Source organism: Babylonia areolata, chromosome 19 (assembly GCF_041734735.1).
Source record: "Babylonia areolata isolate BAREFJ2019XMU chromosome 19, ASM4173473v1, whole genome shotgun sequence".
Classification (NCBI taxonomy): Eukaryota; Metazoa; Mollusca; class Gastropoda; order Neogastropoda; family Buccinidae; genus Babylonia; species Babylonia areolata.
The window spans coordinates 49777466-49921644 of record NC_134894.1 but is presented as its reverse complement, the minus strand read 5'-3'; the positions used below and the strand labels follow the sequence as shown (position 1 = coordinate 49921644).

Below are 144179 nucleotides of genomic sequence, written 5' to 3'. Positions count from 1 at the left end.
GAGGATGTCATAGAAAAAGTGTCAGACTCATCGACAGAATGGGTTTCAAGAATAGTGACTGTACCGAAGCCAAAGAAACCAGCCGAGATACGACTCTGCGTAGACATGAGAGACGCAAACAAGGCAATCATGAGGACACGTCATGTCACACCAACGATCGAGGAGCTGGTCACCGACTTACACGGCGCAACAGTTTTCAGCAAGATCGATTTGAGATCGGGCTACCATCAACTGACACTCAAACCTGAATCCCGGGGAATCACAACGTTCTCTACACACTGTGGACTATACCGTTACAAACGTCTCAGTTTTGGCATAAATTCAGCCGCAGAGATCTTCCAACACACTATACAAACTGTGATAGCTGATGTAGCAGGTAGTCGCAACGTCAGTGATGACATTATAGTTTTTGGCAAAGACGCTGAAGAACATGATAGAAATCTGCACAAGCTACTCACCACTCTCCATCAAGCTGGGCTGACCGTGAACAGTTCCAAGTGCCAGTTCAGAAAGAAGGAGATCGAGTTCTATGGATTCATCTTCAGTGCCGACGGACTCAGACCTGACCCAGCCAAGGTCGCCGCGCTCAAGGACACCGCAGAACCTCAGAACAGCTCCGAACTCCGTTCATTTCTTGGAATGGCGCAGTACAGTGCTAGGTTCATTCCGAACTTTGCAACCATCACAGAGCCTCTCCGTCGTCTCACCAGACAAGACGTGCCGTGGAGCTGGGGCGAAGAAGAAGCTAGAGCTCTGTGTGCCGTGAAACAAGCACTGTGTGAGTCAGCAACCCTGGTGTACTTCGACACCAGCAAGAAAACTGTGATACTGGTGGACGCCAGCCCTGTGGGCATCGCCGCTCTTCTTTCTCAAGAAAACAAGCCAGTATGCTACGCCAGCCGGGCCCTGAGTGAAGTAGAACAGCGCTACTCTCAAACAGAGCGAGAAGCGCTAGCCATCGTATGGGCCTGTGAACATTTTGACATCTATGTTCGTGGCAGCAGCTTCACAGTGGTCACCGATCACAAACCCCTAACCACCATCTGGAGCAAGCCGTCACCCCCCGCCAGAATTCAAAGATGGGCCATGCGACTTCAACCCTACAAAATGGAGGTCGTGTACAAGCCAGGCAAGGAGAATCCGGCAGACTACCTTTCAAGACATCCAATCCCTGGCACCGTCTCATCCAGAGAGGAGAAAGCAGCGGAAGAATTCGTACAGTTCGTCACCGACACGAACACCCCAGTCGCCATCACCACAGAAGACATCCGGAGAGCAACCACAGGTGATCCCACACTGGTGAAGATCATGGAGTTGGTCCGAACAGGCCGATGGCACACATGCCCACCAGACATGCAGGCGGAAACATTCAGAGCATTCCGCAACGTCAAAGACAGTTTGAGCATCAATGCTGAGCAAGACATCTTACTCCAGGGAATACTAGTGGTCATTCCGAGTGCGCTACAAGACAAAGTCATCAAGTTAGCTCATGAAGGTCACCAAGGTATCAACAAGACCAAGGCGCTCCTACGCTCAAAGGTATGGTTTCCAAACATGACTACAAAAGCTGAGAAGGCCATTCGCGAATGTATTCCATGCCAAGCAAACACCAACAGGAGAAACATGGAGCCACTTGCCATGTCTGAACTCCCCCCAGGACCCTGGCAGCATCTCAGTATGGACTTTTGCGGACCATTACCAAGTGGCGAGAGCCTTCTGGTAATCCAAGACGAATACTCCCGGTATCCAGTCGTCGAAATCGTTCGCAAGACAACCATTGACTCCATCATTCCAGTCGTGGACAAAATTTTTGCCGAGTTCAGTTTCCCAAAAGTGATCAAAACAGACAATGGACCACAGTTCCGATCCACTACATGGAAAAACTTTCTGACACAGTGTGGCGTCAAGCATCGCAAGATCACACCCTTGTGGCCAAGATCAAACTCGCAAGCAGAGACGTTCAACAAACCGCTTCTGGAGTCAATTCGTTCTGCCAAAATCCAACACAAGAACTGGAAACAGGACATGTATGTGTTTCTTCGCATGTACAGATGCACACCACACGCAACTACCTGTTTCTCGCCGTACTACCTGATGTTCGGACGAGAACCGAGAACCAAGATGCCACAGCTGCACGAACCGTCGAGCAGCCCAGTCGACAAAGAGCTACGACAGCGAGATGGTGATGCCAAGAAAAGGATGAAGATTGCTGCTGACCGTCGTCATCACGCCAAGCCCAGCAGAATCTCCGCAGGAGATAAGGTCCTGGTTCGTCAGGCCAAGCAGGACAAGTTCTCCACTCCCTTCTGGCCTAAGCCGCTCGTTGTCACAGCGAGCAAGGGCTCTATGGTCACTGCCCTCAAACCCGATGGCTCTACAGTGACCCGCAACGCTGCGATGTTCCGGAGGCTTCCTGACACGACACAGCCCGCGATGCAGGAGGACGAGGCCCTCACCGAGGATGAGGACATCCCCAGCGACGACGTCATCGCCGCAAGAGCAGCCGTCGCAGAGGACATCATCACCAGCAACGGCAGTCGCATCAAAACCCCACCCCGCAGACTTCCCAGTTCCCCGCCCGTGGCCATACAGACTGAGAATTTAGTGCCACATCCCAGCCCCATGCCCCAGTCAAATTCCAAACATATTCCCCAGTCACTCCCCAGTCCAAAGCAGCCGAAATCCAAATCCCAGTCGCAACCCCAACCCCGCAGGAGCAGTAGAAATGTCCGCAAACCAGGACACTTGCAGGACTATGTGCTAGATCAGTAACCGTCATGGACTATCGCTCCAGCATCACTACCATCAGCAGTACCCATATACACCTGGCCGCTGATAACATTGGATTTACCTGGTCATCAAATTCTGTGTTCTTCATTGTGGTGCATAGTTAGCTAGGTATAACCCTAGAAAGGCCCTACTGGCTCGGTTTACCTAGACCATAACTCCAGTATAGTTGTGGAGTTATAGAGTAGGCGCAAATTTTTTTTTTTTTTTTTTAATTTATCATTTAGATCACTCTTTTCATTCAAATAGGTGGAGGAGAAGCTGATAATAATTACGCATTACAGGCAAACAAAATAATGAACCTGGTGATTCCTGTTATTATCATGCACTTCAACAAAATAATACTTTGCACCAGTAAACACTAGATTAGTGTACATGTATTTGGTTATGCTGGTTTGTTTGATGAGCAATGGAACTTGACTCAATGCTGAATCTATTGGACTATGCCAAGAAGGCTTCGTTTCATTTTGACATGGCTACGGAGACTGTTTCCAAAGATAAACCTTTCTTTAATTTTAACTTCAAGTTCAAACGTTGATTCATATTATTTTTGGACTGAGTGTGATAATTCATTTCATGTTTAAAATAACTGAATCCTATCATTTATAAAAGTCTCTTGATCAAAGTTTCAATGTTGTTAAAGCAGGAGCTTGTTTAAGCAGGAGCTTGTTTTCTTTTTCTAAGTCAATTCAATTTAAATTTAAATCATATATTATGTAAAGTTTTCATTCAATGTTGGGAGGGATGTAATGTTCTCATATTGAATTATGTCCATTATTGTTAGTTCCCTTTAACTAAGAATTAGAGGTCACGTGATGAACCGGAAGCAGCCGGTCGTAATTCGGGCAGACAGCATGACACTCCATTATGTTGAAATAAATACTAAAAACATCTAAACAAAGAGACTTCGAGTGTATGTGTACTCTACAGTCACTAGCCTCAAATACAATTAAGCCATACACATGCTGGCTATGCTCTCTCACAAGTCATGGTATCTGCATCAACACATTCCAGTTACATTAACTGTGAAATACCACATCAACTAAAAAGGATCTCTCAACACTCTTGTGACACAACATCACAATTCTACAAACTCCAAACTGTTTCCAAAAACCATAAAGTAAATTGTCAACAAAGCAAATTATCAGTACAAGCATTACTCACAGCCCCCAATGTTTCAGGGTTCACTTTATATTCATGTAGCAGAACACAATCCCACTGAGCCAGTGTATTAGTCACAGAATCCAAGTATACCATAAATCAAGCATTCAACTAAGTCCGAAAAATAGATGCTAGTTTGACACTCACAGCCCCCATGGTACTGTCTTGACCGTCCGGCTCTCCTGGCCTGCTTCAAGGAAGGAAACGAAAGAAACCCCACTTGCCTATTCATTTTATCCTCTTCACAAGCTGGCGCTGTATGCAAACTATCTTCCAACCCAGAACGTTTCCAATTGGCTGAAGTTAACAGACCAATCTGGGACCTAGACTTGCACATCAGCACTTTTCTCACAGAACCCAGCATTGTCAAGGAGAAGGGGAGGGGAGGGGGGGGTGTGATGAAAAGAGGAAGGGAAGGAGGAGGAAAGATCGCCCAGCCCTGATTCTGTTCTAAACAGCTCATGATAAACACACCACACCATGTGGTGACCATTGAGGCAGATGTCATCCTGCCAGAGATCGACATGGGGGAGAAAGAGAATGGTCAGAGGAGATACCATCTTTACTTAGTATTTCTTGATAACTTGCTCCCTCTGCACTTGGCCAAGGGAAGGGGGGGAAGGGAGAGAGGGTATGGGGAGGGGTGTTGGTGGGGATAGATGCCATGGAAGGGGGTGGGGGGAGAAGAGTAGGGAGGTAGGAAGGAGGGGTCCATCAGTGAGCAGTGTGTCTGAGAAAATCCCACGCTTCCACCATAGGTGCCTGACACACTATAACACAGGGATATGCCGACAGGCACGATATGAAGAGGTTCTATGATGCCTTAAAAGAAGTCTACGGCCCCACATCCTCAGGATCATTCCCCCTCCTCAGTGCAGATGGGAATACCTTGATCACCGAGAAGGAGAAAATTCTCGAACGCTGGGCTGAGCACTTCAACAGTGTCTTAAATCGCCCTTCCTCCATAAATGATGAAGCCATAGACCGTCTCCCACAAGTCCCCATCAACGAAGCACTGGACGATCCGCCAACACTTCTTGAGACCCAGAAAGCAATCCGTCTGCTATCCAGTGGCAAAGCACCTGGCTCAGACTCCATACCAGCAGAGGTCTACAAGGATGGAGGCACTGTGCTGACTGAGAAGCTCCATCAGCTGTACTCACTCATGTGGAAAGAAAAGACGATCCCCCAGGATTTCAAAGATGCATCTATCATTCACTTGTACAAGCGAAAGGGGAACCGGCAAGCCTGTGATAACCATCGGGGCATTTCCTTGCTCTCCATCGCAGGCAAGATACTTGCCAGGATCCTACTAAACCGCCTCACAGCACACCTTGACCAAGGTCATTTGCCTGAGAGCCAATGTGGATTCCGGAAAGAGCGCGGAACCACCGACATGGTGTTTGCTGCAAGGCAGCTGCAAGAGAAATGTCAGGAGCAAAATGCTGATCTGTTCTCCACCTATGTCGACCTCACTAAGGCCTTCGACACCGTGAGTAGAGAGGGACTGTGGAAGATCATGGCCAAGTACGGATGCCCTCGGAAATTTATTTCCTTGGTCAGCCACTTCCATGAAGGCATGCAGGCTCGAGTCCAGGACAATGGCGAAACATCTGCTCCTTTTGCTGTCACAAATGGTGTCAAGCAAGGCTGCGTCCTGGCTCCAACGCTGTTCAGCCTCATGTTCTCTGCAATGCTTACTGATGCCTTCAGAGATGGCGATGTTGGAATCGGCCTAAAGTACCGAACAGATGGCAAGTTGTTTAACCTCAGAATTCTTCAAGCAAAAACGAAGGTCATGACAGACATCATCAGAGACTTTTTGTTCGCTGATGATTGTGCCCTCAACGCTGGATCTGAAGCTGACATGCAGCTCAGCGTCGACAAGTTTGCCACTGCCAGCAGGAACTTCGGCCTTACCATCAGCACGAGGAAAACTGAAGTTCTCCATCAGCCAGCCCCAGGGAAACCCTACGTTGAGCCCAACATCACAGTCAACGGTCAGAGACTCAGTGCGGTGGAGCGGTTCACATACCTTGGCAGCACACTGTCACGAAATGCGACCATCGACGATGAAGTGAACGTCAGGATTGCAAGAGCAAGCGCAACTTTTGGTAGACTCAATGCAAATGTCTGGAACAGAAGAGGCATTAGTCTTGAGACAAAGCTAAAGGTCTACAGAGCAGTAGTTCTCCCCACACTATTGTACGCCTGCGAAACTTGGACAGTGTACCAACGACATGCCAAGAAGCTGAACCACTTCCACACAACATGCCTCAGGAAGCTACTGAACATCAAGTGGCAAGACAAGACCCCAGACACAGAGGTGCTCGCAAAAGCCACCCTTCCCAGCATCTTCACCATCCTGATGCAGTCCCAGCTTCGCTGGGCTGGACACGTGGCGCGCATGCCATACCATCGGCTGCCCAAAAGGCTCTTCTATGGTGAGCTGCAACAAGGGAAGAGATCACACGGAGGTCAGAAGAAGCACTTCAGAGATACTCTGAAAGTCTCTCTGAAAGCGTTTGTTATCAACCCTGACTCCTGGGAGGAATCTGCAGTGGACCGTGACAAATGGTGCGCTGCTGTGCACAAAGGCACCAAGTTGTGCGAGGCCAACAGGACTGCTGCAGCTGTTCAGAAGAGGCAGGCCAGAAAGTCACGGGCAAACAAGCTCCCTGACAATGATATGCCTGTCTTTGTCTGCCCCAACTGTCAGCGAACATTTCGTGCGCAGATTGGATTATTCAGCCATCTGCGCACTCACAGATAGATTCATGAGCATCCTCCCCCCCACCCCACCACCACCCTCCCCCCAACCCCCAGCTGGATGACAACGATGGTCATCATCGATCTCGATGGACACACCATACCGAACGAAGTGCGGCTTGAAGCTCCCGTGAGTGGAGTCTTGCTTGGCGCACTCTGTATGCCGCAAAGGATACCTTTCCTAGGAAGGAAAGCAGTAGGCACACAGATACAGTGTGGCGACTGTGTATCCTGTCTGCCAGCAAGTGGATCTCGGCAGCTTTGTCCGATGGGAGAGTCACTGTCAGTGTGTGGGTGTCCCACTGCAAGCCGAGGTAGGCAAACCGCTGCTGGGGTAAGAAGGCGGACTTCTCCGTGTTGAGGGCAAAGCCTAAACGGGTGAGGAGGCGTATCGTGCTTCTGAGGTGTGACAAGGCTGCTGATCTGGTGCGAGCCAGGAGTAGAATGTCGTCTAAGTAGATGACAATGCGCACCCCTTGTGCTCGGAGGTAGTGAACAACTGGCCTGGTCACTCTGGTGAAGCAGTAGGGGCTGGATGACAGACCTAACGGCAGCGCTGTGTAGCGAAATGTTTGCCCTCTCCATATGAATTGGAGAAACCGCCTGTGCCTGACATGAATTGGGACATGGAAGTACGCGTCTTTCATATCCAGGCCCACAGCCCAGTCGCCTCGTATCAGCTGGCGTACGTCCTTCAGCGTGGTCATGGAGAAGCCGGGAGCCTTGACGAACTGGTTCAGGGGCTTTAAGTTGATGATGGGGCGGAGCTTTCCATCTTTCTTGGGGACAAGGAAAAGGCGGCTGTAAAACCCCATCCCTCTGCCAACTCTCTCGATGGCCCCTTTTTGCAGCAAGGCTTTTATTTCCCGGTCCATCTGTTGTGGTGTGCTGAGGACAGTTTGGTCTCCAAACGCTGGGCCACCCATGGTGACATCAGGGGAGGTTTGGTGTGGAACTCCAGCTGATATCCCCGGATTGCCTGAAGGACGTAAAGGCTGTCTGTGATTTCTGCCCAGGCTGCTGCATGCACAGACAAGCGGCCTGCCACTTTCAGCTGTTGGTTGTCATGCCGATTTCTGATACATATTTTTTTGGTAGGTGGTCGTGTGGGCACCTCCTCTGCCTCTGCCAAACCGGCCCCTTGCCTGACTCACCCCATAGGGCTGACCATGAAAGGGCTGCCGATCAGACTGACGATAGCGGCTGTCATGTGACCGGAAGGTCCTTTTACGCGGCTTCCTGTCACGCTGCGGTGGTGTAGTGGAGTCGCGCTGTCTTTGGTGGGGACGTGTAGGCACAGGTCTGAAGGCTTCCCCCACATCCCGTCATTGTCTGATGGCCTGCACAACGCTACTGATGTCGCCATCAAACAGAGAGGTGCCAGAAGACTGGATCCGGTCGATGGCGACAGTGTCCAGGCACAGCTGACGACGATCTCTGCAGATGGTGGAGCTCTCTGCAGCCAGCACGCGCAGGACATGGCCCAGAGGTGTTGCCACATCCTCACACAGTTGTTGCTTGAGGTCCTGGGGAGTGGTTGCCTGTGAATGGAAGAAGTCAGCGGTAGGGCTGACAGACATGTCCACTGTCACCTCATTCAGTTTGGTGAGGGCAACACACAGGGCATGAGAGGCAGCACCAAGCCGGGTTTGTAGCGCAGCGAGTGGCCATCCCATCTGGCAGAAGTGTCGCTGAGAGGGAACGCAGTGTCACGGGACTGTGACCTGAAGGTGGCAGCTTGGTCGTGTGATGTGTACGACGACACAATTTTATTGGCGCACACCCCTCCAGTTCCCACCTGAGACCACCCCCCTGGCATGTGTCCAGAGTTGCTGGGCTTGCTCTGAAGGTACCCTGCCTTGCCGTGCCTTGCTTATGGCCACCCGCGCCCCACTGAGCTGGAAACCACGCAGTGCTGGGATGTCGGCAAAAGGGTCGTGGTTTCCAGATGTGCTCTCGTCGTCCGTCAGATCTTCCAGAATGGAAGACCCATCGGCCCATGTGTGTACTGCCATGGTCAAAACTGGGGCGGGTGAGATTTGGGGAGGGAGGAAATGGTGGGTGGACGCCATTCCCGTGTAATGACCACAAAAGGAGGCAGGCTGGCTGGCTGCGTTTTCAGCATGACTCATCACACCCGTATAACCCCAAGATGTGGAGGGGAATGAGAATGTGGCTGAGACAGGAGGGAGTGTACCCACTGTGTTGACAGTGGACAATGGTGCAGCACTTGTGATCGGTGGTTGGCCCGGCAGTAAGTGCTGGCTTGTCGTAGCTGTGTTAGCAGCAAGTGAAGTGGTCGCCTGGCCTGTCACATATACTGATGAAGACATTGGTATATGGCTATGCCCACCCAGCGGCAGAGGCATGAGAGCAGATGCCACGGTGGTGCAGGGAGCCAAGCTCACATCCACAGACTGGGCCAGATTGGCTGAAGCTGTGGATGTGGACACTGTGGCAGGCCCCACGGGGGTAAGCACCGAGCCTGGGGCCTGCATTCTCGACTGTTGAAACATGAATTGAGACATTTGCCTCCACACAACATCGGAGATAGCCTGAAGTTGTCTTTGGTTTAATCCAGTATCTGCGGGTGCCGCTGTCTCGTTCGCAGACACATTTTCCATGGATGAATCGCTACGCACAGAGTCCATCGGATCCTGCGAATGGAGTTGAGCACAGTTGAAGTTGGTGTTAGAGGTATCCATGATGGCGTCGCTGAAGCTGAACGAGTACTGCAAAAAGCGCCGAAACGTACAATGTAGGCTCTATATATACACAGGGCTGCGGTGCATGCTGGGAGGTCGCGCGCCCAACTTCGTAGGCTGGACGTTGGTCACTTGACGACGTAGGCTGGACGTTGGTCACTTGACGACGTAGACTGGACGTCGGTCTCTTGACCTACAGCACTGCGCGGGGGGGGATCCTCGCTCGCGGGCAGCCTATCGCGAAGTTTTCCCTTGTTATACAAGACTTGGTGGAAGAGAGAGTATTGCAAATACCCGTATGTGTAAGCCATTGCACTCATATGGTGCAGAAATTAGTATAGAGGGGAAGAAGGGAGGCCGGCCGCGCGCCAGCAGGATGACATCTTGCCGTGCGCGCATCTCCCTCTCTCTCTGATTCTCCATAATTAACTCTCTCCATACGAACGGCGAAAGAGACGGCGTTAACAGCGTTTCACCCCAATTACCACCATCAAAATATTGCAAGCGGAAGGCTCTTATACTGAAGAGGTAAATGTTGACAAAGAATACCACAATTCTGACGACGGAAGCTAAAGGTTGGGTCATTCAGACACCCACTGGACATCCGAGGGGTCTGTGTAGAGGAGAAGAGAGGACTGGCCGTACTGAGTGAGTTAAGCTGGCAAATCTGTTGTGGCTGAAAAAAAAAAAAATATATATATATATATATATAAACAACTAGACAAGTGAGAGAAGGAGAGAGAAATTGGTTACTCAGCTGTAAAATGTTAACTGTGAGGAAAACTTATAGGAGGGAGGGGGGTAAAGAGAGAAAACGACAGGAAGGTTATGGCACATGCACACACACACACACTCTCTCTCTCTCTCTCTTTCTCTCCCTCTCTCTCAGACACACACACACACTGACACACACACACACACACACACTCTCTCTCTCTCTCTCTCTCCCTCACACACACACACACACACACACACACACACACACACACACACACACACTCTTTTCGGCTGTTGGTTTCTTGTTTGTTTTGTTGTTGTTCAGTTTTTTGTGGGACTTCCAACCTCCTAGCTAATTTTTACCACTTTTTTTTCCCTTTTTTGTCACACACACACTGTCAATGTTTTTTGGTGTCTGTTGCGGGGCCTCTAATCTCCTGTTTTTCCCACTTTCTGTTTTTTCCCTTTACTTTGTTTTCTGATTTTCTTTTTTTTCTTTCTTTCGTTTTCCTTTTTTTCTTTTGTTTTCTGACTCTCTTTTTCTTTTAAAGTCTCCTTTTATTTTCTTTCCTTTTACACCCATTCATGCACAGTTCTTTGCTTGTCTTTCTATTGATGGACAACACTTGTCAACTTGAGTGTACGATTTGCTACATGAACTTTGTCCAAGATAGTCTTTTTTGTTGTTTTGTTTTGTTTTTTAAGTATTTTTTATTCCTTTTTTTCCTTTTTTTAAATTGTTTATTTATTCTTTATCTTTTTTTTTCATTTGTTTTATCCTTATTTATAATTATCATTTCATTTCATTTAAATTTCTATTTTTATTTGTATTATTATTATTATTTATTTATTTTTATATTCATTTACTTCTCTCTTTCTTTCTTTTTTTTTCTCTCAAGGCTTGTCTAAGCGCGTCAGGTTGGGTTACGCTGCTGGTCAGGCATCTGTTTAGCAGATGTGATGTTGCGTGTATGGATTTGTCCGAATGCAGTGACGCCTCGATCCTTGAGCTACTGATACTGATACAGTTTCAGCTAAGACAACTATTTGTTGCTTTAATCATTATTGTTATATACATAATATATATATATATTATTGTTGTTGTTGTTATCAGTTATTATTATCATTATCAACATCATTAATACTGTAATCATCGTTATCATTAGTCGTTATCATAATTATTATTATGACCAAGACTAAGATCGAGAAAGAGAGAGAGAGAGAGAGAGAGAGAGAGAGAGAGAGAGAGAGAGATGTCAAAAATAAAATCGTTTGTTTGCTGCTTTTTTTTAATTGCCTTTTTTTTTTTAACAAATAGTATTCTTTCCCATACCTGTTGTCGCAGGTTATTGCAAAACAACGATTAAATATTTTGCTGAAAATGTCTACACTACTGTCCAGCAGTGAAATGTACGCTGCCAGCCTCCAGCAAGATGGAGAACCGGCTGCCGCACGCGGCGGCCTGTTTATGTTACCGCGGCTGCTACTCCTTCCCTTTCAGCTCAGTGGTCGATACTCGCGCTGTGTGTATGTATGTGTGTGTGCGTGTGCGTGTGTGTACGCGCGCGCCGTTTGAGTGGAAGCAGATTTGTATCTCTGAATGCAATTACAAAAACTGATGGAGCAGTGTGGTAGTAATATATGAACTGGATATTACCCAAATATACTAGTCAGCATGGGATCAGGTTCAGTACTGCACTGAGTCAGTCAAACTTGAATGAAAAATGGAGACAAAACCCTGTGTTAACACTAAGAGCCTGTTCAGTCGAATTTACTTCATTTTCACGAACTGTTATAATATTATTATTATTGTCTTCATTTCATTATTTCTTATCAACATAGTGAAAGGGGACTTTCGGTCAAGTTCAGGTAATTTGAGCCCGGCCCGGGGTCGATGCTATTCTGAGAAACTGTGTGGTCCAATGTGAACTAAGTTTAGATTTCTTGTCAGTTTACATCGTCAGCAAGCATTACGTCCCTTGCACAACGATCATGGAAACAAGGGAGAAAACGTGCCGTTAGCTTTTAAAATATTTTGTAACTTTGCATCCCTATTATTCACCAGTGGAATTTAGGTTGCTAAAATTGGATATTACAAAAGCCTACTGTTTCGCACGTTCTGCCTCTCTCGTTCGCCTTTTTTGCTCGAACTTTCTGTGAGCCAATCAACGTCGAGAGCACAGATCATGTGACGCGCTTCTATGAGTCATAATTATGAGCACGGAACTTTCCAGAACTTTCCAGTCGTTCTTGTGAATGCTGCAAAAGACTGATAATGTGGGCAGTGCTCTGTGTAATGTCACGTTCAAAATGTAAGCGCTTCTGAATATCAATATAATACTAATAGTTAATCAGGACATTGGCTGGGAGGTGCTCTGTGTCATGTTCAAAAGCGCAGCGCGTATCTCTCCCTAGTTCGTTCCGTCCTGGAGTACAGTGCTATTATCTGGGACCCCTATGCCAAGAAAAACATTGACGCGCTGGAACGAGTCCAGAGGGGTGCGCCGCTTCATCAGTGGGGATTACAGCTCTCGCACACCTGGCAGCATCCAGAGGCTACTGAAGAAGCTAGATCTTCCGACCCTACAAGACCGCAGAAAGCAGCTCCGCCTGTGTTTCTTCTATAAGGTGATTGAGGGGCTGGTGCCGGCCATACCTGTTAAAAATTTTCTGACTCCACAAAAATCAGGCAGACTGATCCACTCCACCAGAGACCCAGGGTTTGTGTCTAGCAACATCATCGACACATGTCTACTCCTACGAGAGCAAACCAACAGAACAAATCCAAAAATAGACCTTTACGCGTCCTAAACATCAACTTTCAATCTAGTAGAGGAAAACGAGCAGAAACAATCCATCTCATCGACAGTACTAAGCCGGACATTATCATAGCCTGTGAAACCTGGTTAGACAACAAAATCTCCGATAATGAAGCCATCCCTTCTATGTACACTGTATACCATAAAGACAGAGATAAATATGGAGGCGGTGTCCTGGTGGCTGTCAGATCCAACCTGAAGAGCTTTATTGTCCCAGAGCTGGCTACAGACTGCGAGATAATTTGGGTAGGTGTTAAGCTTCTTGGCAGGAAAACACTCTACCTATGTGCGTTTTACCGCCCCAAGACCGCAGATGTACCCAGCCTTACGAAACTGGGCGAATCACTAGGCAGGGCGGCTAGGATCCCAAACGCATACATCCTTATGGGAGGGGATTTCAACTTTCCTGGTTGGGACTGGAACACTCTGACACTCAAACCTGGTACTAAGTGTGTTGAACTTCACAAAAAATTCAGGGACCTACTATATGACCATGGAATGCAACAATTAGTTCTAGAAACCACAAGAATAGACAAAAAGCAAGGAACCCATAGCACGTTAGATCTTCTTATCACTAACTGCCCACATCTTATCCCTAGGGTTGAAGTCATTCCTGGCTTGTCGGACCATGACATCCCCTATTGCGAATTCTCCTTAAGCCCACCACGTATCAAGCAGACCCCAAGGCAGATCCCCCTTTATGGAAAAGCCAACTGGGAGGCAATGAGAAAGGACATGAAGGACCTGCACTCGGCGTTGGTGACGATGTAAACAACCTCACCACAGAGGATCTTTGGACCAAGTTCAAGGACGCCCTCATCACGTCAGTCCAGGCCAATGTCCCCCACAAGACAACGCGTACCAAGGCCTGTAAACCATGGATCACAGCTGACATCCGTAAAATTGCCAAGCGCCATGACAGGGTCTATAAGAGAAAGAAAAAGCAAAGCACTCCTGAACTAGTAAAAGAACATGAACAACTCAGAAGACAGAAACAACGTATGATAAGACGCTCCTACTGGGAATATGTCCATAGGTCAGTCGCAGGTGACCCTGAGTCGGCAGAAGGTTCACCCCCAAACAAGCGATTCTACACCTTCGTCAAGCACCAGCGCAGCTCCAACTCTGGCGTCGCACCACTGAAAGTGGATGGTAAGCTTGTGACGGATCTCACCGCCAAGGCTGAGGCTCTCAACAAGCAGTTCCAGTCAGTGTTCAGTGAGGGGCGTGAGTACACAGACGTGGAGTTTCGCACTAAATGCAAGATGTCTGACATTTCCCCCAGCTCAACCCTCTCTGACATCTTAATTACTGAAGAAGGCATCTGCAAACTCCTCTCCAAACTTAACCCCCATAAAGCCTGCGGCCCTGACAAGATCAGTCCTCTCATCCTGAAAAACCTTGCCCCTGAAATATCTCCAGTCCTTACAATGATCTATCAGTCCTCTCTTGACACTGGTTATGTCCCTTCTGACTGGAGATTTGCAAACGTTGCACCAATATACAAGAAAGGAGAACACTACAACCCAGCTAATTACCGCCCAGTCTATCCCCTGCAAAATTCTGGAACATGTCATCGTCAGTGCTCTCATGTCTCACCTAGAAACCAACGAAATCTTATGCCAAGAACAACATGGCTTTCGCAAGTTTCGGTCCTGCGAGACACAACTACTCAATTTTACAGAAGAACTGTTTGGTACTGTAGAGAAAGGAAATCAGGCGGACGTCATCATTATGGACTTTGCGAAGGCCTTCGATAAAGACAACCAAAGCCTCCTCATCCACAAACTGAAACATTACGGCGTCCAAGGAAAGATCAACAAATGGATAGGAGCTTTTTTGAAAGACCGGCAACAATCGGTGGTAGTGGAGGGCGTAGCTTCCAGCCGGGTCAGTGTGAAGTCTGGGGTCCCACAAGGCTCTGTTTTAGGGCCAGCGCTATTTTTGGCGTACATCAGTGACTTGCCAGAAGAACTCTCCTCACTGACACGTATGTTTGCTGATGACACCGCTGTCTACCGTTTAAAGGCCTCCAAAACTGATCAAAACTTACTTCAGGAAGACCTCAAGAAGCTAGAAGCATGGGAGCACAGCTGGGACATGGCTTTCCATCCTGGAAAATGTACTACTCTCCCAGTCACAAAATCATCCTGCCCTGCAAAATCCAATTACACCCTCCACAACCATATCCTAGAAACTGTTTCTACCTCAAAATACCTAGGTGTTACCATCACAAGTGATCTCAGCTGGGACCTGCACATTAACACCATTTGTGCAAAAGCCAATAAGACCCTCGGCCTCCTCAGAAGAAACCTGAAGATCCCAGCAGTGCGCCTCAAAGAAACAGCGTATAAGACTTTCGTCAGACCAATCTTAGAGTACGCGTGCACCGTATGGGACCCGCATACCCAAGACAACATCAAGAAGATTGAAGCTGTCCAGAAACGAGCAGCACGGTTTGTGGTCAACCGGTACCACAACACATCTAGTGTCACCGCAATGATCGACAGACTGCAATGGCCGACTCTGCAGCACAGACGGAAGGTAGCTAGGCTTGCCATGCTACGGAAAATAATGGACGAAGAGGCGATCGTCGACAAAAGCTGCATCGTGCCAGCCCCACTCAGACAAAGAAGGAAACATTCTCGCCAGCTCAACCAGATCCGATGTAAAACCCAATACAAATATTCCTTCTTCCCCAGAACGATACGTGACTGGAACAACCTGCCTGAAACAGCTATAGCAGCAGACACCTTGGACACCTTTAAGTCTAGGGTGCCCCCCAATCAGTAGTTAATTAGATAATAGGTCCCCTACCCCCCCCCCCTCCTCTTCCCCACCCCCTCTCTTACCCTAATATTTTGGGTTTTTTTAATTTATTTTTGGGGCCCTGCTGTCTTAGATCAGCAAGGGACCGGCTAGCTCGGAAGGGCGAAAAGTGAAGTAGCCTGCCGGAGAACCCACTTAGAGTAGGACTAAGTTTTTATCCTCACTAATAGGTCTGTCACTTTCTGTAGCTTGTTTTTCTTTTATCGCAACCCAACAACAATAACGGCGTAAAAATCAAATTGATGATTGTGGCCGTCAACGCAGTGAAAGTGAAAGACACATACATTTGAAACAACGATCAGTACAAAAACTCTTTTACCGTACTGCTGTTGAATGGAACACCCTGGACAACCATATTGTTCATGCTGAATCGGCCACCAGCTTCAAGACGCTGTTAACTAAACGGCTGGCCACCAACAACCAGTAGGCCAGCTGAGTCTCCCCCTATGTCGCTACTAATGCCAGTCAACAGAATTCTTAACATTAATCTGTAGATACAGACAGAATGTATTCAAAAGCATATCAATAGTTACTCAGGGCAATGGCAATCACTTAGGACAGACAATTTAGGAGCGGCTTGCTTTCATCAAGGGACTTAGGAAGATACTTTTGTTCATTTGAAGGAAACGCTTGACCACTACTATCCACAGAAGGGACTGCCTGCACTGGAGAAAGTGCAACCAGCATGGCTTTCAAGGCTTGGTGCAGACGAGTTCCTTTTATGGGCAAGCCACCTATCAGTTGGTGTCATGTTTGTCCATCCATTGGTGATATGCCAACGACCGAGATATTTTGAGCAGCATCTGTCAGAGAATTTACAGTTTCATTACAAAGATCTACCTTGTTTACAAATGTGAACCAAAAATAAAATTTTGTTCTTTTTCTTTTGAATTTCTTTGAATATTAATGGAGATATTTTTGGAGCTTTAGAAGCAATTTTTGAAGACTGAACTTTCTCTTCACAGTTTTGATTTGGTTATGAAATACAGATGGAAATCTGTACAGTTCTTGCGTAAATATCATCATACATTCGAGATTCGCTGAGGCTTTAGAATTATCATAATTATTTCACTTTATTTTTGGGGGTGGGGGTGGAAGGAGAATAATAATGAGGTTTTGTTTTATCAAAAAAATACAATTCACATACTGACTTCATTGTTGTCAAAATGGAATGCTAGGTGAATATATCATAGGCCACACATTTACACTTGAAAAAAAATCCATTACACCCAAGAATGGATGAACAGAAATTATCAAAGGGAATCATTAAAGTTGTGGAATGGAGTAAGGATGCTGGAGGCCAAGTAGCTAAGTGATGTCACAAAACCACTGTCAGCTTCTAGGATTGCAGGAGTTTGTTGGGAAAGTCTAGCTGCAGACTATAGTGTACAGGTAACAGCAGTGTGTCAGGGAGTCAAGAAACTATAAACTCAATGCCTTCAGGAGCTAGGCAGCAAACAGGTTTGGAAGCTCAGAACCATCACCGACCATTGCAGCATGCTCTCACTGTGGATGGCCTTGTGTGCTTTAAGATTTCAGCGTAAACCTCCAGTAAGATTGAAGTTTTTGTCTGGTTTACTGACATTAGAATGCGAATAATGGTGATGATGATGTGCCCAAGTACATGCAATGCACATGTATGTTTGAATGTGAATATTAATTTTTTAGTGTGGTGTGTTTTGTTATACGGGTGTTCCCATTCAAGTCAACCGTACTTAAATAATTTGTTAAACTGCAACAATTCTCAGGCACCAGCCAACAGTCTTCTCTGTCTCAATAGGTTTTCCTCGCTTAACTCCACCTCATGCAAGTGGATCCCTTGCATTCACTGGCAAAAGTTTCCCAGTTGTGTTTCTTCACTGTCAATTGAAACTAATGTGTTCCTCTGTGTTCGTGGGCTGCAACTCCAACATTCACTCATACACGAGTGGGCTTTTATGTGTATTCATGACTGTTTTTACCCCACCATGCAGGCAGCCATACGCTGCTTTCAGGGGTGTGCATGCTGGGTATGTTCTTGTTTCCATAAATCTCCGAATACTGAGATGGATTACAGGATCTTTAACACGCGTATTTGATATTCTGTGTGCGTATACACATGAAGGGGGTTCAGGCACAAGCAGGTCTGCACATGTGTAGACCTGGGAGATCGGAAAAATCTCCACCCTTTACCCACCAGGTGCCGTCACCAAGATTTGAATCTGGGACCCTCAGATTGAAAGTCCAACGCTTTAACCACTCAGCTGTTGCGCCCATCAAACTAATATATAAGTGTATAAAACGTTCAGACCTGAACTGTCCTCTACCCCTTCCCAGGACAGAGTGACAGCATGCTGACTGCTGGCTCCCGAATAAAAATCATAAATAGCGAAGCTGGTAGGTCTTTGTTATTTATTGCCAGTGATGAAACTGTGCTCTTTGTCACATTCTGAGCTGAAACCGTAAATGTATTAACCCCTTCAATGTCATGCATTATTTTAGCTTTTGTTGCCGATTTGCCAACCAATATTTGGTCCTAGAGGATATTAAGTAATTATGTGTAGCCTGCAAACTGCTGCAGTAAAGAATACATAGCCCATACTTTTTTTAGATGAAAACAGACTACCAATTTCTGATAGTCAAAAGTTTATCCAACACACATGAACTCGGGTGTTAAGGTCAAGTGAGAGTGAGAGAGATTGTGTTTACCTGGCTTTTCTCTTTCAGACACTATATTTGTGTGTGAAACCATTATGTATGTGCTTACATGTATTGTTGCCTTGAAAATGTTGCAGTATGCAATTTTCACCAAATCACATTTCAGACCATACCTTGACTGTCTTTCAACTTCCAAAATTGTTAGAAACATGGGTGCATTTTTGGATTCAGCTCTGTCCATACATGACCATGTCAGTAATTCATGTAAAACTGCAAACTTCCAACTGAGGAATATCCATACTAATCGACTGCATCTAACTTTTGAAGCAATCACTCTTGTTCCTTGATCCTAAGTTGCATTGACTACTGCTATTCACTACTTGTTGATCTGCCTTCTGATTAGTTGTCATGCCCCCAAACGAGTTTGAACAATGCTGCAATAATCATTTTCAGAAAGTCAAAAAAGAATCACGTTACCCCACTTTCATGTCAGCTTTATTGATTACCGATTCAATACAGAATTCAATACAAAATTGCCATATTGGCTTATCGTCACTTTGAAGGATCTCTCTCCCTTCTTGCTTATCTTCTGTTCTTTATAATTAAACTTACACCCCTTCCTGTTTCTCTCAGGTCCTCTGCTGAAAAGTTCCTTCGAGTCCCCAAAACCTCTTCAAAGACATTTGGCCAAGGGGCCTTTCAGTATAACCTTCTGTCTGGAATTCTCTTCCTCTGGATCTCCATCACTTACTAACACTGTCATCTTTCAAAACAAACTTGAAAACCCATCGATTCAAACAGGTCTTTGGGTGTGGTGAAGCATAGCAAATTGTCTGCATTCTTCCTCCTCTTACCCACCCCACAACTTGAATCATCATGTAGTAAGTGTCTGTGGTGGGTGTTTGTGTGTGCTCGAGCGTGTATGTGTGCGTGTCTAGGTTGTTAGTGTGTGTGTGTGTGATTGTTCATACCTGCAATTTGTAGTATTGTCTTGGTGTATAGATACACATATATTAAATTATATGTTTTTTCATGTGCAGAGGCATGTTATTACGCACTATTCAGGACTGTATATGTTGCTGTTTCATGTAAGGCGCTAGGAACCCATTACACAGGGAGTTTGCGCCATTTTAGTACTATCTATTATTGATAGATACTTCCACTGGGGAAAGTAATCAACAATCCTAGCTAGCAGATGGAGAGATGGGAGGAACACTACTCCGACCTCTACTACACAGAAAACATGGTGTCCAACTCAGCCCTCAATGCCATCAAGTGCATGCTAGTCATGGAAGAACTTGACGCAGACCCAACTGAGGACGAACTCAGCAAGGCCATTAACAGCCTGACATCAGGCAAGGCACCTGGCAGCGACGGAATTCCCCCAGACCTCATTAAACACTACAAGACTACTCTTCTGCATCCTCTGCACACAGTCCTCTGTCAGTGTTGGAACGAATGAGCTGTACCACAGGGACGCCAAGATCATCACCCTGTACAAAAACAAGGGTGAAAGGAGTGACTGCAACAACTACAGAGGCATCTCGCTTCTCAGCATTGTAGGCAAAGTCTATGCTCGGGTCCTCCTAATCCGCCTGCAGAAACTGGCCGAACACATTTACCCGGAATCACAGTGTGGTTTCCGAGCAGAGAGATCCATGGTAGACATGATCTTCTCCCTTCCCCAAATCCAAGAGAAGTGCAGAGAGAAGAGGATGCCCCTGTATGTCACATTCATTGACCTCACCAAGGCCTTTGACCTAGTCAGCAGAGACAGCCTTTTCAGGGCTCCTTGAAAGATTGGCTGCCCCCCCAAACTGCACAGCTTGATTGAGTCCTTCCACTCCAACATGAAAGGGACAGTGCAGTATATTAATGGTAACCTCTCCAAGCCCTTCAACGTATGCAGCGGTGTCAAACAAGGCTGTGTCCTCGCCCCCACCCTATTTGGAATCTTCTTTGCTCTTCTCCTGAGGCATGCATTCAGCACAGCGCAAGAAGGGATCTACCTGCGGACCAGATCAGATGGCAGGCTCTTCAATCTCACTCGTCTCAGATCAAGGACAAAAGTCCGCGAAGCTCTCATCAGAGACATGCTCTTTGCCGACGATGCCGCAGTTGTGAACCACACCCAGCGGACTTGCGGTCACTAATGGACTGCTTCTCCCAGGCCTGCAAAGATTTCGGTCTGACCATCAGTCTCAAGAAGATAAATGTCCTAGGCAAAGACATGCTATCTCCACCAGCCATCACCATTGATGACTACGAGCTTGAAGCCATCCATCAATTCACTTACTTTGGTACACCATCACTGACAACCTCTCCCTTGACACCGAGATAGACAAGAGGATCGGGAAGGCAGCCACGCTAGCCTGCCTCACACAAAGAGTGTGGACAAATCCCAAGCTGACCACAAAGACAAAGATGGCTGTATACAACACCTGCATCCTCAGCACCTTGCTGTATGGCAGTGAGGTGTGGACCACACATGCTCGTCAGGTGAAAAGGCTCAATACCTTCCATCTGAGAAGCCTATGGCGCATACTCGGCATCTCCTGGCAAGACAAGGTGACAAACACCGAAGTCCTGACTCGCGCTGGCCTCCCGATCATGTATACCATGTTGAGATAGTGTCGGCTGCGTTGGCTGGGTCACGTTCACTGCATGGAAGATGGTCGCATCCCAAAAGACATCCTTTATGGAGAGCTCACCGCAGGGCAGAGAAGCATCAGCTGAGATACAAAGGCACTTGAGATCAACACTGAGTCCTGGGAGGACCTTGCAGATGACCGCAACAGATGGAGAAGCACTCTCAAGAATCAGCTTACAGATTGGTGAGGACAAACTGTCAGCTGCTGCAGCAGAAAAGCAAGCTCGCAGAAAAGGGACGGCAGCCAACATACCAGCATCAGCTTACACATGTGACCGCTGCGACAGAGACTGTCTCTCTCGCATCGGTCTCTACAGTCACAGGCGACGCTGTCTGGTGCAAGCAGACAGCCCAATTAGACATTAGGTCGGATGTACTCTATCCATGGTCAGCCATGACCGAAGGCGGCCTAGTACTACTACTATTATTGAGACAGATTAAAAGTAAATAGAAAAAGAAGAAAGACAATGGAAAGAAAGGAAGAAATGCATAATGTTGGAAGAAAATAAAAGGGAAAAAAGTCTTCCATGGATGCTGAGACTGTCCTGCTCATTGCAGAACTTTTATGCATCCTTTAATTTCTCCATTGAAAAAAGAACAACAAAATACACACACATATGCACATTGGTTAGCACAATGATTGGATCATAAATGTGAGATAACAAATGTGTCCCTATATTCTGTGTATGCATAGTCATGAAACTGATGACTTATAATCCAAACTATTGGTATTCTACGCAAAATCAGTTCAACATTTACTCACTGACACCGGAGATTAGAAAAGAGAGATAAACCACTTGCAGAAATTGCTGAAGCCAGGCAGCCTGCGCCGCGAGACGCATTCATTATTCATGAGCTGCCTTTGCCCCGCCCAAACTAAGGGAAAGCGTCAGTCGAACGCAGTCTCCTGAGTGATTTTATAATTTGGATTACACCTTTTTTCCCTTTTCTGTTTGCTTCATCCCACGCAGATGTCAAACTCAATTTTGTTGTGAATAACATTCCTAAATATTTATATGTATTGGTTACTTTTATTTCCCTATCACCACAGCACCATTTTTCACGAGTTGAAAGATGACCTCCATTGCGGAAAACTATAATATTGGTCTTATCGAGATTCACTGTTTGTTGTAGTCTGTCTGTTTCTTGCTTAAGGGCATTTAATTGATTTTGTAACCCTATGGGTGTGTCAGACAAGAGAACAACATCATCAGCAAATAGCATTAAGAGCAAATCTGTTGCGCCAGGTATCATTTGTATTCCATGTCTCCCCTTCTTTGATAACTCCACTGCCAAGTCACCGATGAAAAAGGAAAACAGCTGTGAGCTTAGCATACAACCTTGTTTAACCCCTCTTGGACACTGAAAAAAGTCTGAATAAATACCTTTGTCACGAACACATACAAGTACAGAATCGTAGATGCTTTTAACAGCCATGTAAAACTCCCGAGAGAGAGAGACAGAGACAGAGACTTAGAGAGAGAGAAAGAGCACAATACAACGGTCTGCTCGGGCAACATGAAGCGTTCGTATATATATGAATTATATATATGATTATGTACATATAGATAGATTTAGATTTACATACTGATAGATCTATATGAAATTATGTATGTATGTATTCATGTATGTATGTATGTATGTACAGACAGATCTTAGAAGAGAGAGAGAGCTGAATATGTGTTTTATGTTTTGATATATATATATATATATATATATATATATATATATATATGTATATATTTTTTGTTGTTGTTGTTGAAGAAATGGTGATGTAAACCAGAAAGTGTTAAGAAAAAGTAGCGTTACGAAAACGCAGTTCAATAATTTACAACTGTCTCTCTCATGTGCAACATTGCGCTGGGGGGGTCGGGGGGGGGGGAGTTGGTGGTGGGGGGAGCTGCTTTATTTTCTTTTTATATTATCTACATTCAAGCAGATGCAAACGTGCTAAAAACCAAGCAAAAATGAATCGGTTTTCATTGTATACAGCGAATCTTACTACACGTGGGAAATTCCAGGCATAACTTAACTTTCGCTTTACTGCAGCTGAACCGTCAGAACCGACTAGTTTCCTTCAGGTGGGGAAGGAGAGGGTGATTTACCCCCATCCTTCCGCACTGCGTGTGTGCCCCAAAACGGCTTCAGCACTGTTATAGACAGTAAGAAGGGGCCTGCCGCGAGTGGTTTATCTCTCTTTTCTAATCTCCGCTGACACTCTTTCACACACACACACCATCCCATCACACATCCCATCAAACACAGCTTTCTACTACCACTCATGCCTGTGCAATGTCCACTAATTTCATGTTTACTTCTTGGTCAATATCAAACAGGTTAGCAGTAACAAATGGCAAACAGTGCAGTGAAGTGAGAAGCCTTCATACCTCACCCGAGTGCAATAACTGATCCCCTTGTCTGATGCGAGTGTACTTTTCTACAACCATGCTCACCAGTGTTTCATGCTTTTTGTCCCACTCCCTTCATTACCACCCATCCCTTCCCAAAGCGGATGGTTTGTCTTTGAGTTCAACTGTGTGTCAGACACGCAGTACACTAAGCCTCCTATTCTGCTCTCTATCTCCTTTGCTTGCAACACCTACGATCTCGCCTCTCTGCAAAACATCACCCTCAGTATATTCATCAAGTATCTGATATCTTCATCAATGAAGGAATTATGCACAATGTTTATATATAGCAGACAACCCTCAGGTAACATTAACAACACTGATATGGAAAAAGTGCCAGGCTATTAGTAACGATATTCAGTGCCAAATTTTGCTCTATCACATACGCAGAGTTCATACTAAAACTTTTATTATTTTTGACGACTTCACAGTCCAGGCCAGCAATGCACATATGTACAAATTTCACATTCCCATTTCTGAAAACAGACCTCACAATTCCTTTGCTTATTAAAAAAAGAAAACCAGTTCAACAAGAAGTTTATACAAACAAAAGTTTATTCAAACACTCATGTTGCAAGTTCTTTCTCCAATCTGGAAATGATAGCATCCAGTTTGTCAGCAGAGAAAACCAACAAAGTGCGAGTGGCTTCCATCTCGTCCTCATCCCACCGTCCATCAGCCACACCATCTCGCTCGTCTGCTACTGACCACGTCACCTGTATGTCACTCATCTGTCAACACCAGAGCTCTGCTGTTAGAAATGTCACCATCAACATTTGTTCTTTATTATTCACCCGATCTACAAGAAAAGTGCAGGACTTACCTAGCCTGCCTGCCTGTCATCAAAAGTGATCTGCCCCAATGTTTCTATTCAGTTTGCAGTGCATTTAGAAACCAAGAAAACCATGCCTGAATCAAAGCAAAGATGCCTCCTCCTCTCTCAAAGGCACACAAGCTCACACCAACACAGAACATACATTTTGGGAAGAAAAAATAACACACACACAAAATGAAATCTGCCTACCTCTGCAATCAGTTCTTCTTCTCCATTGGAGAAAAACAAAGAACTATCACTGGTTTTTGAAGCTCCTTTCAACTGATAAGTTTTACACAGCATAATCAGGTGTTTGAAAGAGTAATTTCTTTTCTTCTCGTTGGCTTTTTCCAGGTCCTTCCTGCAAATAGGAAAAACATCATTTGCAATTAAAATTGCTACTGTGAAAGAACAACACAACAATAATAGAAATCAGAAATTACCACACTGAACATGAAGTTAAAAAATACATGTCTATGAAAATGAGCTGGAGTTACATGTTTATGGTACTCCTTTGTTTCTTGCTAGAAAAGAGGCAACATAAAACCTCAAGTTTTCTTCCAGTTAATAAAACTTACAACTACAGTGACAGAAGAATCAAAATGTGATTGTTGTCACTATATGGAAGGAAGGAAGGAACTTAAAAAGGTATGTTCAGTACAAACTGTCCCAATTTTTAGCAGCCAGGTCATTGCAAGAATGTCCAAAATGTACGTGTCACAGTTAGCCCAAGCTAAATTCTGAATTATTGTTGGAACAATATGTTGGCAGTAGACACTCTAGAAAGTGGCATTCACTGAATAAGTCCTTATGTGGCATTTTCCACTTTTTCCCATTTTAAAACTAAAGAATGAAGAGAAAATTACACTGCTGAAGTTATATGTGCGCGCACACACACACACACCACACACGCAACAAACAGAATTACTACACAGATTTACCTTGTTTTCAAATGTGAACCAAAGATCAAGTTTTGTTCTTTTTCTTTATAATAGATCTAAAGCTAGATGTGCATTGCAAACTATACAATCTGTTGAAAATGTCAGTAAAAGTGCATCATAAGCTATCATTCACCACCAAAAACGGAGTATGGCTGCCTACATGGCCGGGTAAAAATGGTCATACACGTAAAAGCCCACTCATGTACATGCGAGTGAACGCGGGAGTTGCAGTCCACGAACAAAGAAGAAATATGCTATCATTCATTAGCCAAGCTGAACTTACACTGTGAAGAAGTGAACGAGAAGAAGAGATCATATGCTATGAAAGAAACAGTAAATCTAACAGTAAAACAATTCATCTCCATCAATGCCAATGTTACAGCAGTTCTGTAAAAAATGGTCTTCAAAGTTCTTGAAATATGATGAAGATTGAGCACGAGAAAGATTTTCTCCTTCAGTCCTTGTCTTACGTACACAAAACAATATATACACATAACAACATAAGCAATCATACATCTTTCCACTGAGACAGAGAAAAAATACAGGACTAAATTTACTAATTTACATTCCTACTCACATGGAGAATTCAACCATGCTTTATACATTTTTCTGTGTTGGGGAAGTTTCTTTCCCAATAATGACAGACACACACACACACACACACACATATATATATATATATATATATATATGCACACACACACTGAATCAGGTTGACTGCATAGAATCACTATGTTAAAAGACGAGCCAGCAAATCAAATGAATAGTAATAGCATGCTTGCTTTTGTTTGTTTGCTTGCTTTTGTCACTGAGTACCTAACTAGACTTGATAACATCTATGAATACATAAATGATAAAGTTATAATACTGTTCCTTTGATTTTTATGATGGCATGCTGCTCCTTTTCACAAGCAATAATTTTTTTTTTATAATTTTTTTTTTACTAACCTAAGAGACTGAAAAGATGGCACAGCAATCTGTGGAGGGATGTTGATGAAGCGCTCATTCAGAAAGAAACCTACATGGTTCTCTGTCTGGTGCAGCAACTCGGTCACTTTCCCCCCCACTTCAGGGGCCACTGACTGGCAGTGAGATGTCAGGGTGTTGATCAGCTGCTTAATGCACTCTTTGTCCTGCAACAGACGATAATATCATTAACCAATGTTCATCTATATGTTGTTGGTGATTACTTCAAAATTGAAGATTTATGTAATGGTTAATTTTGTCCTAATTTATATTGTGCCTATCCAAAAATGCTTTCCAAGATGACCAATAAATCATAAATGATACAATACAGCAAAAAAAACAACAAAAAATCAACATGCTAACACTCACATGTAAAAAAAATATTCAAAAGTTCATACAGAAATGTCCCACACTAATCAGCACACATTAAAAAAAAAAAAAAAAAGTACAGCTTTCCATACACATGCCTGAAGCACTAAGCGTGTGTCATGCCTCAAGATTGCATCAAGTACTTTGTGATTGATAAAACTACATCCATGCATATATCTGAAAAAGAAATGCTGCTCATGTCCTTAAGCGAATTATGTGTCTATTACTCTATATACTGTAAACTGTGCAATGTGTTTGTAAGTGTGCACATGCATGCTCTTGTGAGCAAGTCTTTACAATAGAGCAGCCTGCCATTTTCTCATTGCATATGAGATACGCAGAAAGAAAGCAAAATGAGGAGAAAAAACGGTACAAACGGAAAACAAAAGCAAAAAGATGATCTTTTTGTTCTCTCAGCACCACCATCAGATACTGGCTGAGCACCTAAAAGGCTGCATTATAACAGTTCATTCATTTCATCATTTTGCCCATCGCTCCTGGTGGAGCATAGGCCATCGACGACCCCTCGCCATCACACTCTGTTCTGGGCTGTTCTGGCCATTCCAGTCCAGTTGGTCCCTTGCTGCTTCAGCTCTGCCTCGGTATCTCGCCTCCAGCTGCTGCGAGGCCGGCCTCTCTTCCTCTTTCCCTGCGGGTTCCAGTTCAGGGCTTGGCGTGTGATGCTGGACAGTGGCTTCCTGAGGGTGTGTCCGATCCAGCCCCACTTCCTTCGCAGTATCTGCTTGGCCACTGGTTCCTGTCTTGCTCACTCCCACAGATCTTCATTTCGAATCTTCTCCTGCCATCGGATCTTGTAGATGTGCCTCAGACAGGTGTTGAAGAATATCTGAATCTTCTGCTGCATTGTCTGTGTTGTCCGCCATGTCTCGCATCCGTACAGCAGAACTGACTTCACATTGGAGTTGAAGATTTTAACAGTAACAAGCGGCAAAGCCCTCATGGCTAATGTGCTGAAACTTAGAAAGGAATCCAAGAAAAGAAGAAATGAAACAAGAAAGAATACAAGACATCAGAAGGAAAATAACAAGGGTGGAAGGAAAGGGAGAAAAGAAATATTTGTATTTGTATTTCTTTTTATCACAACAGATTTGTCTGTGTGAAATTCGGGCTGCTCTCCCCAGGGACAGCGCATCACTACACTACAGCACCACCCATTTTTTTGTATTTTTTCCTGCGTGCAGCTTTATTTGTTTTTCCTATTGAAGTGGATTTTTCTACAGAATTTTGCCAGGAACAACCCTTTTGTTGCTGTGGGTTCTTTTACGTGTGCTAAGTGCATGCTGCACACAGGACCTAGGTTTATCGTCTCATCCGAATGATTAGCGTCCAGACCACCACTCAAGATCTAGTAGAGGGGGAGAAAATATCGGCGGCTGAACCATGATTCAAACCAGCGCGCTCAGATTCTCTCGCTTCCTAGGCGGACGTGTTACCTCATGGCCATCACTCCACTGAATATATGCGAAGTCTCCAAGTCTGCTGCACTTGTGCAAGACGTTAGGTGCTCACACATACATACACAAACCACATACACATACAAACACACATAGAAATATACACAGATAATTAAAACAAGGGAGTCAAAGACACATCTGGTTTACACACATGTACATTGCTGTGATAAGACCAAATACAGAATCTCTGATTTTGTCAGTCATGGAATCTTGTTACTTTATATATTGTTAAAGCAAGGCTTTCCTAAACATGCGGATGCATACATTTATTTTTCTTTCCATGGTTTCTTAAATTTTCTCTATCAAAATCTTCTATCCAGCCCAACTAACCCAAACTCATGCAGTACCTTCTTGTCTGTAAGATTGATGGCTGTGACAATACCAAATACAGAGTCTCCACTGTCATCATCCATGGAATCGTCATCCTCCTCATCCACATCCACTTGCTGCACATTATCATTATCATTATTATGAGCATTTATGCCTAATCTTGAGAATAAGCCCTAGGCGTTTACAAATAGAACACATATGTAAATATCTAAAAGGAAAAATTGAACACAAGGCACCAAACATTAAAAATTATTCATCACCCCCCCCCCTTCCCCCCCCCCCCCCCCGACACCCACACACACACCCACAATACACACGCGCACGCACACACACAAGTCATAGCACACAATCGTAAATAGTACACAATCAAAAATACTACCAACAAATTTTGAAACTATCAAAACTCACTCAGTCACCAATGGTCATTTAGATTTATAGTCATTTTAGTTCATACTGGAAAGGGACGAGCTGTTGAGAATTAATCAGGAAGGGAAAAGGTGGGTCTTCAGACTGGATATGAAAGATTGCAGCGAAGATGAGTGACAGAGAGGCTGAGGAAGTTGATTCCAAAGAAAGGGGGCTTGGTATGAAAAACTGTGTTGGCCATATGTTTTGGTTTGAGCAGGAGGGATCCTAAGCATACGGGTGTCAGAAGAAGTGTGGAGGAAAACAGAAAAGGTAAACTAGAAAACTACCGTAAAATGCATAACTAACATGCGATTACATTTAACAGTAACAATTCAATAATAATAATAATGATCAGAAACCATTAACACAATTCTGAAGTGCATTAAAGGAATGTAGAAATAGGGCTATGAATTAATGCCTGTGAAAGTTCGACCATAAGAACCTCGTCAGAAATAACTTTACAAAAATCATCTGCAGAATAATTATTCTCTTTGAAATACTTGGGCAAGAAGGTACGTAACTGCTGACAGTGAAACAAACAATGATGCAAGCTGAACTGCTTACCACAGATGCATGTAACATTTTTACTCTGTGTGTGTGTGTTTGTGTGTGTGTGTGTGTAGAGTTCAATCAACAGTTGCCACCAATACCACATATGATACATGTATGTACCCTAGTGTGTATGCATGCATGTGTGCATAGTGTGTCTGTGCATAACAATACAATGAAATACAAATATGAATGCAATGTGTGCACATTCACTGATTCATGTGCTTGTGCTTTTTAAAAACATAGCAGGGAGTGAAGAATCAACTTGGAAATTAAAGATTAATTAGAACAAAATCACACACACTCACATCTCTCTCAATATATTACATATCTCAATAAGTTAAGAAAAATACATATCCCAGCCAGCTGCAGAGACTGTCTAAGGGCTGTAACCACATCAAAAAGCAATTCCATTCAAAACCCCTATGGGAGCTGTGGCGGACTTGGTAAGGCATTGGACTTCTGATTCAGTGATTAGGGCTCCCCCATTTTGATCTGGTGCTGTGTCCTTGGAAAAGGAACTTTAATCTCTATTTCCCTCACTCCACACAGGTGTGAATGAATACCTGACTTGGTTGGGGAAGGTTTAAAGGGCGAAAGGAGAGGATCAGGCCCTGCCTTCCTTTTGGCCCTGCCTTCCTAAGTCTAGCTCTGGACACAGTGGATATGAATTCACAGCCCTGATGGCCATAAAGGGCTATGGGACCATTTCATTATTTTTTTGAAGTAAAGGATGCAAAACCAATATGATCACAATGTAAATAAGAAAACAGATTCAAAATCAAGTTTACCTTTTTCAGTATCATAACTAAATAAAGTAAAAACAAGACTAGAGCCTTCACACCTCTGTTGCTTTCAGCAGAAGAAAACAAAGAAAGTATGTATGTGTGTGTGTGTGTATATATATATATATATATATATATTATATATATATATATATATATATATATAGAGAGAGAGAGAGAGAGAGAGAGAGAGAGAGAGAGAGATCCACCAAGTCTCAATATCTATATAAAATGAAAGGTTAAACAAAACAATCAAACAAAAAAAGATCTCCCACGTTTGTCAAAACACAATTTTCAAATACTGTTGAATGAATTTAATGTAATAATAAGCAGCTCCTCCAAACTTTAAAATTAATAGTTTTCCTTTTCATATTTTATATTATCATTGCGTAAACATATATACCCCATACCGAGAATGCGACTTTTTTATGCTGACCACAGATGTCCAAGTTCTAAACAGAACCGTACACTCAGCCGACAGTGAGCTCCCGCAAACAGCACTGATAGTGTAAACTCGTTCGGCCGCTGTGCCCGCCTAACCCTCCTCTGACCCTTCTTTGTCTTATATTAAAATGCGACAGTTTCCCCGCGCCTTTTGGGGGAGTTGCTTATTATTACATTAAATTCATTCGACAGTATTTGAAAATTTCAGTGTGCTGACAAACTTGGGAGATCTTTTTTTGTTTGATTGTTTTGTTTTGTTTTGTTTGTTTTGTGAGCATACGTGAGATTCTGTGGCATTAAAGTTTGTACTGTTGGATAGTTCAGACATTTCTCTTTCTGGTGATGGTAGTACCTTTCTCCATAGGAACCGGTCTTTTAATATCACAGCATTTATTTGTGAGAACTGTTTGCTGGCAACTGTGACTGGCAGTGGTGTATTTTTCACAGCAGAAAATCTTGAGTAGGGTTTCCTTCACTTCCTCTTCTCTCTCATTTTCTTTCTTTCCTTCCATATTTTGTTCTGTTTTCTTCCCTCTCTTTCTCTTGCTTACTCTTTGTTTTTCTTAGTTCACCACCCTCTCTCTTATATCTTTTTTTTCTCTTTTTTTGTACTTTTTCATTCAGTATTCATTCATTCATTCTTTGTCTCTCTCTCACCAGAGGACCAGAATCTGTCATCCTTTCTGTTTGTCTTTCTTATTTCTTTCATTCTTCTTTCTGTTTCTTTCAACACGTGCTGTCCACTTATATCCTGCTCTCTCTCTCTCATCACTCATTCTTCGCACCGCATCTCTCGTCTTGCATTTATTCATTTTACTCTCTCTCTCTTTGTCCAAATTAACTAAATCATTCTCTCTCTCTCTCTCTCTCTCTCTGGATTATTAAATAAATTGTTTTCTCTATCTCTTTATCTGAATTAAAGAAATTGTTCTCTCTCTCTCTCTCTCTCCCCATTCCTGTGCCACTCTACTCTCACCACCTTTTTCTCTTATCTCTCTCTTTGCCTCCTCTTATCGTACTCGCTCTCCATTTAGTCACCCCTCTTTCTTTACTTTGTCTCTCTATTCTCTTATCCACAGCTTTCTTTTTCTCTCCCCCCCACACCCCTCCCCTCTCTGTGTGTGTCTCACTCACTCTCTCTCCGCCCCCCTCTCTTTCTGTTCTCTTATCCTCATCCCTCTTTGCCTTTTTCACTCGCTCTCCACCACCACCCTCTCTCTCTTTCTATTCTCTTATCCCCATCTGTTTATCTCACTCACACTCTCCGTCACCATCCCTCCCCCCTCTGTGTCTATTTTCTTATCTTCATCTCACTTTGTCTCTGACTTTCGCTCCGTCAGGGCAAGCTAGCCCACCCAGCTTGCTGGGGGTGAAGAGTGAAAAGTAGTAACCTGCTTGCAGCTCCACACTTGACCACGTTAACTGTTAGGCAATTTATGAAGTGGATAATTGATTAGGACTTTTTGATAATGTGTCAGTCCTTTCTTCTGACAGAATAATCAGTTTAGTGATTACTGCCAATGACTGAATGGTGATGACCACCACTTTCACAAACCAGTCAGCAGACACTGATTTTGTTTCTTCAAAATACTAAAGCTGCTATCCAGATATGTGTCGTGACTGTTATTCACTTCCATGTGTATGATTGACTGAATCAGTGAGTGTCAGTGGAGTACTTGCACAAGCTACAATAGTTGAATCCTTTGACACGCTACAGCTTCTCCCAGACTTTTCAATGGTCAACACAGGTTAGTGAGCAGCATGCCATTGTATTATACTGTGCTCAGAATGCGTTTTGTGTGCTGTGTTAACTCTGTGTAAATTAGATTTAGTGTGTTCAAAACGTGTCAGAATGCATGTGTTAACAAAGTGGTGATAAGCATGCCTACTTTTTCGAACAGGTATCCTGAGAAAAATGATCGGATGTTCATAATCAAGTTTCCTATTGTTTTGAAGCTAAGACTGTATTCTTTAAAACTGTACTGTTAATAAAACGGTTGTGGTGACAAGCAACGTGTTATCAGATGTTAAAGAAGATGTGCTGTTTTCTCTCTGTGGCCGCTGCCATCACTGGGTACAGCACACACCGCTCTGCTGGTCTTTCTCCATCAAAACAGCTGGTTACAGCTAGAGGCGCAACATGGAAGAGCACTCATGGCGCTTTGTGCAGCTATCTCTTCCAGGCCAAAGTTCTAACCATCCCAGCTGCTGCGTGTTATTTTTAATCGGTGCCTTTCCCTCCCGAGTTGAACGCCAGGTCAAGTTCGCTACTGCGACGAACTAAAAGTTAAACGCTGAACACGTGTGTGACTGATGAAAATAAAGACTGATATTCACAACCTCAGCAGCAGTTAACTCACACTGTCTCAGTCAAACAGACTGAGCATTATGCATTTGCTGTCATGCTTTCCATTTGCCAGTCCAAACATTTCCATCAGTTCAATGCATGTTATTTGATTCATATTCACTGACAATGATTCAAACATGGTGGAAAGGTCAGAGACCTAAGACTACTGGATTTCCTTTAGAAATCTGAATACATCACCAAATCCTCTGTTAATATGAAATAAACCCTGATTTGTCATAAGGACATTTCTGTATTCATGACCCACTTGTAGATCTATACCTTTTCTTTCATCCAGATCTTCAAAAATTCCTGGAGCAGATAAATTGAACTCTAAAAAAAAAAAAAAATGTTCATATGATCCACTTATACGATAATTTTTCTATAATGTTGTTGTACATGGTCGTTCTTATGAGGATGACCAGAGAGGCAATATCAATTATCACTACCAGTAACATTGCCAAGTTTCAAGTCAACAGACTTTGTAGTTCCTGATAAAATACCAACATTTAAGTTTATCAAAACATTCAATGGACAGACACACAGACAACTGAAACAGGGCGATTATATGTATAGAATAGATTCACTTTGCTTGCATATGTCAGCAAAATATTTACTGCCTTCAAGTTCAAGAAATGAAATATTGAAGTGGCCACTACACTTCCAACATTATGTCACAATATAGTGAATATACCTTGATCACGCCTCCCACGTAGTTCTGTGAGATGATAATGTCTGTAAAATCTGACAGGTTGATGTTTGCTTTCAGGAAAAGCTGAAAATTAATAATAAACAATACACTTTTACAGCAATTGCAAATAACCAAAGAATTAAAACTGTCATACTGTACACTAAAAACAAAAACACAATTTTACTCATGTTCATAACATTGAATAAAACACTACAAGACCACAGTTCCAGGTGATTGTATAGTGCTCTTGGAGTGTTTAACTAAGAAATGTTTGAAAATATATATATAAAAAAAGAAAAAGAAAAAAAAAGGAACAGGCCCATCTTGTAATTCTTATTTTATTCTCGTTTACTGTTATTACTTGCACAGCATGTAAATCATCATTTTAAACAATATTAAGGCCATGTTCATCACTGATTATGAAATGGCACTGCTCCATCAAACCCTAACAGGAATACAAGATGTGAATGGATCATAGTGTATCTGTACGCTTTCTGTGTCCCTGGGCTCATTTGCATCCATGAGTAAACTCTTACATATATATATATATATATATATATATATATATATATATATATATATATATAATGTGTAACACTTAACAGTTTTTACCCAGCCATATAGGCAGCCATACCCCACTTTGGGGTGTATGCTAGGTATGTCTTGTTTCTTTCACCAAGTGAACACTGACATGGATTTCATGATCTTTAAAGTAAAATTCATGTATATGTATTTTATTTTCCTGTATGTATAAAGGGGGCTGAGGCGCAATCAGGCCGGCATGTTGACCTGCAAGATAAGAAAAATCCACTTTCAACCCAGTTGGTAGGTGCACCAACACCAAAGCCAGGAGCCCCAGTCCAAAATCCGACACTACTTCTGTACTTGACTATTGCATCTGTCATCTTATTCTAATTACAAATGCAGCTATAGTATATTGCACACACAAACACACACACACGCACACAAACACACACACTGTATGGAAAGGGAGCACACACACACACACACACACACACACTATATTCACACACACACACACACAATGACACACACACACACAGTAACAAACACACACTGACACAGTGACACACACACACACACAACTAACACAACAGACCTGTTGGAGGAGTGTTTTTATCCCATGGAAGTCACTGTCTTCAGGTGGCCTGGCCTCAAACTCCACCTGGACTTCCTGTTCCCAGATGTAACAAAATATAACTTTATAACAATATAAGTTATTATAAGTTATTATTGTGGAGTGATGGCTTGGAGGTAACGCGTCCGCCTAGGAAGCGACAGAATCTGAGCGCGCTGGTTCAAATCACGGCTCAGCCGCCAATATTTTCTCCCCCTCCACTAGACCTTGAGTGGTGGTCTGGACGATAGTCGTTCAGATAAGACGATAAACCGAGGTCCCCTGTGCAGCATGTACTTAGCGCATGTAAAAGAACCCACAGCAACAAAAAGTTGTTCCAGGAAAAATTCTGTTAAAAATCCACTTCGATAGGAAAAACAAATAAAACTGCGCACAGGAAAAAAAAGGGGTGGCGCTGTAGTGCAGCGACGCGCTCTCCCTGGGGAGAGCAGAGAAATCTGTTGTGATAAAAAGAAATACAAATACAAATAATTCATAAATTGAGATGATTCTGAAAGACATCTATAGTATAATCACCATCAAGCAAACATAAAAATTTATTGTTTAATCTCTAATCAGTTCTGGAGAGCAAAATAGTTTAAATCAATCAAAATGTTTAATCTAAGAAAGATTTCTTCCCAGTGAATGTCTATGGCCTAAAGAAAGAGGACCCAGTGTTCTCTAGCAGACACAAAGAATGTAACAAGTTCAAAGCTATACGAATAACAATATTACTGTGGTCCACAGGTGACTGGAATATACTGCATTCACAATGACTCCAGTATTACTTGTTTTCATTACATTCACAACAACAACCCAGCTTCCCAAGAGCCAGAGAGCCCACTGACCAAAGAAGTCAGTTTAACAAATGTCTGGAGAGAGAATAATCCAGAATGCAGACCTGTACTACACATAATGAAATCCAACTCCACTGAATATTGAAATTTGAATACAAAGCAGATTCAGTTTCTTCTTGCTGAGTACTTGCACTTTTTCACTTCCCTTTGTACTTGTAGGGTCATCAAAATGCCACTCCTGTTAATATCATCTTCTTCCCCCTCCATTTTGACAATGAGTTATCCCTGAAAGCGTTGTGTAGCTCCCTACCTGGCAGGGTAAAAATGGTCATACATGTAAAAGCCCACTCATGTACATATGAGTAAACGTGGGAGTTGCAGCCCATGAACGCTGAAGAAGAAAAAGAAGACAATGAGTTGACAGTGATGTCTTAATTCTGCTGTAGGTCTCTGTCTGTGTCTTTCTCTCTCTGTGCTTTCCTTTCCTTACCCACCCACCCCTCCCCCCTATCTCTCTCTCAGTCTCTGTCTTCTCAGTCTCATATTTCTGCATGTTACAGAAATAGACTGGCATCATTACCCAGTAATAAAGTACTCTGATCCATTCTGAAAGTCTACAGTTAATAACTGAAATCAGCACAAACATGACTACTACAATCATCCCTTAATGAGTTAATCTTTCCATACCCTCTCCCACACTCTTTCTCCCTTCTTTCCAACTCATATTTTCATTTCCCCCACCTATCCTTTTAAATGGACAGAATTTCAATCCTAAGTCTAAAGATACCATTTTTCCATCATAAACTAAACAAGAGGCAAACCCAGCAAGGCTCACATGAATATTCCTGCTGCACAAGGAAAAGCCTTCATGGCTCATATGTCATTACAGCTGCACAACAACAACAAAATGAAAATGCTGATAGCGAAGGGATATATCATTATATGGGAGGAAATGGGGATGGGTGGTTACCAGTACATAATGATCCAAATCATATTTTTTGCTCACCATCAGAAATGATAATGAGTGTTTGCTGTGTGCTGGAAACAGTCATTCTATCCTAAGCAGCCTGCATAGATCAGCATTTCATTGTTTTATTATCATAATATATATGATTATATATATATCAAAGTTTCAAACTTTCCCTGTCTTCATCATGATTTTCAGCTTCTATAAATCGTAACAACAACCTACCACCAAAACACAATGTGGCCTATAATACAAGATCATCACTCTTTACAAATCCAATTCTTTCAACTTTCAGACACTTTCTCGCACCCCAAACAGTGCAGACTAAGGTCCGTCATTACCTGTCTGTCCAATCATAGATTGACAGATACTGAGTGGAGTGATGACCTACAGGTGACGTGCCTGCATAGGAAACAAGAGAATCTGAGCACACTGATTTGAATCACAGTACAGTCGCCAATATTTTCTCCCCCTCCACTACACCTTGAGTGGTGGTCTGGACGCTAGTCATTCGGATGAGACGATAAACCGAGGTCCTATGTGCACCATGCACTTACTGCACATAAAAGAACCCACGGCAACAAAAGGGTTGTCCCTGGCAAAATTCTGTTGAAAAATCTACTTCAATAAGAAAAACAAATAAAACTACAGTACATGCAGGAAAAAATGCAAAAAAATGGGTGGCGCTCTCAATGTAGTGACACGCTGTCCCTGGGGAGAGCAGCCCCAATTTCAGCACAGAGAAATCTGTTGTGACAAAAATGAGAAATGCAACATTTTGCAATACAATAATCCAAAAAATCAAAATTTAAAAAAAGCTACTCATTTTCGCATTTTGTGAAAATGAAAAAGAATAATTCAGCACTCCAGAATGTTTCCTTCAAATTATTACAGAAGCTGACAGCTCTTTGTATGTACATGATTAATGACATGCTCATGCCTTGTGTAATTCTGATTTATTTATTTTTTATGCTCTTTCGGAGATACCACGCACAAAGTATTGAGGACTATGCACAAATCTTTCTCTGCATTTAATTTAGTAGCCCCCTTCTCCTTTCAATAACATGCTGTCTCAAAATTATCAACTAAATGCATAAGTCCAAAAGTGACAAGACTTATCAGGCAAGATGGCTGCCTTGGACTGGCAATAATAGTCATTATGTGTCATCATCCTCTTTAATCAATATGATGGTGTAATGTCACAGTGTATGTTTCTCACTCAGTCTTGAATTTTTGACACACTTGTGTAAACAAAGTGAGTCTATGTTTTAACCCAGGGTTCAGTTGTTTTTTGTTTTTTTGTTTATTTTTCTGTGTGGGGGGTTGGGGGCGGGGGGGGGTAAACCTTAACATTGCCATTTTCTCTGGAAATACTTTGCCAATACCAAAATTGGCTTAAACATAGTATTTAAAAAAATCTTCAAAGTCATACCAATAACAGGTTGAAAGTATCCCAAATTAAACCGTAGTTCTGAATCATTAACTGCTTATTTCATTGAGATGTGTTCTGAAATCCGAAAATTCTAAAAAAACGCTTTCTACTGAGTTTGGCCAACTAGAAGGTTTGTTTTCAAAGATGACATGACCTCATGTTTCTTGTTCAAATTAAAAGGAAGAAACACAAATTCTGGACAGAACACTTGCAGTGATACTAACTACATCATCAACATGTTTACTGCATATAAATATTCTAAAGTCGACACTGAATTAACTGTAATTATCATAAAAGAAAAATTGAATTGGTTGTTTCTTTCAGCCCTTTGCCTAGCAGACTGGTTCCTGCAGATCTAGAGATCTACTATGTGTTGCAATGTGCTTGAAGGTGATGGCAACGTCCCCTTTACCGCCAAAATAAAAGAATAATCAAGATATAAGTGGCATTATTAGGTCCACTACAAACACATCTATTTATCACATAAAGAAGAAAATGTCAACATTATTTTATGTTTTAAATTTAGTCATTTGACATCAGATGTGCCACAGCCTTGGGGATTAGTCTGCCTGCATCATAAGTGAACATGCGTGGTTCGATCCCGCTCGCATGCCTTTTTTTCCCTCCCAAGCTTGTCTATCATATTCAATACAGAGCACTTTTCAACAATCTTTGAATCTCTTTTTTTCTCACGATTCCTTTAATGGATAAAGCGCGAAGCACAAGTGAGTCTTGAAGGCTTTGCCTCTTGTTCTTGTATAGTCTTACCCTTACCTGTGGACAAGAAATAAAATTGTCATGCCCTCGTTTAAACCCAAAACAAACATGAATGGCCCAAGAAAGTATTGCGGATCTGGAGGAAATAAACCTTTTATGATCGAGAAATACAGCGTAATCTGGAAGTCATTGACCAGTACGAGTACGACTACGACTGTACGAGAGGAACTTTTAAAAAAAATGTTTAATCCAAATTTGGAATTGACAATGTATACGGCTGAGAAAATAAATTTGTTCATTTTAACTACGGACACACACAGCGACACACACACACACACACGGACACTTAGACAACCGAAACACCGTGTTGTTATATGACTCACGTTGTGTGTAAGTTTACACACACGAGTAAGAGGTAAATGGTGACTGTCCATCATCCTCCGCAGTGTTATTTTCGTAATTCTATAGCGTTTTCTTACCTGATCCATGAATTCATTTTCACTTTCATCTGTGGCATCATCGTCACTTTCTTGATGGGGTTCGTCATCCTCCACCATTAAATTTTCTGGATCATGAGGATCCAGAGCACGTTTCTTCTTTGAAGACGCCATGATTACTTGTGTATCAGTCTAGTTACTTCCCTTTGTAGAATTGTAGAAACCAAACAGGACATCTTTTTACCTAACCTCAAATTATTGCTTGTATTCGTGGCGAACTTGGTCTCACCGTAGTTTACCGCACGAAAACCACATCGTCTTCAGCTTCAAGTCGAAAAGGGCAAACGGACAAACGATTGACTTTTATTCGTAACAGTTTCAGTTTCTTAAGGACGCGTTCGGACAAATCCATATACGCTACACGACACTGCCGGGCGTATCTGCCCGGTACTGTAGACTGCTTGACTAGCAGCATAGCTCAGTTCAGCTCAGTTCAGTTCTTGGGACGTTTGTTAAGCCTCGCGGCTTTTTTGTGTCCTAGTCTAACAATTATGTCAAATTGGAGTTGTCTGTCAGTGCAACTGCTCACGAGCAATGTTTATATATATATATATATATACATATATATATATATATATATACGACTCGTATATATATATAAAATTCATTTAGGATTTCAAATTGCTGATACTTTTTACTTGTTCAAGGAATATATATATATACTAGTGTATATATATATATATATATATCAGCAATTTAAAATCCTAAATGAATAATATATATATATATATATATATATATATATATATATATATATATATATATAGTATATATATAAGTTATTCATTTAGGATTTCAAATTGCTGATGAAATCCTAAATGAATGATTTCAAATTGCTGATACTTTTTACTTGTTCAAGGATGTCTTTGAGTGAATGCTTATATATTTTCGTACCTGTCAGAGTGGATTTCTCCCATAGAATTTGCCGTCAAACTTATCAGTATCAGTTGGCAGCTGAGCGTCTTAACCGGCATTCTGTCTGTGTCTGTGTGTGTGTGTGTCGTGGAAGCTGCGATACATAGCCTAGGAATGAGTGTGTGGAGGAGGGTGTGTGTGTGTGTGTGTGTGTGTGTCGGGGCTCGTGTACGTTTATGTGTATTTGTTTGTGCTTTCGATATCTGTCAGTGAAACTGCATGTACAGTTTGTTGCCGCATATCTCACAGTAGTGTGTGTGGCAGTGTACGTGTGTGTGTGTGTGTGTGTGTGTGTGTGTGTGTGTGTGTGTGTGTGTGTGTGTGCCACTGTTGTGTTTGTGTGTGTGTGACGGTGTGTATGTGTGTGTGTGTGTGTGTGTGCCACTGATGTGTGTGTGTGTGTGTGTGTGTGTGTGCATGTTTTACATAGTTTACTAGTTGCTTATTAGCGGCTTATTTATCATCATTATTAGTTTTATTGTTGTTTTTACTGATTATCATCATCATCATCATCATCATTATTATTATTATTATTATTAATTTCTTTTCTTTTTCTTTTTCTTCTTTTTTTCTCAAGGCCTGACAAAGCGCGTAGTTGGGTTACGCTGCTGGTCAGGCATCTGGTTTGGCAGATGTGGTGTCAGTAGCGGCGTATATGGATGATTTGTCCGAACGGAGTCAGTGACGCCTCCTTGAGCTACTGATACTGATACTGATATACGCCGAGTCAGTTGTGGAGCATAATCCTCGATAACCGGTGCGGCATTGACCGGTAGTAATGGCGAGTAGCACTGAATTGGATTTCACTGGAGACTGATCAGAACCGGCGCTGATCACTGAGCTGTTAATCTAGTCTGAGTGAGTCAGTTTCAGTCAATTTCTCCGGTCAGGGACTCCGCAGGGATGTCACTGCGTTCAGGATCACACTACAACCACATCTGCTTGCCAGATCAGTGCCTGCCAATGATCAGTATGACTGGCTTGACCCCGGCAACTTGAACGTCCGGCTAGTCGGCAGGGCCGCCGGCGGCCTTGATCAGTTTTATCTCACGGTTCCCCGCGGTGCCGTTTGAAGAGGCATCACTGACTAACTTAAGTGGAAGATCAATGACAACGAAGAGCTGTGGGCAAAAACCATTACAATTTACTTGAATTGCTCATCACTGAGTGTTTCACCGTGACGGCACTTGATGAAACACAGCCGATTCGTTCAGTTGTAAATTCACAGCCGCAATTTGTCTTTTAGCTCGACCAACTGCCCGGGAGTGCCTGTAACGTAGAATATTCAAGTTAACTTGAAGCACCATCACTTTTACTTCGGCAAACACGAAAATTCCTTAAATATAATCCATTTATTTATTTTTGTTCAGTACTTATTCAGCCGGTGCCAAACCACACTGACTCACAATCAGTGGGCTCATGAGTGAAAAACCGCGTCATTAATTATCGATCCCAAAAGTTTCCTTCAAACCCGGCCGGGCGACTGTTTGAAGGACTCTCAGTGTTGGAAAAGCCTTCCAACTCAGTGTCCAGACGATCATGGTCACTGATGTGACAACGAAGCCCACTCGGCAAGAGTTACATGGTGTCACAGCACGGCCATCCATGCATCATAGTAATCCGGCTGCTATCCTCCTTCAGACCTATCTTGAGTCACTGATTCAGTGAAACTCGTTCCACCCGGCCACAAGCGTTGAATTTCCCGGCTCTGTTCCCTCATGATAACTAAATATATGACTTCCCACTCCAGCCTAGATCTAATCGTCCAGTTCCATTGAGCACAGTTCCCGACCCTTCTTGTTCCCCGCACTGCTTGAAAAACAACTTCTTTTTTTCATTTATAATGATTCATGGATGTATATGACATCAAATCAGCTGGTTTCAGTCACTGACTGAGACGGCCCATAGCCGCCCAACACCACTAGTCCTTCCTGCTCCTGTACGATGGTGTTAATGTCATGCCGGGTCATGGACAGCTCTGTCCTTGATGGTGGAGAAGCAGGATGTGCCATGGTTATCCCGGGCCTGAAAATCACAATAATGTACCACCTGAACAAGGGAGTCACGGTATCTTCACAGCCGAGCTGTACACCGGGCCATCCTGATGGCCAGCACCACGGTGAATTGATGATGTGCCCCAGCCATCACAAGCAGTGACGATACTTTCCGATTCCAAATCCTCCTGCATGTTCTTGCGAGAGGAGATCCTTTATCTGGCCCACTAGATTGTATAGAGAAAGGCGCGGATTTGACCATCATGTAATACCATCCCACTGTGGGATAAAAGGAAACGAGATCACTGGCAGATAGAACTGCCATTGAAAGATGCCACCTCTTAAGACCCGGCCCCGCGTTCAAACTGAGAAACTAACATACTATGGTATGATAACCCGTTCGCTAGACAAACAGGTGGCTCTTTCTCCCGACCAAGGAGAAGAGAGAAAGCCTCGATTAACATGCCACCGGCAAACCCGCTCAGGGTCCTGAGGAATGTCCTTCTGGGCACTGACCAAATGTGCATGTGGCAGCAATCGCGGCCACACTTGCACACACATTCAGCGAGTGTTCGGCTCTCGCCAACACACTGACCCCGCTATGGGTTTACAGAAAAACCCACAACATTGGAGTCCAGGATTTCCTCCAGCCCCACCCCACCCTGGGGGCTGGGGCCTGTGAGAACCCTGACCGACTCTCTGGCTCCTGTCCTCGGGCGTTGCCTCCGTAGTTTTAACCAGTGCGCCACACGAGCACGGGAAATTGGGGCTGATTCTGAATGCGCGACTGCCGCGGCGAGCGAATCAGTGTGTGTGTGAGTGAAGTATGCATGGCTGTATGCATGCGTATGGAGTGTGTGTTTGAATCTGTCAACACTGCTAAAGAAAAGAACACCACCCACTGATGGACGACCAGAACTGACTACCAACCACAGCCACTGGCAGGACCCAATGAGGACACTCATCAGACCACCAGCCAGGACTTCCCCCTCCCAACAACAACCAGGACACAGCAATGATCTGCCTGAGAAGCTGGCAACAAAAGCACACCTGTTCGCAGAGTACTGCAAGGTAGTAGCAGCGCTCCAGGATCATGTACAGCTGGCTACAGCAAGACCTCCACAGTTTCATTGAGTAGGATAAGAGCTAGGACATACCAGCCGTGGCGAAGTGGTTAGCGTCGCGGACTGACGGCTGGGAGGACGTGGGTTCGAATCCCAGCGGAGGTGGGTTTTTCGGCCCGTGGCCGGCTCCTACCTAGAGTTGAGTGTACTATGGGCTTAAATGGGGAGACTGGGGCCACACAGTCAAGTGTCATCCACTTCAAGGATGCGTCTTTGGGTGTGTTGCTCTAATTACTTGACCAACACTGCAAGTGTCTGTATCTCTCGGGCCTGGTTAACGCCGGGATATCATTATGACAGGAAGCGTAGAGTACAGCCTTGTCACGCAGTCCCAAACCAAATGGACCTCCATAGCAACATCGTCATCGTCATCGTCATCGTCATACTCCTCCTCCATCATCATCAATATAAACAAAAACAGTCTCATAGTCTATGGCCTTTAATGCCCTGCTCTCATGGTGACCTCAGTTTCGATACCCCTCCACTTCTGTGCTTGGGGTGAGTCCTGTCAATGTCTTAAGTGTCGGCAGATTCACGGGGGGCTGTTGTTTGAGGGACGTGGTGGCGGTTTCCACTCTGGGAGGGACCGTCTTACTCAGTCTGGTTCCGCGACTAAGCCATTATTGTCGTTAGTAGGGGGCTTAGTAGGTGGTGCCCTAAGTACGTTAAATCAGAACAGGCACCACTGAACACCACCGAAGTGACTCAGCAGCAGTGCATGGTCTCCTCTGGTGTGTGGCCTCCTGGCGACCTAACATCGATGGTTCCCTGCGGACTGTCGACGCTGGAACCGTGACGGACGAACCCCGGCCGGGTGTGGCCGTGTATGGGGGAATCTAAATGAGCGACGTGGGAGTAATGCCACTAAAACGGTGCAGATGATGGGGCAGCAAAAAAGAAAAAAAAGAAAAAAAAAAGAAAAGAAAAAGAAAAAAAAAAGAGAGAAAAAAAAAGAGCTGGGACATCAGTGGTGTTCCACTATCCAGGAAAATGCTACATCCTACCTGTAACAAGAAGCAGGAAAACACGGGAGCAAGCTTATGAACCGCTGCATGGCCACATACAAACAGTGGACGCCATGATCAAATACCTTGGAGTGACAGTCAGCAAAGACCTTCAGTACTGAGCTCAGGAAGAAACGTATCGCACATCTACTCCAAGGTGAACAAAACCTTTGGCTTCCTGAGAAGGAATCTCAGTAAACGTCAGCTCAGTCCCACTATGATACCATCACGGAACTGGCATACTAGTCCTTCGTTCGCCCAGTACTCAGTTGAATTTTCAACATCAGTCTGGGATCCATGTCGACGGCAACAGGACATTGACCGTCTGGAATCAACTTATACAAAGACGTGCAGCAAGACTGATTCGCACTGTGGCGCTACACTGGACGGAAACACGTCAAGCACTGTTGAATCGCTCATCATGCTTGATTGACCAGCTCGTGGCCCACTCTCCAACAGCGACATCATAGTCAAACGGCAAGACTGGCCATGCTGTACAAACTGCTGCATGACAAGGTAAACATACCTCCTTGAAGCAGAAGCTCATCCCACCACCGCTGCGACAACGACCGTGACGAGCCCACACAGACTGAACAGCTGTCTCACTGAAATATTCTGCAGGACACAATACAGACAGGCAGGATTCCTTCCAAGAACAATTCGGTACTGGAATACCCTGCCCCTGACAGCAGTGGAGTCCATTACTACTGGTACTTTTGTATCGAAGGTGCCGCAGTAGCTCGGCTAAAATGATAACTGACTCTACTGACTGAGAAAGAGAGCCGGAGACTGAGGATTTAGGTAATATCTTTACAGCCGTGAAGGGATCATGGATCAACTTAAGTAGCAGTAAATGACGGGCTGGAGCTGTGTCGGTCAGGGTTTATCCCAGGGGAGCGCTTCGCTTGCCGGTGTGGTCCAGCCTGGATTCTGTGAAATAAAGGTCTTATTTTCATTCAGTTTGTTTTATTTATCATTTTACTTTAAAAAAAAAAACAGAGTTAGCGCCTTATCCTGCACGCCAGTCCTCCATACAGTGACAGAATAACCAATATGTAATTGGAAGGAAGGAAGGAGGCCGGAAGATCCCCTTCGGACCGCCAGGCAGGACTTCACCTACCCGACAACAGCCAGAACGCAACGAGGACCACCCTCGCCGGGACTCTGTGGACGAACGACCCGTAAACCCAGACTTCACCCACACGCCGACGGCCAGGATACAGCGAGGTTCCCCCTCGGACCGCAAGCGAGGACTAAACCCCCACAGGACAGCAGGATCAACGCCTCGGCCACGCCATCCTTCACGGAGACCGACCACAGCAACGAACAACAGATCGTCGTTTTAAACTCTCCACTACACATCTGCATATAACTTTTTGCCCATCTGTGGCGGTAAAAAGACGCTATCCAGACGCCCCTTCCCTTTTCAGCATTTCGCGCCACACGAATTCATCACGATGCCCGGAGTTGAAAATTGGATCGACAAACCTTTACAAGTTATACAAAGTATTATCAGTAAGTTGGCAGTTCGTTGGTGCTGAACCTAAACTATGTGGATCGAATTTTAAATGGACATTGTTGCCTGAAGATTAGTAAATTGTCCGTAGTGTGAATTATTAAACTAGCCGAAACCAAACCCCACCATTTTAATTTTTTATCATTTATTTTGCTCGTTATTTTGATTTTAGAAATCATTGTTTCAGGTACATTATTGTTTTGTTGTCATATGTAGTTACCGCTTTGAGGCGGAGGTACACACATATAAAACACAGTGTTATCATCGAGGAGGCGTTTGGGGAGAGGGTATCAAAGTTTCCGCTAGACAGATACTGAAAGTGATTCTTGCTTCAAGAAGTGGCATTGAAAGCAGAAAACACGTGAAGTTTAGAAATCAGTCAAATATTTTAACGAACATTATTGTTGTTTGCTTGAATACAAAATAGTTTTTCTGAGTTTAAAAAAGTGAACCTTTCTGTTAACCCCCCTGCCCCACCCCCTTTTGTAAGTGCTTTCCCATGAAAAATGAAATTAATGTTACAGGGACAAACATCTTAAAATACAGCACTTGACAAACAAAAAATAAAGTCTCCTTTCAGGGGCCCATGAAAGGCCTTGAATTATGTTTAGGATGTCAAAGCCCCAACTAATATTCCTAATGATGATCTTGGGGGGTCATTGTTTACGTTGATATCTCTTTTGATGTTCATATTAATGAAACCATAAAAAGGCCATTACATTGACTGGAGTGTTAGTTGGGAATATACAGTATAAGAGTAAGAACATTGTGGTGCCATTATTTAAGTCATAAGTCAGGACAGTCTTTGAACATGAGAACACTGTTTGGAATATGGGCTTTGTGAAACATATAGACAGTATTGAAAATATTTAACGAAGATTTACTAAAAGAATTATTGGCTTTGCTGATATGGACTATGAAAATAGAATGCAAACACTTGACTTACTAGTTTAGAGTATAGAAGACTGCGTGGTGGTCTAATACAATAGAGGTATAACATGACTAATGGATTATATGACAGTAGAATGATACGTTCTTAGTTTACATTGAATGAGAACAATGTTTCTGGAGGCCATTCCTACAGACTGTTAAAAGTTTCAGTTAAAACTTTAAAGATTTGCACTTTTTATTTTTTATTTTTTATTTTTTACTAACAAAGTAACAAATATTTGGAACAATTTGCCACAAGATGTTTCCGCAAGAACTGTGACTTCTTTTAAAAATTATCTTGACAGGCTCTTAAAGAATTTTAAATACAAAACTCATTAAGTCATTTAGATATTTTGTGATTTATTGACTGACAGGCAATATTTACTCAATGATGGAAAATGATTATATGTGGGGACTCTCTATTTCTTCCCCACTAAGAGCGAGCAGAAGGCCTTATCAGGACTTTGCGCCTTGATATTGATATGATATGGTGGAGAACATGTTTGAGATATAAAAAAAACAACAAAAAACAACACACAGACACACACACACACACACACACCAAGGGAAAAGAAATCTGAGAGGAAAAAGTCAAGAATATATGTTAACTAACAAAATCTGAAAATCCATGTATACATTTGTACAAGAACTGTTTGAAGTCAAGTGACCAGCCGCTGTGGTGAAGTGGTTAGTCATGGACTGACGGCTGGGAGGATGCCGGTTCGAATCCCAGCGGAGGTGGGTTTTTCGGCCCTCGGCCGGCTCCTACCAAGAGTTGAGTGTGCTATGGGCTTAAATTGGGAGCCTGGGACCACACAGTCAAATATCATCCACTTCACGGATGCGCCTTGGGTGTGTTGCTCTAATTTCCTGACCAACGCTGCAAATGTCTGTATCTCTTGGGCCTGGTTGACACTGGGATATTATTATTATGACAGGAAGGGTAGAGTACAGCCTTGTCATGTAGTCCCAAACCAAAATGAACCTCCACAGCAACATCGTCATCGTCATTGTCCCACCTTCATCATCATCAGTATAAACAAAACAGTCTCAAAGTCTGGACTTTCATGCCCTGCTCTCATGGTGACCTCAGTTTCGATACCCTTCCACTACCATGCTTGGGGTGAGTCTTGTCTTAAGTGTCGGCAGATTCATGGGGGGCTGTTGTTGGAGGGATGTGGTGGCAGTCTCCACTCTGGGAGGGATGCTCACTCAGTCTGGCTCCGCGACTAAGCCATTATTGTTGTTAGTAGGGGGCTTCTTAGTAGGTGGTGTCTTAAGTACTTTATATCAGAACAGGCACCACTGAACACCACCGAAGTGACTCAGCAGTAGTGCAGAGTCTCCTCTGGTGTGTGGCATGCTGGCGACCTAACATTGATAGTTCCCTGTGGACTGCTGATGCTAGGAGTGTGATAGACAAACCCTGGGTGTGGCTGTGTTTAGGAGACTCGGAATGAGCGGCGTGGGAGCAATGCCACTGAAACGGTGCAGATGACAGAGCAGCCCCCCCCCCCCCCCCCCAAAAAAAAAAAAAAAAAAAAAAAAATGTTCAAAGTGAGTGAGCCAGTCAAACTAAGGGAAGTAATGCCAATTTAACCCCTAGGCTGCCAGTATGACAAGATAACTCGTCAGTGCAAGCATATATGCTTTGCTGCCACAATGACGAGATATCTCGTCATCGAAATATTCTGACTTTTCCCTGGTTTGCATTGAGTTCATTGACAAAAATGCTGGTAGCTTTAGCTTGGGGAATCTTTCTAGATTCTATTCATAGCTGGAATCCCCATCTGCATCATGAGGCAGTCCTTTATTTGAATGTTTTGATTGAATTATTGTCGGAGTTTGCCTGGCTCCTCTCCTCACTTGCTCAACAAAATGTCGGACCCTGTGCTCAAGACATGCGATTGTGGTTGCATGAAACCAACCAAGATTGCTTTCTTTAGCTGATGCTCAGAAAGAATTGCAGTGTAAATTCGAAGTAGAAGACAGTGATGAACTTTTGTAGGATGATTTGATGGAAAATAAATGGCCCTATGAAGAGACTGGCCAAGACACAACTATCAGTGAGTGATGTTGACTTTACAGCCCTAGCAGACGACACAAAGTAACCAAATTTTTAGCAGGACACAGTATGAGCGATTTTCTTGGCACTCAGCCAACAGGATCTGATGAGAACTGGATAATGTGAGGGTGTGTGAGAGGGGTGAAGAGGTAGGGGGTGGAGACCAGGGTGTGTGGCCTAACATCCACATTATCACTTGGAGAGGTCACAATGCATTATGTATGTCTCTTTAAAATTTTTATTTTATTTTATTGTGGTTATAGTATAATTTGTGTGTGCAGGTATTATCCATTTGTCCAGAAAATATGACATTTTAGTGCAAATTACCTGACTAATGTTTGTAATGAACAAGTTGAAAATGTGACAAAAACAAAACACTGATTTCAAAACAACAGCATGTCACTAAAAATATATAAAATGGGAAAACATCATGTGTTTTGTATTCTTTATTCATTTACCTTTCAGAAAATATATACTTTTATGGGTCTTTCTCCAATAACAAAGAGCACAGAATTTTTTGAAAATATATACCCGTTTTTTGTGAAAAAAACCCTGGCAAATAGATTTCACTTAAATCTTATTTTCCTGGCAGCAAAAGGGTTAACATTTTGATGCATTATCTGCAATCTTTTGCCATTCAAATTTTGTTTGTGGCAGACCGCCTCTGCAAATAAATTGTATAGAAGCAAGAGAGAAATCACCACCACCATGCATAGAAGCTGAAAACTAAACAAAAATAAAATAGGAAAGCATCTTCAGTCATTGCTGATCAGAGGATAGTGAGGACACACAATGGATTTAGGGGGACAGTTTTGACAGCACTTGAGGGAGAGAGCCTACTGTTGTGTAAGTTATTTTGTAAGATTGAATTCAGGAAGATCTTGTTGACTGACCCCATAGCAAAGACTGAAAGAGGCTTTACATTCTTTCAAGATTTCTGTTATAGTTCTGAACATTTTTGACTCCTGCATTCTAAATTAAACCATTTCAAGTTTTCAGCTTTGGCATACCCAGACTGCTTGTGAAGTTTCAAAAGTTGCTTTCTTTTGTCTTTTAAGATACTCCCTTTTGTCTTATTTTTATTATTTTTTTTATCTAGTGTTTCTAACTTCAGCAGAGTCTCACAACTATCCCCATCTTTCATTTCATATTTTCCAACAGTGTCTGTACAGTAAAGTCAAGTTGAGGTGTATTTCAACTCCACAGGTTGATTGAACATTGTAACTTTGTCATTGCACATGTCCAAAACAGTATCTGCTTTCTTCAGTGAAGCCTTGCTAAGTAAAAGTGGCAAGTCAACATTTACAACTCAGTTTCAGTGTTGCATTGAACATCTCCAATCTGTGCTGGTATGAATGCTGTCATGTATGATTTCATTTACTTACCATTGCCATATCTGCAATTTATTTATTTATTTATTATTTATTTATTTATGTATGTACGGTTATATATATATATATATATATATATTATTTTTTTTTTCTCAAGGCCTGACTAAGCGCGTTGGGTTACGCTGCTGGTCAGGCATCTGCTTGGCAGATGTGGTGTAGCATATATGGATTTGTCCGAACGCAGTGACGCCTCCTTGAGCTACTGATACTGATACTGCCATATCTGCCATTTCTACTTGAAAGTGTTTGTGCTTTGAGTCATTTCTTCTTTTCCACCTCCAGTTTGTCAGCATACTGACCAAACTATTTCTTTCCACAAACAGTCTTTGTACATGCTGTGTTATTTATGGCACATCATAAGTATTTCATTCTTTTTTATTTTTTATTCTTTTGTGAACTGAGTTTGGCACATTCCTTTTCTTTCATGTACTTGTTCAGTATCTGTCATTTTCACTTCTTCTTGTCTCTCATATTTGTGTTGACAATTCTTTGCCCAGTGAAACACAGACTGGCATATGGCACATCTTGTTCTCTTACCATTTCTATCAAGTGGATGTGAACTTCTTTGTTCAGGTTTCTTCTGCCATGTTGAGTTTTGGTAACTTGAACTGGGCTGACTAGAATACTTATTTCTCTGGTATCTGAAGAAATTCTTTGCATTGAATCATGAATGCATCTTCTTATTTGATTTTTATTTCACTTTCTTCATTGGTCCCGGAATGGTCTCCAAAAATCCTCATCAAAGCAGACTTCTTGAAAGATTTTTCTGTCACTAGTGTCAGATGCTGCTGTCATCAGTCTTTTTCTGACAAATTTGCATTTTCTAACAATTTGAATGCAAGTACTGCATCTGGATATCTGTCTTGCATTTTCTGCAAATGTTGTATCTTCCTTCATACTCAATGATGAAATGGTTCATTGACGTGTTTTCTACTTTCTGGAATCTCTCAAATTCTGAATATGCAGAGCATGCAGAATCCACTTCATCTGAAGTGCTGTAAATAAAATCTTCATACCTTCTCTTGTGTTCAGTTCTGCAGCATTTATTTCCACTGTTTTCGATCTTGTCTGTCCAGTTTAACTCGGGGTATCTGCCTATGCTTGTTTTTCTGGTTTAACATCTGTCACTGACTTCCACACCTCCAGTTCGTTTTTCCATGCTTCATAGACTGTATGAGTGTATCCTGCCCAAGGCTCACCAGCATTTTTAATATCTGTGCCATTTTTACTATTGTTCACGTTCCTTACACTCTGCTACCTTGAAAACATTCTTTTAACAGTTTTGAATCTGCCTCCGTGGCATGTCGTTACTTGTCACTCGTTAGCGTCTTCATGTTGTCCAGTAACCAGTCTCGTTTTCGCATATCATACACTTTGTTCTTTTCCGGTAAACACTTCCTATTCAGTTTTTTTCAGTCACCTTTTGATCGACGCACAGTTTTTAAAAAAATGCTGTCAATTATAGTAATAATACCTTAGCTCCAGAAGGTATACAACTTTCTGTCCAAGGTATACAATAGACATTTAAATGAATAACAAGATACCTTAATGAAACAGCCATCGGTAACACAGTTGGTCAACTTTAATTAAAAAAAGAGTAGATAAATAAATAAAATGAAATAAGATTTGAAAGTCATAAAGCATACAATATGTGAATGGAAACAGTTTATTAAAAAAACTGTTGTTTGTAAAATAAGACTCACTTTTTTATGAGAGGTGTCTCAGCCTCATTTCATAGACATATAGTACAAAGTTCAACCCCATCACCGCTGCCTCTCTCCACTGCCCTCCCTCAGCACAGTGTCTGCAGCGTAGAGTCCTAATCATCTGTTGATACCTTGTTTTTATGGCAATGATGAGGACAGTTCAGCTCATTTTTAGTAAATTATGAGGGAATTGTAATCTGGAATATGGGATGTTCAAGTGAATTTTGTTCATTTCATTCAGTTGCTTAGATGTTGTGTCATTTTATTCATTATTCAACTACTTTTTTTTTTTTTTTTTAATATAAAGACCTGCATGACTTGTACAGCCAATGGATGAATTAGTGTACATTACATAGGCTCCCTCAACAATTTTGTTTGTTAGTTTTCACCATGTTTTTAATATGTTCCAGACCGTTTGCCTGCAGATACAAAAGAAATTGATGGAGTGAAAGAGTATTTTGCCAAACAGCTCAAGTCTGCAGAAGCTTTGGCATGGGTATGCGATACTGTTTTATATTTTCATTTTCCTTTGATGATGGAAATAGAAGACTCCTTGATCATTATGGATATGTTCATAACCTGGAATAATGATAATAAAGAATAAGTTACAAATTACATGAATCATTCATGACCACTCTTTCTCAAACCCCTCCCTCCCCTGACTGAATCAGACTATTTGTTTGGGTTCTGCAGACTTTTGTAGCCGAGTATCATTAGCAAAAGAGTGGTGAAGAACAGAATGGCCAGAAATGACATCAGAAAGAGGAGCAGTGTACAGCACAAACAGAATGGGGCCCAGGATAGAGCCTTGTGGCACACCGTAGGAGATCAGAGTTGGATAGACAGAAAGTTGTTAACAGAGACAACCTGGAAGCAGTTGGATAGGTATGAAGAAAAATGATTCAGAACAGTTGAATGAATCCCAAATACATGTTCAAGTCTGGAAAGGAGTACTGTGGTTCGTTGTGTCAAATGCAGCTGACAGACTGAACAACAACACAGATAGTTTACCATCATCAACAGACAGTAAAAGGTCATTAACTCATTCAACCCTGCACCTGGTTGAGAGGCGGGCACTGCTGATCACCATTCTCCGCCTGAGCCCGCCTGGCAGGCGGGCAAAGAAACTCATTTATTTAAACAGGTTCGTCAGCTCCCTATTATGCATTGAACTTCTAGGCAAGGGAAGAAACTTGAACTTAACTTCCTTCCTCACTGTTGCGTGAAGTTTCACTCCCAAACTCAAACGATTTGTTTTTTTTTATCCAGTTTTCCGCATTGATGTGATAAACCATCGAAGGCTTACTGCACAGTAAGTGCTCATGAAATTATTATGGACTCTTGCAGCAAATTCGACTCAGATAATGACAAAGATTTTTTTTTATTATTCATCTGATAATACTTGGGAAAGTGAAAGACAAAGTGGTGGATATTTGAATCAAGAAGATAGTCCACAACCTTCCACATTGAAAGAAGCTGACATTTTGCAACATGTATTTCTGTTTTTGAATTAAAATTACAGCTAAGCTTTTGCATTCCTTGTCTGGAGATTTCAGCAACCTGTATCAAAATTACATTTTAGTCATTTCGTGAAGTTTGGTAGCTATTGGTTGAGCGGTTGCTATAAATTTCTGCCTAAACATGCCAGGCCAAAACATGCCAGGCAGACCTTAAAGGGCTGAAAGGGTTAACTACTTTCAACAAAGCAGTTTCAGTACTATGGGCAGATCTGTATGCTGACTAGAAACAAGAAAAAATGTTGTTTGATGCTTAACGGTATGATAGTTGGGAGAGACAAAATTTTTCAATAATTTTGGACACAAAGCAAGGTTGGATACAGGGCAAAAACTTTTGAGGTCATTGTGATGGGCTTTCTTCAGCAGGGGCTTAACTCTATGGAGACATTAAATAGGTCATGTAATTTTGCTGTGACTGGCAAATATTGGCATATTTAAATAAATTCAACACACTTTTACACAGAGACAAAGACATACAAATTATATATCACTAGAAAGTTTACTATCTCTTCTTTTAACATTTTTAAACAGTTTTCTCATTAAATGCTACTAAATATTTTTTTAAATATTTTAAATTATGTCACAAAATACTGAAAAACAAAAACAAAAAAATGAAAAATAGGTATACTGTACTCACCAGGCATGTCATATCCATCAGCTAATCCACAAGGCAGCATATGATGATTTTCTCACACAGTAAGGTTCCCTGGTTCTTATGAATCAGTTTGAAGTCAAATGTTGCACAACAAACTTAAAAAAAAAAAGAAAAAAAAAAGATCACAACACTGGAAAAACAGAAAACGCAAAACCATGCGAATCCATCACTTGAAAAAAAGAAGGAAAAAACCTATTTACATAGTTCTGCTGCAGCTAGATTATTATTTGCGGTGGCCCTTGTCTGTAACAGACAATGCTGTCATAAGAAAAAAAAAAAGAAAAGCTTTTGCATGAAGAAAAAAAGAAGAAAAGCTTTTGCATGTATTGCAAAAAATGGGCAAAAAACTAATGCAAAATAAACATCAGCAATATTACACAGCATATACACATGCATAATATTTCAGGAGTGACAGTATAAATAACACACATGCACAGACATGCCCACGCATAATACACAGATACAACCCCACACAATTTAGTAAGTGCACACGCATAAAATGATAATTTTACATTATACAAATTATTCATCAAAAATTGTAGAAATCAACATTATTTACACAAGAAATAAATTAGCAACAATATGAAATTATAAACGCTCACCTCAACAGGTGTGGGCGTGTCTGGAAAGTCAAGAGTCCTGGGTCCCAGTGAAAGGTGCAGCCAGTGGGAAGTTTGTCAGGTCTTTCATCTACTCATACAAGTACTCTTATTCCTCATCATCTTGTCTTGCATTATGGCCATCACTAGTGTCACTGTCGATTTCTGTCTCAGCGTCATAGGGGTCAGTCGGCAAAGTTTTGTCGTCACTTCCAAATCATCTGGTACTAACTGAATATCATCATCACAAAAATCATCAGAGAATTTGTCACCAGTGTCTAGGAGGTCACGTTCAATGTCTAATCCTCGTGTCACAATTTTGACAGCCTCGCGCAAGGAGTACGTCCGCTAGCCCGCCGTGTTTGTTGCATAAGCATCGTGACCTCTGACTGGGTCAAGAAAATTCCAGAAAAAAAGGCCTTTCATGTGGTTAACGGTCAAGGGGAAATAACTCAATTTTTCCTAGACTGATCCCTCAAGAAAGCCTGATTAGTTTCCCTTTAATTGAACACTGCTGAGTATATGAAAAAAAATTCGGTGATTTGTTGAATCCTACACTACGGCAAGTCATTCTGAGTGGGCGCATCTCCAATGAGTTAACAAGTATACATCAGGGAAGACACCAAAAATTAAAGAATCATTTATAATATTTGTTAGTGCAGGCAAAACAACATCCAAATGCTCATACAGAACGTGTATAGCACATTTGTGTAGAGTTAAATCCCTGTGGTCCCCTAATTTTGTTGTTTGTGTGCCAGAACATGTGTGGGTAAATGCGTGTTTGTGTGCTCATTCTGTCTGCTCACTGCTTTTCTTTTTGCTGTTGTCTTGCTCTTTCATTCTGGCCTCTTCTTAAATAAAGTTCTTTCATTTCCCTTATTTCTCATGTCGTCTTTTTTTTGGTTTTTTTTGTCTTTTTTCTTTTTTCTTGAGATTGTCAAGCAGTTCACAGAAATTATCCTCTGATCCCCAGGTACCCAGTATTAACTGCCATGCCTTGCACAAGGTGGGTGCTGATTCCCTGGTAAGATACCGGTGTATGGTGCAGGACATGTTTGATCCAGAACTTTATCTTGCTTGCTACCAAGTCACCAGTCGAAAGACAGGAGAAGTCACCCAGCGCTCAGGTCACTATAGAGATGTTGCTTCATGCACAGTAAGTGAGACTTTGGATTGCGGTGAGTTGTTGTCTTGGGTGCTTTTGAATTTGCTTTATGAAGTTTCAGGAGGTCAGAATAGATTGAAAAAATTGAGATGTCATGATGGGCAGAAACATAGGGTGTAGAAAAAATTGCAGGACAGAAAAGAAGGTTGAAGAGTGAGTAGAAAAAGTATGACAAAGAAAACATTCACTATGAGCTGAGTTTCCTGAACAGTGCACCCTGTATACACTTTATGTGGAAATTGAAATTTTAGACATAGTAGAAAGGGTCTCATGATCAGATAATTAGGGTCTTAGGATGTAGAAATGAACCTTTTGAATTATTTGTAATTTTTGCCAGCTTCACACAAAAATTGAATTAAAGCTTGAAAGCACTTGTTAAAAAAAAGTGGAGAAAATAACTATCACATATTCAGTGTTGACAGGATGAGATAACTTGCAACTTGAGGAAAATAAACAAAAAATCATGAAGTATTTTGAAAGAAAAAGAGAAAATTCATGTCACTGTATTTTTGGGTGAAAGTAGTACTGAAAATATTTTTTCCTTTTTTCTTTCTTTTGCTTTCCCATCATCTTCGTCATTTTCAAGTGGCATTACTTTCATGCAGTTCATTCTGAGTCCCCCAAACACAGCCAAACCTGGGTTCGTTTGTCACAGTCACAGCATCAGCAGTCCACACTGAATTAACAGTGTTAGATTGCCAGGAGGCCACACACCAGAGGAGACGCTGTACTGCTGCTAAGTCACTTCTGTGGTGTTCAGTAGGGCCTGACGACAGAAAAAGATCAGTTGGAGCCAGACTGAGCGAGTGTCTTCCCCAGACCGCCACCTCGTCCCTTATGAATCTGCTGACACTGAAGACATTGACAGACCTTCAGCCCAAGCACGGAAGTGGAGGGGGATTGAAACTGAGGTCACCATGAAAGCAGGGCATGAAAGGCCACAGAATCTGGGACTTAAAACAAAAAATTTGATGATGATGAAGGAAGAGGATAGTGATTGAGATGATGTTGCTATGGAGGTCCATTAGTCTGGGACTACATCAGTACGTCACAAGACAGTGCTCTGTGCTTTTTGTCATAATGGTATCCTGGCATTAACCAGGCCTGAGAGATACAGACATTGCAGTGTTGGTAAGGAAATTTGAGCAACACACCCAAAGACGCATCCGTGAAGTGGATGATACATGACTGTGTGGTCCCTGTCTTCCCATTTATGCCCATAGCACACTTGACCTTCATTAGCACCAGGAGCCGGCTGCAGGCTGAAAAACCCATCTCACTGGGAATTGAGCCTGTCTTTCCAGGGTACTGAAATATTTACAAAATGTTTTGGACATAACCAAATGCAATTATATTAATTATAAATGTTTGTTTTCCTTCACTATTATGTTCAGTATGTAAATGTACACACTTCCACCAGCACGCCCAAACACCAACACCATAAAAAAATATTGTAACATACACGCGTGCGTGCGCGCGCACACACACACTGTTTAATATTTCAGCAAGTCCTCATCAAGGGGTTTCATTTCTGTGAAACTTTTTGTCATGAATGCATAAAGATCTGCCCATTTCTATATCTGTGACTGCCTTCACCTCCATACCTCTTCGCTCTACAGTCGCCATCAGATCCACTCTGGGTTCCTAAATGTTCCACAGTCGGCAACTCTTTTGTCTCTGGACATTGTCACTTGGAACAGGCTCCCTCTTTCACTTCATCAAATATCTGCTCCCAGCTCTTTTAAGTCAGGCATTGAAATCGATGTCTTTTCAGTTTAGCTCCTCTTAACTCTCCCTTTTTCCACCAATAGTTTCTCAGCTTTATGTCTCCATGTATTTGTAAGTTTTGTCCTTCATCCCTTTAATTCAGACAAAAGTGTGTGTGTGTGTGTGTGGTTGGTGTGAAAAGTGCTTTGATTTATCTCTGCCCAAGATGCAGCTCTTTGTAAATACATATATTGATATTACTGGAAAGAATGGTGAGCTGTCTCCAAGAGTGGGGTACTGAACTCGGCAACACCTATTATTATGGTGGCAGAGTGAGGAAACTATGCTTCCGATACATGTTTGTTATGCTTTATTAACCCCTTCACTGCTAGTACATTTTGCTATGCTGAGAAAATTTTCAGAAAAACAAGAAAAACATGCCAATGATTTTAATTTGCTTATATTAAAAAAAGTACTGAAGATAAGTACATAAAAGTATATATCAAATGAAAGGAAAATGAACAAAGATTTTGTTTTTAATACTCACATGTTCAAATAATGAGTCAATCTGACAGAAAAATTCCATTAAATGCATTGATAAAAAAAAAATTGGGACTGTCATTCCATCATGTAGGTGCTACAATATCAACCAGGTTATCAAACAGTCTTTCGTGTGACTGTTGTGATCAACCACACACACTGTCAAGGCTGAGCAACAGTGTCCAGGTGTATAAGACTCCAACACAGTCCACACAAAGAATGGAAAGGGTGTACTCACCCAGGATCTATCGCCAGTAAAAACGCTGTGTGTGGTACTTTCAGAAACAGTCTTCAAGACACAGTGCTGGTTTGCTGGGGCAGTCTGGGCAGTAGAACCTCACATCCTTTTTTGTCCTTTCTTCCAGCAGACTCTGCACCTCCTTTGTGGCCAGGCCTTCTGTGGGGTAGGTGGGATGAAGTGTCGTCCACACAAGACAAACAGCGTGGTCATCTTTAGCAGTGTCTTGGTCTTGGTCACCAAAAATCATGGCACTAATTACATCCTTCTGAAGTCCAGGAGTGTACTGCTGTTGCCTGCTTTTTTTGTAGAGGATGTGTGCATTCAGCATGGCAATTTGTAGAAAATGCACATACAGCTATTTGTACCACTTAGGGTTTTTCTTGTGGCATCGTGGGGCTGCAGCTGTTGGTCATGATAGTCCATGGCACCCATATTTTTGTTGTAATTTAGAATTGCTGGAGGCTTGTTTACTGCCCTTTGGTCTTGCTGCTGCTGGTCTTCAGCTGTAGGTTTGTGGCAAGTTGTCAACTCCAGATGGTCCAGGGTGAACATCATGATCATCACCATGCTTCATACCTGAAACACATTGCATAAAAGACTAAGTTTGTTGTTTTTGTTTTTTTTAAATTTATTTTTTATTAAATTTTTTTTTTTTTTTTACATATAAAAAGATCATGAAATGGTACCATTTTATTTCTGATTGTTTTCAGAAGCTGAAATACAAACACACACACACACCTACCCCACCCCAAACCCCCAAAACACACACACACACTGAAACTGTTTGGTGTCATATACTGTACCATGTCAAACTGATGCAAACTAGGCCTATGGTTTGCTCTGTTTGGCCAAATTTCGCGCGGCTAACAGTGAAAAGACGCCCCTCTTAGTCTGGCCCGCTCTTAGCCAATCAAACGCCTCTAACAGCTATAAGCGCTGAATCATTCCTTTGGCCAAGGCTGTCCACGCCATCTTGTCAGGTTTTCGCTCTGTCTCGTCTAACGCTTTTTTTGGCTATTAAGCGTTTTCATTTGGCCTTATTTTGTTGTATGCGGCTTGCCTGTATATTGTTCTTACATTCTGTGTACTCGTTTCGACTCGGCCCCCTCGATTCCTTCGTATTTTTCTACCTCTGAGTCGATCCTGTCTTTCCTTTCTCTGTTGGGGATCGAATTGTTCGCTGGGTGCTTACGCACGGTACCATGCCTCGTATGCCATCCTACGAAGGCAGGGATCATGATGCTGGGAGAGATACTCGGCAAGAGACTCTCCCAGGCCCGGAGCTCATGATTTCTCCCGATAGGGACCGCGGCGATGCGTCTGCAGACGCAGATCGCGGAGGGGACGCTCGTCCCGATAAAACGGTCATGAAGGGGACCGGGGGGAAAGGGATACGAGCGTCGCCTCCCGAGGTGTCCCAGCGCGAGGCAGGTGGAGGGGGAAGTAGCACGTCCTCTCTTGGTGGTGGGAACTCGCGGCTGGGTGCGGACTCCCAAGGGGAGGCGGCTCCCTGCCGTTACCCGGGTCCCCACACGGAGACGGCCCTCAGGGGCCCCAGTGCTGTTCCCCCTCCACCCTTCTCGGTCGACCCCCCTCCCCCACCTCCTTCTGGGGGAGAAAAACATTTGGTTCCGGGGGGGGACCTCCACTTTGCCCACCCCGGGCCAAGCCACCCCAGTCTCCCCACGGGAGGGGATTCGGGGCGAGTGGCAACCTGCTCTGCAGGTCTTCCCGCTATCCGGCCGGTCTCCCCTGCTGGGGGAGTCCTGCGCGTGTCAGGCGGTTCCGGGCAGTCAGACCGCCGGCCTTTCGGCCTGTCTGACACCCAAGTCGGACCTGACCTCCCTCCGACTTGGCCAGGTTTTTCCCTTCAGCGAGGTCAAGGCGCCAGTGACCCTTGGGGCTGGGGTCACGGGATGGCTGGTGCCCACGGGTGGTATCCCCCATTCTACCCGTACTGGGGTGCACCTATGGTGCATGCTGGGTTCCCGGGAGGACCAGGGACTAACCCCTGGTCCGCTCCCCACCGGACCCAACCCAGCACAGACCACAGAGTGACACACACAGCCCCGACAAGAGGGATTGACTCCTTGTCGGGCAGGTCGAGCTCCTCGACCAGTATTAACACTACAGCCTCGAATCGGTCCTCTGTCAGCACGCAGGTGACCTCCAGAAAGCAAATAATAAACTGACAAACCTCGTAAACACCCACCTGCATCTTGAATTAGCTGAGCTTGTCTGTCTTCAGTTTTGTCAAGCAGCTCCACCTTCCACCCCCCTCCTGTCAAAATCAGTGTCTTCGGCATCAACTCATGCAGTTCTATCTCATTCAGTCCACAATCTTCATCTCTACTGTTTGCATCGTGAAAGAATTCTTTCAATACAAGTGCAAGTGTTTGTTTGTCTGCGTTCAGCCATGGCTTTGCAAATACAACTTGAGCTTCGTACAAACTTGCAAAACTTTTGCCATAAATATAACAATCCAATGAATAATTTTAGCATATGGAACTCAGGAGATAAAGAGGTCTCAGGGGAGATAATTTAATAGCAGACTGTATTATCTGTAATGCGGTACTCGAAACATAGAACGTTGTAACATGACGTACGGCGCACGTCAATACAGCATTGGTGAGCGATATTTCATGACGTACGCCGTACGTCAACAGCGCAGTCAAGAGGTTAATCATAAGTGGATGATGTGGACTTTTTTCCCTTTAGGCAGGTGAGCAGATCCATGTGGACGATCCCAACAATATAACTGGTGAGCGACAGACCTTGTACTGTGTCCCGGTGCCTGGGGAAAGTTCCTGGGTCAAGTCTGTATCCTTATTGTGTACCAGAGCATTTACGCTACACCTTTATGATGGCAGATTTTTTTTTAACAAAGTGATCTAGTCTGTATCCTTCGTTGCGCACCAGAGCATGTACGCAACACCTTTATCTTGACAGATTTTTTTTAAGTGATTTGCAGTAGATGCAGAGATTTCGTCAGTCTTTATAGCCATCTTAATCCAGAGAATGAAAGGAAAAATGTACTGTGGAAGTAAGTGGCTTGATGTGGAAGAAAAGCAAAAGTAGTTATAATGAGTGCAAGGCAGATTGTATTAACCTTTAGACTGCCAAGTAAGCTGTCTTGAATGGCAAATAATTCACTCCCCTGCCTATGCCATGAAAGCTGTATCAAATGGCAGCTAAATATCCTGTGAAAACTTTTACGTTGTCTTGGAATTATTATAGAGGTAGCTTTAGCTTCACCAAGGTTACCCTGACACTTAAAATGATATGGAAACACCCTATGCCGCCCAGGTATGTGTTTTTTCTAATGATTTTACTGGCTGACTGGAGCATGTCAACAACTCGTCCAAGCAAAATGGCAACGCCTTGTCAAAGCCGAGTGAGCAAAAGTAAATGGCATGACACTAGATTTAGCTGCTGCTCAATGAAATTTAGAATGAATGCTTGAAAAGACTCGGATAAACTGCAGTCTGACGATTCTTTGGAAGAGGAAGGTGAGGAATATCAGCCTACTCTTCACATAAAAAGCGGAACAGAGTTTGACTTTACCAGCAGACAGTATGGAATGATCTGAGAACAGAACATGCTGTGTGACAGACATGTCCCCGAGAGGTAGCATGGAAGGGGGAGGTATAGGATTACAGTATGCAGAGTGAAGCAAGACACGAGATCAAGGGGTGGGAGCAGTGGGGTGGGAGTGGTGGTGTGCCTATTTTCAGATCAGTGGGTTTGACATTGGGCTGATGGTTTTGATCCAGACAATTGTGTTGAGGATGGTGTGTGTGTGGTGTTTATTTGTTCATGTGTATGTCACTATGTGTAATGTTTATTTTTGAAAAAATTCTTGTGGACTACATATTCATTTAATCATGACAAAACATTTTTTCTGTACTGTCTTTTCATTGGGTTTTTTTCAGAAAATATATAGTTTCATTCCTGTTTATGCTATGACGTAGGTAGAGCGTTTTCCTCTTTTGAAGCTATTACTACGCTGCGACACATCAATATATAAAACTCCGCCTCCTTGCTGGTTTGTGGTTTACTCCTGATGCAGTCCAAACAGATCCACATTTTTTGTGTGTGTTTCTTTGTTTTCTCATGGTAAGTGCTTGAAACAGTTGCATGCCCAAGCACAAGTGCACATAATAACTGAACGTGTCGGATTGCAATGAAAAAGAAAAGAAAGGCAGAGCAAAAGTTATAAGTTCGTATCACCAGAAATAACCCTGTCTGGGGTCATCAAAGAAGGGGTCATACTTTTTTTTCTGCATGATTTGCAAAACTGACCCTGTGTGGGTTGTTTGATTGTACTCGGCACTGCGATACCAAGACACATGCGGACAGTGGGAAAGCCTTTGGAACATTTAAATCTGTGGCTTCATTCTTTCAGCCCCAAACGGTAGAAAAGTTTAGTTAATGGTCTTTCCTCACTTTCTTCCGTAAGTTGGATTCCTGTTGTTTATAGCCCAGTGGACTAATCAAGTTCAGTTCATGGATATAGATTTAAGTTCTTCATCCTGTTTCTCGCCAGTCTGATCACAACCAAGTTGGATTGGAAGACTCCTCCCCTTTTGACACATTTGAGCACTAATTTCATCATGTGAAAGCATTGAAGTGACCCTGGTTACTACTATACTAGTGTGTGTTTGCATTTGACCTGTATGTAAATAAATGCCTGTTTTGGGATGAATATCAACATTACCAGTTGCCTGTTCCCTTCATCTGGTAGTTGAAATTCATCAGTACTGATTAAATACAGTTTTATCGAGCTGTTTATGTAAGGTAAGAAAACCATTTATTTGTCTTTATGATAATGATATTTGTCCGAATTATGTCCATGCGCATCCCACTACGGAACAAACAGCATGCCACTCTGTTCAGCGTGTACGCTCCAACCCTCCAAGCGGACCCCACAGAAAAGGTCAAGTTTTACACTGATCTGCGCAACCTCGTTCAGAACACCCCTGCTGACGACAAGGTCATTATCCTTGGCGACTTCAATGCCAGAGTTGGCCAAGATTCAGAAGCCTGGAAAGGAGTCCTTGGCAAGCATGGCGTTGGTAATTGCAACGACAATGGGCGCCTTCTTCTCGAGTTCTGTGCAGAGCAGCAGTTTACCATCACCAACACCATTTTCCAGCAGAAGGACAGCCTGAAGACAACGTGGATGCATCCTCGGTCCAAACATTGGCACCTCATTGATTACATCCTGATGCGCCAGAGAGACGTACGAGACGTCCTACACACCCGAGTGATGCCCAGCGCGGAGTGTCATACTGACCACCGCCTCGTCCGCAGCAAGCTCAGGCTCCACTTCAAGCCCAAACCAAAGAAAGGAGGAGCTCCTAGGAAGAAATTCCAGGTCGGCAACTTTCAGTCAGCTGAAGTGAAAGCTGAATTCCAGGCGAAGCTTCAGGACAAACTTGAAGACCCCAGTTGCCCCACAGACCCCTCTCCAGAAGCACTATGGGCACAGCTGAAATCAGCCATCCTGCAGTCCTCTGAAGAAGTCCTAGGGTTCTCGTCGAAAAAGAACAAGGACTGGTTTGACGAAAACAACCAGGAGATCCAAGAATTGCTGGCGAAGAAGAGATCAGCCCACCAGGCTCACCTTGCACAACCGTCTTGTCCGGTGAAGAAAGCAACCTTCCGGCTCATATGCAGCAACCTCCAGCGCAAGCTTCGTGAGATTCAAAATGGGTGGTGGACCAACCTGGCAGAGAGGGCTCAGCTTTGTGCAGACACTGGTGACTACCGGGGCTTATACGAAGCCTTGAAGGCGGTGTACGGTCCCTCTTACCAGGTCCAGAGTCCTTTGCGCAGCGCAGACGGCCAGGCGCTCTTCACAGACAAGACGTTGATCCTGAACAGGTGGTCGGAACATTTCCAGGCCCTCTTCAGCGCCAACTGCACGGTTCAAGACTCGGCAATTCTCCGCATCCCACAACAGCCAGTGAAATTACAACTGGACGAGCTACCAACCCTAGAAGAGACTGTCAAGGCCATTGAACAGCTGAAATGTGGCAAGGCAGCAGGGGTTGACGGAATTCCGCCGGAGGCGTGGAAGAATGGAGGCCCAGCACTACACTCCAAACTCCACAACCTCTTTGTCTGCTGCTGGGAGCAAGGCAAACTACCACAGGACCTCCGTGACACAGTCATCATCACCCTGTATAAAAACAAGGGAGAAAAGTCGAACTGCTCCAACTACAGGGGGATAACTCTGCTCTCCATCGCAGGCAAGATCCTCGCCAGAGTCCTCCTAAATCGGCTGGTGCCTACTATCGCCGAAGAACATCTCCCAGAGAGTCAGTGTGGCTTTAGAGCCAACAGAGGCACCACTGACAGCTACAAGAAAAATGTCGGGAACAGAACAAAGGACTGTATGCGACATTCGTCGATCTCACGAAAGCTTTCGACACCGTGAGCAGAAAAGGTCTGTGGGAGATCATGAAACGTCTAGGATGCCCCCCAAAATTCCTCAGCATGGTCATCCAACTACATGAGGAACAGCGTGGACAGGTCAGACACAGCAACGACCTTTCGGAGCCCTTCCCAATTGGAAATGGAGTGAAACAAGGTTGTGTCCTCGCGCCGACCCTCTTCATGATCTTCTTCAGCATGATGCTCCAACAGGCCACTGAAGATCTTTGCGACGACAACGGTATCTTCATCAGATACCGCACTGATGGCAGCCTATTCAACCTGAGGCGGCTACAGGCCCACACCAAGACACTGGAGCAACTCATCAGAGAGCTTCTGTTTGCCGACGATGCTGCTCTCGTCGCCCATACAGAAGCGGCCCTGCAGCGTATAACGTCCTGCTTCGCAGAGGCTGCGCAGCTCTTCGGCCTAGAAGTCAGTCTGAAAAAGACGGAAGTTCTCCACCAGCCTGCCCCACGGGAAGAATTCCATGCTCCTCACATCGGTGAGACCGAGCTGAAGTCGGTCCACCAGTTCAGCTACCTAGGCTGCACCATCTCGTCTGACGCCAAGATCGACAAGGAGATCGACAACAGACTTGCAAAGGCAAACAGCGCATTCGGCAGGCTGTACAAGAGAGCGTGGAACAACAAACACCTGAAGAAAGACACAAAGATCAGCGTGTACAGAGCTGTTGTACTGCCCACCCTGTTGTATGGCTCCGAAACCTGGGTCACCTACCGGCACCACATACGACTGCTTGATCGCTTTCACCAGCGCTGCCTTCACACCATCCTCAGCATCCACTGGAGTGACTACATCACAAATGTCGAGGTCCTGGAGCAGGCAAAGACTATCAGCATCGAGGCAGTGCTGCTAAAGACCCAGCTACGTTGGGCAGGGCACGTGTCCAGGATGGAGGACCACCGCCTGCCCAAGATCGCGCTGTATGGCGAACTGTCCACTGGCCACCGTGACAGAGGAGCACCCAAGAAGAGATACAAAGACTCCTTGAAGAAAGCTCTCGGTGCCTGTCACATTGACCATCGCCAGTGGTCCGCAGTAGCCGCTGATCGAGAGACCTGGCGATGCACCATCCACCAAGCTGTCTCCTCCTTTGAAAACAACTGCAGGGCCAGCCTTGAGGACAAACGCAGAAGGAGGAAGAACCACGACGCTGCAGCCGCGAACCCAGACCAGACTTTCCCTTGCAACCGCTGCGGCCGACTCTGCTTTTCCCGCATTGGCCTTGTCAGCCATGAACGTGCCTGCATCAGACGTGGACAACGCCCTTCCTAGATCTTCGTCAGCGAAGCCAGGCCATGATGAGTTGCCTGTTCCCTTCATCTGGTAGTTGAAATTCATCAGTACTGATTAAATACAGTTTTATCGAGCTGTTTATGTAAGGTAAGAAAACCATTTATTTGTCTTTATGATAATGATATTTATCTCAACTTTGGCAGTAGAAAATGTTCGGTAAAAAAATGCTGCACTTTGTTACTCTGAAACTACACCTTTTGTGCATCCAAGCTACACATGTATCTGCTTGGTAGTAAACAGGTCTGTACTTTTTACAAGTTGAAAATCTGATAAAACATTTGTATGATATATATGATTTTCAATGGTGTCTGACAATGAACACTTACAGTCAGCATTGGGATGGTTCCCAAAGGCCAACTAGCCACCAAGGCTGGAGCACTAAGAGCCAGTGCAATCTTACATCCTATCTGTCAGATTCTGATGCTGTTTATTTCGAGCAATTAAAAAATTTTCCTCCCAGTGTAAAGAGAACTATTTATATCTTAATGAAAAGAAAACGAAAGAAATGATATTTGATTTCAGAAAAAAAACGCCTCTCCAATTCCTGACCTGTTCACCAATGACATATAGGTTGAAAAAGTGCATGAATATAAATACCCAGGAACTATTCTTGATCATAAGCTGAATTTTACTCGCATTACAAATTTTATTCACGAAATGTGCCAGTTTCGAATCTATTGTCTGCAGAAACTCGGAAACATCAGAGTTAATTTGAAAGTACGTCAAAGGTTTTACAGATGTTTTATTGAATCTATGTTAACTTTCTCTTTTATATGCTGGTATGATGGTCTTGCTGTGAAAAATAAGAATATGCTGAACAAGATTGTGAATGTGCAGTAAGGTTGTTGGTGTGAGACAGGACAGCTTGAGTGAAGTGTACAATGTCGGAGAACGACAGAAAGCCAAATACATTTCAAGTGACAGCAGCCATACACTGGCAATTTATTATCAACTCTTACCTTCAGGCAAATGTTTCTGAGTTCCAAAATTTAAGATAAAAGAGAACCAAATGCAGTTTTGTTCAAACCTCAGTTCAGCTTTTAAACAGCAATGATTAAATGATCAGATATGTGACTAAACATGTATGCCAGAGTGTATGTGTGCGTGTGTGTATATATATATATGGAATGTGACATCTGAAATCAAAATACTGTTGAACTGCATTTTGTTGTTATATGTCTTATGTCTATTTTTAGTATGCTATTTATGCCTATTTTATCCCCATCCTCTGTGATTTTATATTGCACATGTTTGGCTGTGATGCTGTATGTATGATTTACTCCATCAGCTTTCAAAGGTTTCTGTTGTTGTTGTCTTTGTTGTCTACTGTGATAATTGATTGTACGCTATGGGTTGCCCTAGGCTAACATCTAAACATTTTATGTCTTTTTATGTATATATGTTGAGTGACTGTGATTTCCATGTAATGTTTGTGTTTAACGCCATAAATGAATTTCTCTTGTTAAGATAATAAAGTATTCTGGATGTGTATCTGTAATTTCAGTCATAGCCCTTCACAAAGAATAAGCTGTAAATGACTTCCCATAGGAGTGGATAAACCATTGATCATAAGCTTTCACTTTGTCACTGGCTCAAATGTAAGTTTATGTCGATCTCTGATATAAGCCGAGTGTTGAGCCTGTATGTCTGTAAAAATGCAAAATGGGAAAACCTCACGTTTTGTATTCTTTATCCATTGTCCCTTCAGAAAATACTTATGGGCCACCAATAACAAAGCGCACAGAATTTTTTGAAAATATGTACATGTACAAGTTTTTTTTTGTGTGTGAAAAAACCCTGACAAATAGATTTCACTGAAATCTTATTTGCCGGGCAGAGCTGTACATAAGGTTTGTATTGTGTCTGATTGCAACTGGAGCAGATAATGGTCTTTTATCTTTGGTTACCAGCTGCAAAGGAGGTCTACAGCACTTGTAAGAAGACCTCCCTCCTGTTATTAATGGGAACTGCTATCAAAATATTCAGTGAGCTCCAGGTGAAGACGAGAGAGAATATTTTTAGACAAACTAACAAACAAGCAGACTAACAAATAAACAGTCTTATGAGTCTAAATTTTCCCATCTCACCAACTGTCATCTATATTTTAGAATCTGTTCAGTTTAAATGAGGGAATGAAAGAAAACAAACAGAATGGAAATTGCTTGATTCAAAATTTAACTACTTTCCTGTGTTCTTTACCTTCCTTTGTATTTGAACTTTTTAGGCGAGGAAACAGAGTGAACATCAGTGTTACAGTTGATTGTTGCTTACACCAGAGGTTGAGTGCAAGCCTTTTTTGTTTGTTGGCTTCAGCTCTCACATTCACTTTGCATACAGCAATATTTTGTTTTTTTTTTGAAGGGGGGTAGGGGGGGTGCACTTAACAGGTTTAGGTTTCATGTCAGTCATCAGGGACACATACAATTTTTAAATGACTCATAAATGTGGCAGCCAGTCAGTCACTTGACATCAATTTTTTGTAAAATTGGTCAAGATAAAAGGGCTTTTATAGATTTCTCTTAGTCTCCTGCAGAACAATTGCAAATGCAGTTTCAGATTCATAACAGTTAAGTTGTTACTACATTTGCTCTGCAGTTGGACATTGAACAGACGAACACAAAAAAAACAAACTTGTACACATCTGGGAAATGAAACCAGGTACCGGTATGTTTTCACAATGGCATTGTTATTTGCATATTGCAAACAGTGGCAGAACAGTTCCAGTTTAGCTTTTTACTTTCCCGCCAGTTTCCTCGATTGAAACTGAGGATGACTTTGATACATGTGGAACATTTCACCGGAAGAAATCATTACCCACATCATGGAGCATGCCGCTGAAAGTAGGTGCCTAATGTCAAGATAGATCAAAGAAGTGTTCAGAACAGATGTAATCTCTTCCATTATACAAGCATCTGGAGAGTGTGAATCTGAGAGATTTCTTCTGCATTAACCGGCAACTTGCATGTTCACTTCATTGATGTTATGAAAGTGTTACACGGCTTTCGAGTCAAATTGAGATCGGGTGAAGATACGCACAAGTGCACTTTAACATGCATGTCCATTTTTATTCAGTCATTTGAGTGGCTTTATTTTGTTTTCAGGGTACACATACTGACAAAGGTACCATTAAGAGCATTTGATATTCTTGGATAGAATTAAACAGGTCCACACATTATGCTTGCATGGTACTTAGGAAATTGTGGAGACATTTTGCAACTGTCGTTTTGGATTTCCAGAAAGCGGAGGATCCCAGGTGCTTTCAGTAAACAATTGTATTAGACTGACGCAAGTGGCAGTTACACTGTAGATATATCTTACTGCTGTGCTGTTTTGCTTTTGTTTCTACTTTTTCTTTTACATTTATTGGATCATAATGTGGATTTTTACTATTCAGAGCAGTCAGCATAAATGTTTCAGCTCAGTTCAGTTCAGTTACTCAAGGAGGTGTCACAGCATTCGGACAAAACCATATACACCACATACACCACATCTGCTGAGCAGATGCCTTACCAGCTGCGTAACCCAGTGTGCGTAGGCCTTGAGGAAAAAAAAAAGGACACATGAATAAATGGATGTCATCAAACTAATGAATAAATCAATTAGAATAAGTAAGTAAAAAATCTATTAAAAAAAAAAGGTAAGCTAATAGACTAAGAAATTAAAATACTAAAAGAATTGTTGGGTGTGGGTGGCCTGAAGAGGGCGCGGTGGGTGAGAACAAGGGGTTGTTTTTTTCCTGACTCGTTAATTATGAAAATAACCCATTGGTTTTCTGGTGAACTGGTCAAATGACCCATGGTATCCTGAACTAAACATAAACTTTCCCTTACATCGTCCTTGAGGTGTATATTTGATTATGTATACAAACATGAAGCGGATTGAGGTAAAGCAGGCCTGCACTTATGTTTTCTTTCCTGGGAGATCGGAAAAAAACATTCCCACCAGGTCAACACTGGATCAAACGCATGGCCCATGGATTGAAAGTATAACAGTGCTTATTGCAACTGTCTTTATTGTAAATGATAGGGATTGTACTCCATTTGAGGGCAGGCACAGGTCAGGACATGCATTGGACAGATGAATTTGACCAAGTTCTATTAGACAAAATGTATATTAACAAGGGTAATAGATAAGCAAGTACATACTTGTTTACATCCAGCCCGTGTCCTAAATAGAGACGAAAATGAAAATAAACAATTTATAAACAAAAGGGACAAATGGTAGACATTAGGAACATAATGAAAGAGAGAGTTCTGGTCACCTGGGCTGTACACACACAAAGATAAAAACAGACCTCCATCAGCGGAAAACCAAGAAGTACAGGCAGAGGCTGAAGTGGTTTTCACCAACTGCCATTGACCAAGATTTGATGAGATGTGTGTTTATGCAAAATGCAAATTAAGCATGTGAATTAACATTTTAGTACAATATAAAGTGGAAAATAGATTTGTTCTGCTTTAAAACCACACCTTCCCTCCTCCCCATGTCCTCAGTCTTAAGTGCTTTTGTTTGGGCAGAGTTTGGGCTGCTTTCACCTTCATCAGGCACCATCCATTTATTTCTGTCCGCATGTAAATATATTTATTTGTTTTATCTGTTGGTGTGGAGTTTCATTCAGAATATGCCAGTGACAACTCTTTTGTTGCCGTGATTCCTTTGTGTGCACTGGATGCATGTGCTTATACATGGGACTTGGTTTATCATCTCATCTGAAGTACTAGCATTCAGACCAAGTCCAGTAAAATTGCTATTATTTTTATTTTCTATGTTTGCTAATTTCTGATAGTAAAAAACCATGCTGTATGTATACAGCTCATAAACACTTTCTGAACAGTAAAGTATGGTTTGAAGTGTTTTCTAAAATGTATATAAAATATTTTTGATGACAGCTTCATACTTTGACATTTTCCTTAACCCCTTGAGGTGTACGCAAAACAGTGCAATGTTCCTTCCACTCCTTCCACATCAAACTCTCCTGTCAGTCGAAAGCGTGCACGAGACGAAGATAATGGGGAGGGTGATGGTGGAGGAGAGGTCACAAATGGCAACCATTCAGGTCATGGCAGCATCAGCCCCCAGAACAGGCCAGTGGCCAATGGAGATCAGCAAGCAGCAGCAGCTGCAAGTGCCAATGTTGCCAGTCCTCTCCCTGATCTGAATTTCCCTCTACCGGGAGAGAAGGGCCCTGCTTGTCTTGTCAAGGTGGGATTACTATTGATGGTAGTCAGGCTTCACTACTGTGCTTTGCTCATTTAGCTAAGGTCTTTATTGCCATAGAGATTTTTTTTTACTGTGTTGTTTTAAGTGGCTTCATTTCCAGTGAGTTCTTCAGTTCAGTAATGGTGTATATAGCAGAACTGACCAGAAATTCCCACAGTTATTATCATCTCAGTCCTTCCAACCGGCTCAAACCAAGAAATGAAAAACTTCTGAAAAGATCTTGAAGAAGAAAATAAAAGTTCAGTACTGGAATGAAATATAGCTAAGAAAAGGAGCGATGAAAGCTCTGTAGACAAGGAAAGAAGCAATGAACAGTCTTTTGACGAGGAAAGAAGCAGTGAAAGCTGTTTGAAAAACTGGACATACACATGAAATAATTGGAATTGTGAAATGTGAAAGTGCCTTGCTCAGTTTTCTTCTCCAGGACATGCATCATGTTTTTTTTACTCAGTTACTGTTCTTGTGTTTGGCAACACAAGCACCATAGATAAGTTGATGGTTGTAATTTTTCATGTTCTGTTTCAAGTGTGAATCAGGGATGCATTGAGTTATTGTTCTTAATATTGTAAAGACTGTGGACTTTGTGCAGTTTTTTTGCATCATGCATGTTTGGGATATTGTCTTCTTTTGTTAAAAGAAGGTTTGAAAAAAACAACAACAACTTTAATGTGGCCTTCATGGTTGGCTAAATTTGAAGCAATAAGTAAAATTGTGTCTGTTAAATCAGTTTCTTTTGTTTTTTTCAGTTGATTTTTGATTTCAGTGAAGGATTGTAAACTTCAAGACCAAAGAGCAAAATGACATCTGATGTATGCTTTCCAAAGATTTTTCTTATCTTTGTTTGAAGCAATCAAAATAATCATCAGATCAGATACTGATGACCTATATTACAGGTCACTTTTATACAAGGTAGCTTAGCACTGGGAATGTTTTCTGTTTTGGACATTATTGTTAAGGCATTGATAAATAGAACAGTCACTGCTGTACACAGTAAGTCAACAAGAATTCATATCATGAGACCGCACACAGTGTGTTTCACAGCTTTGTCATGACCCTCACAGGGTACAGCTGTAGAGTTGCTGTCCAAAGCTTTCATAGAAGCAAGACTCCTCTGTGCTGACATACCTGTGTGTATAATTAGGGGTGAGAGAGCATGCGTTGACCAGGATTGGGTCACTATTTGTTTCTAGGCATAATAGGGCTACATGTACACCTGACATCATCATAAATATTTGCAAAGGGAATGGTTGTTTCAGGTTTATGGAGATGGTGATGCACTGAAAGTGAATGACATGATTGAGGTGGTTGGAATCCTGTCCGTGGATCCTTCACTGGCTGAGTTTTCCAGTGACCAGGATGAGTGAGTACATGTCCTCATCAGTGGTCAGTGTTTGCATTGGGTACACAGGACGGAAAGGGGAAAATTGTGAGTAGTTTTCCCATAGATGCCAGAAGAATTCAATGTCATTTTTAACTCGTGTGTACACAGAGGGATCCAGTGTAATAACCCTGTATTGGTTCTTGATGTGTTTCCATGGAAAAAGGAAATGTAGCATTAGTAGTAGCAACCACAAGTGCTAGAGAAACCAAAGAGGGCACAGTTGTAGATACTATAACGTGTCTTGTCAACACCAGTGTGAAGACACTGATCCTGGATGAAAATATAAGATATGATATACCTTCAGCAATGATTTTTTTAAAATGTTCTCAGAACCAGTGTTAATTTAAGCTGTTGTTAAAGTAAAGACACGAAGTGATGCTTTCTTACACCAACGACATATTGATTTAAACAGATCCTTTGAAGATTGGACCAGAGTGGTCAAAATCAAGAGATGTAAGAAAGATCCAGTGGGAATTAATTTTTGCAAATAAAAAGTTGAAAAACATTACCTGCATAATTTTAGTACATAAAAATTGTGAAGCATATTACCAAAAAAAGAACTGACAGAATTTTATCACACGCTGTCTTGTCCCTTCTCCTTGTGGATCTTTGAAATTCAGATTGTTGGACTGCAGAGCCAGTGATCACATGGAAAGAGAACAGCTTCAGTTCTGAGCAGCCCCTTGTCCCCTTTCCTTTAGAAATACTACTGGATCGATCAAGAGAGGAATCTGGCTTGTTGAAATTTGTCAGAAACGCTTTGCTTTACCTGTGATGCTTCAGCTGTGGCAGCCATTAGTGGTTTACAGTTTGACATCTGTGCTCTGTTTTGATGCATGATTGCAGCATTGAATTCTGGTCTTAGCAAAGGTATACAGACACAGATGTAAAGAGTTGGAGAGGTGTGATTTATTACATATTTTGGGTCACTTTGAGAAAGAGGTATTACAGTTGTATTTGTATTTCTTTTTATCACAACAGATTTCTCTGTGTGAAATTCAGGCTGCTCTCCCAGGGAGAGTGCATTGCTATACTACAGCACCACCCATTTTTTTTGTATTTTTTCATGCGTGCAGTTTTATTTGTTTTTCCTATTGAAGTGGATTTTTCTACAGAATTTTTCCTGGAACAACTGTTTTGTTGCTGTGGGTTCTTTTACGTGCATGAAGTACATACTGCACAGGGGACCTCAGTTTATCGTCTTATCTGAATGACTATCGTCCAGACCACCACTCAAGGTCTAGCGGAGGGGGAGAAAATATTGACGGCTGAGCCGTGATTTGAACCAGCGTGCTCAGATTCTGTCGCTTCCTAGGTGGACGCGTACCTCTAGGCCATCACTCCACTCCATTTCCACTTTATAAGATTTTTGTTTACATCTGTACAGCAGGCAGAGTGGAGGAATTTTGTTTAATGTCCCATCACACATCGGTGATTGAAGACATTTTGTTAAAGTATTTATGAATACATTTGAGTATTATCGGTTAGAAGGGGTGGGAGATGTGAATAAATGGAGGGTTGGAGGAAACTGGGCAAATGAGGGTGAAATGAGGGTGAAAAAAAAAATCTAAATACAATTACAGGAAATTACTTACAGGACTTCGTAAAAGAGAAGTCGTTAAACTGACAAGCGAAACAACTGATAATGAATTAAAAAAAAAAAAAAAAAAAAAAAAAAATGCAGGCAGAGTATTTGGTATGCTGTTCAGGATTTAATTTGTGTTTCTGTGCTACAGAGGGATAGAATGCAATGAAACAGTAGATCAACGAGTGGACATCAAGGTGTTCTTTTTGCAGACAAGATGTAACCATGAGTGAACACTGAGGTATTGTTTGCAGACAAGACACGGCCATGAGTGAACACTGAGGTATTGTTTGCAGACAAGACACGGCCATGAGTGAACACTGAGGTATTGTTTGCAGACAAGACAACGGCCATGAGTGAACACTGAGGTATTGTTTGCAGACAAGACATGGCCATGAGTGAACACTGAGGTATTGTTTGCAGACAAGACATGGCCATGAGTGAACACTGAGGTATTGTTTGCAGACAAGACATGGCCATGAGTGCTGCTGAGCGAGCTGTCCACACCCCTCCTCCCTCCCTGGTTCCACGTCTGCATGCAGTGCTGATTCAGAAAATGACTCACAACAATCCTTTTCTACCGCAAGACCTGACTGGGCAGCATCAGGGTATGCTGCCTTGATTCATGTCCTCTTGGACAAAGTGAATAAAGGATCATACCTAATTTGTATTATATCTATTGCTTGTGTGCAGAATCAGAATGTTTCTGACCAGAAAATCACATGCTTAGCGCATGTTAATTCCATCTTTTAAATCCTAATTGTGAAAAAAGATAGACCAAAAATTAACTTGAAGAAATCTTATCCCTTTGACTTCAGGAATTATTTGTAATTTTTGCCAATTAATCACCAACCACAAAAAAAATTTGTTTTAATCACAAAAATTTAAATAATGCTTTAAAGTTTGTTGGAGTATATGTTTTCTAGAAGGAAAATGATTGGAGAATACAATCATATGTTCAGTGTTGACAGGATGAGATAACTACCAATCAGGGGAAGATAACTAAGATTAATAGAAAAACTAAATATATTTTGAAAGAAAGGAAAAAAAAAGGGTTGTTTACTTTTCAGGCATGAGATTTTTGCGACTATAGTCAGATTTCCGACCGAAAATTGGCTCCAGGGGCCATTTTTGTGATTTGCGTAAATCCATTGAGAAAATTTGGGGGGCGGGGGGGGGGGGGGGGGGGTTCCGACTGACGATGGTTGCACGAACGTCATCCGACTGATCAACAAGACAGGCCCACAGCGTTTTGTAAAGTGCCCCATGTTTGGATAAGCGAACCAATTGAGAATAAGTGTTCCGTTGCTCCTCTGTCATCATTCAGCTTATTCACATTTGGTTGCGATTTCACAACTTTTGCCTGCGGGCTTCACAACTTGCAAAGATACTTTATTTCGTTGATCGTCTTCAATCATCGACAAAATGAGAACACTCACAAAGGATAATAAGATTTTTGCAGCAGAGATCGATAAAGGTGTGAAAAATAGTGGAATTGGGCCTGGCAAGATGAGACCATGAAAACAGAAGTGAAGAACTTTACGGGTAGGCGACGCCAATCACAAAATCGATGCTGCGGGTAAGACCAAGTGCGATTGGTGTCAGATTGTATGGGTGCAACTCTTCCATCAAGGCACGGAAATCTGTTTTCAGATTTACATAAAAAACGAAGCGTCTGTTTTCCGGAGGAAAAAAACAGCCAAAAGCCGATGTGCCATTCTATATCATTTGCCAACTGATGCCGCGGATCTGTCAAAAATGAAAACGGAATGCTCTTTTGAACGAAAGCGTCGATCGTTTGTTGACCCTTTGAGAGGCGATCCAGTGACTTGTCAGAGCACCAAAATCGAAGGCAAAAAGTTTCCTAACGGTCTATTGATGTTGTCAAAATGCAGACAACAAAAGGCGATCTCTTCATGGCACTGGCACCCATTGATATCACTGTAAAAAGCACGCACATGGCGCGCATATGCACACACATGCGGGTGATCACACCAAGTCACACTCACACACACACACGCACACGTACAAACATGTGGCGAGTACGCGCACGCCGCACACAACAATGTGCGTGCATGCCACATTTACACGTAAACGCTGGTGCACGCGATTCCATCCCTGTCAAGCCCCTAAGGCCGTGGGTACATCTGCTTGACCCTCTGTTCATTCAGCAAAAGCTGCAAACGTTTGCAACTTTATGCACAAAGTAACATTGAAACAGACTTTGTAGCAATTGACATCAGTGCTTTTTCTGACAAGTTGAGTCTGCGGTAGACAGTTCATGGCAAGAGCTGTTCAGTTTATTTAGATCTGAGATCTATGACTATGAGCCAGATTACCAAAGTTACACACGCACGCATAGACACAGAGGTGAATTGAATGCGCGCGCGCACACACACACACACACACTTTGTAAAAAAAAAAAAAATGACATGAATGCACTCACTATACACATACTCATTTAAAAAAAACAATTTCTGTCTCTCTCTCCTTCACACATGTGCACACATGAGCGCTCACACAATCACAAAGAGCTTAATAATACGCACATGAGCGTGCGCACAAACACGCACACGCACACACTCTTTCTCTCTCCCTCTCTCTTTCTCATGCACGCACACACACACACACACACACACACACACACACACAGAGTTTGATTGAAAAAAAAACACACATGAACACAGACATACACACGCACACACGCACACACGCACACACACACAGAGAATTGTATTTAAAACAATGCACGTACATGCACACATACAAACTTGCACTTTTTCCTCCCACCTTACCTCGACCAACACACATGCCTGTCTGTGGAATGAAGACTACAGCTGAAGAGACCAGATGTCAGTTTTAATGGTACAGGGCAAACTTGTGTGCTAAGTACATTTTCCTTGAAAACACCACACAACACACACACACACACACACACACGAAGAGAGGCCCTCCAAACCTCTTAAAAATCACTATTTCATTTTTGGCCATGGGGCTTTGCCACCCTGCACCCTGGCCATTTTCAGAGAAGACTCGTGGACAATTCCACACACACACACACACACACTCACTCACTCACTCACACAAAGAGTTTAACACACACAGAATTGTATTTAAAGCAGTGCACATACATGCACACATATGAACTTTTACTCTTTCCTCCCATGTCCCCCCTGACTCCCATTCTCAATCACTTTGTCTGTCTGTCTCTCTTTCTCACATACACACATAGAGTTGCATTGAAAACACACACACACACACACACACACACACACATGAGACAAGATTTTGAAAATCATGTTCCCAAGGCTGACTTTTACAGGTTTGAAAGCAGAAACACTTCAGTTTAGGAAGAATTGGACTGATTTTTGTCTTATATGGGTTGGAATACCTCAGAGGCATTGGTGGCCCTCAAGTGCTGATTTTATGGTTTGAAATTTAGGAAAACCTTCAGTTTCAGGGGGCTTCGCCCACAGACCCCCACTAGGAGTGTTGCCCCATGGACCCCCACTGGGGACCGCAGAAGGCCCCCAGGCCCCCACCTTTCAGACTCAATCACAATTTCCTAATCTCATGCCTGCTTTGGGAAATATTATGTATGGAAATTGTGTTAAGATATTTGCAAATGTATTCGGCACAACAACCAAATGCAGTTATGTTGTTTTCCTCCACTATCATGTTCTGAATATGCTACACATAAACACTCGCACACACACCCATACTCATCCTCACACACACACACACACACCTACAAACACTATCACAGAATATTAAAACACAAAAGCTCACTGTAAACAGTATTTTGGTGTTGTATACTGTACCATGTCAAACTGATGCAGACCATGCCTATCTGCTCCTCTCGGCCAAAACTTTTCGCAGCAACTCAGTGATAAGACGTCTGGCCATTAGACCACTGTCTGCTAGTCAATGAAACGCCATTTCCAGCAGGATTTAAATAATCATTCTGAATGGCCACCATTTTTCAGATTAGTGACATTATCAATTTGCTCTGTCTTTGCCAACCTTTTATGCATTAGAAATGATATATTTTCATGCATGTTTGTTGTTTGTTGTGGCTTTCCAGGACGTTTTCGTCTCGGGATTCATATATCTTAGATTTTTTGCGTCTGTTTGTGATGTTTGAATCAGTATTTTGTTATGAGAAATTCGTCTTGCTCTTCTTCTTCTGCTAACTACACTATCCTGTGATTGTTGCCGACTGTTCCTGGCATTTGTTTGTTCCTTTCTTCTTACGGACTTGCTGCAATACTTGGGATTAACTTGTCCCCTTTGCGGAGCATTGCTAACCATTTTCGATGATTGCCAAACCTGTGAGGTTGGTATAGTGCTCTTTCAGGAGACTGACAGGCCTGGTTTGCATTAGCTTGATATGGTAAGTATATTTAACCAAACTGGGAGAAAAATACAAACTCCTAATTTTGGATTGAAGCTTTCATCTAGAGAGTTTCATATGCATTACTGAAAACCCAAAAGGAAGCTAATATATTTTTTTTCTACACCCACTTCCAACTAATCCACCGCCCTACCTGTCAGTATACCTTGTAGTAAAAAAAATCTTATAGCCACTTCTGTATGTCCTGGTAGTCAGGTTGACATGCTCAACAACTTTCGTTTTAGAAAATAAATATCTGCAGCAAAGTCAAGCCCAAACTTGCTTTTGTTCTGAACATGCATCAAGGTAGTGGCCATTTGCAAGGAAGTTTGCGTACTCTAGTGACCGGCTGGACTGATGATAATGCGGTTACCTCTGAGGTTTGGATATATCCATGCTGGAAGTGAGAGGCTCAGGTTGTTATTGTGAACATCAAAATCTTGAAAGTTTTTAACAGGAAGTTTTTCATGTCTGCTTAACAAAATATATTACACCAGCACATTTTACCAGCTCTGTGCACTTAATGTCTGATTGAAAACTAAATGCACACAAAAAAGATTCCAGCACAAATCATTGAAGTAGTCTATTGAAGTGATGATGCCAGTAGCACTTACGAGACAGAGACCAAACTCCAGTGCACACACGAGCTCAAGGTTGAGGCAAGTCATGACAGGAATATGGCTGGCTCTTCACTTCTTTCTGGTCTCCCATTTCTGATCAAGGTGATGAGTGCCGGGCATTGCATTAAGGCTGGGCTACACCTGACTAGTCTCCTGTCATCAGACACAGCAGTTTACAGCATGTTCGTCCCATCCAGCAGTGTAGATGTTGCAGAATGTCAAGAAGTTGAGTTCTAACAGCTTTTTGTTGGCCTTCCTGTTGGTTGACCTGTTCCGAGCTGAAGAGTTGCTAATGAAGGTGTCAATTTTCCATCATCCACTTTCATACAGTGATACTTAAATCACTTGATATCATGACTACTAATTTTCTTCACTTTCCTGCCTGTACAAAGACTGCCAACCTCACCGGAAGGAAAGTAACCATGTCCATGAATTGAGGAGTGGTGTGGTCCGGTGGATTGAGCAGTCTCCTGTCAGTCTCCTGTCAGTCTCATTTCATTCCACATCAGTGAATACAGTCCCATCTACCGCCTCTGTGAGGTCAGTTTTATAGACATAGCAATTTTGATTTTTTTTTTTCATGCTTAAAGGAACAAAAATTATAAGACTTTCCCATCATGTTCCACAGTTGATTGAGGTAAACTTAGTTTTGCTGTCATTAATTCTGTTCTTTGGATTATTGGACTTTTACAGGGTTTAGTTTTTGTATAAGATAGGTTTTTTAATGTGTGTTAAGTCTGTAATGGCCCATGTGGTCAGTTTTCCTATAAATATATTGAAATTTGAACTGTTGAAATTGCAACAGTTTTACAGGATTGTCTTTCTGTGGACAGCGGTGATGTCAGTGCAAGGAGAAGCAGAAGCAGCCAGGAGAGAACTGCTGTCAGTGCTGGAACAGGCTGTGTTTGGAGACCAGCTGGCTGCGGAGTTCCTGCTGTGTCATCTCATCTCCAGCGTGTTAGTACTGCTCTTCATGCTGTCCTTTCTTCCATCATTGTCATGCTTGTGAGGTAGATTGGACATTGTTGTCTTGTGGGCTTTTGCTCAAAGATGATACTTTTCACATGCTCTGACAAGTTGTATAATGCTTGAGGAACTTCCTTTTTGTGTATACAGCATTAAACAATACTCCACCATCATCTGGGAATTTCGCACAATTCTTCCCTGTTCACTTGCTTGCTCTTTTTCCCTCTCATATAAGTATTTTCTAAGCTATGAAAGGGAATCAAGAAATCGAAACAGCATGATGGTAGATATGGATAAGACTCCTTTACTCTGCCATGTGCAATATTTGTTCTGGTGTACCTTCAGGTACGCCAGGGCGGATGTCATGCCACTGGGGAAACTGGCAGTCAATCTGGTTGGACCTGCAACCAAGGGCCTTGCTCCTTTCTTGCATCAGTTGATTGCTGCCCTCACCACACAGGTAAGACAGCTGTTCAAAAGAGGGTGTCTTGATGCTGATGGTATGTGACATTTGGATGTACACACTTTAGTATGACTGAGGGTTAGTTGTGTGCACATTTTGCAACAAGTTCATAAAGTCTGGAAGTTTACAGCAGAATCCTTGAAGGTTTGTTGACAATAGATTACCTGGCAGGGAGATCTTTTACCTCTTATGTCTGCTTTTCTCTACACCTTTTATATATATATATATATTTTTTTTTTACCTGTTCTCTCCCCAGCATTAAGTACAGGTGTTTGGTATTTCCAGATACTCTGTAGGTAAATCAGATGAGATATATTTATTCACCAGGACCATTTTTCATATCAACAGGAAACTGAAGGGTGTCACTTTCTGTATCTGAAATAACTAGTGATTGTTTTCAGAAGTAGAAAGAAAACAACATGATTCTGCAACTTACAGTTGAGAAAAAAATGTTTCACTTTGAAACTGAACAGTGCAGTTCCATCCATGTTTTCTTTTATTTTATTGTCATGACATAAAAAACCCAAAACAAATCATGTGATGTTCTAATTTCAGAGTCACCTGCTGCCAATCTCCCTGAGCAATATGAATACCTTGCGCCTGTGCCCTCATAAAGACTATGAAGTCAACCGTCTGCGCAGTGGACAGTTGCAGCTAACATCTGGGACTCACCTGGTTTTAGATGAAACAGCTCTTCAGAATGGCCAGCTTGACACACAAGGTTGCTGTGTCTGCACTTGACACCTTTCATCACAGTTAGGAAAAGTTTGTGGAAAACGAAGTGGCTTGTGTGAAGGATCAGTGAAAAATGTCCAGGCATTGCATTGCTTTTTGTTTTCCCCTCTTACTTGACCTTTTAACCAAGCAAGTAAAGCCAAAGATTACTTTAAAATTTTTTTTCCTGATTATCCTCATTGACTAACACATTTTGTCCCATCAGTTCAAACTTTTTATATATTGAAATTTTATCTGCTTCATGTTTTTGAAACTGGCAGTGCTTGTGGTTTTGAGTTTTGATACTTTAATAGCCAGTACTACTTGTTTTTTTAGAATGCTGTTGATGTAGCCATTGAACTGAGCTCTGTGCAGTACGGAGAAATTCTTGCAGTCTGTAACAGTGTCTGACACCAGCCATCCCCTCAGCCACCCCCAACCAAAAAGTGAAGGCAAAAAGGTGCTTTCAGAGGAAATGTCCGTATTTGATAGGAAATGAACTCATAAATCTAACAGAGGGTGCTACAAGCTAGTAGGTGGGTCACTGATCAGCCATAAAAAAACAAAACAAAAACAGCTGGAACTGGGGGCTGCTGACATACAACAGGCACTGTAAGGGTAAAACTTCATAGGATAAGCTGGTTCTTGGTTGATGGTTCCTGCTTTCAGGTGTGGATGTGAAACACTGACTGAATTATATACTGTCGTTTATGGGTGTATCCATGTAATGAAAATGAGAGGCATTCTAAAGTTGTGAAGGAAGTGATGGGGTGGGGAAAGTGAGAGGTCAGAGTGCAGTCCTTGGGAATAGTTGTTTTTGTTTTGTTTTGTTTTGTGCTGTTTGTTTTGTTTGTTTGGTTTCTTTGTCTCTCCTCCACAAGCTCTGGGTGCTCATTTCTTAGATGAGAGAAGGTGGAACCTTGTATATACAAATGCACTTTGTACTTGCTGCACATGAAATGAACTGCTGCTACAGAAACTGTATCCATTCTTAAGAAAACTAATAAGCATGCCCTCAACAACACAGTCACCAGGAAGGGAGAGAAATCTGTTGTGTCAAGGAAGTAATGCAATATGTACTGTATTTTGATAGTGATTAAAAATAATTCTTTGCATCTTTGCTTTTGTTCTCAGATGGTAAGGATAGTGTGTGCTTCTTTAATTTTTTGTCATTGTTGTGATATTCCTGTTTCTGAATGAAAAATACATTAGGTTTTACCAACCCACATTATGTTTTTCCAGGTGTGAACAACGTCACAGCCCTGGGCAATGTCATACAGTGGCAGAAAGTGACATATGACTTTCAGTATCACACTCAGGACTTCATCACCGACCTGCCTGTCCTCGTGTTGTCTGAAGGAGAATCGTTCTTACCAGTAAGTCAACTTCGAACTGGTTTCTTTAATCATTCAGTTTCTGAATATTGCCAAGATGATCAGTATTTTGATGTTAGTTTCAGTTTCTATGACACTGTTTGATTCAGAACCATTGGTCCACAAGCCTGGTCACAAAGAGAGTAGCTTACTGCCTGAATCATACTGCTGGTTTTCTTTGTGAGTTTATTCTTTGTGAGTTTATTTATATAGTGCTGAATCTTGTGCAGAGAAAAATCAAAGCGCTTTCACACCAGTCGTTCACATGCATGTATAACTCTAAAACAGGAGAAACTGAAGATAAGGAAGAGGCAGGGAAGGGAGGCTATATTGGGAAGAGATTGGTTTTAAGGCCAGACTTGAAAGAGCTGAGTGCGGAGACCTGACGAAGCTAAAGAGGAGGTTCATTCAAATTGCAGAATCCTGAGACAGAGAAAGAATGGCAGCCAACACTGGAGTGTTTGAATCTAGGTATGCGTAAACAGAGTGGCTCTGAAGCTGATCGTAGAGAGCGAGATGGAGTGAAGAGGTGAAGGCAGCCACAGAGATAGGAAGGGGCAGATTTGTGAATACATTTATAACATCCTCTTTAACTTGAGTAGCCACAATTAGCATGGTGATTTTTATGTTACTTTCATTTGGAGGGATGCTGTTTCCCTTGATGGCAGGAGGGGGGGAAAAAGAAAAAAAGGAAAAACTAGTTTTACTGAGTACATCTTCACCATAAAGAAAAGGAAAATATAATGCACAGAACAACTAAATATATCTTCACCACAAAGAGAAATATAATCCTTGGAACTAGTGCTAAAAGGAACATCATGCACAATGCCAATATTTTCAGTAAAATCATTGTATCGATTTCAGGTCAGGCAGTCGATTCACATTTAATCCATCTTGTCTCTCACTTTCACTGTCACTGTCGGCTAAACTCTGTCAGTCGATATCTAGGTCACTTTGTGTGATCAGTTTTTACAAACTGTTTGTGCAAAAATTGCTCAGATGGTTCAGAATCATTGTAGAGTTGTCGTTGAGCTCTCAACAGTCATCAAACTAATCTTGCAACTTTTAGAATACAAAAGTTTGGCAAAACTAACCAAATCAGACTCATAAAGTGCAAAATGGTGAAAAGGAGGCAGTGAATCTCATTTAAAGAAACAGCAGTAGTCTTGCTCATAGGAACTGCATTTTTTTTTTTTTTTAGCTGGGGCTGGCAGGCACTCAGATGTAAGAAAATGCAGATTTTTAGTGGACGCTGGTGGACACTTAGAGGTAACAAGGGTTAACTTGTGTTATTCCCTTATGCTTAAGTCTGACCCATTTCATTTCTACTGTCTTTTGTGTTCTTCACTGCTTGTCTGTTGATCTTGCTGTTTACTTAACTCTTTCGCTGCCAGGAAAATAAGATTTAAGTGAAATCTGTTTGCCAGGGTTTTTTCACAAAAAATTTTCAAAAAATTCTGTGCTCTTTGTTATTGGAGAAAGACCCATAAAAGTATATATTTTCTGAAAGGTAAATGAATAAAGAATACAAAACACATGATGTTTTCCCATTTTATATATTTTTAGTGACATGCTGTTGTTTTGAAATGGGTGTTTTGTTTTTTGTCACATTTTTGAGCTTGTTCATCATAAACATTAGTCAGGTAATTTGCATAATTTGCACTAAAGTATCATATTTTCTGGATAAATGGATATATATCTGCACACACAAAATTCATACTAGAACAACCACAATAAAAAAAAGTTAAAAAAGAGGTAGATACACAATGCATTGTGACTTCTCCAAGTGATAATATGGATGTGAGGCCACGCCCCCTCAGTCTCCACCCCCTCCTCTTCACCCCTTTCACACGGTCACTTTATCCACTTCTTATCAGACTGCGTTGGCTGAGTGTCAAGAAAATCGCTCACACTGTGTCCTGCTAAAAATTCGGTCACTTTCTGTCAACTGCTACACCTGTGTAGCCGGCATCACTTACTGATAGTCGTATCTTGGCCACTGTCATGATTTCTCCCTTTATTTTCTATCAAATCATCCTATAAATGTTCACCACTGTCTTCTCGTTCGAAATTACGCTGCAATTCCTTCTGAGCATCAGCTAATGAAATCAATCTTGGTTGATTTAGTTTGCCACGATTGCATGTCTTGAACACGGTGTCAGGCCGACATTTTGTTGAGCGAACCAGGCAAACACTACGACAGTAACCCAACCAAAACGTTCAAATAAAGGACTGCCTCATGATGTAGATGGTGTTTCTAGCTATGAATAGAATCTAGAAAGATTCCCCAAGCTGAATCTACCCCTATTTTTTGTCAACGAACTGAATGCAAACCACGGAAAAGTTATCTCGTCATTGTGGCAGCAAAGCGTACATGCTTGCGATGACGAGTTATCTCGTCACATAGGCAGCCTAGGGGTTAAAACCCTCTTTGATTATGGTATGCCTTACCTTCTGACCATCTTCATCAGCATGGTTCTTCATGTCTCCTTCGTTCTTTTACAGATGTTCAAAATTTGGAAAATACCTCTTACAATGTGAAATCTGCTGGATGCCATTAATTTTGTGCCAGGCCTCCAGTTTTGGATTTTTTACCTTTTGACATTGGCATTCTAGTTCATCTCTGTTCAGCTTGTTGGTTTCTTGTTGTGATAAACACTCCAGTAACTACCATTTTTGGTGTCATGTACTGTACCATGTCAAACTGATGCAAACTAGGCCTATTGGTTTGCTCTGCTTGGCCAAATTTCGTGCGGCTAACAGTGAAAAGACGCCCCTCTTTGTCTGGCCCGCTCTTAGCCAATCAAACGCCTCTAACGGCTATAAGCGCTGAATCATTCCTTTGGCCAAGGCTCTCCACGCCATCTTGTCAGGTTTTCGCTCTGTCTCGTCTAACGCTTTTTTTCGGCTATTAAGCGTGTTCATTTGGCCTTATTTTGTTGTATGCGGCTTGCCTGTATATTTTTCTTACATTCTGTGTACTCGTTTCGACTCGGGCCCCCTCGATTCGTTTGTATTTTTCTACCTCAGAGTCGATCCTGTCTTTCCTTTCTCTGTTGGGGATCGAATTGTCGCTGGGTGCCTACGCACGGTACCATGCCTCGTATGCCATCCTACGAAGGCAGGGATCATGATTCTGGGAGGGATACTCGGCAAGAGACTCTCCCAGGCCCGGAGCTCATGATTTCTCCCGATAGGGACCGCGGCAATGCGTCTGCAGACGCAGATCGCGGAGTGGACGCTCGTTCCAGTAAAATGGTCATGAAGGGGACCGGGGGGAAAGGGATACGAGCGTCGCCTCCTGAGGTGTCCCAGCGCGAGGCAGGTGGAGGGGGGAGTAGCACGTCCTCTCTTGGTGGTGGGGACTCGGGGCTGGGTGCGAACTCCCAAGGGGAGGCCGTCCCCCGCCGTTACCCGGGTCCCCACACGGAGACGGCCCTCAGGGGCCCCAGTGCTGTTCCCCCTCCACCCTTCTCGGTCGACCCCCCTCCCCCACCTCCTTCTGGGGGAGAAAAACATTTGGTTCCGGGGGGGGACCTCCACTTTGCCCACCCCGGGCCAAGCCACCCCAGTCTCCCCACGGGAGGGGATTCGGGGCGCGTGGCAACCTGCTCTGCAGGTCTTCTCGCTATCCGGCCGGTCTCCCCTGCTGGGGGAGTCCCGCGCGTGTCAGGCGGTTCTGGGCAGTCAGACCGCCGGCCTTTCGGCGTGTCTGACACCCAAGTCGGACCTGACCTCCCTCCGACTTGGCCAGGTTTTTCCCTTCAGCGAGGTCAAGGCGCCAGTGACCCTTGGGGTTGGGGTCACGGGATGGCTGGTGCCCACGGGTGGTATCCCCCATTCTACCCGTACTGGGGTGCACCTATGGTGCATGCTGGGTTACCGGGAGGACCAGGGACCAACCCCTTGTCCGCTCCCCACCGGACCCAACCCAGCACAGACCATAGAGTGACACACACAGCCCTGACAAGAGGGATTGACTTCTCGTCAGGCAGGTCGAGCTCCTCGACCAATATTACCACTACAGCCTCAGATTGGTCCTCTGTCAACACGCAGGTAACCTCCACGGTCACTACAGCTTCCTTTTCAGGACCGACGGCGGCTGAGGGGCCCCGCTCAGCCCGTGGGAGCCTGCCGTTCCCACCTACCCAGCCCTCGGTCCTAAAGGGAGATGAGTGGGTGTTTGTCCCCTCACAGCACTCGTGGGTCCCTCTGGCGTCCAGGGACGCCCTCTCTGAGAAGGTGTGGCACCCACCATCCCAAGCATGGTTGGACCTACGGTCCACACGCTCCCCACCCTCTTCAGTGTCAAGGACATAACAGAGGAGACCAGGGTCCCTGCTCGGGATCGCCCCAGCTCATCCCGCTGGGCTGACCACAGCCCACAGGATGTCCCCGTGGGTACATCCACTTGGGATGGCACCCAGCAGGGGATGGACTGTTAACAAGAGGGGGAGCCCCTGTCTTCGGATGAGGACGAACAAGCGGATGAGCACTCTTCGCCCCCATCCCAGGGGGACAGATGGAGCCCACGCCTCCCTAGGGACCAGCCTGAACCAAACTCGGACTTTGCCGAGCTCGAACTGACCCTCCCCAATAGGGTCACGTATGCTGAATCAGTCCCTCAGGCAACTTTGTCACCCTTAACCCTCCTTCGGCCATGTGACTCTAACTCCAGAACCACAAGGCAACTCAGAGTGCCAGAAATGGCTCAGGAATGGCTTAATAAGCCAGCCCTCACCGTCAGGGGTGCTGCTTCCATCCCTCCTCCAGGCAGGGAGTCCCTCTCTGCCACGGGCGCTTTTTCCCCGGGAAAGTTCCTTAAAGATCCCTCCAAGGGAGGAGTGTGGTCCTGGTACACACAGGACCACCCTGCCTACAGGGAAGCAGAGCCCTCCGCGCAGGACAGGATGTTGGTCTCACAGCGCACCACCTTCTCCACCTCAGCTACTCTTTCCTTTAAGACATTAGCAGAGTGGGACAAACTGGCCCGCCGCTGCCTCCTCGAGGTTTCCACGGCTTATACCTTCTTTGACGTGTTCCTCCACAGAGCCAGTGAGCTGTGGGAACAACGTCCGGTTCATCACGACACGGAGGCTCCTTCCTCTGTCCCTCCTGGCCTCTTCTCAGACCCGAGGTTAAACACTTTTGGCAATCGGGTAGCGTCTGGTCTCACGGCAGCTGCAGACACAGCTACCAGCCTTCACTTCAGTACGGTGCTAGCGCGCCGTGATGCCGTTCTCCACCTCTCTAACATTTCAGTAGAGGAGAGGGCTGCCCTGCGGTCCATCCCAGCACAGCAGCACTCCCTCTTCGGCCAGTATGCGCCGCATTTTGTCAGCCACAGGGCAGAGACAAACAGGGAGGTGGCCTCATATTTAGCCCACTCCTCCCAGGGGCGCCAGGGTTCTATGCCATTGAAGAGACCCGCCACCAGGGCCCCCCCATATACCACTCCTCCAAAGTCAAAGCGGCGTGAGCAGAATCAGCGGCAGAGGAACAAACCACCTCATGTCCGTCCAAGCCGACCGGCCATGCCCAAGGCCAGAAGGCAGCACCCCCAATGACTGGGCCCCGATTCAGCACCGCCAGTCATTCAGCCCCTCCAAGTAGGAAACTTGTCCCGGCATGCTCATCAGTGGCGTGCTCTGGGACTCAACGACTGGATTGTATCGGTGCTAGAGTCGGGGTACATGCTCCCTTGGGTGGGGGACTGCCCCCCTCTAAGATCCACTCCTCCTCCTTATGTGCCCAGCTCGATGGAGCAGGAGAGCGTCTTAGAGAAAGAGATATCACTCCTACTCCTCATAGGGGCGATATCTCAACTCTCGGACCCGGGCCCCGGTTTTTACGGCCGGTTGTTCGTGATTCCAAAGGTCTCAGGAGGGTGGAGACCAGTCCTGGACTTGTCCCCCCTCAACAGATTCCTCCCCAAAATGAAATTCAAGATGGACGCACAGGCACAGATTCGGGAGACCATGCAACGGGGCGATTGGGCTACGTCCATCGATCTGAAAGATGCTTATTTTCATATCCTCATCCACCCGGCATCCCGTCGGTACCTGAGGTTCGTGTGGAGGGACAAGGTGTTCCAGTTCTCGGCCCTCCCATTTGGTCTGTCCCCTCCCGAAACCTGGAGGGGGTCAGGCTGGTGTTCTCCTGACCCACTCCCGGGAGGGTCACTACCTTGTCGTGGTCGGGAGGCTTAGTGGCCAGTGATCGAGCGAGCTATGTCGGCGGGGGCATCAGTGCTTCTTGGGGTTTGGTGCTCTGGTCCCAGGTCTTAATTGACAGCCTACATAGCCATCGTAGCTGTTAGGGCTGAATAAGTGGTGGTTTTGTACTGATGCCCCTGATAGGGCTTCCCATGCCGAACAGGTCGTGAGTGAGGCCCAAACTAAACGTGACCCACTGTCCCTTTCGCTATTCTTTGTTCTTCTTTTTACCGCCTCTTTTCTGTCCTCAGCTCCCCATCAAGCCTTCTTTTCCACATTCTTTTTTTCTCTGCGGCCTTCTTTAGGCCCGCCGTGTTTGCCGTGCGGCGCGACCTGTGATGGAGGGGAATGAGATCCTGGGGATTGAGAGAGCACGCTGCTCTCAACACATCCCTTTGGCTCGGACCTCTCCTAAGACAGGCGGCACACATTGGCCCGTGTGTGTCAATCGGCTACCCCTTCGTGGGGCTGGGTCAAGACTGGCAGTTTAGTGGCTGACGAAGGTAACCCCCGTAGTGCTCGGCTCTCTGTCCCCGGGAGCTGGGCATGATCGGGGGGGAGCACGTTGGAGCTGGGCTGCTGGTTGTATATCCCTCCCGAAACCTGGAAGGGGTCAAGCTGGTGTTCCCTTGACCCTGGCCCCTAAGTTGGACCCCATGGTGGGTGGGTAAGGGAGGGATGAATTCACATTTTTCTTTCAACATGAATCCTAAACAAATACACCCCCCCAAACTCGGAAAAAGACGACGACAGGGAACGGACGACTCAGACTCTGAGTCGGAGGTCGTCGAGACCTCTGGTTTTTGGCCATCGTGGCTAGTGATGGAGGGCGCTGATGACGACAAGCCCTTGTCGGCTCTCAGCCCCTTCGCTGTCCAGAAGGGCTTTCAGTGTCTGGCAGGATCGCTCAGATCCATCAAGAGGCTGAGGAGCGGAGCGTTTTTAGTACAGACAGAATCCAAAAGACAGACACAGCTCCTTCTGAAGGCGACCACTTTCGTGGATAGGGCAGTGAAGATTTCCCCTCACAAAGGTCTCAACTGCTCAAAGGGAGTCATCAGATGCCCGGAGTTGAAAGGTGTGTCTGAGGCCGAGATCAAGAGCGAACTGTCCTCTCAGGGAGTGACCGATGTGTACAGGGTGACGGTGAGGAAGGGGTCGGACAGAGTTCCGACCAACACTTTCTTCCTCACCTTCTGCTGCCCGGATGTCCCCAAGGACATTCGGGTCGGATACCTGCTAGTTAATGTCAGCCTGTACGTACCGTCCCCTCTGAGATGCTTTAAGTGTCAGAAATTCGGACACGTGAGAGACAGATGTAAGGAGGAAGAGGCGTGTGGCACCTGTTCGAAGGCGGCGCACCAGGGCGATTGCGTCAGTGCAGCCCTGTGTGCGAACTGCGGAGGTGGCCACCCGTCCTCATCGAAGGACTGCCCCGCCTGGAAGAAAGAAAAACAAATTCAGAAAGTCAAGACAGAACAGAAAATTTCCTTCTTTGAGGCAAGGAAACAGGTGGAGGCCGCGTCGCCTAGGACGTCGTATGCCTCTGTCGTCAGATCCGGGACGGTGGACGTCGCGGTCCAGACGACGTCCACAGGAACGCAGACGGACGACTTAACCGCCTCGTCGGAACCGTTGGCCTTGGGTGGAGGCGCTGTGTCCACCCCTTCCCATCCTGCGCGGCAGTCCTCAGGGGCTGCTGGGCGGGAGAGAAAAGCCTCGGGCGGAGGCACGTTGTCCGCCTCCCGCCCCACCCCACCCCCCGGCCCCCCTCGCCCCGCCTCTCGTCTGCCTGGCCCTCGGGCTGGCGGAAGTGGCCGGAAGCCCCCCGCACCTCCAAAACTCAAGGAGGGGAAGGCTGCGGCCACGGCGGGATCGGGAGGGGCCGAGGTGGTGGATATTCCGACCCGGTCGGAACCCGAAAAATTTATGTCAAAGAACAAATATTCCATCCTGGCGGACCTTGAGCCACCGCAAGTGGAGGAGCAGGGGGTAGCGATGGAATAGGCTGCTGCTTTATTTTAAAAAAAACAACCTTTTTAATGGCAGTGATCCACTGGAATATCCGGGGATTCTATGCCAACTTCCAGGAACTCCAGCTGCTTTGTCGTGCTTTGAAACCTTCAGTGCTGGCACTGCAGGAGACTCTGCAAAGAGATGGCAAGGTTTTATCTCTCTCTGGTTTTAACTCCGTTTTTAAACCCGCTCAACCGAAGCAAGAGGGGTTGACGGGAGGTGTCGCTCTTTTTATTCGAAAGTCCCTTTTATACAGTACAGTTCTTTTAAGCACCCCTTTACAGGCGGTGGCAGTCAGAGTCACGCTCGGGAAAACCATCACTGTCTGCTCTCTCTACCTTCCCCCCTTCCGTCCGTGTTCTGAGGCAGGACCTCATGAACCTGGTCGACCAGCTCCCACGTCCGTTTTTAATGTTGGGCGACTTCAACGGACACTCCCCGCTCTGGGGAAGTGAGATGACATCAGCCCGAGGTCTTCTCTTAGAAAACCTTCTCTCTGACATGGACTTGTGCTGTCTTAATGACAAGTCTCCCACTTACCTGCATCTGTCCTCTGGAAAGCTCTCGTGTTTAGATCTGTCGGTCTGCGATCCATCGTTGGTCCTGGACTACGAGTGGAAAGTGCACGACGATCTGCACGGGAGTGACCACTTTCCTGTCGTCCTCCGCCCCACAGATGGAGAAGGTGACTCTCTGCCTGACCGCCTGTACTACGACAAAGCAGACTGGAGTTTTTTTACCACCAAGATAAGAGCGGAGCTGCAGGAAGAAACAGTATTGAAAAGCAAGGACCCTGCTGACGCTCTGACTCGGATCGTTTTAGATTGCGCCAAAGCAGCAGTCCCATCGTCTACCTCCAAGCCTCAGGTCCCTAGAACGCCCTGGTTCAACGCGGAATGTCGGGAGGCCCGTAAGTCTTGGAAGAGAGCGCAGCGACGCGTCTTTCGGAGACCGGAGTCCGATAGCGTTCGAACCCATCAACAGCTGAGGGCGAAAGCCAGGTATGTTTTTAAAAAGAGCCAGAGGAAGTCTTGGAGAGATTTCTGCTCTTCCTTAACCTCCAACACACCCAAGAAGAAAGTGTGGAGGGTTTTAAAAAGAATTAAGGGCAAAAACGCATGCCCGACCTTCCACCATCTTAAACTTTCAGACGCTCTGGTCACAGAGAAGAAAGCAGTTGCCAATTTGCTTGCCTCCACAATAGAACAGAACTCGAGATCTGCTAACAAATCTGCTCGCTTTCTTAAAACCAAAAACCTGTCAGAAAAAACACCATGTAACTTCTTTTCCGACAACACAGAGAATTACAACCTTCCTTTCACAATGAACGAACTTAAATCTGCCCTTCAGACCTGTACGGATTCCTGTCCAGGAATGGACGAAGTCCATTATAAACTCCTAAAGCACCTTCCCCAAACCTGTCTGGACACTCTGCTTAAAGTTTATAACCACATCTGGGTCACAGGCTTCTTTCCACCCTCCTGGCGGAAAGCCCTCATAATCCCGCTGCCGAAACCGGGAAAAGACCCCTCGAACCCTTCCTACTACCGCCCAATTGCACTGACCAGCTGCGTCTGCAAACTGATGGAGAAGATGGTCAACGGTAGACTGATGTGGAAACTAGAGACCGACGGCCTTCTGGCGAAGGAACAGTGCGGTTTCCGCAAGCATCGCTCTACCGTTGACCATCTGGTTCGTCTGGAAACCACGATAAGAAATGCTTTCGTCAACAAACAACATGTGGTGGCCATATTTTTTGACCTGGAGAAAGCTTACGATACCACATGGAAATTTGGTATTCTTTCCGACTTGCACAAGCTCGGCTTCCGAGGACACCTGCCTCAGTTTATCCACAATTTTTTACAAGACAGACAATTCCAGGTGAGAGTCGGCACCACCCTGTCCGACATTCACGAGCAGGAGCTGGGTGTCCCGCAGGGGAGCATCCTGTCGCCGGCTCTGTTCAGCATCAAAATTAATGACATCGTTCAATCCGTTCAGAAAGGATCGGACAGCTCACTGTTCGTGGATGATTTTGCTTTATATGCAACCGGCAGCACGTACGCCAGCATCCAGCGACGGCTTCAGCTCTGCGTCAACAAAATCCAGTGTTGGGCAGAGGAGAATGGCTTCACATTTTCGTCCTCCAAAACTGAATGCATCCACTTTCATAATTTTCGCCAATTCTATCAGGACCCTGAAATCCGTCCGGGAACATCCACCATCCCGGCGGTCAAGGAAGCCAGATTTCTAGGGGTCGTCTTCGATCAGAAGCTGAATTTTCTCAGCCACATTAAACAGCTGAAAATATCTTGCCTAAAAGCCCTGAACATCATCCGAGTTGTGGCACACACGAACTGGGGTGCTGATAAGAGGACTCTCTTGCACCTCTACAGAGCCCTGGTCCGGTCCAAACTGGATTATGGAAGTGTTGTATACGGCTCGGCCAGACCGTCCTACCTGAAACTGTTGGACCCTGTACACCACCAAGGGCTCCGTCTCAGCTTGGGTGCTTTCCGCACCACCCCTGTGCACAGCCTGTACGCAGAGGCGGGGGAACCGCCTCTTTCCAACCGCAGACTGAAGCTGACCCTGAACTATTATTTGAAATTGTTTTCAGAACCTACAAACCCTGCTTACGATGCTGTATTCAACAACCCTTTCGATAAGAAATTTACAGACAACCCAAACTGCATACCTCCTCTCGGACTCCGCATTCAGCCGCACTTGGAAAATGCCGATCTGGATGTCGGTGGCATCTCAGATTTCTCTAAGTTCCCTGACAGCCCCCCGTGGACCTTTACAACACCTGAGGTCCGATTCGATCTGGCCTCGTACCGTAAGGACACCACCAGTTCTCTGGCCTACAGAACCTACTTTTCGGAACTGTGCCACAAATTCCCCACCTTTCAAGGCATCTTCACTGACGGTTCCAAGTCAGAGGACGGAGTCGCCGCATCTGCGTTCTGTCCCGCCTTTCCTGACCGGCCCTCAACGGAACACATCCTGTCTGACAGCTCGGTATACACCGCGGAACTGACCGCACTGGTCCTGGGGTTAAAAATGGTTCTCTCTTCCAAACAGAAGAGATTCATGATCTTTTCCGACTCCTTATCAGCCCTGGAGGCGATCGCCTGCAGGAATATCACTCATCCCAAACTGCTGGAATTTTATGAAACTTTTACTCTCGCAACGAAGGTCAATACTTACGTTAAGGATCTTTGGCAAGAGAAGTGGAACACCCAGACGGACAACAAGCTCTTCCAGATCCGTCCGGACCTAAAAGAGACCCTCCCTTCGGGGGTGAAGAACAGAAAGGAGGAATCTGTGCTGTGCAGACTGCGTACGGGGCACACTTTTTTTACTCATTCTTACTTGTTGAAGGGGGAGGAGGCCCCTCGATGCGTTCCCTGTGACGAGCCTCTCACTGTGAAACACGTGCTCCTTGACTGTTGGGATCTGCATGACGTTAGACGCAGACATTACACGGCGGTTTCTTTGAAGACTTTGTTTCGTGATGTCCCTCCGTGGGCGCTGATGGACTTCTTAAAAGAAGTGAACCTTTTTAACCAGATTTGAAGGTTTTAAACTATGGAAGTTTTTTTTTTAACTTTGGAGTGGAAAGTTTGAAGTGGTGACTCGTTTTAATTGGTTGTTTTTTTTTAGCCTTATAGTAGTAATTGACGCGGCGATAGCCTTGAGATGGCCTTAGTGGTCGGCGAGGCTCTAAGCACCATAATTTCATTTCATTTCATTTGGTCTGTCCCTTGCCCCTTTCCTGTTTACCAAGGTGGTGCGGGAATTGGTGTCCATCGTCAGGTCGGGTCCATTCGGCTCTGTGTGTACCTGGACGACTGGCTTATTCTGGCCCAGTCACAGGCCCTGTGCCAGAGTCATACAGCCAGACTTCTAGACCTGTGCTCCCAACTGGGCTTCATCACGAACCAGGAGAAATGCGATCTGTCCCCGAGTCAGTCCTTTGACTTCTTAGGGATGAGATTCGACACGTGGTCCATGATAGTCTCTCCGACGCCAGTTCGGTGGGACCGTCTGGCAGGCCTCCTGAACCACTTCCGCCATTCCTCCCAAGCAACAGCGCGGACACTTTCTTCCCTCCTGGGCATGATGGAGTCCATGGCACCTCTCATCCCTCTGGGCAGGGTTCTCAAGCGCCCTCTTCAGAGGGCACTCAGGCTACGGTGGTCCCAGAGCACTCAGCCATGGGATACTCTGATATGTCTGGGCGAGTGGTTCCTCGAGGTGACATCAGAGTGGTTAACCACGCCTCTTCTGACACAGGGGGTGCCCATAGCCCCACCTACTCTTCAGGTGGCACTATTCACAGATGCCTCCTCCCTGGGCTGGGGAGCCCACATGGACTCACTCCATGCAGCAGGGACTTGGTCCCCAGAGGAGCGCCTATGCCACATCAGTGTTCTGGAACTGGAGGCAGTTCGCAGGGCTCTCCTGCACTTCATGGGGGAGGCCACCGGCAAGACCATCCGCTTGTTCACGGACAATACAACAGTTGCATGTTACGTGAACAAAGGGGGGGGAGCGCACTCGGCAGACCTCTCTCTGCGGACCGAGGCTCTCCTCCGTTGGTGCCACATCAAGGGCATTGCACTTTCAGCGAGACACATAGCAGGGAAAGACAACATCTTGGCAGATGCTCTCAGCAGGTCCAAGAGTGTCAAACACACAGAGTGGACCCTGGACAAGGACACCCTGCAAGGGGTGTGGGAACAGTGGTTCCGGCCGATGGTGGACCTGTTTGCGACAAGGTTCAACAAGAGACTTCCCACTTACGTCTCTCCGGTCGCCGACCCAGAAGCATGGGCAGTGGATGCTCTCTCTCTAGACTGGAGCAGTCTGATTGCCTACGCGTTTCCTCCCTTTCCAATCCTGTCCAAGGTGATACGGAAAGCCAGGTTGGAACGCCCGCAGCTGATCCTCATTGCGCCGAAATGGCCAGCCCAGCCCTGGTTTCCGGTCCTTCAGTCCCTGACACATGTTCCACCCCTGGAGCTGGAAACCAAACCTCATCTGCTGAGGCAGCCTCGTTCGGGCATTCCTCACTCCAATCCTCAACTGCTCCACCTGCACGCGAGGCTGCTGTGCGGTCGGAACTGTCAGCATCACCATTGAAGTCTTCCACCCCTCGGTCAGCCTCTGTGTCGGCCGCGCTGATCAAGGGGGGTGCCTCCGCCGACCTCCTCTCCATAGTCTCCAAAGCCAGGAGGGAGGGAACAGAGACTTTGTATGACTTTCGCTGGAAGAAATGGCTGCGTTGGTGTGCAGCTCAGAACATTCCCCCTACTAACCCTACGAGCATGCAGCTGGCCAACTTTCTGGCTCACTGCTCCTCGGTTCTCAACCTGTCTGCTAGTTCTGTGTGAGGGTACAGGTCTGCCATCTGTACCACTATCAAAGAGCTAGGTGGTCCCGCTTTTGAAGCTGATTTCCTGCTCAGAGAGGTGGCTAGGGGCGCCTCTCTGAAGGAAGCAAGGAATCCCAGAAGAGTGCCCCTCTGGGACTTGTTCCTGGTGCTGGATTTCATTCGAAAACAGCCCTTTGAGCCATTGGGGACTATTCCTTTTGACCTGCTCACTCTCAAGACCACTTTCCTTCTGTTGCTGGCCACTGGCTGTCATAGAAGCGAGATTCATGGTCTTAGTGGAATGCCACAAGATCTAGCATTCCACAGAGATGGTTCCATCACTCTTCGTTTCCTTCCAGAGTTTCTGGCTAAGAACCAAGACCCTGAGGTCCCTTCCCCCTCTCTGAGGGTCAGACCTTTGATATTCTTACCCAAGGTGATGAAGATAGGCATCTCTGCCCCGTTCGGTGTCTTAAATACTATTGGGATAGGTCTCGCCATAGGCGTTCTTCTCAGAGGTGCCTTCTCATCTCCCTCAATGAGAATTACAAGAAAGACATCGCTGCAGGCACCATTTCCCGCTGGGTTTCCCAAGTCATTCGTACAGCCTACTCTCATGCACACAAGGATATCAGTTGTCTTAATCCCAGAACACATGAAGTGCGGGCCATAGCTACTTCGGCTGCTTTCCAGCACTCAGTGCCACTGCAGCATGTCTTGGAGGCAGCCTTCTGGCGGTCTGAGAATCCCTTCATCAACTTCTACCTCCGGGATTACCGTATGACCAGGGCTGACGGTTCCAAGGGGATTTCCTTTGTCTCGGCTAACACTGCCGTCTCAGTTATAAGGGCTCCCCATACGAACCAGTAGGCGTTGCCCTCCTCCATTTGCTTTAAATTCTGCATCAGTTTGACATGGTACAGTATATGACACCAAAAGGAGGAGTTTGTATTATACTCCATGTTTGGTGATACATATACTTACCATGTCAAACTCGAATGCCCGCCCGTCCGTTCCCGCGTCTCCGCCGTGGTTCTCATGGGGCATTTTCGTTCATGGCCACGGAATGATTCAGCGCTTATAGCTGTTAGAGGCGTTTGATTGGCTAAGAGCGGGCCAGACTAAGAGGGGCGTCTTTTCACTGTTAGCCGCGCGAAATTTGGCCAAGCAGAGCAAACCAATAGGCCTAGTTTGCATCAGTTTGACATGGTAAGTATATGTATCACCAAACATGGAGTATAATACAAACTCCTCCTATTATTATTATTGTTGTTGTGCATGGTGAGTACAAAGTAAAATAAAGATTTTGAATGAAGTCCTATTTTGACTTCAAAATTCAGTACCTTGTAATGGATAAAGTGTTAATGTGCCAGAAAGGTGAAGGAAATTGAAGGGCAGTATATTAACATTTAGCTGTTGAACAATCATTTCTTGATCTCAGAGTTCTGGGATCACATAAATCCTGGAAATCAGGTTTGGTTCAAATGTTGAATTGTTAGAAGAAGAATTGTTAGAAGAAAGTAAAAGGAAAAAAATCCTCATTTAACTACACATGCTTTACCATGAGCCACTAGTGCAGACTATGGCAGGGAGTTCAATTCCTGTCCTGTGCAAACTACTATTCGTCTGTGCAGAGAAAACGAAAGTAGCTATGGCTGATAACCTTCCAGAAGTAGGTTACCTCCCCTCTGTATCCCTGACTAGCTACCTCTTTTTCCGGCAGCCATCTTGACTCCTTCCTGATCCTGTGCTCTTCATACGGCTAAGTTTTTTCTCTCCATATTTTCTGCCTGTCTATCGATTCTTTGACACTCATGTTCTGTGTCTGATGAAGACTTGTAACAGGTCACAAACTTACTTAGCTCGTTTGAGCAATCGAGCTAAAATGATGGCTTTAATCGTCCTTTCACTTTTGAATGTTTATGATATTTGGTAGAAGAATGGAATTTAATTATGTAAATATGACATATTGGATGTTTGTTTTTCCCTTTCTGAATTTACGTATGTTCACTGAGTGATGTTTCCTTGATCAGCATTCACACCTTCTGTGTGCAGAAAGACATTCACTTGCCCCTGCGTCCCACCTCAGTGCCTGCTGATCTGGATGCCTATTACACCGAACTTTCTGCTCGACTGACAGATGATTTGTTGAACAAATTGCGTGCCTTCATCACTGTGTGTCGTGGAATTTCATATTCAGTCAATGAAGACATCCAAAACGTTTGTACAGCTGTTTGTTTATCATATCTGGTTGTTTGGTTTTTATCACCCACAGTCCTTTCTGCTATTTTTATTGGCTCATTTTTTGTGTCCATGATAACCTTTAACAATGTAATTTTCTCTGGAAATACTCTGTTCACACCAAATTTGGTTTAAAGATAGGACAATGGTGAACGAAACTGATTTTGAACAATGTATGCAAGTACATGTACTGGTAACATATTCCCACTTATATACCCTGTGTTTTTTGGTTTTGTTCAGCAGAAACCACACATGAGCCATTAATGCTTATCTCTAAATATTCATCTGTTAAACAATTTCTGCAGTTGTTTTGGTGGATTTGTGAGTAATAATGAGTATGGAAGACTAACCTCCCAATGTTTTTAATTTCCGCTGGAATCCCTTAACCCTCCTTCACCCAGGTCACCCAGCACTTAGCACCCATGAAATCCCAAGGGGAATAACTTTGTGATTTTCGATAATGGGTAATTCTAGAAATTCATTAAAAATATAATTTAATTACACATACTTAACCGTGACCCAACTAGTGCAGACTCTGGCAGGGGTCTGACATTCCTGTCCTGTGCAAACTACTATCCGCCTATGCGAGCAGACGAAACTACGGCCGATAACCTCCCGGAAGTAGGTAACCTCCCCTTTGTCCCGCTGGTTATCGCCCTCTTTTTCCGGCAGCCATCATGACTCCTGTACCTGTGCTCTTCATACGGCTAAGTTTTTTCGTATTTTCTGTCTGTCTGTCGATTCTCTGGCGTTCTTGTTTGTGGTCAAATTATGTCTCCAACCAGGTCACATAATTATGTAGCTCGACTGGGGAATCGTGCTAAAATTAAGGCGCGATCGCAATCGATTCGCTGACACTCTGGGCCCTCTACTCCTGGCCCTCTAAACAACGCCAACCCGCCGCCTTCTCCACTTCCTCCGCTCCCTCCGGTCGACTCCAGACCTCCGCCACCTCCTACACCTCCTCTGGTGACTTCTAGAGGTTTGTGGTCACACACTCAGGTCAGTGTTACCTTTCATGTCATTTTTATCGATCCGCGAACTCACTCGACGCGATCCGCGTTTTCCCGGGCCTGCCAGTCGGCAGTGTACGAGTCGATCTCCTCTATCTCTTTACCATACCCACAGTTGCACCAATGGAATGGCCACAATCCCTTGGGGGGGAAAAGAAAAAAAAAGAAAAAAAAAAAGGCAGCTTGTCTTGGATCCGCACGTTAGACTGGGCCCTATGTGCGATGCGTCCGTGGTGGCGGCCGTGACATCGGATCACGCGACCCCCCACGCGGCATGCCTCGACCGTCTCGGATCCAATAGCGACCGAGGTGTGTAGGGATGCCCTCCCCTGGTGTAGGGAGGAAGGTGGACCACTAGGGGACACGCTTGCCCATACGCGTGCACCCCCCTCCTTGTCCAGATCACCCGATCCAAGGGAGGCAACCCCTGCTTCGGCACCCTTGCCGGTGACTGCCGCAGTTATTTCCCTTGCACCGGCACTGCTCCTCGCCTTCAGTGCGAGTGTGTGCACGGTCCTACCAAGCTATGCGGTGATGACCCCATCTGCCACACCGCCGAGTGCTGCTGTTTCCCATCCACTAATGGTGTCTCAGCAAGCTACTCAACCAAACAATCAGCAGCTCATCGCTAAACTTGCTGCAGCAATTGTGCACCACTCTGCCTTCCGGTGCCGCGCCTTGCGCCCACAGAGCAGGTACGTGCACGCCCCATTGGAACTTCGGCAGTGTTGGATTCTTCTGCCCCATTGCCTAACTCTGCTGTTTCCCAGACTAATATTGGCACTTCCACGTTGGAGTACCTCTTATATCATATCATATATCAATATCAAGGCGTGCAAGCCTGACAAGGCCTTTTACCCGCTTGAAGTGGGGAAGAAAAAGAGAGTCCCCACGTATGTCTGTTGCATTTTTCAACATTGAGTGCGCAGTGCTTGAAAAATCAGAAAATATGTAAATGAGTTTTGTATTTAAAGTTTTCACAATGAATATCAAGATAATTCTTAAATGTATTAATAACTCGATCCTGCCTCTCGGCAGTGCTCGGGCCGATCTTGTCTATCACTTTATCCGTCAACACACAACAACTGACAACTGAACGTCGGTCCTCTCGCAGGAGCTATTCGCGAGATTGGACCGCCGTTCAGCAACAGGGGGATGCACATCCCACGGCAAGCCGATTGACTTGTCACCCCCTCGTCCACGACGCCCATAACACTGGATTACGGCGCCGTCATGCCACATGCCCCGACCATCTCGCGTCCAATGGCGACCGATTCGGGTTGGGATGCCCACGGCACTAAGGGACATTATAATTATTCCCCTTGCGCTCGTTTTCACCTGTGTCGGTTACGGTGGCATCGAACCACGGACTCTCACACACAACATGACACTCCTCCCTGTTCAGCGAGGACACATCGCACAAGGGGGATATGTGCTCTAAAGACACCTTCCTTTTTGACGATGTTCGGCGCCAAGGGAGGCAACTCCACATTTGTAACCTAGGCGCTTGAAGCTGTGGTTAGTTTCACCGACACAGCACATCACTCCTGCCCCCCGTGCTGTCCACCAACGATGTTTTCTTTCGGTTTCTCATTGGGTCCTCATGCCCAGTCAGGGGACTTTACACATCTTTGCATAGCAACTGCACTTTTCTTGCTGTTTCTCAGGCTATTGGCCACAGGAAATGCATCACAATATTTCCCCTTCTATCCATTTGATTTATTATCACAAGCAACTCACGAAATATATATATACATATAACAAAAAAAATCAAAAAAATCTATATATATGTATATATATATATATATATATATATATATATATATATATATATATATACACACACATATATACATATATATGAGATATATTGCTACATTCATACACATTTCTGCTTTCACTTATAGATGCGTACTTATCCATCGGTATACACATGTGTATGTGCTTATGGGATAGGTTCAGACGACTTTCATATTAACATGTACAATTATATTTCTATCTCCATTCATTGACATCTATTCATTGAGATTCCCTACATAGCAATATAGGCACACTTGCATTTGCGGCTTTCTGTTCACAATGCCCAGAACTCTCTGCCTCTACGTACTGGCACTTTATTCATATGCGTATGTGCATCTCATATGTAGGTGCATGGACAGATTCCTTTCCATTGATGATTATGCACACTTACCCACTTACTTGGGTATATCTGTGCACGCTACACGTATGCTTATACAGCCGCTTATTTCTTGTGTCTCGATCTCTTGTCATTGGCATACTTCTGACATCATCACTTGAGCTGATGGAAGTTTTTATTCCCTTGGCACATATATGTATTCATTTTCAGAAATTCATCCCTACCTTGCTTTTGGAGGACGACTGCACTCACAAAAATAAAATAAAATAATAATAGCCTCATTCACGCCTGAATGTATGCTCCTTCACATTTCAGTAGTGGCTGGTCCTTAGGGATCCACACACACCCCCTTCACACCCACAGGGCTAAGAATGCCTCTCTTGGTGCAAGGACGGACAAGGCAACCCAACTCATTTGCCTGCAACAATCACCCATAAGGCTGGAGATGCACAAGGAAGGATGAGGCAGTCCAACTTAGAGGTGCCACTCTGGACACACATGCCTTTCATTCCTTCCAAGTTTGTAAGGCATCCCTTCTTTCTCCCCTTGCCTACAACAACCCTTGGTTTGCACCACTGTGATTGTGACAAAAGCTCCACACAGGCCCTACATCCTAGCCAGCCTTCCCATGAAGAGGTGTCTATCTTGCCTTACAAGTTTTAGCGGACCCCAAAACTGCCCACTGGGCAGGAGACAATCACCCTCAGCCCATCTCTTCTACTCCTCTCTAGAAGCAGAAGGCCTGGGTCATAATTGTTTTCCTCTACATTTGGGAGAAAGGCATATTGACGAGGACGGATGCGTCCCACAAAGCACAACGAACCGTCCATTAGCCACAGGGGTGTACCTTTCTGCCCACTCATACCAGCACGGCAGATGCCGCATTCAAGCACATCAGTTCACCCCATCACCTTGCTTGAACACAAATCCAGCATCAACGTCTCAAACAATTGGCGTTTGAAAGCACTTTCTGCACTTAGTCTTCCCTGCCCGATCCTTTCGGCCTCTACACACAACCACTGCTGTGGTTACAGATGGCCATTCCTCCTCAAGCACTGTCTTTCCAATGAGACACTTCCAGAGGTTTCTAGCCTAGGCAGGCTATCCCATCATGGAGCCCCAGCCTTCGGTCAAGGGCCTGTCAGAGGATGACTTTGTTGTCACTTCGGAAGCAAGCACCATGTCTTTCTGACACACGGTTGCACCACAAGACCCCCGTCAACTCTTTCTGGCTTCCTTACATTGCAACATAATCTGCATGGTGAACACCTTCGTCCCTGAAGCACACAGCAGCTGTTTCCTGATTTACCCATGCTGATTGGTGTCCTCCTAGGAACAGTATATGATAATCAGTCGTGTACGACAGTCTCCATCAGAACAGCAGAGGAGGCATCTGCTGTCCAGTCTATTCGGGCTGGAATTCGATTATACAATTTAGAGTAGAGAGTGTTTTGCCCAAGTTGCATCCCCGGTCCCTCAATCAAGAGGGCCTTAGGACTCATCATTGGGACGGTTCCCAAAGGCTACTTAGGCCTAAGGCTATAGCACTAAGTCCCAGTGCAATTTGACTTCTAGTCTGAGAGACATAGTCATTCATGAAAGACTAAGCTGCAAATGATTTCCCTTTGCAATTAAGAAACCACAGCTCTCACCTTGCAGTTGGCCATACTAAAAACGTATGTCAGATCAGTGCCTTGATGTCAATAGCCAGTACAACACATCTTGAGCCACTTACCTCCCTGCCCCGCCCCGCTCCATCCCAGACTCAGTGCGCACCACACACAGCCAGAGGCCTGTCATGGATCCGGTCCCCTTTCTCACTAAAGAACCTTCAGCAAAAATTTTCCCCATGGAAACCCTCTTCCATTTGGGAATTCCACCACAGAATGAGACTCAGTGACCTGTGGGCACATGAAATGCACTTCCACAGCCTGATCCAACCCAGCCATTGACTGCTGACAACTTTCTGCAGGTTACTCCAACATGCCACACTCAGGCAGAGAAGCCACCAAGCCTTCCGTATGCCCCTTCGTATGGTACCTACCTGGGCAATTACACAACCCTGTCCCAGAGACACCAGGGACATCAAGTCTTTTGTTGCCAAATGTCTGCCATTCTATGCATAGGCAACATACCAGTGCTGTCATTTTTTGACAGTGTCAAAAAAGGGGGGGGGGAGTGCCCATTGCCTGTCAGCTCGCATGGAGGAGCTCCACAGATCTGGCTGTCATGCCTGAGGCAGGCCCAACACGGTGACCTACCTCTGTCTCGTGCCACAGTTTCCTTCAAACACAAAAACCACTTCCACTATCGGCCCACATCCGTTGTGGAATCATCAGATCAAACCACATGCGCACCTCCTTGCATTGGTGCTCATCCGCTCAGCTGTGGTCCACAGACCTCCCCCACAATACAGCTGTGGACCTCTGTCTTCTTTACCCGCACTAATGTCCTTAGGCGACACAGTACACTCTACTTTCGTCAAATTCTACTTGAGGGACACCTATCGCCTTAGGGATAATGGCTCATCGACTTCTACCAGAGAGATGTCGCACGCCTGCGGGTGGATGGCGCAAGAGCCATCGCTTCTGTGGCAGCTGCACAACAGACCATCACAGCACACAGACAGTAGAACAGGCGAGCCCTCCACCTTGTCGCGCTATTCTGCACTAGTTGGGTCACGGTTAAGTATGTGTAATTAAAAGGAAATTTTCTATCTAAAATTACGTTTAAATAACATACTTACTGTGACCCAAATTTAAGACCCTCCCGTCCTCCCCGCTTCCTGTTCTCCCTGCTTGCTGCGCTGGTGATGGCATATTGCCGTCAAAAGAGGGCGATAACCAGCGGGACAAAGGGGAGGTTACCTACTTCCGGGAGGTTATCGGCCGTAGTTTCGTCTGCTCCGCATAGGCGGATAGTAGTTTGCACAGGACAGGAATGTCAGACCCCTGCCGGAGTCTGCACTAGTTGGGTCACGGTAAGTATGTTATTTAAACGTAATTTTAGATAGAAAATTTCCTTTACCTTCTTTTGTTGCACATATTTGTTTTTCCTGCATTCTACATGTAAGAAAGTTCCAAAAGAATTATTGTTTCCAGGCTCATGTTGGTTTGTACTTGCACAAAAAAATAAAAGTGTCAAATTTGATATTCAGCTTTGAAAAAAAAAAAAAAAAATTATGGTATTTTTTTTTTTAGAATAAGTTTGTCTGTTCTGCAGTGTCTTCTAACACATCCTTTTTTAATTTTTTTTTTTTTTTATATTCTTTTTCTTACTCAACTTCAATTGCAACATTGAACTTGCTGATTTTTACTTTTTTTTTTCATTTTGAGGGATGATGTGTTTTCCTATGATAGTGGGGAGAGAAACAACAGCAAACAAACAAAAACAAACAACAAACCTATATCACATGTAATTTCTTCATAATGAAAAGAAAAATATCCATTGAACTAGCAGAATCAGGAAGATCATGCAGAACGCCAATAAGTATCAGTGAAAAACGGCTGACTCACTGACAGTATCGATTCCGACGGTCTGGTGATCGATTCACGATTTGGAGGTCTGTCAGTCGATTCATGATTTCGAAGGTCCAGTGATTGATTCACGATTTTGGAGGTCTGGCGATCGATTCACGCTTAAGTACCAACTTCACTCCCAGTCAGTCGATGTCTAGTCGTAGGTCATTCAGTACGATCAACTTTTACAAAATTCTCACGCAGAAATCATCTTCAGAATTGTCGTTCAGATTACACTGTGACTCTTGATAATCATCAAACTCATCTTGCAACTTTGAAACTTCAAAATTTTGGCAAAACGTAACCAAATCAGTAATATATTCCGTTGAACTAACAAAAACAGGAAGATTGTGCAGAACACCAATAAATATCTGTGAAATCAAGACTGACTTACTGACAATATTGATTTCGGAGGTCCAGTGTTCGATCATGATTTCGGAGGTCCAGCGATCGATTCACATTCAAGTACCAACTTCACTCATTGTTGGCAAAACTTGGTCAGTTGAGTCACTCAGTACGATCGATTTTTACAAGATTCTCACTAAAAAATCATTAAAACAGTTCAAAATCATCTTCAGAATGGTCGTTCAGATTACGTTAAAGCTCTCAGCAGTCATCAAACTTGTCTTGCAACTTTAAAAATTCACAACTTTGTCAAAATTCAAGCAAATCAGACTCAGAAAAGTGCAAAATACCTGACAGGAAGTGCCGAAAACGAGGCTGTGAATCTCGCGAGTCTCATTTATGGAAACAATGGTAACTGCACCCATATTAAACACGTGTTTAGTTAGCGGTACTGGGCACTTATGCATGCAAAACAGCAAGCTGCTATCAGGTGTAATTGTGGAACTTGTGTCAACTCACTCCGGACGATGGAACGTTATAGCATTCCTGACGTAAGGTAGCGTTCTGGACGATGGAACGCTGTGGTGGTTTCGAAACTAAAAAATTGTCCACGTTTTCCTCTTGGGGTAGCAAAGAATCGCAGCTACACTGGGCATTGTGAACGTGTCAAGGGTCGAATGAAAGTTTCTTCGTGAGGTTTCCGTGACATACTCTCGCTGGCCAGCCGTTGACCTTGGTACCCCACATGACAAGCTAGTCTGCATACGTATCAAAAATGGCGTTGCAGGCAATACAAGTGGAAATTTTTGGAGCAAACTAGATCACGACAGTGGCTTAATGCTGCTGCTGAAGTGATTGAAATGCTTCAAACTGAAGGTTTTGACTTCGACGAGGATGATGAAGATGTTGAATAAAGTATCTGCAGTGAAGAAAGCTACCAGAAAAAAAAGGTAATGACAGTGACTCAGCTTCTGAGGGCTGTGAAGAGAGGGAGGGGGGTGGGCGTACACACAACGTTAGAAGAGGGGTCAGTGAGTCAAGTACAGGGAGTTCCATTCAGTTACTTTGTGTTTTGTATTTTTTGTGATCTTTTTCCGAACCCTAACAAATGGGTCATCTGCAGGGGAAAACAAGGGAGAAAACTATTCGTCTGGAGTGAGTTAAGTACTGAAAGACAAAGAGTTCCAGGAATATTTTCCCACTTTTGATATAGGGACTTCCAGATGAGGGATATAGAGTCCCATCTGACAACAGTAATAGCAGGAATGGAAATGAATTTCCATGTTTTAATAACCAGTTTTAAAGTCATTGACTTCCAGAATAACTCATTAACTGTATCTCTTTCACACAGACACATACTTGCACACACGACCACACACATAACGCATCCACACCCCTGTGGAGGATCAACATGACTGCAGTCTTCATAACCTTGAAGTTCCATTTGGATATGTTTGCCCACTGTGTTTACATGCTGCTGTTAGGATTTGTGAAAAGTCAAGCATACATTTTCCTGAAAAGCCTTGTAGTTGTAGCTTTTCAGTTTTCATTCATTCAGTTCAGATTTTTGTGGCATGAACCTCATTGTCTTGCAACCTCTCAGAATGTTCTTTCGAACACAGGGGTTTCTGAACTTTACGATCTCGACTGGGTTCATCTTCATCAGTGTTATGTTGTAGCCTTTAAAAAGAAATTTTCTACAATTTCTGCCAATTGTAATGTTTCCTGCCATTCTCATGACATGTTTCATCATTGCATCCTTTTAAAATTTTGTTTTTCTTCCCCCCTATCTAAAACAAAGAAAGTCAGTATCAAGATGGTTTCATTGTATGTTTAAAAATTGTTCTCATCATTAAGAATGGATAGAAACTAAAACTTTTTTTTTTTTTTTTTTGTTTTTTTTTTTTTGTTGCAAGCTGGTTGACAGTTCCGTTTATTTCCAGGCACTGCAAGAAGAGTTTGTGACAGCCAGGAAGAATGATCCCTCTGCAATGAGTATCAGTGACTTCCATTGCCTCCTGTCCCTTGTCAGGTATGATATCAATTGTTTCTATAAGGCAGTAGTAGTAGTTTTTTTCTCAACCTTGATTCTTGCACCTTTTACTCAGTGCATCTTATTTGTGCGTAAAATTATTAATAGAACAAATTGCTATTTCTAGCATGTGTAACATTTTTTTTTCCCCTTTTTCTGCTCTCTTTCTTATTTTCTTTTTTATTTTATTTTTTAAGATACAGATTTATCTATTATTGCTATGTATATTTGACTGTTCATAACTTATTTATCGATTTATTCATCTTCTGTGCATAAGATTATTAGACAGGCGATTTTTTGTTTGTTTCATTTTCTTTTATTTGAAAAAAATAACCATGAGATGATGACCTTTGGGATGTTCATTGATAGACTAAAGTGTTTGTTCAGCGAGTGTTGATTCACACTGATGTTCTGAAATGTCAAAAAGAGATGTAATATAACCTTGTGTACAAGTGGGGGAAAATAGCACAAGCTCGAAAAACAATACCAGTGAAAGAAAAGATAGAATGAATTAGTAATTTTTACAGATAAGTTTGAAAGTGATCAGATGTCACACAGAAATAACAAATTTCTCTATTCTGGCACATCTGCAGACCTGCCTAGTACTACGATTCGTCCATAGTTTCTACGATTCAAGCCCCCTGACTATGACACTACGGCCGACCGCAAAACCTGAAACACACACAGCAAATGCTAAGAAGCCCCGCACACATTCGTCTCTGAAGAATTCATCACTGAAGATGACCTTTCATAGCATTTGACGTCAACGCTTCCCACCCCCCTCCATCCCCCACCACCACCCAGTAATGCTGAGATTACGTCACTTCATTGGAGATATGTCGATCCGCTTTAACCGTTTTACCAAATGCGCATGCAGCCTAGAAGTTGGACGTCGGTACATTTCACTATCGCCGTTGTTTTTGATCACATGCAGACGCACGCACACGCACGCACCCACGCGCGCGCGCACACGCATGCACGCACACATGCACACACACACACACACACCATGCATACCCAGATCGACACACAAATGCACACCGGCAGTTGTGCAGACATATCTTACCATGCTTACATGCACTACACAGACGCGCGTACATACACATATACGCGCATACACACACACACACACACACACACACACACGCACAAACGTGCCTTTGCACACACTTGCGTGCATACATACACACACGCACACACACCATGCATGCACAGATCGACACGCAAACGCACACTGGCAGATGTGCAAACACATTTTACCATGCTTACATACACTACACAGACGTGCGCGCACATACACATACACGCACACGTGTACACAACCACACACACACACACACACACACACACCCATCACGCATACATGCTGAGATCGACACACAGACAAACGCACACCGGGAGATGTGCAAACACAATATACCATGCTCACATACACTACACAGACGCGCGCACACTTACACACGCGCGCACACGCACGCATGCCCATACACACACACACACAGGCCTACATTTAAAACAATACCCCCACACAACTGTGTGCTCTATCTCCATCCCAGTCAAGTCACATTTAGTAACAATTTGTAGTACCATAGTGCTACAGAACAAAAACTTTGTTGCAAACAGTGTTAAGCCAGACTTAATCAGCCAAGGCAGTGCACTGACATGGCTGCAGTAATATTTAGATCTGGATCTAGATATTCATTTCCCCATTACATGCATGAATTATGGTTTTCTTCAAATGCACTTGTGACCTCGGCCTTTAATTTTGATGGCCTGGTACATTTCACTCTTGCGGTTGTCCTTTGTGGAGTTGAATTGAAAACACATACACATGTGCACTCACGCATGCGTGTGCGTGCGCGCGCGCGCACACACACACACACACACATTCTCTCTCTCACACGTACACACGCGCGCACATACGTGCGCACATACACACACACACACATGCGTGCACACACACACACTCACTCACACAGAGTTGTATTGAAAAGAATACACATGCACTTACACATGCCTTTACACACACATTATGTCTTATACTCACATGCACGCGCGCGCGCGCACACACACACACACACACACACACACAGAGCTGAATTGAAAGCACACACACTTACTCTCTCTGAAACACACACACACTCTCTGAGCTGAATTGGGAAAAAAAAACAAAAAACACCCACACATACACTCTCTCACTCACACACACACACACACAGCTGATTGAAAACAAAATACAAAGAATATACTTTCTCCATCTCTTTCTCTCTCAGGCATACACACACACTTTCTCCCTACCCTCGCCCCTCTTTCACCACACACAGAGGGTTGAATTGAACACACACACACACACACACACACACACACACGTGTGTGTGTGTGTGCGTGAGCTCAGAGATGCTCCCTCTCTTTGTTTATGGATATAACACATAACCAGCTTTGCTCTCCTAATGCAGTCCCCAAGATCCCCTTGCCTGTTATGGTAAATTTCACAATTTTGGAATTTTATCTCTGCATACAGATAAAAACTAAGAGAGAGAGGAAGGGAAAGCTATGTCATGAATAAAATATATGATGGTAACTGTAAGTCAGCCATTTTATGTTGGTGATTTTATCGCATGAAGGTGCTCCTTTTTGTCTTTGGTAACTCTGTATGTGATTACTGAAAGCTTCACTTGTGTTTGACAGTTAGTCCTAATTCATGTCTTGGTTAGTACAAAGATGATGTAATGAAGAGTGCATTAAAGTGGAAATGCCGCCATGTCCATACTACTGAAAAGTACCATAAAACTACTGAAAACTGGGGTTCTACTACTGAGAGGTATTTGGGGGCCTAGGCAGGTCTGCATCTCTATTCTGGCACAATCAGTCGATTAAGAGCCACCAGTTTTTTTGTGATTTACTGAGCAGAAAGTACTAGCTACCAGTTGCTACAATGCTGAAAGCAAAGTGTGCGTCTTGTGATTTTCTTTTTTATTTTGTGAATTATCAAGCAGAAAATATTGGTGACCAGTTGACATAATGCTGAAAACAAGTGTGTATTCTGTGATTGTGTTTAAATAGGTGGTCGTTCTCATAGTTCAGTTGAAGACTACTGTTGACAGTTCCTAAAAATCAGGCATCATTAAGGCAAATGACTTATCTTTCTGATCTCCTCACTGTTTACATCCAACAACTATGTTCATCATCAGACAGTCGCATTCTCCAAATTCTCTCGATTATGACCAGGTCCTTCCATCAAGGATCCTTTGCATTCACTGCCCCTGTCCAGTGGAACTCCTTGCCATATGAATTAATACACTCCCAGTCTATTTCTAACTTCAAAACCAACATAAACACTCCTCTGTTTAAAACTGCCTTTCATTGATCTAATGCCCGCATTATTGTGGGTGTGTGCTCGTTTCTACTTTCAGTGTGTGTTGTTGATGTGTTGTGTGGTGGGAAGGGAGGGAGAGTGGGACTGATTGTTGTTTGTTTTTGGATTGTTTGGGTAGTGTGATGTATGCGATTGGTTTTGGATGTTCAAACTGGTTTTGGGGTGTTTACTTTGCACATGGAAATTTGTATGAACTTTTGATCCAATGTTTTGTCTGAATTTGTCATGTTCATGTAGTATTTGTATATTTTTTGGTTTTTTATTAAAATGTAATTGTAATTATTGTAATGTAATTGTAAAGTGCAAGGAGCAAAATCATTTGATCAGGCAGTATGTAAATAAACTTCTTGTTAACCCCTAGGCTGCCTGTATGACGAGATAACTCGTCATGGAAAGCACGTACGCTTCGCTGCCACAATGACGAGATAACTCGTCATCAAAATATTTTGACTTTTCCCTGCTTTGCATTCAGTTCGTTGACAAAAATGCTGGTAGCCTTAGCTTGGGGAATCTTTCTAGATTCTATTCATAGCTAGAAACACCATCTACGTCATAAGGCAGTCCTTTATTTAAACGTTTTGGTTGGGTTACTGGCCGCAGTCTTTGCCTGGCTCCTCTCCTCGCTCGCTCAACAAAATGTCGGACTGACGCCGTGCTCAAGACATGCGATCATGGCGAACTAAATCAGCCAAGATTGCGTTCTTTAGCTGATGCTCAGAAAGAATTGAAGTGTAAATTCGAAGGAGAAGACAGTGGTGATCATTTATAGGACGATTTGATAGAAAATAGAGGGAGCAATCAAGAGAGTGGCCAAGATACGACTATCAGTGAGTGATTTCGGCTGTTCAGCTCAAGCAGACGACAGAAGTCACTGAATTTTTATCAGGACACAGTGTGTGCGATTTTCTTGGCAGTCGGTCAACGCGGTCTGATGAAAAAAGTGGATAAAGTGACCATGTGAGAGGGGTGAAGAGGAGAGGGGTGGAGACTGACGGGGCGTGGCCTCACATCCATATTATCACTTGGAGAAGTCACAATGCATTGTGTATCTATCTATTTTTATTTTATTTTATTTTTTTGTGGTTGTTCTAGTATGATTTTTTGTGTGCAGATATATATCCATTTATCCAGAAAATATGATATTTTAGTGCAAATTACCTGACTAATGTTTATGATGAACAAGCTGAAAATGTGACAAAAAACAAAACACTGATTTCAAAACAAGAGTATGTCACTAAAAATATATAAAATGGGAAAACATCACATGTTTTGTATTCTTTATTCATTTACCTTTCAGAAAATATATATTGTTATGTGTCTTTCTCCATTAACAAAGAGCACAGAATTTTTTGAAAATCTATACCCGTTTTTTTGTGAAAAAACCCTGGCAAATAGATTTCACTTAAATCTTATTTTCATGGCAGCTAAAGGGTTAAATAATAATAATGGTATTTATATAGCACTGAATCTTGTGCAGAGACAAATCAAAGCGCTTTCGCACCAGTCATTCACACGCATGCATAACTCTAAAACTGTAGAAACTAAAGACAAGGAAGAGGCAGACAAGGGAGGCTATTTTGGGAAGAGGTGGGTTTTAAGGCCAGACTTAAAAGAGCTGAGTGTGGAGACTTGACGAAGCGAAAGAGGAAGTTCATTCCAATTGCAAGGTCCTGAGACAGAGAAAGAACGGTGGACAACAGTCGAGTGTTTGAATCTGGGTATGCGCAAACAGAGTGGATCCGAAGCCAATCGTAGTGAGCGAGATGGAGTGTAGAGGTGAAGGCAGCCGCAGAGATAGGAAGGGGCAGTTTTGTGAATACATCTATAACGTAGAGTGCTGATCTTGTACTTTATTCTGTGTGAGACAGGGAGCCAGTGGAGATGTTGCAAAAGAGGAGTGATGTACTCAGATCTTTTCTTTCTGAGGACGAGTCGGGCAGCAGAGTTATGTGCACTAAAGGGAGTGAATGGATGAAGCAGGCAAACCAGACAGTAGAGAGTTACAGTGGTCAAGGCAAGAGAGAATGAGAGAAACGACAAGTCTAGATGTTGCGTTAGTGGACAGATATTTCCGGACGGCACTGATGCGCCGCAGTTGACAGTAGCAGGACTGACATGTCTGACTGATAAATTTTTGCATGGACAGTGTATTGTCAAGGACAACGCCAAGGTTCCTGACTGACCTGGGAAGAGGGATGGATGTACCGCCAAGTTTGATTGTGTCAATTGTGATGGAAGACAGTTTTTGTTTAGTTCCTATGATCATTGCTTCAGTTTTGTCTGCGTTCAATTGTAAATTACTTAGTCATCCAGTTTTGAATGTCCAGGAAGCAGTTGGATGTTTCTTGCAAGAACGACAACAATTTTTCAGGGTCATCAGCATAAGAATGATGACTGATATTGTGGCGGTTGATAATTTCAGCGAGAGGAGCAATGTACAGTGTGAAGAGCACTGGGCCTAAAACAGATCCCTGTGGGACTCAGTGTTCGATTTTAACGGGTTCAGATTGGAAATGATCAACAATGACAGACTGGAATCGATCAGTGAGATAAGATTTTAACCAGTTTAGAACAGTGCCATTGATACCAAATGTAAAATGAAGACGGGGAAAGAAAGATTGAATGGTCTATCGTGTCAAAGGCGGCTGACAAGTCGAAAGAGTGAGAAGGGAAATTATTCCTGAGTCGGACGCTATCAGTAGATTGTTCAGAATGTGGAGGAGAGTGGTTTCGGTGCTGTGGTCAGCACGATAGGCAGACTGAAATGGGTGGATGAGATTGTTGAAACAAAGGTGGTGGTTGAGCTGCTTGAGGACAGCTTTTTCAAGGAGTTTGGACATGAATGGAAGATTAGAAAACTGGTTGATAGTTTTTCAAAATGTTCGCGTCAAGGTTGGGTTTCTTCAGAAGAGGCCGGACGATTGCAGTTTTGAAAGTGGATGGAAATGTTCCACAGTTTGACCTTCAGTGGAACCGAAAAGTAGTGTTTCAACATGTCAGATGACGTTTGTTAACTTTTTCTTATCAGACTCTGCAAATTCAGGTTTCTCACACAATAACAATGAATATGGTTTATGAATGATGAGGTCTATTAACCTGTTTCTTTTCTTCATATTATATTATTGTGGATGTTATTGTGTTGAAAGTTTGTGATGTTGTCAGCTTCATTCAGCCATGGGTCTCTGGCTCTGAAATTATTTTCAAGTTTCACCTGGTCACTTGTAATTTGAGCACACCTGGTACATGAGTGCATTTTATTCTAGGCTTTGTCTTTAATTTTTCTTTTATTCAAGAGGTGTACCCTATGTACAGGATGCCTGATAGATAAAAACAAAATTAGGGTAAATGCCTCTTACATACAAGGATGTAACAAGTATTTTCTGTATTTGTCTGTATGGATAGTCCTGCAGATTCACATTTCTTTCAAGTTCACATCTGGCACACTGACCAGTCAGTGATAGATTTTGATGACAGTGATTTGGTTACATTATGCAAGCATGTGCTGCATATTTGAAAACAACTGATAACACCATCAGAAGTGTTTTTACCAGTTAATTCCAAAGTTGCATTTGTTCTCTTTTCAGGAAGTTCAGTTCATTAATACATAAACAGGCTATGAATTCAATGGTATATAGCACATGCACATAATCATTAGTGAAACAACACAGTGCCCAAATCTGGTTCATTTTGGTCATGGAGCCTTGAAAGTAAATAAATTAAAACTGGTTCAGTGCTTGTACTTTTTGCAGATTATCCACCTTGAGCCATTGCCAGTCAGACTGCAGCCCACAGATCCTCAATCGTGTTCTGGAGATGGATAGGCTGCGCAGAGCAAGGACATCACCATCAGCTGCAGCAAACTGAGAAATCTGTTCTCCAGATGAAGATTTTTTAAATGTATATATTTTTTTTATTTAATGAAATAACAATTCTATTCCAGCAACAGTAAACTGAGGTATCTGTTCAGCAGATGGAGTGTTTTTCTCTCTTCCCCACCCCATTTAAAAAAAAAAAAAAGAAAAAAAAAAAGCATTATAAAGCTTTTGACCAACTTATTCATTTATACTTTTATTTTTGTTTCGTTGGAAATGTGTTTGTGGCAGACTTCATGTTGGTACATGTCAGTGTGTAAAATATGTTTGTGGCAGACTTCATGTTGGTACATGTCAGTGTGTAAAATATGTTTGTGGCAGACTTCATGTTGGTACACGTCAGTGTATAACACTGCTTGATGTGCATCATGTAAGAAGTAAAGAACTATTTAGAAACTAAATATATATTTCATTGTGCAAGTTCTTTTGTGCAGATATATTTCAAGTGGTTCAATCAATGAATGCTTGTTCTTTTTTCCCCCTGACTGTATACTTCCTACTCATTGATGTCTTGAAATTATGTCTCTCCAACAAAGTTCCATCCAAGTTATTAATTTCTTGAGTGCCAACGACATATACAGGGGTGTGCGAGCTTTGCAGAAACATGTAAATGGGTTTCATTTAAAAAGATGCGTCTCACAGGCTGTTCCGAGATCAGTGCAAATTCTGGAAGAAAATAGGGGAGGGGTTGAGACTTAGATGTTATGGTGAAAATGGCTGTTTAAGAATTTGGTATGCGTAAGGGGTACCACCAAATGACAATCATCAACCAATTTACATAAAAAAAAAATCACAAAAAACAATGGCAGCTCACACATGCTCACCCCCACCCTCACACACACACACACACACACTAACATGCCTGCACACATACCTTTCACATAAAATTACTCCAAAACAAAAAAATAAGACCACCACAAACATTGTGCAATCATCCCTGTTTATTTAATACAGAGAGAGAAAGGCAGTAAAATGTCAATAAGAATAACGACACTAAAAACTATAAACCATCATGTCAAAAATGACAGTAATCATAATATTTCAGTAAAAAGAAATAAACAAATGAAATAATTGAGCTCTCTCAAATGATTTCACACATAATTTCTTACAGTTCATCTTCCATAGACCTGATTCTTTTTTGGTGTTGCTTAATCAAAAAAAAAAATTTCTTCTTTGTTCGAAAGCTGCAACTCCCACGTTGACTCGTATGTACATGAGTGGACTTTTATGTGTATGACCATTTTTACCCCGCCATGTAGGCAGCCATTCTCCATTTTCGGGGATATAAAAAAAACAAAGAAATACTATCCATGACATAAATCCTTCACACTCTCTCTCTCACACACACACAAACCCTCCTGCCCCCACACTCCCAACCTCCCCAAAACCCACATCTGTTACAGTGCTCTCATTCCTGACTGCTCTAGCTATCATATCTTTTCAGAAATAAGAGCAATAAATAACAACAACAAATTAAAATAATAATATAGTAAAATCTCCATCCACATGGTATACAACTATCTCAATTCTGTCCAAATGCATGCAATAGACACTGAAATGAATAACAAGATAAACAGCCATTGGTAACACAGTTGATACACTATCATAACTAAACGAATAACGAAATAAACAAAAATAAATAAGATTTGAAAGTAAAACGAATGAATAATATTTAGTGAAAAAGCATATGCATTCAAGCAGTCATATTTTGAAGACAGAGATCTATTGGTTCATTTATAGTAAGTAAAAAAAAAAACACACAACCAAACACTCCTGTACTACTGTTAATAATACAACAGTTGTTTGTAATGAATGATCCATAAAGAGCCGTTTTTCTTTACTTTAAAAGTATATCCAGTCATGAAAACACATTGTAACATGCATCCTCCACAGACAAATACACAAATTCTTCCTCTTCTTACCCCATCCCCTCTCCATTCTCACAGGTGGGGGTGCAGGCAGAAGAAAGACAGACCAACAACCCCTACTAGCAATGGCAAGATCATACAACTTTGTGTGTAACTTATAAGACACAGAATTAAAGTAAAATACATAAGAAAAAGTATAGTGTTCCTACCTCCAACCCCTGGAAATACTGATACTATCTGGATCACAGCATTATTTCTGCATGTTATTTCTGCATGTTCATGACTGACAGATGAAGCCACTAGAGTCTTCTGCTGCTTGGAAATTCTACACTTGGCAGTTCTTAATCTTCATCCCAAAGGAAGTAACCCAAACTGATAATGCAGGGAATGAGAGTCATCTGCCATGATTCTGTTCACCTTTCCTTTCAACCTGTTCTTGACCAGTTCATCTCGGCTCAGCAGCTAACACCAATAATTTTGGCAGCCTGTCTAACCACTCTGTCAAGTCTGTGTGATGTATCTGTCATCTGCAGTACAGCCAAACCACCAGCACATTCTCCATACTCAAAAAACAAGCATGTCACCTCTGGGTCTTCAGTGGGACTTGCTGACAACTTTGTCTATGTGACTAGTCCAAGACAGGTTGGCACTGACAACAGAACCTTAGTACTTGTATTCCTCTACATGGTCTGCCGCCCACCCCCCCAGTCAGAACAGGTGCTGGGTCTGGTCTATTCTTTTTAAAGTCAGACCATCTCCTTGGTTTCGTCTACTTTCAGTTCCAAGCTGTTCCTGTCGCACCACTCAACCAAGTGTTTGACATCCTTTTGGTTCTCTGTATCATAATTTTCAGCGAGTCCAACAAGAGCTGTGTTATCTGCAAACTTAACCAGCTTGTTCTCTTCACCAGAGGCAGTGCAGTCATTGGCATATGACGTGAAGAGTGTAGGTCAGAGACAGCAGCCTTGTAGTGTTCCAGTGTTGTTGATCAGGATGTCTGATGTAACCCCTTCTGCTACTACTGTTTTTAAGGGTAGGTGCAAGATATGATCATGCTTCCATAACTCACCGCCAAACTTGGACATGGTTGTGGGATCTTTGACATGTGAATTTAATGTTCTGCATATTATATATTGGGTGTCCCCCAAAAAGTGAACTGCTTTTTGACAAGTATTTTCTCAGTGATAGAGAAACCAAATTCATTGAACATTTTCACACAGTAACCTTAGGGTATCATCAACAAGTCTGCAAAATATCTGAAAGTTTGGACGCAAATTATGCGAGTATCGTCAAATTCAAAACAGCATGTCAAAAATCCAATATCAGATGAAAAAGGAAATTTTCTATCTAAAATTACGTTTAAATAACATACTTACCGTGACCCAACTAGTGCAGACTCCGGCAGGGGTCTGACATTCCTGTCCTGTGCAAACTATCCGCCCATGCGGAGCAGACGAAACTACGGCCGATAACCTCCCGGAAGTAGGTAACCTCCCCTTTGTCCCGCTGGTTATCGCCCTCTTTTGACGGCAATATGCCATCACCAGCGCAGCAAGCAGGAAGAACAGGAAGCGGGGAGGACGGGAGGGTCTTAAATTTGGGTCACGGTAAGTATGTTATTTAAACGTAATTTTAGATAGAAAATTTCCTTTTAATTACACATACTTAACCGTGACCCAACTAGTGCAGAATAGCACGACAAGGTGGAGGGCTCGCCTGTTCTACTGTCTGTGAGCTGTGATGGTCTGTTGTGCAGCTACCACAGAAGCGATGGCTCTTGCGCCATCAACCCGCATGCGTGCGACATCTCTCTGGTAGAAGTCGATGAGCCATTATCCCTTAGGCAATAGGTGTCCCTCAAGTAGAATTTGACGAAAGTAGAGTGTACTGTGTCGCCTAAGGACATTAGTGCGGGTAAAGAAGATAGAGGTCCACAGCTGTATTGTGGGGGAGGTCTGTGGACCACAGCTGAGCAGATGAGCGCGGATGAGCGTCAATGCAAGGAGGTGCGCATGTGGTTTGATCTGATGATTCCACAACGGATGTGGGCCGATAGTGGAAGTGGTTTTTGTGTTTGAAGGAAACTGTGGCACGAGACAGAGGTAGGTCACCGTGTTGGGCCTGCCTCAGGCATGACAGCCAGATCTGTGGAGCTCCTCCATGCGAGCTGACAGGCGATGGGCACTCCCCCGCCCCTGGCCCCCCCCCCCCTTTTTTGACGTTGTCAAAAAATGACAGCACTGGTATGTTGCCTATGCATAGGATGGCAGACATTTGGCAACAAAAGACTTGATGTCCCTGGTGTCTCTGGGACAGGGTTGTGTAATTGCCCAGGTAGGTACCATCACGAAGGGGCATACGGAAGGCTTGGTGGCTTCTCTGCCTGAGTGTGGCCTGTTGGAGTAACCTGCAGAAGGTTGTCCGCAGTCAATGGCTGGGTTGGATCAGGCTGTGGAAGTGCATTTCATGTGCCCACAGGTCACTGAGTCTCATTCAGTGATGGAATTCCCAAATGGAAGAGGGTTTCCATGGGGAAAATTTTTGCTGAAGGTTTTTTTCGTGAGAAAGGGGACCGGATCCATGACAGGCCTCTGGCTGTGTGTGGTGCGCACTGAGTCTGGGATGGAGCGGGGCGGGGCAGGGAGGTAAGTGGCTCAAGATGTGTTGTACTGGCTATTGACATCAAGGCACTGATCTGACATACGTTTTTAGTATGGCCAGTGGTTTCTTAATTGCAAAGGGACATCATTTGCAGCTTAGTCTTTCATGAATGACTATGTCTCTCAGACTAGAAGTCAAATTGCACTGGGACTTAGTGCTGTAGCCTTAGGCCTAAGTAGCCTTTGGGAACCTTCCCAATTATGAGTCCTAAGGCCCTCTTGATTGAGGGACCGGGGATGCAACTTGGGCAAAACACTCTCTACTATAAATTGTATAATCGAATTCCAGCCCGAATAGACTGGACAGCAGATGCCTCCTCTGCTGTTCTGATGGAGACTGTCGTACTCGACTGATTATCATATACTGTTCCTAGGAGGACACCAATCAGCATGGGTAAACCAGGAAACAGCTGCCGTGTGCTTCAGGGACGAAGGTGTTCACCATGCAGATTATGTTGCAATGTAAGGAAGCCGGAAAGAGTTGACGGGGTCTTGTGGTGCAACCGTGTGTCAGAAAGACATGGTGCTTGCTTCCGAAGTGACAACAAAGTCATCCTCTGACAGTCCCTTGACCGAAGGCTGGGGCTCCATGATGGGATAGCCTGCCTAGGCTAGCAACCTCTGGAAGTGTCTCATTGGAAAGACAGTGCTTGAGGAGGAATGGCCATCTGTAACCACAGCAGTGGTTGTGTGTAGAGGCCGAAAGGATCGGGCAGGGAAGACTAAGTGCAGAAAGTGCTTTCGAACGCCAATTGTTTGAGACGTTGATGCTGGATTTGTGTTGGGGTGAACTGATGTGCTTGAATGCGGCATCTGCCGTGCTGGTATGAGTGGGCAGAAAGGTACACCCCTGTGGCTAATGGACGGTTCGTTGTGCTTTGTGGGACGCATCCGTCCTCGTCAATATGCCTTTCTCCCAAATGTAGAGGAAAACAATTATGACCCAGGCCTTCTGCTACTAGAGAGGAGTAGAAGAGATGGGCTGAGGGTGATTGTCTCCTGCCCAGTGGGCAGTTTTTGGGTCCGCTGAAACTTGTAAGGCAAGATAGACACCTCTTCATGGGAAGGCTGGCTAGGATGTAGGGCCTGTGTGGAGCTTTTGTCACAATCACAGTGGTGCAAACCAAGGGTTGTTGTAGGCAAGGGGAGAAAGAAGGGATGCCTTACAAACTTGGAAGGAATGAAAGGCATGTGTGTCCAGAGTGGCACCTCTAAGTTGGACTGCCTCACCCTTCCTTGTGCATCTCCAGCCTTATGGGTGATTGTTGCAGGCAAATGAGTTGGGTTGCCTTGTCCGTCCTTGCACCAAGAGAGGCATTCTTAGCCCTGTGGGTGTGAAGGGGGTATGTGTGGATCCCTAAGGACCAGCCACTATTGAAATGTGAAGGAGCATACATTCAGGCGTGAATGAGGCTATTATTATTTTATTGTATTTTTGTGAGTGCAGTCGTCCTCCAAAAGCAAGGTAGGGATGAATTTCTGAAAATGAATACATATATGTGCCAAGGGAATAAAAACTTCCATCAGCTCAAGTGATGTCAGAAGTATGCCAATGACAAGAGATCGAGACACAAGAAATAAGCAGCTGTATAAGCATACGTGTAGCGTGCACCGATATACCCAAGTAAGTGGGTAAGTGTGCATAATCATCAATGGAAAGGAATCTGTCCATGCACCTACATATGAGATGTACATACGCATATGAATAAAGTGCCAGTACGTAGAGGCAGAGAGTTCTGGGCATTGTGAACAGAAGGCCGCAAATGCAAGTGTGCCTATATTGCTATGTAGGGAATCTCAATGAACAGATGTCAATGAATTGAGATAGAAATATAATTGTACATGTTAATATGAAAGTCGTCTGAACCTATCCCATAAGCACATACACATGTGTATACCGATGGATAAGTACGCATCTATACGTGAAAGCAGAAATGCGTATGAATGTAGCAATATATCTCATATATATGTATATATGTGTGTGTATATATATATACATATATATAGATTTTTTTTTTTTTTTTTTTTTTTTTTTTAATATGTATAGATTTTTCTATATATATTTCGTGATTGTTGCTTGTGATAATAAATCAAATGGATAGAAGGGGAAATATTGTGATGCATTTCCTGTGGCCAATAGCCTGAGAAACAGCAAGAAAAGTGCAGTTGCTATGCAAAGATGTGTAAAGTCCCTGACTGGGCATGAGGACCCAATGAGAAACCGAAAGAAAACATCGTTGGTGGACAGCACGGGGGGCAGGAGTGATGTGCTGTGTCGGCGAAACTAACCACAGCTTCGAGCGCCTAGGTTACAAATGTGGAGTTGCCTCCCTTGGCGCCGAAAATCATCGAAAAGGAATGTGTCTTTAGAGCACATATCCCCCTTGTGCGACGTGTCCTCGCTGAACAGGGAGGAGTGTCATGTTGTGTGTGAGAGTCCGTGGTTCGATGCCACCGTAACCGACACAGGTGAAAACGAGCGCAAGGGGAATAATTATAATGTCCCTTAGTGCCGTGGGCATCCCAACCCGAATCGGTTGCCATCGGACGCGAGACGGTCAGGGCATGTGGCAAGACGGTGCCGTAATCGAGTGTTATGGGCGTCGTGGGCGAGGGGGTGACAAGTCCGTCGGCTTGCCGTGGGATGTGCATCCCCCTGTTGCTGAACGGCAGTCCAATCTCGCGAACAGCTCCTGCGAGAGGACCGGCGTTCAGTTGTCAGTTGTGTGTTGACGGATAAAGTGATAGACAAGATCGGCCCGAGCACTGCCGAGAGGCAGGATCGAGTTATTAATACATGTAAGAATTATCTTGATATTCATTGTGAAAACTTTAAATACAAAACTCGTTTACATATTTTCTGATTTATCAAGCACTGCGCACTCAATGTTGAAAAATGCAACAGACATACGTGGGGACTCTCTTTTTCTTCCCTACTTCAAGCGGGTAAAAGGCCTTGTCAGGCTTGCACGCCTTGATATTGATATATGGTATGATATAAGAGGTACTCCAACGTGGAAGTGCCAATATTAGTCTGGGAAACAGCAGAGTTAGGCAATGGGGCAGAAGAATCCAACACTGCCTAAGTTCCAATGGGGCGTGCACGTACCTGCTCTGTGGGCGCAAGGCGCGGCACCAGAAGGCAGAGTGGTGCATAATTGCTGCAGCAAGTTTAGCGATGAGTTGCTGATTGTTTGGTTGAGTAGCTTGCTGAGACACCATTAGTGGATGGGAAACAGCAGCACTCGGAGGTGTGGCAGATGGGGTCATCGCCGCATAGCTTGGTAGGACCGTGCACACACTCGCACTGAAGGCGAGGAGCAGTGCCGGTGCAAGGGAAATAACTGCGGCGGTCACCGGCAAGGGTGCCGAAGCAGGGGTTGCCTCCCTTGGATCGGGTGATCCGGACAAGGGGGGGGGTGCACGCGTATGGGCAAGCGTGTCCCCTAGTGGTCCACCTTCCTCCCTACACCAGGGGAGGGCATCCCTACACGCCTCGGTCGCTATTGGATCCGAGACGGTCGAGGCAAGCCGCGTGGGGGGTCGCGTGATCCGATGTCACGGCCGCCACCACGGACGCATCGCACATAGGGCCCAGTCTAACGTGCGGATCCAAGACAAGCTGCCTTCCTTTTTTTTTTTTTTTTTTTTTTTTTTCCCAAGGGATTGTGGCCATTCCATTGGTGCAACTGTGGGTATGGTAAAGAGATAGAGGAGATCGACTCGTACACTGCCGACTGGCAGGGCCGAGAAAACGCGGATCGCGTCGAGTGAGTTCGCGGATCGATAAAAATGACATGAAAGGTAACACTGACCTGAGTGTGTGACCACAAACCTCTAGAAGTCATCAGAGGAGGTGGCGGAGGTCTGGAGTCGACCGGAGGGAGCGGAGGAAGTGGAGAAGGCGGCGGGTTGGCGTTGTTTAGAGGGCCAGGAGTAGAGGGCCCAGAGTGTCGGCGAATCGATTGCGATCGCGCTTTAATTTTAGCACGATTCCCCAATCGAGCTACATAATTATGTGACCTGGTTGGAGACATAATTTGACCACAAACAAGAACGCCAGAGAATCGACAGACAGACAGAAAATACGAAAAAACTTAGCCGTATGAAGAGCACAGGTACAGGAGTCATGATGGCTGCCGGAAAAAGAGGGCGATAACCAGCGGGACAAAGGGGAGGTTACCTACTTCCGGGAGGTTATCGGCCGTAGTTTCGTCTGCTCCGCATGGGCGGATAGTTTGCACAGGACAGGAATGTCAGACCCCTGCCGGAGTCTGCACTAGTTGGGTCACGGTTAAGTATGTGTAATTAAACTCACTTATTTCAGTTTATGCTCAATGTAGCCTCCATCTTCCTCCCCAACTGAGCAAAGCCGTTTCTTCCAAGCAGAAATGCTTTTACGTATTTCTTCCACCGATATTTCCTCCCATGACAATTATCCTGTCCTTTAACGCCTGCTCAGTCAATTTGTCCCTCACTCCCTGGTAAACTTTCTCCTTCAGAGAGTCCTGTATGGCATAATCCATTGGGTTACAGTCAGGACTCTGTGGTAGCCATTCATCCTTCTTGATGAATTCTGGAGTAGCCTCCTCCAGATGGGCCTGGGTTACCCTACTTGTGTGTGAAGGAGCCCCATCTTGCTGAAACACGCAGTTGTTTCTAGGATAAAGACGCCTGTAATCCAGGAGAAGATTGTCATCCAATAACTGAATGTAGCTTTCACTATTAACCTTGGCTCTTTCAGTGTCAATAAAATGAATGTTTTTCCTTTCCAGGATACTCAATTATCTTTTTTGAAAATCAAGAAGTCTCATGATATAGGCGAGATGGCTGAATTTCTTGTTTCCGTTTCCCATGAATGCGATTTTTAGCTATCTTTAACATAAAGTCTTTCTTGTCTGTGAAAATGATCCTTTTCACATCAGTGGCCAAGTAGCTGTCGTTCAAGTTACACCAGCAAGTTTTTCTTTTCCGTCTAACATTTTGGTCCCTCCTTAATACCCATATCCTCTTGAAGGGCTTCAGCTCCAGTTTTTTCGCCATTCTTTGCACAGAAGACTTGCTCACTTGTAAATTGCTTGCAACTTCTCAAAGAGATGTGTGGGTCCCTGGGTTCTCCTCCTGGGATTGAATTAGTTCCTCAACATGGTCCTTGTTCTCCTCCGAACATGCAGTCTTGGGTCTCCCACTGCCAGTTTTACATGCTACTGACCCTGTAGTGTGTATTTTAGCGATAAGTCTATTTACAGTGACATGACTCCACCCCTTGCCTGGAAATTCCTTTACGAGCCTTCTTCCACCCCAGCCTTTCTCCTTGAAACAGTTTTCAATGGTAACCTTATCACTTTCACTCAAAGCATGGTTGATCCTTCCAGACTGAAACTTTGGACAGAACTGCTTTTGGATATAGACAATAAAAAAAAATCAAAAAAAATCAATAGACTTGACACCCAGACAGGCTGTTTTTAGACTGACACTGATTGAAAGACCTGGCAACTGGCATGAACATAATGAAGGTCACATTGCACAGCTCTGATGCTGGATTTTTTGACATGCGGTTTTGAATTTGATAATACTCGCATAATTTGCTTCTGAACTTTTAGATATTTTGCAGACTTGTTGATGATACCCAAAGGTTACTGTGTGAAAAATTTCAATGAATTCGGTTTCTCTATCACTGAGAAAATACTTGTCAAAAAGCGGTTCACTTTTGGGGGGACACCCGATATACTGCATGCACAGAAACACCAGCTGGTCTACTCATATCTTTTATCTGAAAGGAACAATTTCCATCCTTGAATGATCTATCAATCCAGTAAGAGAATGTTGCTTTCAAAATCACAACATCCAGCTTGACAAAGGAAGTCAAAGCAGTGACATACAGCATCCATTGGCCGACATCCATGTGTGTATAAATCAACTTGCCATAATTCTGAGCGACTGTTATGAACCTCCTACAAAACATTGAAAGTGGGATGGGGAGACCAGAGTGGCATGAGACAATGCACAACAACCAAATCAAAAAGGTTAGATGGATGTTCTGCTGTTGACATGCAGGTGTTAATGGAAATGAGCAAGCTGACTGGCTTGCCAGTTGCATACCAAAAAGCGGCCTACATGAGAGGAGGTCTGAAGCCTAACAAAAAGTAAAACTGTACCTGAAAAACCAGGCTCAAGGCCATCGCATCAATTGCCTCAAAGAAAGAATGATAGAGCGAGCAGCCATAAGTCTGACCTGAAAGGAAGAGCGTGAGCCATTACAAAACGAATATTGGCATCTCCAAACCACCTCCTTCAAAACAGAGCAGTGTTTCTGGGCCTTCCCAAGCACAGTAGACTGAAGAACATGCTATTTATGTTCATGGCCTCAGACAGGTTGTTGGAAGTTACTGTGACTGCAGTGACAATTCTAGAAGTGTGTGAATTGTGGGAGCTAGGGGCAAGTGATGCTGTGTAAATGTATGCATTGCCTCACTTGTGGGATCAATGTAATATGTTCGTGTGTGTGTGTGTGTGTGTATACTGTATGTGTATGCATATATCAAATCCCACTATATGTATGCCACTGAGAATGAGGATGTATGTGTGCATGTGAATGTATTTGTATGTGTGGAGATGGAAAATCGGGTCTGGGAATGTTTGTGTGTCAGTGTAGGGTTGGGCCTTAGTGTCTGCAAACTGTTGCACAAGCATTATGTATAATTGTGTGTGTGTGTGTGTGTGTGTGTACATTTGCATACTTGTGTCAGTTTGCATGTGTGTATGGGTGTAAACAAGTTTGCTGAATGTGGTCCATTTTTCAGTATCATTTCAATCATTTGCCTTTCATTTCATATATCTTTTTCCCCCCCCAGTGTATTGACTTATTTGTTTATGCTGTTTATTTCATTCAGTTTCATGTTAATGTTTTACACCCAGCTAGGGCTGTCTTGGAAGGCTGGACCAGCGCATTGCCAATGGGTTATTTATAGTTAGGCATCTGTTCTTTTATTTCATACTTTTTTTTAAAAGCAGATGTGGCGTAGCATTTGTGGATCTGTCTGCACGGTTTGACACCTTGAAACTGAAACTGAGTCTATCAGATATTGACAGGTTTCAAGTTGCTGAACCTTGGAGCAGACCTAACCACTCAGTTATGGCAGTTATAAAATGGAAAGTGGAACCAGTGACAACTGCAAATGAAAAGAAATAATCAGTTTTAGGAAAGTTTGGATGGATCCTGAAAATATAGGATCAGAAAAAGCCAAATGCCACTGAAGTGACTCAACAGCAGTTCAGGGTCTCCTAGAGCAGAACAAACAAACAAAAAAAAAAAACCCCTCTCCAGATGGATCTGTTGCTTGGTTGTGGAATTAAAGCTGTTTGAATTTTTTAAGCTGTGACTTCAAGGCCTCTAAAGCTGGCAATCTTCAACCTTCAATTTGGAATGTCAGCCATCATCATTGACTATTGTTGACCTGTGTGCACAGAGGCGTATGATAAAACATAAAAAATAGGTCTATTTGGGACAACAAAAGGATAGAAGAGGGTCTAAAGCAGCCTCAGCACCCCAACCACACACCCCTGAGTTCAGCTCCAGGGCAGCATGTTGGTGTTGCGGCAGGCAAAAAAAAAAGAAAAAGAAAAAAAAGGGTGGGCTGGTAGGGGAGGGGTGTGGGGGTGCCAGGGGTGGGTGAGTTGGGGGGGACCCAACTAGCCTAACCTGGTATCTTGACAGGCTTATCTGGTAACCAATCGTAGCGACCCCCAGGTCAAGACCTGGACTGGCACAACCCTATCCTTCATTTTCCGCAGGGATAGTTGGGGAGCCGGAGGGGTCTGAGCTGGGATTTTGATGAGCTCCCTCTTGAATGATACTAAGGAGGGAACCTCTACTGCTGTTGCAGGCAGGGAGTTCCAGGCAGGAATGGTTGACGGGAAGAAACTGAACTTGTATGGGTCAGAGGAGGAGCCGAGGTGTGCAAACTGGTGTTGGTGATTTGATCTTGTTTTGGTGGATCCTTTCTTGAGAAATTTGTCTGGAGGGATGTCCACAGTGCCATATACAATCTTGTGCATGAAAGTTAACCTCTGCCCGTTTTGTCGTGATTCAAGGGGTTCCCATCCTAGTTCTTGCAGCATGGATGTTACGCTGCTGGTCCAATTTTAGTCATTGTATACATAATGTTCTGTTCTTGTTTGCACCATTTCAATCTTTTCCTTTTGGCCTACTTTGTACAGGCTGCAAACTGATGAGCAATACTCCAGGTGTGGGCGTACAAGGGTTAGGTAAGCATTGGTTTAGGTGGTTTTGCTGGATGTCTCCAGGTTTCTTTTCAGAAAGCCTACCATGCTGTTGGCCTTGTTGGTGACTCTTGTTACATGATCTTTCCAGTTGATGTCACTTCTTATGTCGACACCGAGATATTTCAAGCTGTTGACAAGATTGAGAGTGTGTCCTTTTAGTTTGTAGTTGAAGTTGATGGGGTTTCTCGATGTTGAACAGGTGAGGACATTACATTTTTCGGGTTGAAATTCCATCCCCCAATGCTGCTCCCAATTGGACAGTGTGTTAAGGTCTTGTTGGAGCATCTTGCAGTCTTGGATAGTCTTTATGGTGGAGTAGACTATACAGTCATCAGCAAACAATCTAATGTTGGCCTTGATGTTCTGAGACAGGTCATTGATGAAAATAAGAAATAGGATGGGTCCAAGAACTGTCCCTTGTGGGACTCTGCTGTTGACAGGTGCTGGCTCAGATTTTTCGCCGTCAACTAAGACGATCTGGGTGCGATAGGAAAGAAAGGCCTTGATCCAGCCCAACGTTGATCCTTGTACACCAGCTTATGGAGGAGGCGTTTGTGAGGGACCTTGTCAAAGGCTTTGGAAAAGTCCAGGATTACAATATCCGTCTGTTGTTTGCTGTCCTGGTTTTTGGTGACGTTGTGGAATAATGTTAACAGTTGGGTTTCGCAACTCCTTCTGGCTCTAAACCCATGCTGGGAGTTGTCAAGAATTTCATGTTGGTTCAGATGGCGCATGATGTTACATGCGATGATGTGTTCTTGCATCTTACAGCAGATGCTGGTGAGGGACACCGGTCTGTTGTTGGCAGCAGAATTACGGTTGCCCTTCTTGAATACTGCCGTCACATTCGCCCTTTTCCAGTTGTCTAGTACACATCCATCTGCCAATGATTTAATGAAAATGGTAGAAAGCAGGGGTGTGATCTCATTTGCGCAATCTTTCAACACTTTTGATGGGATTTCATCTGGTCCCGCTGCTTTATATGGGTTGATGTTCTTCAGCAGTTTGCTTACCCCTTCCTCATCGATCATGATCTCGGCCATTGCAGGGGAGGGTGTTCCCGATGGAGTTGGGATGCTGCTGTTATTTTCTCTTGTGAAGACTGACTTGTATTGATGGTTTAATATGTTGGCCTTTTCTTTTGGGGATGCATATAATCTTCCATGATCTTGAAATGGAGACACCCCTGTACTGTCACGTCTGAGAGATTTTATGTTGCTCCAGAATAATTTCTGGTTGCTTCTCCCCATAACTGCTCATCGTCACTTTTTGGAGAATTGATAATATTGTTGATAAAAGTCCAGTAGGCGTGCTACTGTTCATGCTGTACTTTGCTCTTCATATGAAGGTATTGTTGTATTACTGAGGGGTCGGATGAGGTTTTGCTCTTGTTGAATTTCTTGGGAAGCCTTCTCTTCATTGATTTGATGCGAGGGTTGGTCCATGGTTTATGGGTAAATCTGTTTCGAGGGGATATGTTCATCCATGGCAAGCATTAAGAAAAAGAAAGCTGCACAAACACAGTAGACAATATTGTAAAGAGGGCACAAGAGTGGCAAGCATGTTGTCAGTTGACTAACACCCACACAACCGTGGCCAGCAAAACATGTTAATGGCGGGTGCATGAACAAACCAGTGGAAGCAGCTTGTCAGACAGCACATGCCGTTGAAGCCAATCAGAGAACAGAAGGCTGAAGATGTGTTGTAAGTGTGCTGATTCATGTTTTATATTTGACTTATGAACAGCTCAGCTAGATACGTAGAAACAGGACATATCGTCACCAGCACTTAGATGCAAATATTTATGTAGCTTTTTTTGTAGGCCCATGCATTAATTCATACACTGATACCTCATTTTGTGATGTTCTGGAATCAAAGACCCAAACATTTAATGATTTATGCAGAAACTTGTCTTTAATCCCCAAACCAAGAAAATGAATCATTTTGTGCAGACCATCTTCTTTGTTCTTTACTCATTTTGGACACACACACACACACAAACACACACCCTCATATTTCAAGATCCAAGAATATTGGAGCTTGAAAAAACAAACAACAAAACATGCCTGAAAAAATTTAATTCTATATCAAAAATTAATAAACCGGTGACATGGGGGATAAACAGTTGTAACACATACCATGAAATGCTCTTCTGTTGTTTAGCTTTCAAGTTCATGTGAACAAGAACATGGCAAAACCACAGTTAACATCCTTTTCAACAAATCATGCATTCATACACATATATTCATAATTTAGCGTAAGTCGCACGTTAGCATCCTAATTCATATTGAGTAAATTCAATCTAAACTGTTTACACACACACACTGCCCGGCTCACCGACACGCCCTCTCTCTTTGGTGTGCAAACCATGGACTCATAAATATTTGTTCGTGTGTACAGATGACCGCCGGCTCAAGTGGACTACCCTGAAGCACCGATCAGGGAGAGTAATAGTCATGGTCGTCTGTGATTTTGACCCGAAATGCAGATGCCGCCGAGAGTCGGATAGCTCAGTGGATTTATCACGCCACTAAAAGCGGAAGCGGAAATGATTAATCCGGGAGCAGATAGCAATGGCGTAACACAGCTGGAGAATAAGCAGTTGTCACCAGTAATCTGTGTTCATAGTTCCGAGGATAGAAAGAATGTGATGGTGAGACCTGCAGTTATTTGACAAGGGGATGTCCATGGTCTTCTAGCAAAATGTCTCGGCGAAGTGGAACGGAGATCATCGTCGACATTCTGTGTCGAGTACCCCCACTGCTCGTTCTCGACCGAATTTTCTGTTTCCAGTTTGAAGCCGAAGCAAGGGAAAATGTCTATGAAATGCTTTTATGGATTTTGATACTCACTGCATGTAAGTATGCATGTATCATTTTGTCAACATAATGGATGTGAAAAGTAGATGTTCAAAAGAACCACTAAACATGTCGAATACAATAATTCACCTCCTTAAGTTGAAGTCAACTGCTGTCTACTTCTGTATCCAGATAATTATTTGTTCTTTCAGTTTCGTTTTCATCAGATTAGAATCTTTTAATTTTCATTCGCCCAAGGGACGAAGACTACGAAGAGACATCATTTAATCACAAATATTTCTCATGGACATAGATCTTTCTCGGATCTTGTGCCGTACCTGATCAAGATTTCCTGTGGAGGGAAGATGACCACGAATGTCGTGTCCAGTCTGCTGAGATAAGAATAAGAATAGGAATAACTTTATTATCTCCAACTGGAGAAATTTGGTTAGGTGCATTATCACACATAGACAAGTAAACAACATGGGGACCATAACTGTAAAAGTCAACAACAGCTTTTACAAATATTAGGAAGACACAAATGTAAAAAATATCACATACACCGTTTAATTCATACATCCACACACTGCAGGTAATAACTAGTATTCTTAATGTAAAAACAGAAAGAATTAAGAAACATTATTTTAAATATAATTATAACCATAGCCTACTATATTGCACATTGATTATAATAAGATAAGAATAAAGATAAATTGCGGAAAACCACAACCAGATAAACAGCACACACCCGCACCCACCCACCACCCACCCACCCCACACACGCGGATTACTTGATTAAACAAGAGTAATAAACATATGTTCTCAAATAAAAGTTTTCCACATAGTCGCTTTTAAAACATTGCAATTGATTATTACATCGTAATTATTAACAGAAATATATTTAGAATATGGACGTTAGCATTAGACATATTCCATTGTACATTCATCCTGCATATTGCACATTACTCATCCTACATATTGCACATTCATAATAACCAATTGTCACGTTTTTAAGCTCAGTAAACACACACACACACACACACAACACACACACACACACCACACACACACAACTAGAACAAGGTACAACCTATCATGCACGGACTTTAACACGTTTCACATGAGAGTGCGCGCGCACGCATGTGCACTCACACACACACACACACACACACTTCTCAAGAATTTAAAAGGTGGATTGAAATTGGAATAAAAGTCTTCAGAGCTCTGGATTTCAACTTAAAAGTTCTGTAGCGTCGTCCTGATGGCAATAACTCATAATACTTTGCTAAAATATGGGTGTCGTCATTTGCTATCTGCCTGCTTTATTTAACTACTCGACTTTCATACAGCTCTTGCATACTAGCTTGTTTCACTCCCACAATTTTACTGCATACACTCATGACATCGTTCAAAACACGCTTACTCCTCACTCCCAAACTTCCATACCAGCACATAAATGAAACTGTGAGCATGGACTCGATACAACATCAATAGTAACTTTGAAGAATATTTGAATTGATACCAACATTTCTAAGCTTCTGTAAACAAAAAATTCTAGATTGACATTTCTTATGAATGGAATCAACAGTTCTGTCAAAAGTCACCTTATTGTCTAAGATGGTCCCTAAATATCTATATTCATTGACCCTCTCCACTGTTTGACCATCAATAACAAGGTTAGCTACAGGCAAGGGGTCTTGCCAAAAATCTATTAACATTTCTTTTGTTTTCAATATGTTGAGATCCAGATAGTTTCCCTCACACCAAGAACAAAACTTTTTAACCTTCGCCGGACGGTGTGGGTCCATGTGGACCCAGAAGGGTCTTTAAATGCCGATATCTCGTATATTTATAGATGTTTTTCAATGAAATTTTAGATATGCTCCAAACACACAAATCCCCACCTTGTCCTAAAATTTTGAAAATATGGGTCAAAATTTCAAAAAGTAATTAAAGGTGACATTTTAACTAGTCACTGATGACAGTGTGGGTCTGTGTGGACCCATGGCTCGCAAAGAGGGAAAACTGTGTTTACCCCTCCACAGACGGCCTGGGTCCGTGTGGACCCATGGCTCGCAAAGAAAGAAAACTGTGTTTACCCTTCCGCAAACGGTGTGGGTCCGTGTGGACCCATGGCTCGCAAAGAAGGAAAATTGTAACCCTTGGCTACAGAGGGCGACAATGGGGAGGTCTGTAGAACCCCTCTTTGCATGCTGGAGAGAGAAACTGAAACCGATACTGGCACTTCTGAAAGTAACAAGTTCTGATGAAGCGGTGGGTTTTTCCCACGTTCTCTCCTTGCTACGAGTATCTCTCATGGAGGCTGGACAGTCACTCTGATACCGTCATGGACAGACCCAACATTTTTGAAGCACTTGTCACCTGCGCTGACGTAGAGGAAGATCGTAATTTTGGTGAGTATATCAACATTTTGAGTTAGAATTTAAACCACTTGACTATTTATTAGGGGAAATAAAGTTGATGGGTCGGGGGTTTGGGGAGTGCAGAAATGGCTTGTATCTATGGTTTGTATCTGTCTCTGTCTCAGTTCAAGTTGCATCCCAAAGCTAGCCAAAACTAATCAATAACGTAAAAAGGCTTGAAGAATACAATCACAGAGGTGTACTCACGCAGTAGTTCATGCGTTCACAGGTGCCGATAGAGGAGTGGATAGGGGGATTAACGTATGTGCTTTATAAAAACCAATGAAACCCACTGTTTTGCTTTCCTATCCCCAGAAGATGATTTTGGTATGAATGCCTACTTTCACTTTCAATTGTTGTATGTGTGTATGTTTGCCTGTAGTCTACGTATGTGTCTGGGGAGACAAGGGGGGTGGAGGAGGGGGGGAGGGGGGGCTTTCCCTCTCTCTCTGTTTTGGTGCTCTAGTGTTTATGGGTTAATTGTTTACAAGTGCTTACATGAGTCTGCATTTTTGTTGCTTGCCATTTTTAGTTGCGAATGCTTACAATGTTGCCCGGGTTTTTTCGATGACAGGGTGTGTGTGTGTGTGTGTGTGTGTGTGTGTAAAACATAACTGCAAATTTATGGAATCATATCTGACTATATTGTACCTATCTCTTCTTTTTTTGGTTACCCCAGATGAGCAAAGAACACGGATTGCCAGTTCCCAGGACCACGAACAAGAAAGTGGCGATGACTAGTGACGAAGAATTTCTTCTACCAGAGCCTGATGCGGAGTCCCCTAGTGATGATGAACCAGATTTCGAAAAAGATAAGAAGTCTTTTCTCAGTCAGGTGAGGAGCAAGAAGTGCCACCAGATTCCAACACATATACAGCAAAGGACGGAACAAGATGGAGCAAAGTTCCAGTGACCGGAAAAAGAAAGAACATTTTCAAGCGTCCCCCTAGTCAGGTCCCTGGAACCCAAAACAATGGCCTGACAGTCGTAGGGACAGTCAGATCCAACAAAAGGTTTCTACCCTACCCTTTCAAAAGCAACAGAAACCTCCCACTTCACGGCAGTGAGTTTGCTTACAATAAGACTGTCACCCTTGTTAATTACCAGGGGAAGAGAAGGAAGAACACCGTTCTCCTCAGCTCAATGCATGACGAAGGGATGGTGAAGCCAGGGGCCCCCAAGCAGAAGCCTGAGATAGTTCTTTTTTAAAATGAGACAAAGGGGGCTGTAGACTCTCTGGATAAGCTTGCCCATGCTTATACCTCAAAAAGAATTTCCAAACGCTGGCCATTTGTCATGTTTGCCAACATCATTGATCTTGCTACAGTGGCTGCACGCTGTGTCTGGTCAATCAAATTTGAAGATGATTCTCTTGCAAAGAAAGATGCACGGAGTGCATTCATCCAATGCATCAGTAAAAGCCTGATGTTGCCACACATGAAGCGCCATCTCATGCACTCAAACATGCACCGGGGCACTCTTGATCTGATGAAACGTTCAATCAAGAGGATTGAGCTTGAGTCAGAAGGGCACAAAATGCCAAGAGCAAAAACGGTTAGGCAAGACAAGTCTGAGACAGTAAGATCAGGTGAAGCTGCCAGCACATTGCACAAGAGGCAAGCCAGTTCTGATCCTGGAACATCAAGTGAAGCTGCCCCCACACAGCGCAAGAAAGCACGCTGCTTTTTCTGCTCATGGAAGGCTGATCGAAAAGTGAGACAGAGGTGCCAGAAATGCAGTCAGCATGTTTGTCCCGACCACATGCAAATTCTTTACCCTTCCTGTGCGTGCTCAAAGTAAAAACGCTGAACTTGTCAGATCATGAGAATTCTAAAATACATACATGTTCTTCAGCTATACCAAATGCAGTAAAGATATGGTATTTGGCTCTTACACAATGTCATGACCTAACATGATTCTTGCTTGTTGAGTTCTTTTTTGTGTGTGTGTGTTTCTTACTACTGCTTGGTGTTCTTGATGTTTTGATCTTGCTTGTATTTTTATGTTTCTTTTTTCTTGCTGCTTGAAGCCTAATTGCATTAGAAATATAGTCTGCATTTCAGGTAACATTCCTTAGTGTCACACATACAGACATGCAACATATACACATACAGTTTACACACACACACACACACACACACACACACACACCAGGCATGCCTACCCCCAAATTTGCTTTTCAGGAACAACACACATTAGAATCAGGGACAGGGTTAAATTTTCAGGAACATCTCAGCAAACATACATCTGTCATCAGTCTGACTGATGTCGCAAAACACATACGCGTCTCTTTTCCTCCCCAGCTCTATGAACGGCTACTTCTCAGAGTGTTCCTTCCTGAAGATCTGTGTCATCATGCAGTCATGTCCAAGGCTGTGATTCAAGTCCCTCATATACACCTGTATTATTTATCTATTGCAGATTTCACATTAAATTGATATCATCACTATTAGTACTATTGATTTCAGTGTGGCCCAGCTGACCATCCAGGGCCAACTCAACTCCTGCCAGAAAACGAAATAATTTATTTTTAAGAGGTTTGGGAGGACCTCTCCTCTGTGTGTGTGTGTGTGTGTGTTTACAAGGAAAATGTACTTCTCACACAAGTTTGTACTGTACCGATATAACTGACCATCTGGTCTCTGCTGCTGTAGTGTCTGTTCCACTGACAGACTTGTGTGCTGGTTTGAGGAAAGAAATGGGGAAGGGGGATGACTGGAGGGAGGTGGGGGTGGGTATGCCACTGGTCATATCAATTTCAACAGTCAGGGATTCTCAGCCAGAGCAAGTGGTCACTGTCCTGGCTCAGTGCCAATTTTGCCACACTCATTGACTGTGTGGTTTTATCCACCCCCACCCCTCTCTCATCATTGGTGGCAGACTCAGAGAGAGCGGAGGGCAAGTATGCATATGGGAGGTGGTGTCTGGTTGTGGGAAACAAGAGGAGTGATGGATGTAGCCAAGTGAGGGGATCAGAATGAAAGGAGGAAAATTGAGGTCATGTTTGTGTTGACTAGATTTCACTTATGAATATAATTCCACAGAATGCTTATTTCTGGCTGTTTTCTTTTCTTTTTCTTTTTATCAGCACACAGGACCTTCACACTGAGATGAGGGGGGAGTGAGAGGTGAGAGGTGATAGGAGAGAGAGAGAATGAGAGAGAGAGAGAGAGAGAGATTGAGCAGTCAAAGTACAGGAGGGGAGGGGGGTAGTGAAGGGACCAGAATAGCACTGCAGTGATTTTGACAGCTCTGCCAGTGGTAGTGGAAGGGTGAGGTGGAGGTGGAGGAAGATTGGGGAGGGAGGAAGGTGGGCACAGCCATTCAGTACACTGCTCTCTTGGACTGACTACAGACAGGTCTCACTGGCCATCAATTAGATAACACGAACTCGTGGGCATTTTTCTTCCTCCTCCTTTTTTCTTCCAGAAAATGGACGTTCCGTTTTTGACCAAAACCGAAAATCAGTCTCAGGACCGCGGAAAAGAGTTGCACCCATGTTTCCATAAGTCTTAAAGAAGTGTCTTCGGCAGTGGTCAGAAAGCCATCTATGGGTACACTTGTACCCACTCAATACTTAGGGGAAAAATGTTATGGTCGGATTTTTTTTATTTTCCGGGACATGCAGCAAACATCCGTATTTCCGGGACACTGTTTCAATTCTACCAATTTTCCGGGACAAATACGGGCCCTCAGTAACGGTAGGCATGCCTGACACACACACACACACACACACACACACACTAACACACAAATTCTGCTGTGATGGAAGCATAAGCGCCACTGTCCGCCACTGTTGCAGGATGGAGCAGTATTTTGAGAACTTCGCCAAAATCGGATTAAAATAACCCTCTTTATAGATATGGGTCCACCTGGACCCACACCGTCTTCGGAGGGATGAACACAAAATTTCCTTCTATGACGGCCATGGGTCCTCATGGACCCACACCGTCTGTGGAAGGGTGGACATGATTTTCCCTCTTTGAGGGACATGGGTCCACACGGACCCACACCCTCTTCCGTGTATAGTCAATAGCACCGTCCGGCGAAGGTTAATTTCACTGAAATAAATAGCATCAGAGTTGGACAGATCTTCAGTAGCTGAATCATCAGAATATTTTATGACAGGAGTTTCCTCCGTGCCTCTGCAGTCATTTGTGTACAGTGTAAATAGAACAGGGGACAGCACTGTACCTTGGGGTGCACCAGTAGAAGTAGAGTTTAGAGAAGAGTGGGCAGAATGAAAGCGGACGGACTGAGTTCTGTTGAGAAGAAAACTTACTATCCAAAGAGTAAGCTTTGGATCAACATCCAAGCCTAGGAGTTTGAGGGCAAGGAGATGAGGTTGTATTGTGTTAAAAGCAGAAGAAAAGTCAACAAAAAGGATACGAACAAAAGATCCCGTGTTATTCACACACACACATGAGAGAGAGAGAGAGAGAGAGAGAGAGAGATGAATTTAAAGACCAGGGGGGTAATATCCACGTTTCTTCCCCTGCACTTTTACATTAAGAAGGCGGAAAAAGATGTAATAACAATTAACATTGTAATAATTATTATGTACTCTGCATTTCTTCCCCTGCACTCTTCAGTCTTTGACTGGCCTTCTTTCATTCGGGATGGGAAGAAATGTAGAGTATATATAATATATATTACAATGTTATTTAAAGAAATTTACAATTTTTTCGGCCTTCAGAATGAAACTGAGTAGTGAATAGAAAGAATGCAGGGGAAGAAATGTGGATGTTGCCGACCAGGGATGTGGGAGCTTTCTTGAAAGGCGTAAATGCGTTTAAAAGAAAAATCATATATAAACTCTGTATCAGTGTATGACAGCAGCGTATGTCCATGGGTGAATTGAGAGAAATAGGCATAGTACTTACTTGCTTTTACTTAAGAGTTATTTAGAGTTAATTTTCAATACAGGTCCCAAAGTACATTCATTGTCTGGCTATTGTGAGCTTTGTACTGTTTTGTGAATATATATCCAGGCAATGTCTTTTTGAAAAACAAAAAATCCCAGAGGTCAATTCCTGAGATCTGTGTGAATCCACTGAGAAATTGGAATGGGATGGGATAGGCACAGGGGGGAAATGAAAAGAAAACTACCACCACCTTAATAACTATCCATCCTGATAATGAAAGTGTCGTCTCTTCCAAGTGTGGATCTAACGAACTCTTGTGCCAAACACTAAGCAATCTGTTTTAGAGTCTATTACCATGTTGTTTTGATCAAATCAAGATTCTTACAACAGGCACACATTAATAAAAAGAAATCACAAGCAAAACCAGATTCATTCCGGTTCTTGGAAGCATACCAATCTGCGCTTACACACAGACATACTCAAGCCTTTACGTGTTTACAAGTACGCACACACACATTACACACTTTTTACCATTGCTCTCATACACATACAAACCCCCACACACCATGCATGTGTGTGATCATCTTGTCTAGTCAGAGGGAGCTGTGTAATTTTAACAACAAAAGCCATGGCATTTGACATCAATGTTTTTTGTTAAGTTGAAATTATGTCAGCTGACGATGTGATAATATACTTCATAGCTACAGTTTGGAATACTTTGTTTAGATACGTGTGATCTGTAGTGTGTGTTTAAACATGTGTTTATGTGTATATGTGCATGTGTGATCAGAACCAACAATACAACATTCTGATGCAATGTTCCAAAAATATTTTATGTCTAATGAATTCAAGACCTGTTTCTGTTTTAATTGTCCACATGTACCCCAACCCATTTCCCTTCAGGCACTCCTGGTATTTCAATTATTGACAAAAGTGTTGAAAAGAAGAGTTGACAAATTTTTCCAGGTGCAGCAAATAAGAGAAAGCCTTCAAAAACAGAAGAGCCAAATTTGACAGTTGTATGACCTGTTATCTGTACAATACACACATTGAGCTGGTTGTTTGACTGGATACTTCGTATTTAGGCGTACCTTCTCTGCAGCCAAGCATCACACCAGAATATGTTGTTTTCCTGTACAATTTATTCACTGAAGAGAGTGACCCACACTGACAACCAGCACTGGATGTGATGAAGCAAATCTAATTGTCTGCATTCTTTCTCCTCTATCCACCCACATTACCCTCTACTGAAATCATCATGTAGTGTGCGTGGGGGGTGGGTGGGCATTTGTGTGTGCACGAGCATATGTATACATGCACAAGCGCATGTGTCTGTGCACAAGCGTGTGTGAGCGCTTTTGTGCGTGTGTAGAGCTTTTTTTTTTTGTTGTTGTTGTTGTTGTTGTTGTGTGTGTGTGTGTGTGTGTGTGTGTGTGTGTGTGTGTGTGTGTGTTCATATCTGCAATTTGTAGTATTGTCTTGGTGTATAGATACATATGTGTTGTTTTTTTATGTGCAGAGGTATGTTATTTTGTACAGTTGTTTTTATGTATTGTTTCATGTGAGACAATTATATGGGGAGTTTGTGCCACATAAGTACTATCTATTGTTATTATCTTTTCCCCTCTCTAACACTGTAACAGTTCTACACACATACACATGCATGCTTGCATGTATTCATGCACGCACAATCACTTAACATTGTCTCTGTAAAGTAATGTTTTCAGCTCTTTAAATAATTGGATGACCATGTTTGTGAGCCATTGGTTTGACTTTAAAAATGAAAGACAAACTTAGCTAGAACAACTGCTGGTAATGACTGTAGACACAAGGCTTGTGTTTTGTGTGTTTCAGTGGCTATTGCCATGACGGTGCTGTTCTGCCTGCCTATTCAGCAGCTACAAGAGGCCTATAGCTACCTGTTATCATTGGGCGTGTTGGTTCTGTCTCATGTGTGGAGCACCAAAATCATTGCACCAGGCAGTACCACCTTCACTCTCAACCTCAATTACAACTCCAGTGGGCGGGCACACCCCTTGGCCCATGATCCCCGGATACTGCTGGCCAGTGCAGTAGTGCAAATCTCCCTGGCTCAGTTGTTCATTGCACTGCGAACCAGTCGACCCTCTTACCAGCAGGTGGAGAACAACAATAGGATGGCACTGCTTGTACAGTTGCTGCTGTATCTGTCCTTCACCTTGCCTCTCACGCATGCTGTTCTGCATCGTGTTTTGCCTGACTCCATTCCTCTTACACTTTTGCTATCCAGTCTTCTCCCCTTTCTGCTTCTGGTAGGTGACTGGCTTCAGGCTTTCATTTTTTGGGTCGAGGACCTGCCTCGTGTTCTCAAAATTGAAGTGACCATGTTCCAGCTAGTAGGATTTACAGACTATATTTCCAACCACTGGGTAAGACTTCAAGTGCCTAATGCATTGAGAACCATGTTTGTGGTGCGTTTGTTGTGGTTGATAGGTGGCTTTGTACAGGAGTCTGTTTATCATCACTTTGTCAAGACGTCTTCTGTTGATTTGTATGGTTCTTGGGAGATGAATCTGGACCTGTTTTACCATTTGTTAGCTGGGAGCTGTGAGACATGGGTTGCTCTGTTAGGATTTTCCTCTATGCTGTCTCTGCTGACTTCATACTTGGGTGTGTTGGTGGCCTTAGCACTGGGCATCGACCATGAGGAGGAGCGCAACATTGGTACTGTCACCTCAGTGCTGTTCTTTATTCTGGCGCTACAGACTGGCCTGACAGGGATGGAATTTGAGAAACGTCTGGTGAGACTTTACCGTAACTTTTGCCTTCTGTCTACTGCCATCCTGCACTTTATGCACAGCATGGTGAACCCTTTGCTGATGAATGTCAGTGCGTCACGTTCAGGGGTGGTGTCAAACCACTTGCGGCCACTGGCCATGTGTGTGGTGCTGGTGGTGTTCCCCACCTGGTTGATGACCTACCTCTGGTCACAGCATGAAGTCAGCACCTGGTTGTTGGCAGTCTCTGCCTTCTGCGTGGAGATCATCATCAAAGTCCTCATCTCTCTGACTGTTTACACTCTTTTTATGGTTGATGCTTATAAAGAAACATTTTGGGAGAAGCTGGATGATTATGTTTATTATGTCCAGTCATTTGGCAACACCATTGAATTTCTCTTTGGTATTTTTCTTTTCTGCAATGGAGCCTGGATCATGTGTTTTGAATCTGGAGGTTTCATTCGGGCATTGATGATGTGTATACATGCCTACTTTAACATATGGTGCCAGGCAAAGGAAGGGTGGAGAGTATTTATCAACCGGCGACGAGCTGTGGCCCGCATCGCTGCTCTGGATGTGGCCACTCAGGAACAACTGGAGGCTCATGGAGATGTCTGTGCCATTTGCTACCAGGACCTGAAGACAGCCAGTATCACCAAATGCAGACACTTTTTCCATGCTGTGTGTCTGCGCAAGTGGCTATATGTGCAGGACAAGTGTCCTCTGTGTCATAAAATAATCTGTGAGGAAATCCAGCCTGACAGGGCAGAAGGTGACGGCAGAGAGAACGATGGGGCAGATGATGATGACTGGCCGCAGCACAATGAAGAGGATGTGTGGGAGGAGCAGCCTCAGCATCATGAACTCCATGTGCCAGCAGCCTGGCCTGTGCGCCACAACAATGGTGACACTCGCTTGGACAGGAACAATGTCCCACACCAGCGGCAAGGTGCCCAGAGATACAATGTACAAAATCATCTGCAGTAGTGTATGTCATTGTTATAATTTAATTTTACCATTAGGTACACTGCGCCTACAGATGATTAATGTGTTTCCATCCACTCAGTGCTGAAAAGATTGAACATGAAGTCCTGCTCTGATCCCTGCTTTTCACCCACTTGTTAGAGATTGTTTCAACACAGATCGTATAAAAGTATGTGTGCATGTAATCTGAAAAGCGTGACTGAGATTTTGTTGAATGACTGATTTTACAAGGTTGTGACAGCACTGACACATGAAAAAGAAGAAAATTTGTACTTCCTAATTGGTTCCAATAGGAAAAGTGGGAGACATGCATCTAAATCAGCTGTTGTTTTACCATGACCTGTTTTAATAGAGATGAAGGCCAGGTCAGGTTGGTCCATGCTCATGGGATCACATGAATGAGACATGCACCTGTGGGTCATTGTAAATATGTTATATAAAACGTAATTTAAGGAAAAGTGCTGTATGCAAATTAAAATAAGGTTCCAGTACAGTTGGCTGCCTGCTCGGTTAAACTTGCATGCAAGAGGATTAATCAGTAAGATTAGATGCTTTTGTCAAACAGAAGCTCAGGAGTAAGCAGGGTGTTCAGATGCAATTTTAATTCTTCTGTTTTTCTGTTCAGAAGTGCAAGTGATTATTGTTGACTGGATTAGAATAAGTTCTTTTGTTGGATTTGCTTTTTTTCTGGAGGCTCAGAATGATAATAATTATAACAAATATGATATTGCTTGATAATCATAAAGTATTTGGAGTTTTCTTTCAAGTATGTTTGACATCCAACAGACAAGATGAGCATTTACAAAGAAGCAATTGAAAAGACTAATTTTTGAATGACGTAATCAGTTTCAGTTTGATTTATTTGACCAGTTGTCCATTGTCTGCACAACAAAAGAAAGAAAAAGTCCATTTTAACAATAGTCTGCAAATTTATATGTTTGTCAGATTTATTACTTTTTTTTTTTTAATGTCTTGATCTAATTAACTAAGATTTGCAAAAGGACAGAAGCACTGAATTGTAAACATACACAAAAAATAGAATAAATTTTGCTCCTTATAACTGACAAACATATACAGTAGTGTGGCTTGGCAGGCTGACTCTGGTTCAGAAAAGTTGAAGAGTAACAAACCCATAGACCTCCTTTCCTTTCCTTTTGTTTGAAGATGCCACTTAGTATACTTCCTGTTGAAAACATGAAACAAAGTTTTGTTTCTTCCAAATTATTTGATTTGAAAGCAAAACTTGCAATTCATCTTGTTTTTCTTTGCTTGAATACTTTGTTTCTTTCAGTTTTGCAAGAGAATTTAAAGATGGAATTGCATGGTCTACATTGAACCTGAACCATTCCAGATGTGCTGCATCATAATTCATATGAAGCAGCTGCTTTGGATGGTGTGTGTCCATCGAGATCGATGATGACCATCGTTGTCATCCAGCTGGGGGATGGGGGGAGGGTGGTGGTGGGGTGGGGGGGAGGATGCTCATGAATCTATCTGTGAATGCGCAGATGGCTGAATAGTCCAATCTGCGCACGAAATGTTCGCTGACAGTTGGGGCAGACAAAGACAGGCATACCATTGTCAGGGAGCTTGTTTGCCCGTGACTTTCTGGCCTGCCTCTTCTGAACAGCTGCAGCAGTCCTGTTGGCCTCGCACAACTTGGCGCCTTTGTGCACAGCAGCACGCCATTTGTCACGGTCTACTGCAGATTCCTCCCAGGAGTCAGGGTTGATATCAAACGCTTTCAGAGAGACTTTCAGAGTATCTCTGAAGCGCTTCTTCTGACCTCCGTGTGATCTCTTCCCTTGTTGCAGCTCGCCATAGAAAAGCCTTTTGGGCAGCCGATGGTCTGGCATGCGCGCCACGTGTCCAGCCCAGCGAAGCTGGCACTGCATCAGGATGGTGAAGATGCTGGGAAGGGTGGCTTTTGCGAGCACCTCTGTGTCTGGGGTCTTGTCTTGCCACTTGATGTTCAGTAGCTTCCTGAGGCATGTTGTGTGGAAGTGGTTCAGCTTCTTGGCATGTCGTTGGTACACTGTCCAAGTTTCGCAGGCGTACAGTAGTGTGGGGAGAACTACTGCTCTGTAGACCTTTAGCTTGGTCTCAAGACTAATGCCTCTTCTGTTCCAGACATTTGCACTGAGTCTACCAAAAGTTGCGCTTGCTCTTGCAATCCTGACGTTCACTTCATCGTCGATGGTCGCATTTCGTGACAGTGTGCTGCCAAGGTATGTGAACCGCTCCACCGCACTGAGTCTCTGACCGTTGACTGTGATGTTGGGCTCAACGTAGGGTTTCCCTGGGGCTGGCTGATGGAGAACTTCAGTTTTCCTCGTGCTGATGGTAAGGCCGAAGTTCCTGCTGGCAGTGGCAAACTTGTCAATGCTGAGTTGCATCTTGTTTTTCTTTGCTTGAATACTTTGTTTCTTTCAGTTTTGCAAGAGAATTTAAAGATGGAATTGCATGGTCTACATTGAACCTGAACCATTCCAGATGTGCTGCATCATAATTCATATGAAGCAGCTGCTTTGGATAGCAAGATAATGTACCACATAAACACTGAACACTTTTAAAAAAATGGAAAGTATTGTATTTTTCTTAACAGCAGAATACAGTGGCATCTTGACAAGATCAAGTTTTGCAAACAGGCTAACCTTAATCAGAGTAACTGTAATTTTTTGTTTAAGAATGTTAAATTTGTTTTCT

At 43.7% G+C, this 144179-nt stretch overlaps 3 protein-coding genes across 3 annotated transcripts; 2 read left to right on the top strand and 1 right to left on the bottom strand.

Moving 5' to 3' along the window:
• Window positions 1–23369: 23369 nt before the first annotated feature.
• LOC143293815 (protein BCCIP homolog) lies at window positions 23370–39283 on the bottom strand. The gene is made up of 7 exons (XM_076605084.1): window positions 39129–39283; window positions 34719–34793; window positions 33602–33682; window positions 28395–28493; window positions 26186–26370; window positions 24507–24657; window positions 23370–24213 (listed from the first exon to the last, which is right to left on the bottom strand). Exons 1-7 carry the CDS (start codon window positions 39258–39260, stop codon window positions 24049–24051), a joined length of 888 nt encoding a protein of 295 aa, XP_076461199.1. The 5' UTR covers window positions 39261–39283; the 3' UTR covers window positions 23370–24048.
• Window positions 39284–45575: 6292 nt separating this feature from the next.
• Window positions 45576–118773, top strand: LOC143293814 (mini-chromosome maintenance complex-binding protein-like). The gene is made up of 14 exons (XM_076605083.1): window positions 45576–45698; window positions 52202–52287; window positions 55536–55718; window positions 60934–61035; window positions 70897–71175; window positions 72450–72553; window positions 74625–74767; window positions 80006–80129; window positions 80484–80598; window positions 81157–81322; window positions 82558–82691; window positions 98355–98519; window positions 107497–107585; window positions 114711–118773. The coding sequence occupies exons 1-14, from the start codon at window positions 45641–45643 to the stop codon at window positions 114823–114825; spliced, it is 1863 nt and encodes a 620-aa protein (XP_076461198.1). The 5' UTR covers window positions 45576–45640; the 3' UTR covers window positions 114826–118773.
• Window positions 118774–130188: 11415 nt separating this feature from the next.
• Window positions 130189–141658, top strand: LOC143293813 (protein TRC8 homolog). Its single transcript, XM_076605082.1, has 2 exons — window positions 130189–130504; window positions 139588–141658. The coding sequence occupies exons 1-2, from the start codon at window positions 130351–130353 to the stop codon at window positions 141474–141476; spliced, it is 2043 nt and encodes a 680-aa protein (XP_076461197.1). The 5' UTR covers window positions 130189–130350; the 3' UTR covers window positions 141477–141658.
• The last annotated feature ends 2521 nt before the right edge of the window (window positions 141659–144179 follow it).

Coding starts and splice junctions, on each gene's coding strand:
- LOC143293813 (XM_076605082.1), top strand. CDS start 130,351: ATGTCTCGGCGAAGTGGAACGGAGATCATCGTCGACATTCTGTGTCGA. Junction 130,505..139,587: donor GATTTTGATACTCACTGCAT/GTAAGTATGCAT, acceptor TGTGTGTTTCAG/TGGCTATTGCCATGACGGTG.
- LOC143293814 (XM_076605083.1), top strand. CDS start 45,641: ATGCCCGGAGTTGAAAATTGGATCGACAAACCTTTACAAGTTATACAA. Junction 52,288..55,535: donor CTGCAGAAGCTTTGGCATGG/GTATGCGATACT, acceptor TCTGATCCCCAG/GTACCCAGTATTAACTGCCA. Junction 61,036..70,896: donor AAAGTTCCTGGGTCAAGTCT/GTATCCTTATTG, acceptor TAACCCCTTGAG/GTGTACGCAAAACAGTGCAA.
- LOC143293815 (XM_076605084.1), bottom strand. CDS start 39,260: ATGGCGTCTTCAAAGAAGAAACGTGCTCTGGATCCTCATGATCCAGAA. Junction 26,371..28,394: donor TCAATCTTACAGACAAGAAG/GTACTGCATGAG, acceptor CGTCTGTTGCAG/GACAAAGAGTGCATTAAGCA. Junction 24,214..24,506: donor AAGAAGAACTGATTGCAGAG/GTAGGCAGATTT, acceptor TGGTGTTGACAG/ATGAGTGACATACAGGTGAC.